This window comes from Nannobrachium achirus, assembly GCF_963921795.1.
Source record: "Nannobrachium achirus genome assembly, chromosome: 24".
Taxonomy (NCBI): Eukaryota; Metazoa; Chordata; class Actinopteri; order Myctophiformes; family Myctophidae; genus Nannobrachium; species Nannobrachium achirus.
In genome coordinates, this window is record NC_137831.1 from 9,285,819 (window position 1) to 9,429,997 (window position 144,179).

General features: G+C 42.8%; 2 protein-coding genes and 1 pseudogene across 4 annotated transcripts in view; 1 reads left to right on the top strand and 2 right to left on the bottom strand.

Moving 5' to 3' along the window:
* LOC308279947 overlaps positions 1–12,653 on the bottom strand; it is a 259,776-nt pseudogene extending 247,123 nt beyond the window's left edge. The window contains exon 1 of the transcript in view: positions 12,591–12,653. The product of the transcript in view is annotated as an uncharacterized misc_RNA (transcript). The remainder of the gene's footprint in view (positions 1–12,590) is intronic.
* A 46,529-nt stretch (positions 12,654–59,182) lies between these two features.
* Positions 59,183–69,634, bottom strand: LOC308280497 (glycerol-3-phosphate dehydrogenase [NAD(+)], cytoplasmic-like). Its single transcript, XM_080720781.1, has 8 exons — positions 69,442–69,634; positions 68,608–68,785; positions 67,516–67,656; positions 63,998–64,136; positions 63,529–63,641; positions 61,387–61,620; positions 60,908–61,014; positions 59,183–59,721 (listed from the first exon to the last, which is right to left on the bottom strand). The coding sequence occupies exons 1-8, from the start codon at positions 69,480–69,482 to the stop codon at positions 59,625–59,627; spliced, it is 1,050 nt and encodes a 349-aa protein (XP_080576907.1). The 5' UTR covers positions 69,483–69,634; the 3' UTR covers positions 59,183–59,624.
* A 46-nt stretch (positions 69,635–69,680) lies between these two features.
* LOC308280496 (oxysterol-binding protein-related protein 11-like) lies at positions 69,681–116,841 on the top strand. Of its 2 annotated transcripts, none has more exons than XM_080720779.1 (13): positions 69,681–69,741; positions 76,260–76,328; positions 77,482–77,657; positions 79,923–80,002; positions 82,149–82,337; positions 87,357–87,555; positions 92,338–92,489; positions 94,253–94,399; positions 98,915–99,377; positions 103,715–103,901; positions 105,905–106,087; positions 107,872–108,025; positions 116,067–116,841. In XM_080720779.1, the coding sequence occupies exons 2-13, from the start codon at positions 76,267–76,269 to the stop codon at positions 116,121–116,123; spliced, it is 2,049 nt and encodes a 682-aa protein (XP_080576905.1). In that variant the 5' UTR covers positions 69,681–69,741; positions 76,260–76,266; the 3' UTR covers positions 116,124–116,841. The 2 variants fall into 2 exon arrangements, with proteins under 2 accessions (XP_080576905.1, XP_080576906.1); XM_080720780.1 differs by lacking the exon at positions 69,681–69,741 and adding an exon at positions 72,802–72,878.
* The last annotated feature ends 27,338 nt before the right edge of the window (positions 116,842–144,179 follow it).

Sequence of the window (144,179 nt, forward strand, 5' to 3'; positions counted from 1 at the left end):
CCATCCATGCATCCATCCATCCATCCATCCATCCATGCATCCATCCATCCACATCCATGCATCCATCCATGCATCCATCCACATCCATGCATCCATCCATGCATCCATCCACATCCATCCATCCATCCACATCCATCCATCCATCCATCCATCCATCCATCCATCCACATCCATCCATCCATCCACATCCATCCATCCATCCACATCCATCCATCCACTTACTGTACTTTACTGTACTCTACTGTACCCGACTGTACCGTATTGTACTGTACTTTACTGTACTCTACTGTACCCGACTGTTCCGTATTGTACCGTACTTGACTGTACTGTACCCGACTTTACCGTACTGTACTGTACCCGACTGTACCGTACTGTACCCGACTGTACCGTACTGTACCCGACTGTACCGTACTGTACTGTACCCGACTGTACTGTACCCGACTGTACTGTATCTTACCGTATTGTACCGTACCTCTCTCTCTCTCTCTCTCTCTCTCTCTCTCTCTCTCTCTCCCCCTGTGCAGCTGACCCCCCCTTCCCTCTTGTAACCTTAGACTTTGGTGATGATAATGACACATTGCTCTACAGAGGATTGCGCAATAGGTATTGCGAAATAACCATACAAACACAAACTGTACGGTAAATATGCATTTTGAAAACATGCAATGTTGACAGCGCAAAGCGTCCAGGTTAGTCTGTCCTGGTGGGTATGTTTATGAGAGGTGTTGTCAGATATTGTAAATACAGATACAGATACAGTTTTGAAGTGTGTCGGTTGATCGGAATGTTGCTTGCTGGAGTGTATGGTGCTGGATACCAAATACACATGTGACGTCATGTGGGTCTATCATCATCACCACCGATCACTTCACACTGGGGTGATTCTTTCTTTTACAAATAGATCGTTTTGAATGTGGACTTGCAAATTAGGCAAAAGCTGAAGTCAGAAGTGGGTTGAGTTTGAGTCGCTCCTGTACTTACGCAGTCAGCCATCTTAAAAAAGAGGTTTAAAAACATTAGGAGCATAATTGTGCCGGTGCTACTCATCAGGCACGTGCACACAGACATCAAAGGGGGCTTGAGCCCCTGCTCCTTTTACTTGACTGTGAAAAAGTGCCCTCTCCAGACCATGAATGCAGTTTTTACTATGGTGAAAGAAATGCAAATGCCCTCTGTCCATGCCATACCTGAAGGCAGCATTGAAGAGAATTGCCTTGTCAAAACTCTCCTAAACTTGAATGCAGCATCTAATGTTGAAAAGAATTGCCCTCTCTGTGTAGCAATCCATGCCGTTACACCACATCTCCAGTATTGACTTGATTATGCTTAGTTCAGTGTGGTATCAAGTACCGAAAATATATTTTCAATATTTTCACCAAAAGGCCCTTTTAGAAATTGCAGCCCCTGCCTCTCTAACATTCTCTGCACGTCCCTGCTACTCATCAATCAGGAAGCCGGTGTGTGGCTTGAAAAAGTGACGAGAAACATAGCTAATTTCTCTGGTGGTGACCTAGATAAAAAGCTAAGTTTGCGAGCTGCAGCTATAGCGACATGTGTGGCTCGTGCGGAGCATCCACAGCCACGGGGGGCTGGCCTCGCCACACTGCGTCGGTCGCGTGCATCCCTGCATGATGACGAAGAAAGAAAGTCTCATCTGGAGGCTGGCACACATCATCAAACGATAAAAATAAATAGAGATGCCAGCTCAGCCCGGCAACACGGGAATTACATAACCGTGGAACAGTGCCCCAGTTTTCTACAACTGCTGCTGCTGCTACGGCAACTCTTCCTCTGGCGCCATCCAGTAGATAACCTCTGACAGGGACGTGCTGGCCATTGGGAAAAGCGGGACAACTCCCGAACGGCCGGTTCATTCCCGGCCCGGTCCAGGCCGGCCATTAGGGAAAAAAATAAAAATAAAATGTCGGCCCTCGTTCCATTTTGCATGGGGGCTGGGCGGCCGAAAAAGTAAATCGTCACTGTTGGGCAGAAACCTTGTATCTCCGAGTTTCAAATTTATACATTTTTTTCGGAAAGCAAAGCCCTGCTTCATCATACAAGGCCGTTGCGCAAAAGTAGTGAAAACAGCAGATCTACAAGCACACAACGCCTCGCGGTGCGAGGCGTTGTGTGCTTGTAGATCGGCTGTTTTTACTAGTTTAAATCATTTTTAAAATGATAAATACAAAACATACGGTTTTGGATATACAAGGTTTCCACCCGACAACGACGAAATATAACTCATGTACAGTAATTGGCCCACTGGCTTGTCACTTGTCATGATCTGAAATGGCAAATCTTTGAGTAGCAGCAGCGCTATAGAGAGAGAGATCTCTCTCTATAGCATGCAATGAGGGCCTCACAACTCTTTTTCCCGGGCTGAATCAGGGGCCCAGCACGTCCCTGAACTCTGATTTAGAACAGAGTCCATGAACAATTATGCTCCGAGTCACATCGAGAAGAAAACAGCGGAAGGAAGGAAACACACAAATAAGGGAATTCAGATCACTGGCCAGCTCATACGATCATTGTAAGACCTACCAGTACGGTAGACAAAGTATACACACTAAAACAGGGGTCTGGGAAACCTAGGGGTCCTCAGAGTTACTGCAGGGGGGGGCCGCCAAATCTTTGTGTGATATGATCATGTTTTTTTACATTAACCACTTGAACCCTAGCATCCCTACTCTGAGTGGCACATTAGCCAAAAATAGCAGATCTACGAGCTCACAATGCCTCGCAATGCCATGTTATGTTCCTAAGACAGGAATCTCATCATATAATTAAGTACCATCAGATCATTTGAATGGTAAAATAAATAAAATACCCAAAGCAGTGAGAACTGAGAAGCCTGTAGATCGCACTACTTGGCCCAGTAACATTCCCTTAAACCAAGCTGGCGTACACTAAGGAAACCATATGTTGGCCCAATGCATTATACAGTACATGTGTGGTGGTCCAGACTGACATACAAGCCCCTGTGTTCTACAAATTACCCATAGACCATTGATAGAGTCTTTTGTGTGAAGCCAGGCTCTGTAACACATCCATCCTCAAAGCCGAGGAGGAGACATAAATATTTTACCTGGTCCTCGGCTGACATATGGTATTTTTAGTCTCTAGCGGCCGTTTCAGAAACGTCATGGCTAAAGGGGGGTTAACTTTACATCAGGGGTCTTCAACGGGGCGTCCAGGACCCCTAGGGGGTCCTCAGAGTTACTACAGGAGGTCCTCCAAATCTTTGCGCGATAGAATTATTTTCCCCCCCTTTTTTATATTAACCACTTGAACCTTAGCATCCATATTCTGAGAACTTTAGCCAAAAATAGCAGATCTACAAGCTCACAACGCCTCGCGCTGCGAGGCGTTGTGAGCTTGTAGATCAGCTATATTTGGCAAAGAGCTTTGGAGGGGGAAAAGAGCAGACTAAGTACAGTGAACGGTGAAGTTTATTAGGTATTGACGGTTCAAGTTGTTAAATATCTGAAAACCCACATTAACATGAATCCAAAATACACTGATGATTGTGCTGTCAAACAATGAAACTATAGGCTATGGAATCTATGATAAGGTTGTGGGGGTCCCTGCTTCATCTCTCTCTCTCAACTAAGGGGTCCTTGGCCTGAAAAAGTTGAAGACCCCTGCCTTTACATGCTAGTGTGAACTGAAAATCTACTGGCGAGGCTGCCAGTAGAAATTCTCCAATCGTTCATCATCTAATAAGTGGGTAATGAAGCCTGAAGTGGAATGTTTAAGTTGTGTCAGATCAACAAACAAGCTCTCAGAACAAACCGTTGATAAGAGAAAAGAAAAGAATACGAATGATTCCCTATGCATTCCTGCACAAAAGGTTCTCTATGCATTCCTGTACAAAAGACAAACATGATTGAACAACATCAGTCATTCAACAGTATGGACATTCTTTGCATTCACTGGCATTAGAAAAGTGTTGTACACGAGACATTAAGAGCCCAGTGATTAAACGGACATGCTTACACAATTCCAAACACACAGAGTCCCATCTCACACTGGCTGAGAGTCATATACTGTAGGTACATGCAACAGGAAAGCCAGAACATGAAAGCACCGTGTGTATCTCACACTGGCTGAGAAGTTACTATGAAAAGCTCCACCGGCCGGCTGTCTCTCCGTCCGTCTGTCTGTCACGTCACGTCACACTTTTGTCCCTACTCTTATCTCCGCCACCGTTGGCCCTATCGATGCCAAACTTTGCACACACACTCCTTGGATGGCAAACCACAACCTCTGCCCCTGATTTCTCACATGGCCTTCTTTTTAGCGCCACTATCAGGCCGATTTTTGCAAAACACACTTTTGGACACTGCTCCTACAGATTTTTAGCCTAAAATCATGCAAAGCGGGACACAGTATCTCTACAGTCATGTCATCAACATGGATCTGTCCCATTTCCCATATTCCCTCCTGATTGGCTACGATTGCCTTCTAAAGTTTGTGTATGCGACGTGACGGTCGCTTATCTCCAGAATTAGGGAGTTTTACTGGTACGCACATGCAACAGGAAAGCCAGAACATGAAAGCGCCGTCCGTGCCTGTCGCCTGACGAAATGACCAAAACATCCCCTTGTGTTTTCTCAATGCCTGGAAAAATAAATGTATCACAGGCTCATATCCTCCCAGGAAAGGGAATGTTTACAGGACTGTTTTATCTGTGCCAGGGCCAACGGGGCCATCAGGCCTGGAGACGCGTCCCTCGTCAGCAGAGTACAGGGACAAAGACCAGCTTCCACCTTCATCTCTCTTTCAGTCACTCCTCCACGTGGCTGGTTCTGATAGGCAGCATCATGTCATTAACAAAGGATTGGTCTCTTTCCCGTTGCATTTACACCAGGCTGACTTTTGACTGAGTTCTTGGAGATTAACGAAAAGGCATGCAGTGGATCCCTTAATTTTTTGGGGTGGGGTTAGAGGTTCCCGCATCCCGCTGTGCTTGCACCAACCGCAATTATTTGAAATGAATGACCTGTATTACGGTATGCACAAACTCCTATAACAGGGGTCTTCAACAGGGGGTCCGGGACCCCTAGGAGGTCCTCAGAGTTACTACAGGGGGTCCTCCAAATCTTCCAATCCTTTTTATATTAACAACTTGAACCCTAGTGTCCATATTCTGAGAACTGTAGCCAAAAATAGCCGATCTACAAGTAGATCACCTATTTTCGGCAAATAGGTTTGGTGTAGAGGAGAAAAAGAGCAGACTAAGTACAGAATGAAAGGTTATAAGTTTTATAAGTATTGACGGTTCAATCTGAAAACCCACATTAACATGAATCCAAACTATACTGATGATCGTGCTGTCAAACAATGAAACTATATGGAATCTATGAACAGGTTGTGGGGGTCCCTGTCCCTGCTTCATCTCTCTCTCGAGTCTCGACTAAGGGGTCCTTGGCCTGAAAACGTTGGAGACCCCTGTCCTATAACACAGATTCTGCTATACCCATGGAACCAGCTCCATATTTTCATGGTGAGAAATCAAATCTAGTCTGGCACTGCGCCAGCGCTTCAGGCACCCTCGTGTCCCACTACTGAAGCAAATCAGAGTGGCCTTATGTTCCTCCAGCTTCCACTGACTGACAGAGAAGAAACCATTAGAAGAGACAAGAAATAGAGAGAGAGAGAGAGAGAGAGAGAGAGAGAGAGAGAGAGAGAGAGAGAGATACAGAGAGAGAGAGAGAGAGAGAGAGAGAGAGAGAGAGAGAGAGAGAGAGAGAGAGAGGGAGAGAGAGACGGGGAGGGAAATGATTGAATTAGCGACTGAAATGAAATAGAGAGGGAGAGAGGGAGAGAGCACAATAAGGGAGAGAGAAAGAGAATGAGAACGGAGGAAGAGAAAGCCAAACCGAGAGAGAAGAGAGAGAAAGAGAAAGTTGAATTGGAACTAGGGCATTCACCAAATATTCGAATATCAAAGTCACTATTCGACGTTGTTCACCCAAGTCGAATATTCGCTTATTTTTTATTGTTTTCTCTTTAAAGAATATATAGTTATATATATATAAAGCGTGGCTAGATAGGAAGTCATAAGAATGAGTTGTCAATGCCCCTGGTGGATGAATTTGTAAATGGACTGGGGACCCCCACCCTGACAAGCACTTGGAATTGTTGGTATTACATTTAATGTGACTCGGTTCCGCAGATAAACATTGTGAAAATAGCTGCGAGGCGCTGTGAGCATGTAGATCGGCTATTTTCGCCTCTTTTGACAGTTTGGCCAGTCCTGTCGAATATTCGAATACTTTGAGGTCGAATAATTCGAATACTAAACATCACTATTCGTGAATGCCCTAATTGGAACCCAAGATTTTTGAGAGAAATAGAGAAAGTGATAGAGAGAGTTGAGTGAGGGCACAAGAGAACACAGAGAGAGAACACATGCATGCATGACTAGTAGAGTGGACAAATAGGAGCATGTTGAATCATAAAACCATATAGCAAATGTGACCCAGATTCACTTCCGCAAGTGAAATCAGGTCGCCTAGTTTGCAATTAAAGCAATTAAAAACTGCAGCAGTGTCTGATCCCAGATAGTGATTGTGTCGGCGAGGTTGATAATCGCGGGGGTTTATCACTCTGTCTGTCTGTCATTCAGGGATATTCTTCACGCATCGAGAGACAATTCCGAAAAACAAATCACGACGCAAGAGCACCAAAACAAAATACGCGGCGCATCACAGACTCTTCGCTAGGCCAAAAAGAAAGAGCGTTTCAAATCCACCTGACCTCAGGACGTGTCAAGACATGTTGACATTAGAGATAAATGGTAACTGTAAACAACTGGATTAAACTGCTAGATCAGGGGTATTCAACAGGGGGTCCGGGACCCCTAGGGGGTCCTCCAAATCTTTGTGTGATAGAAACCTTTTTTTTTTCTTTAACCACTTGAACCCTAGCATCCATATTCTGGGAACTTTAGCCAAAAATAGCAGATCTACAAGCTTGTAGATCGGCTATTTTTGGCAAAGAGCTTTGGTGTAGAGGGGGAAAAGAGCTGACTAATTACAGAGTGAAAGCTCAAGTTTATTAAGTATTGATGGTTCAAGTGGTTAAATATCTGAAAACACAAATTGACATGAATCCAAAATACACTGATGATTGCGCTGTCAAACGATGAATCAATGAGATAGTTGTGGGGGCCCCTGCTTCATCTCTCTCTCTCAACTAAGGGGTCCTTGACCTGAAAACGTTGAAGACCCCTGTGCTAGATTGTGACACATTACAGTGTGTTTATCAAGAGCTATAAATGATGAGCCTGTCTGCTGCAGTCACATGAGGTCATACAAACAGAATACAAGATGCATCCTGTGTGGATACTCTTGTAAATGGTTGTTGTTTAATAAACAGTGGACAATCCTATCAGTAATGATCAAAGTGGGGGTTTGGAATTGCTTCATTAGAAATTGCACAAAACGTGACATTGCACAATTTGACCAACAGTTTACAGTTTAGGCATTTAGCAGACGCTTTTAATCCAAAGCGATTTACAATAAGCAGGTAATACATCACTATAATAAGCAAGATAATAATATGTCAGTACATCAACAACAATATAACAAATGCATAGGAATATCAATCTAGAGAAACAATAACATAGGTAGACCAAAATGCTAACTAAGACCAAAATGCTGACCAAGACCACTTCTGAAATGAAACAGCCGCCACTAAAATCCTCAGCATTTACAGATGAACCCAAATGGACGCATTTGTTTGTAGGCCTACATTCCTTTGTACACTCAGAGAGTTAAATCTCAGATCCACAACCTATTTGAATTAATACAATGTTATTTTTACCAATCTGTAATGGTAGAGTATGTTATGTTAATACAACCAAACATGCACATCTGCTGTGGTTGGAGGTTGTCTCCGTACTCTTTTATTGAGATAAGTAGGGTACCTACTAGTTGACAGATACAGTAGTATAGGGTGACCATATATTCAGCAGCTCAAACCGGGACGCGAACCACTGTTGCCTAAAACCAGGACTCTCAAAGCAATGCGCACGGTATCGTTGGAGCACGGGCACATACGCACCGTAGGGTTTCATACAGGCAGTGAGTGATTGACAATCAGCTTCAGCGTTGAATTCAGAAACGCAATGTTTTTGTTCACGTTTTCTGATTGGTTAGGTGAGCACGTTTACATGAGAAGAACATGATGAATGTCTATGCAACCACTGAAAACAGCTACTACAATTTTGTAGTCAATGTTAAAAACCGGGACATATTAGTGTTTTAGAGATATTTGTCGGGACACCGGAACACATAGCTTGAAAACGGGACTGTCCCGGCCAAACTGGGACGTCTGGTCCCCCTACAGTAGTACCATCTGAAGCTCAAACTAATGGGCACGGCATCTCCCCTGGCCAAGCAGTAATTCCCTCTATGACTCAGACTGAGTGGTATATTTGGTAAGGAAAAGGTTCACAGATTGCAGCTTTAAATGAACACAGAGGGAACTCGTATACAAACTCCAAAGTGAACCACAGTGTGTAGGACACTAGTGGCGTTTTTTTTTGCGCATTAAGGCTTTTGCGCATAAATCCTTTCATGGAAACACTTCAAATTTCACAAAAACTTTCATTTTTTCGCAAAAAAAACATTTTTGCACTTTGAGGAGGTGGATTGTGGGGCTTTATCGAAAAAAGCGAAATGCGCAAAAGGTGAATGGAAACACTTAGCGAATTAAAATGCATTGAACTTGCGGGATGGGGTGCTGGGGGGGTCGGCCGCCTCTTGTACCAACACCGGCCACCCCAGCCCCCGCTTGTGATCAAAGCAGTTATTATTATTCTCCATCCCGCAGCGGCGTCGCGTGCACAGAACGGCCGAGAACAGCAGACCTCTGAAGTCCAAGCTAACAGTCGCATCCGCAACGAGCTGTGAGCTTGTTGCATGTTCAATAATGTGTCTCACTTGACTGGAAAAATAGTGCCACCTAGGGCTGTCACAATTATTACATAATCGTCTAATCGCAATTATTTGATATAATCGTGATTATTTTTCATAATCGTCATAATCGTTTCCATGTTGGAAAACTTTCATATATTTAAAAAAATATATATATATATGTAGATCGGCTATTTCCACTATCAATGTTCTTTTTTTAGTATAAAGTTGTCAAATATGTCAGTAATTTCTTTGTATATTTGACAGAAATGTAATTGTCAACGACAAAAACACAATTAAATCGTTAATCGCAATTACATGAGTGCCACCGACTGCTTATTTCATGAACTATCTCCCAAAAACTGCATTTTATTGTGAAAAATTCAACCTTCCAAGACAATGTCGGTTCAAATACTTCCAGATCAGAGATTGGGTTCGCACTGATTCTCCAGACTTCCCAAATATCCCACCCGATTCCCCATTCGAGACTCGGCTTCTCAGCAATCATTACTCTAACACTAAAGGCTTGATATCTTCTATATATAACATAATGATTAATAACCTGCCACTCTATAACACTATGCCTATAAAACAAAAATGGGAATCTGATCTGGGGTGCACCTACGACGATATTGACTGGCGTAACATGCTTGAGGGTTCTCAGACTGTCTTGATCTCCACTAAACACAGACAAATGCAGTTTAATATTTTTAATCGAACTTACTATACTCCACATAGGTTACATAAAATTTACAATAATGATTCCCCCAATTGCCAGAGGTGTAAAGTCTCTGATGGAGATTTACTTCATATGCTGTGGAAATGCCCATGTTTGGAAGAGTTCTGGAAATATATAGTTACAACAACTTCAGAAATAGTGGAGTCTGATTTGGTACCCGATCCTAGGATTTGGATTTTGGGAGACGTGCAGGGACTCTCGTTAAGTCAACATAAGAAATACTTCATTTTGCTAGCAGGCACAGCTGGCAAAAAGTGTATTCTCCAAAATTGGAAAGCTGAAAATCCTCCCTCCCAAAGACATTGGTTGAACGAATTAACATCCTATTGTACTCCTGAAAAGATCTTGTACAATGTCAGGAGGAAACCAGAAACATATAAGAAAATATGGGGACCTTTTATGTCTTTGTTACCATCATTGCACCCTTGTAACTAAATGGGATAATGTATTATACTGTTAACTATACAAACGTAGGGGGGAACCTATACCGTACCTGGGGTGTGTTTGGGTGGGTGGGTTATTTGTTATGTGTTTTTTGTTTTGTTTTATTGTACTTGTTGTTCCTGTCTTGTCTTTGTTATGTTATAAATTTGAAAAAACTTGTGACATTTGTCTAAATAAAAATATCTTTAAAAAAAAAAAAATGCATTTTATCAGTGGATGGAAACAGGCTAACTTCACTTTGTGTCTGTTTTCGAAAAAGCTTTATGGAAACGCAGCCACTGAACTAGAGGGTAAGAAGCTCCATTGCACAGCGGATTCAAACAACACGTGAAACACAGAAGCCGTGCGGTACAGTACAGTAGCTCTGCTGCCTGCACTGAGGCATTCCAGAGAGACAGACTCTTCTTCCCAGCAGGTTCACCTTGGGTTGGCCCTGAGCCAAAACAAGTTTCCACTGCTGTGAGCCCCGCCAGCACCGCCGTGATACAGATAAACCTGTCAATCAGGCAGCCGTCGCCTGCAGTTTCCCCAAACACTGCTTTCTCTCTGCCTCCTGACACACGGAAATGCCTCTGTGTGTGTGTGTGTGTGTGTGTGTGTGTGTGTGTGTGTGTGTGTGTGTGTGTGTGTGTGTGTGTGTGAACTGCATGATATATTGCAGAGTATTATTAACCACTTAAACGCTATATACTTCGTTGTCCGGTGTCCCCCAGCGGGTCTACATTTGGTCCCCTCATTTTCCCCCCCTCTACCCCAAATCTCTACTAGACGTGAGTTTACGTAGATATGCTATTTTCTACCTTCAACGTTCGCCTATCTTCGCCAAAATGTTTTCCTATTGCATGACCAGAATGATCTTCACAATGCATACGGTAACTACAGTGTAAAATCCTGATTTAACTGTGGGAAAGCACAAATATAAGGAAATGCACCGCACCGGTCCATTATGTTTTCTGATGGACTGTGTGGCCTCATCACGAATGCAAGGGTGCATTGAGAGAGTACAGAGGAAAGAACCTCCTGACTTGATTTTGGCCATGTCCATGTTTTCTTTTGCACTATAGAGTGATTTCGAAACTACTCAGTCAACACAGTCAGAGTGAGGCTGAGACGTTTACATTCTGAACTAAGACTTTCACCTGACCAGCTAATCCTAAAAGTCCATCCAGAACAAACAATGAACAACACAGGCAGCTTATGGTTGTGGTCTGCCACAAGTTCGATCCCCACAACAGTCAGTGTTATCCAACGCCGCACGTGTTAATGCATTCCCCTTTATCTGTCTGTAAAATGTGCCCTCTCCAGACCATGAAGGCAGTTTTTACTATGGTTAAAGAAATGCAAATGTCCTCTTTCCATGCCATACCTAGAAGGCAGCATTCAAGAGAATTGCCTTGCCCAAACTCTCTTGAACATGAATGCAGCATTTTATGCTGAAAGAATTGCCCTCTCTGTGTAGAAATCCATGCCGTTACGCCACATCTCCAGCACTGACTTCAATATGCTTTCAGTGTGGTATCATGCACAGAAAATAGCCCACCTCCGAGCTTGGAGGTCTGCTATTTTCGATATTCTCCAAACTGGCTTGGGGAACGCCTTGGTATACTCCCTGAGGGAGTGGAGGAAGTTTCTCGGGATAAGGAAATCTGGAAATCTCAGTTGGAACTGTTACCCCTGCAAACCTGATTCCGGATAAGCGGTTGAAGATGGATGGATGGATGGATGGATCACCAAAAGGCCCTTTTAGATATGTCAGCCCCTGCCTCTCTAACATTCTCTGCACCTGCCTGTCACTGAGCATTAACCACAGAGCTGCTCGCTCAACGTGCAATAAGTCATCTCTTGAATGCAATCTACCACAGTTGTTTCTCAACTGCAGCATTGTGGAACCTTGGCACTGCAGACACTTTTAATCTGGGAGTTATTTCAACTCGCCACCTCAGGTGGATATCATCAACTGGAGAAAAGAAAACAGAAGAACTAGCAGGAGTAGACGAGATCAGGGGTCTTCAACGTTTCCAGGCCAGGGACCCTTTAGCTGAGATAGAAATGAAGCAGGGACCCCCGCTAGATATTGTATAGAATTGAGTTATGTTCATAGATTTCTTAGACAGCTTAGACTGTTTGACAGCACTGTCATCATGTTGTGTATTTTCAGACATTTAACCACTTGAACCGTCAAATACTTAATCTGCTCTCCTTTCCCTCTACAAACCTCTTTGCCAAAAATAGCCAATCTACAAGCATACAACGCCTCGAAGCGCGAGGCGTTGTAAGCTTGTAGATCTGCTACTTTTTGGCTAATGTTCCACTCAAAATAGGGATGCTAGGGTTCAAATGGTTAATGGGAAAAAAAAAACATGATCCTATCGCACAAAGATTTGGCAGCGCCCCCTGTAGTAACTCTGAGGACCCCCAAGGGGTCCCGGACCCCCTATTGAAGACCCCTGGACAAGGCATTCCAATCAATGTCGCTGACTTACCACGAGGCTGCTGTCAAGAGACAGTCTCTTCAACTGCTCTCTCCTCTCCAGGTGTCTGTTCATGCCCACTACTCTTCCTGGCAGTGCACCACCATACACCTGGGAATCACTGGAGGGAGAGAGTAGAGGTAAAGGGAGGGGGAGAGAGTCGACAGTTACATTTTGCGTAATGGACACCTCGTCATATCCTTCACTTCCTGCAGCGGATAAAGAAATGCAGTAGAGAAATTGTTAAGAGGTCGTTCACCTCAGCGTGAATGAGATCAAAGTACAATGTTGTTGAGCGTCACACGTCAAAGGAGCCACATGAAAGAATCCACCGACTCTGTGTAAAGCCCTTTGCACACAGGCGCGTTTATCCGCACGGATAAAACAGGCTATTTCATTTTTTTAAAAGAAAACAATGATTCTCTACGACCTCATGCACACCGGATCCGAATTAGCCGTGCGACGAGTGGCTGCGGCCGTGCGGGTTTTTTTCTCTCGATCGAACCCAGTTCGATTCGTGCGTCTTGTCGCATGCGGTAAAAAACTAATCACTCCTTTTATGACTCCTTTTGGGATCCGCAGCGCCGATTCCACACAGCCTTGCACACCAAATCCAATGCGTTTTATTCATGCAGCAAACGAAAAAAAAAAACGCATCTGTCCTGTGTGCAAAGGGCTTAAAAGGCCCCCACCTTCATTTTCTTTCACCACGCTTCTCCTTCTTTCGTCTGTTTCCGCAGCGTTCTCCGTTCCATTCCTTTCCTCTCGCTCCCGTTCTTCTCCTCGCCTCCTTGCCACCCCAAGCTACGCCAGTATGACAACAAGTTGCGAGCGGGAAATGTACTCCAAAAGGCAGAGCAGACTGGTCCCAGTGGCTGGATGTTGCCATTTGCTGCACCGACCGACCGACCCAACCAACCAACCAACCAACCCTGCCCGCTGGCGCGCAAAACCACCCTCAAAACCCACCCAACCCCCAGCCTCAGTCCTCCAGAGCGCTCCAGGGCCTGTGTTGTTCTAGCCCTCTCCAAACAGCGCTGGGAACCAGTTGGACCTGGCCGGACTGAGGCCGCGGACGAAGATAAACTCTTCACGCATACTACTCCTCCACAAAGAGCTGGGAGCTTACCGCTCTGCAGAGCGGGGGGCTTACCGCCTGCAGTCTAAAGCTCGCCACTTCCTTGTTGCTGGAAAGGTGCGGGTCAGAGGTCAGAGCGATAGGCCCAGGGGTCAGGGACCTCCGCTCGGTCTGACCGGGGCAGTGTTGCCATTGTGCGTGCACGCATGTATGACTTCAGCACATGTCAGATATGGCCAGATATGACGTGGTAAGCTCTTTGTCGAACCTCTACATTCTACACTACAGTACACATGGTGGATTTATCATGGTGGGGTTTGGCGCAATAATGTATTGACACCGAGACAAAGGATGCTGGCTGACGCACAGGCCAACAGGAAGGTTGTATTCACTGCACTTATGAAACACTACTCCATGATAGCAGTGGTGTAAGAAGTACTTACATTCTTTACTTGAGTAAAAGTATCATACTGCAATGTAGATGTACTCTCTTAGGGTGCCCTCACACCAAAATACCTAGAGTGGAATCCGCCAATGCATTTCAATGAGAATGGAGCGTTTTTTGCCAGTAGAGGATTTCTGCAAAAAACGCTCCATTCTCATTGAAATGCATTGGCCGATTCCACACTAGGTATTTTGGTGTGAACAGTGAACACCAAAGTACCTATGAGAGTGGAATCCGCGTTCCGCCAATGCATTTCAAGCGGTTTCATGCCAGCAGAGGATTTCTGCAAAAAATGCTCCCTTCTCATTGAAATGCATTGGCGGAACGCAGATTCCACTCTCATAGGTATTTTGGTGTGAGGGCAAGTAGAAGTCCAGTATTCAACATTTACTTGAGAAAAAGTACTAAAGTATTGGTATCAAAATGTACTATAAGTACCAAAAGTAAAAGTACTCATTGTGAAGAATGTCCCATTTAAGTTATCAAATGTATCCACAACTTTCCAACATCCCATCGTGCATTGCGCAGAAGTTGCACAGAGTTTCCGGCGCCGCAGCCGAGTGTGATCTACAAGCTCACAACCGGAGCATCAAATTATCCAGTAAATTCCCGCGGAAAGAGGTGGATAGACTCTTGGAGGCTCGTGGATAGCCTGAAGTGGTTAATGTATGTTTTGTAATAATAATACAAATCTACAAAGTAACTACTAGTAACTAAAGTTTTGCAATAAATGTAGTGGAGTAAAAGTACAATATTTGGATCCGAGATGTAGTGGAGTAGAAGTAAAGGTAATGGAAATTGGAATTACTCAAGTAAAGTACAAATAACTCAAAAGTGTACTTAAGTACAGCACTTAAGTAAATGTACTTGGTCACTTTACACCACGGCATGGTAGTTTAATCTAGGTCTGTCTCTGTGCACCATGAGAATGTGTTAAGGCTTTGTCCAAAGTTGGTTGTTATTATGACCTCTGCCGGATAAGCATTTCTTTGTCTTTTTAAAAAGAAACTCTGTAACTCAATGTTTACTTGCCTTGCAAAACTTACTCATGCAAGCAGCACATTTCCCAAACAAGGTCCCCGAAAACGCCTTCAGCATCTTGCTGCCACAGCCTATTTCTGTCACACCGCACTTAGCGTGACATCATCCATCAAACATCCCTGCTCATCGGGAGATGACGTCTTATACCGAATAATACCGAATTGTACTCTGCATCAAACAATGGTGTATTTTTTTCCCCTCTCTTTTTAATTCATTGTTATAACGACAACAATGCATTGTTAAACAGGCCACTGTCATGTCTTGCCCCCATTTTTCTGAAAGCCCACAGGCTATCTAAGTGTAGAAGGAAGCGGCTTAATCACTCTACTACACAGGATATCAAAGATGCTGTCTTTTAATGACACAGAAGCATCAGAATACAGATTCTCTCTCTCTCGCTCATAGAGTTGCATATACAGGGGTGTCGCACCACATTATGGGCCCTGGGTACAAGGATTCACTGCGTTATTTTGAGCTTTAACTTTTGAAAAATAGCAGATATACAAGCTCACAGCGCGGCACCGAGTGCCGCACTGCGAGCTGCTATTTTTTGAAAAATTGTGAAAAAGTGGTGTCAGTGGTGCTCAAACCTTTTTCCTATGTGAAGGACCCCCAAAATGATATGTATTTGGCCACGGACCCCCATCTCAAAATATTTTTTTGTTCCAGGGACCCCACAGAAGCAAGATTTGAGTTACAAATGTTCGCTTAAAAAATACATTTTCACACATCTTTACGACTTTTTCAAAAATAGCAGATCTACAAGCTCGCATCGCGGCACTCGGTGCCGCGCTGTCAGCTTGTATATCTGCTATTTTTCAATAGCTAAAGTATCAAATAATTAAGGCCCCTCCACGTTGGGCCCTAGTAACTCAGTCCCACTTTTCCCCCCCTTATTGTGACGCCCCTGGTTGCATCTCCGGAATGGAGATGTTGTGTAGTGTGTGTTGTGTGTCAAGTCGCTCGTCCCTTTCCACTACAGATTACAGAGGAAGTAGAGCCGATGGCTTCCTTTGGGATGCGGTGATAGAGGGGTGGGGGGGGGGGGGCTGCAGGCAGGGACATGCTGGGCCCCTGATTCAGCCCGGGAAAAAGAGTTGTAGAGGCCCTCATTGCGCGCTATAGAGAGAGATCTGCTACTCAAAGATTTGCCATTTCAGATCATGACAAGTGACAAGCCAGTGGGCCAATTACATGAGTTATATTTCTTCATTGTCGGGTGGAAATATTGTATGTCCAAAACCATTTTAAAAATGATTTAAACTAGTGAAAACAGCCGATCTACAACCGATCACAACTGTTGTGTGCTTGTAGATCTGCTGTTTTCACTACTTTTGTGCGACGGCCTTGTATGATGAAGCGGGGCTTTGCTTTGCGAAAGAATTTACACATTTGAAACTTGGAGATACGAGGTTTCTGCCCGACAGTGTCGATTTACTTTGTTGGCCGCCCAGCCCCCAAAATGGAACATTTTATTTATTTATTTTTTCCTAATGGCCGGCCTGGACCGGCTGTGAATGAACCGGCCGTTCGGGAGTTGTCCCGCTTTTTCCAATGCACAGCACGTCCCTGGCGGCAGGAAACCAAGAGCAAATGATTAAAATGGATTATGGCGCAGCACTTGATTGCTCCGACTAGAGACAGAAGGCACCGACAGCATGTTCCTTGGGGTGCACGCGCAGTGCACAAGAGACGGGAAGATGAAACAGTGGGTTAGATCGCGGAAGTGATAAAAGATTAAACAAACACATTAATTGCCCTAATCAGGGGAGACGAGATAGCGGCGCGGGCGATAGAACATTAACCCACAACAAAAGTCTAACGGTCCCTGACAGACAGTTAATGCAGAACACAACCAGAACGAATCGCTTGCCAATTGAAAGCACACTGAAATAAAGACGCCGAACCTTCGGCAAACTAAGAGAGTTTATTAAAAGAAGAGTTTGCCAAGCCAACAGTCACATCAAAGTCCTTTCAGAACAAGAATGAGAATGACGTTTATTAACCGAGAATAACCCAAGTGTTTGTGTACTGTAAATATATAAACGAATATGCTATACCTGTACATATACAGCATCAATACACAATACAATACAAATTATTGACTTTGAGGGAAAGGCTTGTGTAACGGATGCCAGGGTGAATGGGCGCGTGGTGCTATCCCGGTGGCCTTAAAGTCTGAGAGAGAGAGACATCCGCAACGAGCTGTGATGAGCTTGTACTGTATATCAGCTGTTATTGTGCACAATGCTGTTGCGGGGTTGAAGTAGCTACAGTATGTGGAGTGGAGAGTCTTCTCTTCTCTCTCTCTTATCTTATATATGACATATATAGGCTGAAGAGCCCCTGGGTTAGAGTGCATGTTCAATAATGTGTCTCACTTGACTGGAAAAATAGAACTATCTTCCAAGAATCGCATTTTATCAGTGAATGGAAACAGGCATTTTCTTGATTCGAATTGCTGTTGATTCGCTTCCTATTTTCATGCCGCTGTTCAACTATGAGAGCGGAGAGACAGACAGACAGACAGACAGACAGACAGACATACACACCCACCCACCCACCCACACACAAAAAGACGTGTCAATTAACGCAACAGGCACAGCTGGTCTGACTCTGGACTCGCTAGTTAGAAGTTAGCCTACTAACTGACCAGCTCTGCTCTCCTCCAACAAAGTCACATTAAACCATAACTTATGGTTCTCACTCTCAGCAAATGTATGATTAAGCCTGTGCATTCTCCATGTTTCCACCTCAAAATGCTGGATTATAGTTCTTCAAATGGACCCGACCTCTCTCTCTCTCTCTCTCTCTCTCTCTCTCTCTCTCTCTGGGACATCGGATTCAGATCTCCGTGCCGTCGGATTTTCAGGCCATCGGAATATCGAGATTTAGCCGGGGTGAATGTCACGTTCCACTCCACTCAACCAGTGGGCTCGCCGACCCAAAATAGGGTCACCGTGAGATATTGTAATTGGACAGACAAAGAACACCGTAACCAGAGGAATATCATTATCGGGTTTTCTTTTGTGTGTAACTTCATGTTCAAAGCACAACGTGTAGTTCTGATGTTGAGCGGCTCCATGTCTATTTAAAGGCCATATGACAATATCTACTGTGCTGATCTTCATATCTCAGCATGACATTTACCTTGGGTGCCATCGTGGGCTCTGCGTGCGCGCTGAAACCCTTGCTTCAGTGCCTACCCATTTGATGACTATCCTTTCTTACAGTATGTGACATTAACTGGCACACTCGAGGCAGAGACTGGTTCACAGTCCGATGGATAGCTTTTCTGAGACCAAAGACCATCATCATCTGATGCTATGTAGGTTAGCTACAGTACAAGACAACAAACACCTTATCATACAGAGAAGACGATGCCTTTACAGTTTAGGCCTTTCAGGCGCCTCTCTTATCAAGAGTGATGCGTTTGCAACCAGGGGTGTCGCCACCAAATTCTGGGCCCTGGGTACAAGGATTCACTGCGGGCCCCACCCATTTAGACTGGGAACGCATTATTATTATATTTTGTGCTTTAACTATTGAAAAACAGCAGATATACAAGCTCATCTGCTATTTTTGAAAAATCTTGAACATTTGTGCAAGTCTTTGGATATTTTTGACCTGATTCTACAAGTGTCTTCTAAAAACCTCTTTCTATGTCAGTGGTGCTCAAACCTTTTCATGTGAAGGACCCCCAAAATGATACGTATTTGGACACAGACCCCAAAGATTTGAGATGCAAATGTTCACTTAAAGAATACATATATTCAAAGATTTGCACACGTTTTCATGACTTTTCAAAAATGGCAGATCTACAAGCTCGTAGCACGGCTATGAGCTTGTACAGACGCCCCTGGTTTGCACTGTGCAGATTGGGGGCATCAGTTTGAGAATCAGTGGCTGACGCGTGGCTCTTCGGGGCGTTCTCACTAACCACTGGGCCACTCAGACACCGTGTAATTTTAGGCAAGTGGTTTTCTCATCCAGAGCGACTTACAAAGAGCATTAAATCCACTCTGCTGTGGAATCATAGCGCTCCTCACAGCATAGCAGTGTGGTCAGGGGCGTCACAAGGGGTAGGAAAGTGGGACTGAGTTACCAGGGCCCAAGGTGGAGGGACCCTAGTAACTTTAGCTATTGAAAATTAGCAGATATACAAGCTCACAGCGCGGCACCGAGTGCGCGCCAAAATGGAATGAAGGCCAACATTTTTTTTTTTTCCTAATGGCCGGCCTGGACCGTTCGGGAGTTGTCCCGCTTTTCCCAATGGCCAGCACGTCCCTGATTACAAACAACAAGAAAGCACGATATCACGGGGACACCTTTGAATGACTGAATGTACTAATAATGCATCCGCTGACTGTCAAATGCCAGTAAGGGTGCAGCTTCTTGCTCAAGGACACTCAACAAACATATGAGAGAAATGGGTCACCATGTGACAAAACCACACAATGCCTCTCCAGTATTTGCCTCTCTCTCTCTCTCTCTGTCTTGCTCAGACCTCCCTCTTCTTCAATGCCCTCCGAATGATTTACACCTAAGCCAATTATAGCTATGTTAAACCGGTCTGGTGTTGACCTACACAGAGAGACACGCGCCCAGTGCTTATATTCTACACTTCCCCCAGTCAGCAGGAGTGGACAGGATACAATCAAAGCAGGAGCCTGGAAGACGCTGACATCTGGGAGTCTTTGTGCTACAGGCCTAATTAGATACCAGAGTGTAGACGAGGGGAGGGAGGCAGGGAGGGATGGTGAGTGTGCATTATGAGAGCGTGTGTGCGTGCGTGCGTGTGTGTGTGTTTGTGTGTGTGCCTGCGCCTGTGTGTCTGTGTGTGTAATTGTGTGCGCTTATTATTATACTTATGAGGGAGAAGTAGACATGGTAAAAGATTTTTTTTTTTTTTTATCTTATGGTTAAAAATATGTCTGGGGAGTTTTTTTAGGCTTACAATTAGGAAAATATTTAGGTTAGGATTAATATTAGGTATGTAGGGGTTAGGTTTAGGGGTTAGTGTTGGAGTTATTTAGTTGCGCAACTAAGTGCAAATCAGGTCGTCCAATAAGCGATTAAAATGGTCTATGGCCTTGACCAGTAGGCACCCCTGGAGGTCTGCTATTTTTGATATCTCCCCTAAAAGGCCCCTTTAGAAATTGCAGCCCCTGCCTCTCTAACATTCTCTGCACGTCCCTGGATGGGGGCAGACTGTCTTTCTGAACATCTGCTGCTCCAGGAGCGAGGCAGAGCCCCGCTGAGTACACACAGCCCCAGACAGCCCCACACACTGGGCCCTGGATAATGTGAGGCCATAATAGCTTAATGATAACACTTAGACCCATTGAGGAATCCCTCCTTCAGAGAACACAGCTCATCATCCGCTGACACAGTCATGGATAAATGGCCATAATGAGCCTGGTACTTTCCATGAAAATGGACTCTGATAATCTTTTTTTTTTTTCTCTCTCTTTTTTTCGTGCTGCATATACAATACACTTTGATTGACATGATGCCACTGAGAGACCAAAATGTATTCTAGAGCAGTGGTTCTCAACCTGTGGATCGGGACCCCCTATTTTGGAGGGTCGCCAGATGATTAACTTAATGGGCAACACTGGTTTCTCAATCAACAGTAAACAAACCAAAAGAAAGTTTACGTGTATAGAGGGTATCTGCACATTTCTAAAGTGACAATTTAAGGACGTTTGAATACCTCTGAAATGACAAATTAAACATTGGCCAAATTGTCAAATATTAGAGGCAGACATTTTGAAAATAGCAGATCTACATGCTCACAGCGCCTCGCAACGCGAGTCGGTATGAGCATGTAGATCTTTTTCACAATGGAACCGTGTTATACAAAATGTAATTCCTCAACTCTTAGTGCTCGTCAGGGTTGGGGGGTCGCAGCCTGAAAAGGTTGAGAACCACAGTTCTAGAGTTGAAGCCCATATGATTCAATACAATCTGCCGCCTGCTGATACAGTAAATTGCATTGGCCCAACATGTGAATGGTGTGGTGAGGCCGCAATTGACAATACTGCCCATTGTACCATAGTGTTAACAACTTTAACTGTGGCATCCCTATCCCTATGTCATTATAGGTGAGAATTCTCTAAAATGTTTCAAAAATAGCCAATTTACACATTTTGCTTTAACTCATTGAGTGCCAGCCTATCACCACTAGAGGGCGCCCAGTGACCAGAGAATAATAGAGATATGCTGGTAATGCATGCCCAAGCCCTGGAGCCATGACTTGCCTGAACACTTTCCTTTGTGCATGTACAGGAAGAGGATGAAGTTAGCTTGAAGTTAGCTATTGGCTACCAAGCATTTTAGAAGCCTTATTTTCGTCAACTTAGCCATGATTAAACCTTGCACACCTCATGCATGGGAAAAAAACAGAGAAGAATGAGCTCTAAAAAATCCAATGCAATCCTGGATTGCATTGGAGTGGATTTGTGCAGTTTGTTCACAGCTTTCAAACAAAAAAATCCGATTGGAAATCCGTTCAGGCATTCTTGAGATAATCGCCATTATGTTTTACATGTAATGTAAACAAAAATGGCTGCCCTGTATGTTAGATGGGGTTGTATGGGGGTGGAACATGCAAAATCGCGATTGAAATCATGTTCACCAGATTTGATGGGGTCCAAAAAAAAAAAAAAAAAAAAAAATCAATTTTTTTTTTTTCAAAATCTTTTTTTTTTTCTTTTTTTTTTAAAAGCCGAACTTGTTCGGGATCGGCACTCTACGATACGCTAATAAAGCCGAACTAGTTCGGGATTGGCACTCAAAGAGTTAACGAATTTGTATTTTTTTTTTTTTTTTTATGTTTTAGAATTTTAGAAAATGGTTTGATAATTGCTTTCAGATAGGGCTTGAGTTCCCCCACCCAGGCAGGCACGTTTCCTGCCAGACAAGGAGTGACGGTGCAAATAAGCGGTCTTAATCGACGAGGCAAGTTCAAACACAGATATCAAGTAGGCTGAACTTTACCCCCCCCTCCTCCCACGTGAAACAAAGCCTTTTATTTAAGAAGAATTTGCAAGGACGATTTTCTCTTCTTTGTGTTTGAAATGACCTACGTTTGCCATTGCACTCTGTGTGAGCTGATTCAATCACGGCCTATACATCACGGCATACAATAAACGGCGGCGCAAACATATTTAAGCAAATATCGGAATGACCATCTGGACTCGCAAAGAGCGAGCAGGAGAGTGGGGGGAGAGAGAAAGGGGGGGGGGGGGTCCATAAGTGTGTTTTGCATGAGTTTTGAATGACCTCTCCCATCTATTATGAAGCCCTTTCATAGCAATGAAAACACAGACTTCAAAAGGCAGTAAACGCCTCCTTTGGCCAAACAGTGGGTGACACTTGGACCTCCGTCCGTGGATCGATACCCCACTGCCCTGCATGCATCCCAGCAATGCCAGGACGTGCCAGCCAGGCATCCTGCCTGGAGAAATGGATGACCGTCCGGGGGGTAGAGGTCATCGATTGGTGCGTGACCTCTCCATGCCCCACTGGGGACCCGATTCATTTTGTTGCCGTGTGCCTGCCTTGAATGGGAGGACACTGGTACGGGTGGGGGTTTGGAGGGAGGGGGGGAGGGGGTAAGAAACAGACCCCCCCATATCCCAACCCACCACCCTCCATTTCACCCCTCTTTTTTTCCCTGAATGATTCATCTGCATCGCTGTGGAAGCGGAACGACGACGATGATGATGATGATGGCCAAGACACTGATTATACGTTTAGGTGTAGCTTTTAATTCAGCTTGCAACGTGGGGAGGAACTGGGAGGGCTGACAGAGAGAGAGATGGAGGAGGGAGGGAAGCATGGAGGACGGGGGGAGGGGCGTGGGCCATTACTTTTCATTCATTGAGGGGGCAAATTGAAGCATGCAAGTGTCTGATGTGGGATTTAGCATGTTCAGAGAGAGAGAGAGAGAGAGAGAGTCCATCTGTAGTACAGCAGCACAGATGGTGCACCGTTCTGAGTCCCTCTGCTGGTGAACATCTCTGATCCTTAGAGCAGCTATGGGTCCTCGACAGGGAGTCCGCCGGGACCCCTAGGGGGTCCTCAGAGTTACTGCAAGGGGGTCCGCCATTTCTTTGTGTGATAGAAACATTGTTTCTGCTTTTTTTTTATGCATGCACTTGAACCCTATAGTGTCCATATCCTGAGAACCAAAAATAGCAACTTTAGCCAAAAATAGCCGATCTACAAGCTCACAACGCCTCGCGCTGCGAGGCGTTGTGAGCTTGTAGATCGGCTATTTTTGGCAAAGAGGTTTGGTGTAGAGGGGGAAAAAGAGCAGACTAAGTACAGAGTGAAAGGTCAAGTTTTTTAAGTATTGCCGGTTCAGGTGTTTAAATATCTGAAATCACAAATTGACATGAATCCAAAATACAATGATGATTGTGCTGTCAAAAGTTGAAACTATCCACAACTTTCCAACATCCCATCGTGCATTGCACAGAAGTTGTAGGGAGCTTCCGGCGCCGCAACCCAGCGTGATCTACAAGCTCACAACGGTGCATCTGCGACGCGACGTGAGCTTGTATGTCTGCTGTTAACAGGAAGTGTCCTACAGATAATGCTCCAGTATTTTTTTGCGGAAACAGGTGGATATGAATCTATGAAAAAGTTGTGGGGGTCCCTGCTTCATCTCTTAACTAAGGGGTCCTTGGCCTGAAAACATTGAAGACCCCTGCCTATGTGTGTGCGTGCGTGCGTGCGTGGGTGCGTGCGTGCGTGCGCGTGCGCGCGCGCGCATGTGTGTGTGCGCGCGCATGTGTGTGTGCGTGGAATAGAACCATTGGCGCTAGCGAAGCTCAAAGCAAATTGTGGCCGGAGGAAGTTGACTCCAAAAACAAAGAAAGACTAAATGGCCGGCCAAGTCCCGCAGAAACCGACACAGCAGCAGCCACGGCCAAAAGATGAATGAGCTCGCTCTATATTCAGACGCCACAATGGACACGTTTGAGCTCCAAAAATGTCCTCACGATGCCACTTAATGGCTAGTTCACACTTTCTTTGGCTTAACGCATGCGCAAGCTGCCACAGATATGCTCCTACGTATATCTAACCACTTAAAACACTGAATACTGACTTGACCCGAGTCCCCCCGGGGGTCTATACTAGCCCCCCTCCTTTTTTGCCCTCTACGGTACATATCTTTGCCGAAAATAGACAATCTACAGATAGATAGATATAGATATTTATTAAAGTGTACTGCACCAAACGATGTCCAGCCCGCACAGGCTTACCAAGATACACCACAAACAAAAATGCAAAATAAAAACTGAAACTATATTGATTTACATGCTGTGATTCACGGATGCAACGCAACTGCCATGCCTTCTCTATGAATTTTGCTTGAACAAAAACGTCCTTATTGAACAACCAGCGAGCGTAACATAGAACATTCAAACATCCAAAACCAATCTGAATTTTTGGCTTGCATTTTTTCAATTAAAGGATTTCTTAAGTCATGATATACAGTGGACAGTGAAAAACAAAATGAAACTCATCCTCCACAACTCCCACATCACAGAGAACACACAAACGCTGCTTCTCAGGAATACCAGTATACCAACCCACCTCAACTGAATACCAGTAGACCTACCCACCTCAACTGAATACCAGTATACCTACCCACCTCAACTGAATACCAGTATACCTACCCACCTCAACTGAATACCAGTATACCTACCCACCTCAACTGAATACCAGTATACCTACCCACCTCAACTGAATACCAGTATACCAACCCACCTCAACTGAATACCAGTATACCAACCCACCTCAACTGAATACCAGTATACCAACCCACCTCAACTGAATACCAGTATACCAACCCACCTCAACTGAATACCAGTATACCAACCCACCTCAACTGAATACCAGTATACCTACCCACCTCAACTGAATACCAGTATACCAACTCACCTCAACTGAATACCAGTATACCTCCCCACCTCAACTGAATACCAGTATACCAACTCACCTCAACTGAATACCAGTATACCTCCCCACCTCAACTGAATACCAGTATACCTCCCCACCTCAACTGCCAGACGTAATGCACCAGTTCTTATCTGGGCACAGAGGGACCACTGTCCTCTCTTTAAGTTAAATAAAACATAAGATTCCGTTATATAGTCATCTTTAAATTGGATATCATGTCTTAACTTTGCTTTTTTACAAGTATCCACCCTCCATTGCTCCTACAAGCTCACAACATCTCATGCTGTGTTGCATTGTAGATCTGCTATTTCTGCTGAATGGTTTGCATGCACAATAGTGACGCTGGGGTTCATGTGGCGAAGCTATCCAACAAACAAAACAATAAAAAAACAACAGCGCCTTGAAGGAGGCGTTGGGGAGTTTTTACACGACTGCAGCAACGTCCACACTATTTCAGATTTATGGTGGCTGCACCAACCCAGGCGTGACCCTCACGTGCAGCCAACAGCTCTGGTCCTCGTGGTCGCAGCTGCGTCACTTGGACTGCGAAGCGTGCGTTCGTTCATTTTCAAAGGAACTATGAAACTAGCTTTTAGTAGAGCGACTAACTGGGCCACTACTGGACTGGTCAGTTCCCAAACAGCTTGATGTGGTATCGTTGTTAGACCAGCTAAAACAATAACTCTTAAATAACGTCGGTTTATGGAATGTCTTTGTTGTTGTTACTTGACGACATTCAAAGCGGTAATTAAACACAACACTTCAGCTCTTATGAGTTGTAGGGAGCTTAGGGTCGTCGCCATGGTGAGGCCCTAGTACTACACACCAGTGAAGGCAACACGTTTATGGTTGGCTGCTTAGTATTTCTCACAGGGGCGTCACAAGGGGGTGGGGGGGTGGGGAGGAGTGGGACTGAGTTACTAGGGCCCAAGGTGGAGGGGCCTATTGAGAAATAGCAGATATACAAGCTCACATCTGCGAGCTTGTAGATCTGCTATTTTTTTAAAGTAGTGAAAATGTGTGCAAATCGAAATTGAGCGAACATTTCTAACAAAAATGTTGCTTCTGGGTGGTCCCTGGAACTAAATATTTTGAGGTGGGGGTCCGTGGCCAAATACATATCATTTTGGGGGTCCTTCACATGAAAATGTTTGAGCACCACTGACATAGAAACATGGGTTTTTCAAAAAACCTCATATGGATTTGAAATATTCAAAGACTTCAAAAACGTCAAAAATAGCAGATCTACAAACTTGCAGTGCGGCACTCGGTGCCGCGCTGTGAGCTTGTATATCTGCTATTTTTCAAAAGTTAAAGCATTCATGCGGGGCCCCACAGTGAATCCTTGTACCCAGGGCCCAGAATTTGGTGCGACACCCCTGATTTCTCACTACAGTGCGAGAGGAGTCTGCCATCAACGTTTAACAAGGGTCAGTTTAACAGCTTATCTCAAATTAACGCTAACAGTGCTAATGAGTGTTTGTGTGTTGCGTTATGTTGTTTCTGTAATTGCAGGCATACACACTACTTGCATGGGTGTGCAAAAGGTCTGCCACACGTTGCTTATACTTGTGATTTCCCTACGTGTTTTGTGACTGTTAAAAGTCAAGGCCATGCAGGCCAAAGCTGTCTGGAAAGACAAATAGGAAGAAACGCCAGCTGTTGCAGGCTGCTCAGAGATTAGTGTGATCACCAACAGGTTGTAAACTAAACACCTCTGGCTTTGCCACACACTGTGACAGACAGAAGGGGGATGAACACCAGAGGAAAGATGGACCCATTATTTTCAGAACATAACAGTCAGACAGCAGGCTACATCAGGGCTTTTTTTATGTTCACAACACTGTGAAAGATGCACAATGAGTATGAGATATAGCAGGGGTCTGGCCAGGCAAGGACCCCTTAGTTGAGAGAGAGATGAAGCAGGGACCCCCACAACCTTTTCATAGATTCCATATAGTTTCATTGTTTGACAGCACTATCCTCTGTATATTTTGGATTCACGTCAATCTCAGATATTTAACCACTTGAACCGTCAATACTTAATAAACTTGACCTTTCACTCTGTTCTTAGTCTGTTTTTTTATGCCTCAACACCAAACCTCTTTGCCGAAAATAGACGATCTACAAGCAGCTCACAGTGAGCTTGTAGATCTGCTATTTTTGTCTAAAGTTCTCGGAATATATTCTGGACGCGTGGTTGATATAAAAAAAGAGAAAAAAGTTTCTATCACACAAAGTTTTGGTGGACCCCCTGTAGTAACTCTAAGGACCCCCTAGGGGTCCCCGGACCCCCTGTTGAAGACCCCTGTGATATAGTGTTGTGATGATGCTCATTGGCAGCAATAAGCACGCAGATAATTGGGCCCATTATCTTTGGCATTTTTCATCAGCTGTGGTTCTATTTTATCTCCAGGCAGATATATCCAACTCCATCTCCGTTAAGTGTCTGCCAGATTACACAGACACCATGATATTTAATATCTTGGGAATGTGTGTATAGATTAAACGATGCTGGCACGAACAGTGTTTTAAAATTAACAGTGTGCTTGCCTGAATGGACCAAGTCATAGGCTAAATGTTTTCCAACTTGGAACATGAATCAGCAATAACACTATAGGGGCGTGCAGAGAATGTTAGAGAGGCAGGGGCTGACGTTTCTAAAAGGGCCTTTTTGTGAAAATATCGAACACTGAACTAAGGATTATCAAGTCAATACTGGAGATGTGGCATAACAGCCTGGATTTCTACACAGAGAGAAGGCAATTCTTTCAACATAAGATGCTGCATTCAAGTTCAGGAGAGTTTGGACAAGGCAATTCTCTTGAATGCTGCCTTCAGGTATGGTATGGAAAGAGGGGAATTTGCATTTCTTTCACCATAACAAAACTGCATTCATGGTCTGGAGAGGGCACTTTTTACAGACAGATAAAAAGGACAGGGGCTCAAGCCCCCTTTGATGTCTATGTGTGCACGTGCCTGAATAACAACAACATCTCATGAGCCATTTTGGGGTCTCTACTCGCACTGGCTGAGAAAACAGAGATCATTGAAGGTACTTTTTTGCCCATGTTTGGCATATGTCCATGACCCATAAAGCTTGTCAAAGATGACAGACAGATACTCCACCCAATCAGGTTGTGGGACAACAGAAAAGACCGGTTCTCAGATGAAGCACAGAGTAAATACCCCAGACTGTGTAAATACCCTAATTACTTCCTAACCCAAGTCGTGTCAAACAAACACAGGGATAGAGAGAGAGTGTTACACGTGAGACCCAACGGTTACAGAGCTTGTGTCAGAGCTTGTCTGGGCGGGTGGCTTAGGCTTTAGGTCCTGTTGAGTCAGCAGTACTTAGCACACAATTTGATGTGGGGGGTTTTTCTTCTTTATTGTTAAAGAGGAGGGAAAGAGGGTTGAAATGAAAATACAACAACGAACGAACACAATGTCGTCATCCTGTTCATCAGGGAGTCCCTGAGTTTCCCTGCACGCTTGTCCCACCCCAAAACACTGGCGCGTAGGAAGCCTTATTGCATCCTGCTGGAACAAGTCTTACATATGCTGTTTCCTGTAGGGGTCGACCGATATGGGATTTTCATGTTTCGATTTCAATATCGATAAGTCATGATCAAAGAGGCCGATAACAGATATTATGAACCGATATGCATTTTAAGTAAAAAAAAGAAAAAAATGTATCCCCCAATTTGAAATAGTGGTTAATTCATTTATATATTTTTCCCAACCTAAATGTCTAGACGAGGCTCACATCTAGTCGCCACATACTAGACTAGCGTTAAAAACGTATTCCACAGCAGGAAATCGGTGAAAATCAGTAACCAATATGCAAAAAATAAATGATAAAAAATATATATAGATTTTCTTTCAACTTTTCCCCCCCGATATTGATATTTTGCAATATTAATAAATGTTATGAATATCGACTTCGATTATCGCCCGTTTCGATAATCGGTCGATCCCTAGTTTCCTGTCCAGGGACTGGCTCACCATGGCTAGCCGGCAGCGTGGCATTGCGCTGAACCCTCTCATGCTCATTGGTTCAATGGAACAATAAGTCAGAAAAATATACCTTGAAGTGTGGGGCACAGGGCCGTCGGTGGGGTGTGGCGTGGCGGGCAGAAGAATTTTCCAAAGCCCCTTATCAAAATACACAACTGTGACCCCCCGTGAGACCACTTCTAACCCACCCCCCCACGAAACGAGTTTGGAATGCATGCGAGTGGCGTGCCACGGGCATTCAGCGCTCACACACACATCATCACTGAGCCGCCGATAGCACGGGAAACTGAGTGTGTGAGAGTCCATGTCTGTGTGTGTGGTGTGGCGCACTGTGTATCAGCTTCACTGCATGTGCTCTTAACCACTTTAGAACGGGTACACATTTTGTGCATCATTATTTTATTTTTTAACTATTGAAAAATAGCAGATATACAAGCTCACAGCGCGGCACCGAGTGCCGCGCTTGATTGATTGATTGAAGACTTTATTAGAAGTTTGCATAGGAAAAGGTACAGTTTCATGACGGTACAGTTCACTGGTACAAGGTCTACTAAAAGGAGATCCATGAAAAGACTAAGCTTATTTCCACTGGAAACCATTGAAGTATCTCATATAACATTGAATGACAGACAAATAGAACACAGTACTATGCAGTAGATATGTAAAGAAAAACAAAAAAAAGAGACAGTAAGTCTAAAACAAACAGTATATACAAAGAAGGGGCAGGGGAGGGTAGGGTTGGGCTAGGTTCATTTTTTACCAGTTGCGAACGGCTGCTGCCTGTAAGTGGTTTTTCAGGGCAATTTTAAAGGATGCTAGTGATCCACACTCCTTTATGGCCTTCGGTAAGGCTTTCCACATTTTGGTGGTATAGCAGAAAAAAGAGTTTGACCCTTTGTTGGTTTTGACTCTGGGTTGAAAGTGATCTGTGGCGCTGCCTCTGGTGTTGTAATTATGGACATCCTTAATGTTTATAAAGTATTTTGAAAGGTACTTGGGTATCATAGTGGTGTAGTGTATCTTGTACACCAGGCCCATTGCAAGTTGCTGTACTCTGTCATCTACTCTGAGCCACCCCACTCTTAACTGGTGAGTAGCGGTGAGGTGAGTCTGATAGGGAAGGATAAGCAGGACCCTAATTAGTTTATTTTGGGCTGTTTGGAGTTTAGTTTTCAGGGCTTGTGGTGCGTCACGATACCATACGTGGACTCCGTAGTCAAAGAGGGGCTGGATTATTGCACCAGCTATGGTCTTCAGTGTGTTGAAATTGACCATCGGGGCGATCCTCTGTAGGAAACGAGTTCGTTGGTTGATTTTATTTATTACTTTAGAAGTCATCTTTTCACTGGAAAGATTAGCTTCAAGGATGCATCCTAAGTAAGAGATTTCGTTTTTTCGTGTTATGACCTTGTCACCCACTTTGATTGTGAAGTTTTCTACTTTTTTGAGGTTATGATTTGATCCAAAGAGGATGGACTCCGTTTTTCCCAGGTGAATTGATAATTTGTTGTCGTTAAGCCATGTGCAGATCTTACTTAGTTCAGAGTTAAGTGTCTTTTCAACCTGCAAGTGGTCCTTGCCCGAGACTAGGAGAGCCGAGTCATCCGCGAACAGGAACAGGTTGCAGTCGCAAGCAGATGCCATGTCGTTCACGTATATTAGGAACAACAGAGGTCCCAGTATGCTACCTTGAGGAACACCACAGCTTACTGGGAGGGGGGGGGACAGGGTACCGTTAATCTCCACGACCTGTTCCCTCCCCACCAGGTAAGATTGCATCCAACTCACTGCTGCGCTGTCAAGACCAATGGCTTTTAGTTTCTCAATCAGAATAGAATGATTTACGGTGTCAAATGCCTTCTGGAGGTCCATCATGACCATGCCGCTATATTTGTCGTCATCCGCTTCGCGTTTGATTTGGTCGGTCAAATAGAGAAGGCATGTGTCGGTGGAATGAGATTTTCTGAATCCAGATTGGAACTCGTAAATCAGATTATTCTCATCGAGATATCTTGCAATCTGTTCGTAGACTATTTTCTCCATGACTTTGGATATGGAGCTAAGAATGGAAACGAGACGGTAGTTTCCAGGGTCTAGTTTGCTACCGTTTTTATGCAGGGGGGTTACTTTTGCTAGTTTGAAGCTTGTAGATCTGCTATTTTTGAAAAATCGTGAAAATTAGAATTTTGACTCTCCGATTCTATAAGTGTCTTTTGAATCCTTCTAAGGTATTTTGAAAAACCTATGTTTCTATGTCAGCAATCAGGCCAGCCATCGTCAAAGAAAAGGTCCTTTTCACTTCAACTGGAGCTCAGTTAGTCTGTTCTTGAGAGACTACTATGTCAGTGGTTCTCAAACCTTTTCATGTCAAGGATCCCCAAAATGATATGTATTTGGCCACGGACCCCCATCTCAAAATATTTAGTTCCAGGGACCCCCCAGAAGCAAAATTTAAGTTAACAAACCTTCGCTTTGAAAAAACATATATTCAAAGATTTGCACACATTTCCGTGACTTTTTCAAAAATAGCAGATCTACAAGCTCACAGTGCGGCACTTGGTGCCGCGCTGTGAGCTTGTATATCTGCTATTTTTCACTGGTTAAAGCAGTCAATAATTCTAGGTCTAAATGGGTTAACCACTTGAACCCTGGCGTCCCTGTTCTGCGGGTGAACTAGCTCTGGTCCAGAGCATCAGCTGCACTGACGCTCTGACAGGCGGCTGACTCAAAGACTAGACCAGGATTTCTCAGCCCCTACGACGGCTCAACTTCAGTCAAAATAAACTAAACTACTTCGCTATTCACGTGAACAAAGGTAGTTTTGCATTGTTGAAAGTCTATTCTCCGCGGTGGGAAACCTCTCAGCAGTCAGCACCCCACCCACTCTGTAAAATACATTATTTCTATCATGAAATAAAATGCACCCACCTCGAGCCACCGCAGACACAACCCGGAAATAAGTAGCGGTGGACCGGCGGTCGAGTTGGATGCGTTTTAATTCATGACAAAAAGAATGTATTTTACAGAGTGTGTGGGGTGCTGAGAGGTTTCCCACCGCAGAGAATAGACTTTCAACAACGCAAAACCACCTTTGGTTAGGTGAGTAGCGGAGTAGTTTAGTTTATTTTGACTGAAGTTGAGCCGTCGTAGGGGCTGACAAATCCTGGTCTAGTCGTATAGTCAGCTGCAGGTCTCTGGACCAGAGCTAGGGGTGAACATCCAGTGAAAATAGTAATGCACGCATCATGTGTGATGGGTTAAATTACATTTTAATATCCATTATATTTAAAACACCAACTTCAGTGTTAAAAGTGTCAAGGTTATTTTGTTTTGATCAACTAACTAATGCACGTGATGAGATGTGCTCCACTCCAGGTCTGTACAAAGGATGTTGACCAGATAAATTGTATCTCAATAAGGTCATACTGCCCAGGACATTGGATAACGCCAAGCCATATCTGGCATATGTCCTTCTGGCTACTGGGCCCAAGAAACGACAACATCTGATATCCACTGTTATGTTATAATTGTCCAATCAGAATGTGACTAATGTATTCTGTAACTCCATATATCTGTGAAATTATGTTTTGTATAGGCAGAAGAAGGCACTATAGAGCATCGCAGCGGAAGTAGATTCCTGGGGTCACTTAATATTCCCCATTCATTTTCGCCATAGACTTTTACAAAAATATTTATAACAATTATGTTAAGCCTCGAACCAAGCCATCCAGGATGGAGGTGAATCATTATCATATAACCTTTTTTTTCTATGTGAAAACATATTTTAATATTACATTATTTGATATACTACATTTAATAACTACCCTTTGTTTAGCGATTTTCAAAATGTTCTTTTCATAGAAAAAAAGGTTATATGATCATGATTCACCTTCATCCTGGATGGCTTGGTTCGAGGCTTAACATAATTGTTATAAACATTTTTGTAAAAGTCTATGGCGAAAATGAATGGGGAATATTAACACATATGGTGCCAACCCCGAGTTTCCCGAGTTTGTATTGGTACTAGTGCTGTGCCAACCCCGAGTTTCCCGAGTTTGGGCCGTTTTTGAAAAAAAAAAAAAAAAAAAAAAAAAAAAAAATCAAATTTTTTTTTTCAATTTTTTTTTTTGGACCTCCAGAAATGTATTAGGCATGATCGCGATCGCGAAATTGCATGTTTAACCCCCATACCAACCCATTCTTTCAAACATGGCAGCCATGTTTGTTTACATCTGAAGAAAACATAATGGCTGATAAATCATGAATGCCTGAACGGATTTCCAAGCGGATTTTTTTGTTTGAAAGCTGTGAACAGCATCTACACACGTGGTGCATCATCTAGGCATGGGCGTGCACTTTTTACACACTTGCACAATTACATGGAAGTCTATGGTAACCATGGCAACGCGAGACATTGAAGAGAAAAAATCATTGCAACATAAGTGTTAAGTGACCCCAGGAATCCACTTCCGCTGCGATGCTCTATGGGTGAATTGCTGTACTGTACGTTGAACTCTGCACTATTCTTTCAATATAACTAACAGAAAAACTGACTTGCACTGTTGTGGTCTCCAGTCATTTCGATGGTGTGGGAGTAATCTTTAATCATTATGGGATATTCTTTGACTCTGACTGACTGTGGTTTTACTCTGTGGGCGGAGGCTGAGTCTTCTGGGAAAGGATAACTTTCTAAAGGAATTAATACGTGGGAATTAATCAAAATACCCATCAATGTGCATGCCAAAATAATATATTAATCACCATAGATCTTTCTGCTGACTGACACCGACAGCAATCCTCACTAATCTGTCAGGCAAGTTTAAACACCATCCTCTGAGTGTCAAGAGCAAACAAACAAACAAACAAACAAGCATGACAGCTCCATACTTACTCCATACTCGAGCCAGATCCTCTGCCGCGCCGCTCCGCAGGTCTGACGCCACGTCGTCTGTCTGCCGGCTCCTCAGCGGTGAAGGTGGAGGCGTTTGGCAAGGCCTGATGGCGTGGAACGTCCTTTGATGGGCACGGAGAAGAACATGTCAGGAAACTTTGAAAGGGAAGGCACTCGGGTTGACACACGCCCAAACACACACAAGCACTCACTCACTATCCCATGCAGTATAGTACACACAGAGTGCACACACAAACACTTGGTGAGCTGTCTGTGCTGGAAGTCTACAGCAACCAGGGGTGTCGCATCAAATTCTGGGCCCTGGGTACAAGGATTCACTGCGGGCCCCCCATGAATGTTCTTCATGGGGGGGGGCTTTAACCCATTTAGACCGGGAACGCATTATTATGAAAAATCGTGAACGTTTGTGCAAGTCTTTGAATATTTCAAATCCTTCTAAGGGCTTTTTGAAAAAAAAAAACGATGTTTCTATGTCAGTGGTGCCCAAACTTTTTCATGCAAAGGACCCCCAACATGATATGTAGCCTATTTGGCCATGGACATCCATCTCAAAACATTTAGTTATCAGGAGCCCCCAGAAGCAAAATTTGAGTTACAAATGTTCGCTTAAAAAAATACATATATTCAAAGATTTGCACACATTTTTCACAACTTTTCAAAAATAGCAGATCTGCTGCGAGCTTGTATATCTGCTATTTTTCAATAGCTAAAGTATAAAATAATTAAGGACCCTCCACCTTGGGCCCTAGTAACTCAGTCCCACTTCCCCCCCCCCCCCTTGTGACGCCCCTGACAGCAACACCCAGTGAGACTTGTAAATAGAGGGAGGGGGGAGGGGGGGGCTACAGGGAGAAGAAGTTCCACATTACATCACCAGCAGCTGTTGACAGCCCAGTGTTTATTAACTAACTGCCAGACTTGGCTGCAAAGGAGTCATATGGGCCACGTGCACACAGAGATGCACGCACGCACGCACACACACACACACACACACACACACACACACACACACACAGTCACAAGACATAATGCAGGCTCGGAATGTGTGCACAGTGCAGTGTGTGTGTGTGTGTGTGTGTGTGTGTGTGTGTGTGTGTGTGTGTGTGTGTGTGTGTGTGTGTGACACACACACACACACACACACACACAGTGTAGTAATGTCTCTCACCTCCACGCCCGGTGGTGTTAAAGCTGACTGACACAGTGCGGTGCAATAATTACCGGACAACCGTTTCGTTTGCAAACAACGGCAGCTTTCAGCAGCGACGCTCCAGGCATTCACACGTGCTCCATTACCACGTATCTCTTTTTTAACACGCGAAAATACCGTAAGTCACACGCACGCACCCAATAACAACGGCTATGCGTGGTATCTCATCTTCCCAGCGCGGTCAGGAAACGATTCCGAGACAAGTTCCTTTCTTTTTTAGCCTGGACTCTTTCTTTACCTGTGCTGTGTGTTTACACAGTGTGAACTGTTTTGGTGTGACTCCTCATTCCTAGTCGCAGTTCTTGAGCTCTTTAAACTGCAATGGCATTACAGTGAGGCAGCGCTTCTGCTGCTGCTGCATTCCTCAAGTGTCTTGGTCTGGCAGCCTCCCCCAGTGGCGTCAGTTCAGCAAAAAGCTAAGGTATGGCAACATGACTGGTGTCTTGCACGCGCGCCCATACCTTAGCAACAGCCACGATGAAAAGTATAAAAAGGCAAGGTATGGCAGCTGCCATAGCTTGCCATACCCAAATTACCCAATTGACGCCTCTGGCCTCCCCACTCACTTGACTTCCCCTAGTAGTAGTCTATTTCTCCCCTTTTTATTACTTGACTTTTTCTTTCCTCTTTTCTCGCCCTCTCATTTACAGTGGTGGAGGAAAAAAGTATAGACCTACTCAAATATTTATTTACTTCAGTAAAAGTATCAATAGCCTACTGCAATGTAGAAATACTCTGTTACTTACAAGCAGGGGCGATGAAGTTTCAATATTGAGCTGGGTGCTCGTTTTGGACCCCGCCCCTTTTTCACAATAAAAAACTCGTTTTATCCTGCTGTTCTTATTTCATTATTAATTATTATGCCCTACAATGTTGTAGGCCTATTATGCCTTCTGTAATCTCGGCATTATGGATGAGCTAGGGCTCTGCTACGCTCAATGTATTTTCGAGAAAATAAATTAAGTTTAAATGTGAATAAAGGAAGGGAAATTCAAGCTACTGTTAAAGTTATATGAACTGCTTTTCATCGCACTGACTACAGTGAGTGAGGAGAGAGAGAGCGAGCGAGCCGACGCTCGATTAGCAGCCCGGCCGTCAGTGAAGAAAAAAGAAAAGTACTCCCATGTTTTACTTAAGTAACTAAAAGTAGAAATACTCTGTTAGAAGTCCCATGTCCAAAATGTACTTGCATAATGACGTTTTGGTATCAAAATGTACTGTATAAATAAAACGTAGTCATTTGCATTATGTCCCATTTCACAGGTTTTCACAAATATGTAGCCTACCATAGATACAAATATTTTAGAAGATCTAAGCTCACAATTATAGCTAAGCGACTGCATTGTGATCTTGTATTTTAATTTCTAATGGCCTAAATATATAGACTGAAGTGGTTAATGTATGCCTTTATAATAATCGAAATATGCAAAGTAACTTAGCTGTTCAAATATTTGTAGTGGAGTAAAAGTAGCCTACAATACTTGCCTCTGACTGTCTGTCTGTGATGTCACATCACAGACAGACAGCCAGGATGTGGGGGAGGGCTTTGACGCTGTTTGGGACAAAGCAAAGGTGTGAATTCGGCCGAGTGCTAAAAATGTTGTTTGGTGAGAAATCAATGGTTTCATAGCTGGGTGCTTTAGCTCTCAGGCACCCCCTATATTTCCGCCCCTGCTTACAAGTAAAAGTCCCAACTTCAAAATGTAGACCTACTTGAATACAGGTATTATAGCATTAGAAATACACAAGTAAAAGTCCCTAATTCAATATGTACTTGAATACAATTAGCCTACAGTAACCAAAAGTAGGCCGAAAAGCTAAACGTTGCTAACGTAACGTTTGCTATTGATAGGTAATTTAATTCATAACATTGGCCTACCTGCTGTTTGTTTACACGTTGATGCGTGTGAAACAATAAAGACCACAGGACCAATAAAGCAGCAAATTAATGGTGCATTTTGTTATCATTTCCTACGCCATTGTTCACACTCACAGCTGAGTGAGAAGCGCGGGACCCCGCCATGAAAACCAACCAATCAAAACACCGCACTGACGCACCACACCGCCGGTGGTGCGTTCGGAAATGCGCACCCCGAACGCACTCACGTATAACGGTGGGACTACACCAAGCCGTTTCACGCGCGTCAGTGCGTATGCGTGCGTATGCGGGGCGCGCGCGCGTATGTGCGTTTTGGATAGATCCAATGTATATCAATTCAGCCGGCTACACCAGGCGTACGGATAGCGCGAACCACGGATACGCATTCCCTAAAAATAGGATCGGTTCTATTTTTTAAGCACGCCTATGCGTTTTGTACATAGACTATCTGGTCTTCCTCACATATACTCCCTCCTTGGTGTAGCCTGGAGCGTTTACGCATACGCGAGCCTCTTCACGGACAGTACGCGCGTATGTGCACATTTCTTGGTGTAGTCCCACCGTAAGTTTGTATTGGCCAGTGCGCTCAGTCCTAATTGTAGTGAGAGTAAAAGTAGCCTACAGATGAAGTAGGCTAGAAGTTAAAGTATTTGAAAATTGCAAATAGGCCTACTGAAGAAAGTAAAAATAAAAAAATAAAAAAACACCCAAAAATACTTTTATTCTTTTGATTACTACTCCCACCATGGAGACTTGAGTCCAATATTATGTTTTTGTATGTGTCGCATTCCAAAGACAAAACATTTATTATAGTAAATTTACCCCCATTAATTCCACATGGGGAACCAAATGCATTCGGGTCCCCATCCGGAATAAATGGGGGTAAATGTATTCAAATTATGTAATCAAATTATTGTCTAAGGAATGTGACAAAAAACTAAAAAAAATATATTATTGAACTCAAGTCTCCATTGCGTGAGTAATCAATAGAAGAAAAAGGCATTTTGGCTGTGAACTACGCCCATACATAGGCTACTTGAGTAAATGTACTTAGTTACTTTACACCACTGCATTTTTATTACTTTTTCTTGCGCGAATTTCTCGCCCTCTCTCATTTAAAAGGGAGTGTGTGCACATGTGCACTTCCTTTTGCCATGCCTGTGTCTCTTCTCCCTCTCCAGGACAGGAGCCGCCAGCACCGTCGCTCTCCGTCTTTCATTGGCCTCTATTAAAGGGCTCTCCTAAATGTTAACGACGCATTCCTCGTCGCCACCCATCCTAAACAGCCCGCGGGGCAAAATGACGTAGAATCAACATTCTCTCCCAAAGTCATATTTCATCTTGACAATGAATTCTCAACTTAAGACTTAAGTTTCGTCCTTCCTTTTTAATGGCTTTGCAGAAGCCGTTCTAAAGGAGCTTAGAACAAATGGGGGACTCTGCACGACTAGTTCCAGGATTGGCTAATCGTGGTCATGGTAACGGCCAACTAGTTCCAGGATTGGTTATGGTAAGGGCCAATGACAGTTTAGCTCGACCATGGTAGCCTCACGTCGACCCGGAAACAGTTCCAGCACTAAAAAATTGCTTCACTCCGATAGGTAGTAATGTTGTGTAACTGCGATATACTCTTCTATAGTACAGGGGGTCCCTGGCACAAATTATAACTGCAGATGGGGGTCCGTCACCATACGACCGTCATCATACGACTAATCAAAGCCGTTATAAAAGGACTTGAGTCATTTCTAGTTTCTTTCTTTCTGGGCCAGTGGACAGTGGTTCTCAACCTAAAGGAAGACTACCTGAAATCCACTTTGGGGCCTTTTCCACCGGCAAAGAACCGGTTCCGGTTCTTTCTCCCGCCTATGGGATGAACCAGAGGTGTGCTTTTCCACCGAGAACCGGAGTTGGTTCCGAACCGTAAAAGTTGGTTCCGAACGGGAAACACAAAATCCTTGGTTCCTCTGGTTCAATCATGGTTCAATCTGGTGGGAACGCAAGCCGGTTCGCAAGAACGAACCAAGGTTCCAAGAAAGTTGAACCGGCACTGGTTCTGGAACCAAGGTTCTTTTGGTGGAAAAGGCCCCTTTGAGAACCACTCTCCACTGGCCTAGAAAGAAAGAAAAAATAAGTGGTTACACATCTCCATTCAGAAACATTTCATTCAGAAGATCGGTTGGTCTAAACTGACCCTCACAAGTCTGCAACTTTGACCGTGTACAAATGGACCCTCACTGAGTCACGGTTCCATTTGGTTCCATTTGTACACTGCAGTTAAAGGTAGACTTTCAAATTCCAAAGTTTACACTGTACTGTTCTAGGCTGTGCTACATAGACAACAACAATCTCTAGTGAAAAAAGGCCAAATTGAAGTGTCGCCGCTTAAACATCCGCCAAAAGGTGAAAGCCTGTCTGCAATTAGCTTCTCCACATGATTTGATGTTTGTGTTCCACCGCTGGCCTGTGGGCTGAATGGCAGAAACACCAGAGTATGTGACAGAGAAGCCATCAGAGCCACGTCACCCAGAGAGGGCCCAGTCAGTCAGTCAGCCAGCGTGAGCAAGCTCTGCTCCAGCAGTCAGGGGCGTCACAAGGAGGGGAAAAGTGGGACTGAGTTACCAGGGCCCAAGGTGGAGGGGCCTTGATTATATACTTTAGATATTGAAAAATAGCATATCTAAAAGCTCACAGCATCGAGCACCGAGTGCCGCGCTGCGAGCTTGTAGATCTGCTATTTTTGAAAAGTTGTAAAAATGTGTGCAAATCTCACATTTTGCTTCTGGAGGGTCCCTGGAACTAAATATTTAGAGATGGTGGTCCGTGGCCAAATACATAGAGCCTATAATTTTGGGGGTCCTTCACATGAAAAGGTTTGAGCACCACTGACATAGAAACAACATAGGTTTTTCAAAAAAACCTTAGAAGGAATTGAAATATTCAAAGACTTGCACAAACTTTCAAGATTTTTCAAAAATAGCTGAGCTTGTAAATCTGCTATTTTTCAATAGTTAAAGCACAAAATAATGCATAATAATGTGCGTAATAATGTGTTCCCAGTCTAAATGGGTTAAACCCCCTCCCCCTATGAAGAACATTCATGGGGGCCCGCAGTGAATCCTTGTACACAGGGCCCAGAATTTGGTGCGACACCCCTGCCAGCAGCAGCCCGTCTCGTCTCTCCCTTCATTTCATGCATTCTTCACGGCCACAAAATGCATGAATCTTTTTTTTTTTTTTGCTCTCGAAATTCCAGGGCTGCTGTTGTTGCATTCTTCTCATCTAAGCTCACTGCTTCCTCGCAATGTTGTTCGCTAATCGCTAGCTAGATGAGAGAGGAGTGAGGAGGAGACGAATGATCTTGAGTATAGGCTGATGATGACATCTCGACACGTGTTGCACGCACGCACGCACGCACACACGCACACACACACACACACACACGCACACACAGTCACACACAGGACATGTCAGTGTAGTGTACCTGTAATGTTTCACACATGGTTTAAACTTTAAAGCAATGGTTCTCAATGTGGGGTCCGGGGATCCCAGTGGGTCTAATTTGAGTGAATATAGTTATAGTAGGCTATGTTTTGAAGATGCTACAAAACATTTTCAAATGGGGTCCACAGTCAAGTAGCCTAGTCTACATAATCGTTTTTGTCAGGTGAAAACCTTGTACGTCCAAAACCGTTCGTTTTGTAGACTATTTATAATTAAAATAATTATATATAGAGTATGTGGCGGAGAGAGTAGCAGCCCCAGCCTGATCGCCTCAAAAGTCTGGTATCTCCCCCAGTCCACAAAGATGTCTCCTTGGTCTAATGGTTAAGATCTTTTTCAAATTTTATCCCACTGATCCTAGTAGCACCCACCACACGTTCTTAACTTTGCTGCTACCTCCTGCGAGCACCTAGTTTGCCTTGGTTTTCCCTATAGGAATTGTATTGGAACAATTGATTCTTATAGGAATTTCATAATCCAACAGGATTAGGGACAGCCGGGCTACTGGTTTTATAAACTGTGTTTAAGAGCTTCAAACCAAATAATGATAATGATGATGATGATGTAGATGATACCAGGACCACTAGGCCTATCTATAGTTTGTTCTTTCAACGTGAAAAGGAATGTGACACTGTATGCTACAGTCTCATCTGCTTCTGCTAGCACGTGTGTAACACTTTCGTAAAAAAAACACAAGATAAACCTTTATTGATCCCCGGGGGAAATTTAGGAAATTCAAGTGTCAAATAAATATCTCATCGCATGACAAGCTATTCCATGTGCATAGCACATGCACTCCCTGCAATCAGCACATGTGCAGTTGTGGGTCTGTATATGCGTGTGTGTGTGTGTGTGTGTGTGCGCGCGCGCACGCATGAACTGAGTGCAATGCACGGTAGTGCATGTCTTGACCTGTGGCACATACGCGTGTTTCCTAAACCCTCCAGGCTTGAGCTAAGAACCGCCTGGCGGAAACGCCTCTCTCAATAATCTTAAGTATGAAAGTGCATATCGTGCTCTTAGTGCAAAGCAATGCTATAGGCCTACCTACTACCTACTGATCCATTACAATAATACACGCAGCATAATATGCCCAAAGCCATATCCAAACTATAACAGTTTAACTGATAATCAGTAAGAGTTTTTATTTTGAGCACATTAGTGACAAATTAATAGCTTTATCAGTAGGCCTACGTCTTTCTCTTTAGCAAAGTTACAAAGATTTCCCTTTTTTAAGCACAGTACAAAGTAATTTCTTTTAGCACAGATTATTTTGAGCACTGTAGTGACAAATTAATAGCTGTGCATTGTGCAAATGCAGGCTTTTCTCAGTACACGATTGTCTTCATGCCTTTACTAGGTCTGACTTTATCCACCCTCCATGTGTCCGGCAAGGATTTCAGCCACTCCTGGAAGTTCTCGCGTTTCCGCGAGGCAGGTCTTAACTCAAGCCTGGTGGGTTTAGGAAACACGCGGCACACACGGGTGCATTCTAGGAGAGTGACTCCAACTGATTCTTGATGTCACAGGTCAGAACCGCCATGGGGGCCTTAAAGGAAACGACTTCTTGTGAAGAAGAGGAAGCCATATATCCTCCTGCAAGTCAGAAAGGACGCAAGGGGACGGCAGATGCATTCATGCAACCTGTGGTGGCGTGGCTTGGAAAAAGCTCTGCACTTTTCCCTCGCTACCCGACCACTTGAAACCTATAGCATCCCTATTACCAGGCGGGACATCGCCAAAAATAACAGATCTACAAGCTTTTGGGTTTAATTAATTCCTCATATGTATTATTCATGTCCAAATCGCACTGGAACAATGGAACAGAAAACCAGAGTTAATATACTTTTACGTCTATGAAGAGAAACAATTGAGGTTGGATTAAGTTGGTCAACAGCACTAACATGACTAAAATGTAGGCTAATGGCCGTTTAGGCCCTCAAGATAATGCAACAGGGGACATTGACTGATCTTCCCACCGCATACATTTGCAAACATGTTAACTTTAAACCTGGGTCCCTATTCTGGGCATTTTTCATAAAATGTAAAACTTTCAATATGTTAAAAATCACACCCGTGTGAACTGAGCGGTGGTTTACCCACCAACCCCCCCCCCCCCCTCCCCCCTGTGTGTGTGTGTGTGTGTGTGTGCGTGTGTGTGTGTGCCTGGCCTGGCCTGAAAACAGCGCCCCTCCCTTAACATGTGTGGTCATAAAAGGTACTACACCACATGAGGCTACATACAGACCCACAGACCCACCCACATACCCACATACCCACATACCCACCCACATACCTACACACACGGCCACGCTATGGAGACGGTGTGACCACCGCTCAAAAATAGCAGACATACAAGCTCACAACATGCTGCATCAGCTACCTTCACTATATGTTTGTTGTACAACGAAGTATACAGCGTAAGGCCTAAGTGGTTAAACTGCTTTCTCCTTCAACCGCAATGTCTCCCTTTGGGTTACTGGCTGCAACTGTGGTTAAAACCAGAGTGATCATAAAGCAGTCAGATCCACAGCTCGCTGGAATACTTATAGCTCCTCTGACATGTATACAGTACATACCTGGTTCATGGAAAACACTGTAGCATGCCTTCAGGCCGTTATCTGTACACACTTTAAAAGTGAGTCTTCAGGGGCACACTACTGTAGCATCGTAAACATCTGTACAACTCCTGAGAGTAAACCGTCTAGACGTTTAGCAACACTTAGTTTCCAGGCTGAATGTGCATGGCAATTATAAGTAAGTAAGTAACTAGCCTTGGGATCCAACCGTTCCCAAGTCATGAGACCCAAAGGTCAGGAGCCTATCTCCTGTTTCCGTAGTATGAGGCAGCTTGATGTACGGGTACACACCTTCGACATGACACTAGTACAGTATGTGTCATGCATTGTCTGTCGTACTGTGCATTGTGGGTGTTTTATTGTTGAGTACACGTGTATAATAATTTTAAGTTTGATCATCATTACAGTCATCAATCATTACATAAACAAAAACAAAAATGAGTTAAAGCATGAAGACAGATAACAACATTTATGAAACTCTAGTTACAACCCTGTGATGCAGGCTGTGGCTTGAATAAAATCATGATGTGGTTTAGAACTCATTTAAACTGGATTCAGATCTGCTGCAAAATCGTACATTGGTGATGGTGCACACTTAAAGGTGAAATCAAGGTTTATTTATTTGCATGTCCCAAACTGGGCAATTCATGTTACAGCCGATGATGAGACTCTTAAAAACACAGTAAACATAGACAAACAAGACAGCCGATCTCCCTGTTGTCATCCCTTAGTATGGGTCTGTTTAACAAGACTAGCCTACAGCCCCCTGCGGGGGCCTGGCCCCTTTGTGTGTGTGCCTGTTAGTCCCCCTTGGTGTGAAGCAGACAGACTGTGATGTTGCTCTCTCTGGAAGTGCCCCCGGACTGGGAGTGCGCTGCTTGGTGACGCCAATTTGTGATGTAAATCGCATCACAGGACAAAGCCGCCTACAGGCCAAAATTTGGGAAAATATTTTAAACATTTGGGGATTATGAGAAGTAGAGACACATCTGAAGGTGATAAAGTTGATGTTGGGCAAGGTACATGCGTTATTGATTTTTGTATTATGTTTTTTAGACAATTGAACAACTGCTGAATGTGGAGTTACAGACGGACAAACGGACAAACATACACACTATTTTTTGGGGCGATTCTAATTAAGGTTGTGGGATAGACAGACATGGTCACAGTATCCAATAATACAAAGCTCAAGTATAAGTGTAAGTGTACCAACAACCATCCTCCCACCTCCATAATTGGACAGCAGTATACCTCCTCCTGCTTCCATTATTGATAGCACCAATGGAAGTAGGTACAGTATAAATGAGAATTTGTACCTAGAATTGATATTCGGGATTTAGGGGACGAGAGCTGTCTGCTCTAATAAGCACTTTTAACATGTTCTGTGCCTCAGGCCGGGCAGAGAGGTTTGTCGACTGAGTATCTTTTCCCAATTTTCCAAATGAGCCTACCTGACCCGGATACCTTCCATTCTCTGACCACTTGAGGGTGAGTGTTTGCTCATTCGGAGCAGAAAGTAGGACTGTCCACGCCAGGAACGTGCAGAGAATGTTAGAGAGGCAGGGGCTGCATTTTCTAAAAGGGCCTTTTGTTGAAAATATTGAAAATAGCAGACCTCCAACTAAGGTCACAACGCGTCGCAGCAATGCGTCGCAGCAACGCGTCGCAGCGCGACGCGTTGTGAGCTTGGAGGTCGGCTATTTTCAGTACTTGATACCACACTGAACATAACCAAGCCAATACTGGAGATGTGGCGTAACGGCATGGGTTTCTACACAGAGAGGGCAATTCTTTCAACATAAAACGCTGCATTCAAGTTCAGGAGAGTTTGGACAAGGCAATTCTCTTTGAATGCTGCCTTCAGGTATGGCATGGAAAGAGGGGCATTTGCATTTCTTTCACCATAGTAAAAACTGCATTCATGGTCTGCATTCATGGCCTGGTCCACGCTACACTGACACATTGGAATGCCCGCGTCCCCAGTTATTTGCGGCCCCACTGGGAACGCGGCAATGCACATTTCACATCGGCAACCCCAGGAAAGCATCTTTATATGGACATAAACACACATCGGGGGCCTTAACGCAGTAGGGACTCAGAGCCGTCAAAGAAAAATACATTATGGATTTCATGTTCTATAAATCAGAAGGGATTGTGGGAAATACTTTTGCTGATGTCAGCAACTGTGGCGTCCCAGGGAGCTGAGGGAAGGGGGATTTAGATGAACTGCGGGATGCAGAATAAATGGTAAATGGTGCATTTATATAGTGCGTTTATCCAGGGCGCTGTACATAGATTGTGCATCACATTCACCCATTCATTCACACACACATTCATAACACAGATGGCAGAGGAAACCATGCAAGGCAACCAGGGGTTCAGAGTCTTGCTCAATGACTCTTCGACACCAACTCTGGGGGAGCCTGGGATCGAACTGGGAACCCTTCGGGAACCCTCCGTGTTCTAGGACGGCAACTCTACCCCTGAGCCACTGCCGCGAATAGAATAAAGGAGGAGACATTACCCAGCTCTGGCATTATCCACCCTATATATAGATACAGTATATGCGTTCTCTCCATTTTCTTTTTTCCACATATTTTCCACACTAGATGTTGACTGTAATTTAATATAGACTTACACTGCAAAGTGTTTGCATACAGCATGCGGCAACAAGGCGCGGCACCCTGCCAAGTCCTCACTGCACAAGATTGACTTACTTTACTTCAGTTTACGGCCAGAAAGGCTTCCCCGGAGTTAGACTCCCTTTGTCTGCATGGTCTCACGTCCCTGTCCCAACCAACCCCCGGCCCTCTGACCGTCCACAGAAACGATGAGCCCATCCAGGAGATCAAGGCGAGGGCACCTCATGTAGCTGTCTCATCCAATTGTCTAAGAAGCTCTAGTTGGAAGTTGGAACGAGAGAGGGGGGGAGAGGTAGGGGGAGAGGTAGAGAGAGGGAGAGAGAGAGGAGAGAGTGGGGATGAGAGAAGAGGGAGAAAGAGGAAAGGGGTGAGAGACAGAGAGACAAACAAATGGGCCTGTGTTTCTCACCCGCTGTTTGTATGCAGTGCCACGACCAGGCCTTCTGCCAAGTCCCCCCTCACACGCACACGCACGCACGCACGCACGCACGCACACACGCACGCACTCACGCACACACACACACGCGCACACTTTTATTCTAATCCGTTCTCTTCTGCACCTCATCAGAGCACTGGCAAACACACAGAAAGGAGGCCGAGGCGAGTCAGTGGGAACGTGTGCACACGCAGGCCCTGGAACGTGCCTGGATTAACCACTTAATGCTCTCTATGTATGTTTCATTGAATGACAAAGAGTGAAGATACTAGCCAATCTTCAAGCTCACAGGCTTGGACCGGGGGAACCAGGAGGGTGAAGGACGCACGAGCAGTGGAGAAAGTAAGGGCACATTTAGTACATTTACTAAAATACGGACGGTACTTAAAGGGGAAGACCACCCATTTTCAATATTGAACTATGTCATTAATATACCTTAGAGGAGTTGTGTGGACAAAAAAAAAAAAAGTTCCCCCTCTTCTGTGTTGCCTAGAACTGGAAGATTGATTTTGGGGTTTGTATTGCAAATTACAACTTGATGACATCACACATTGTACTTTACAATACAAACCCCCAAATCAATCCTCCAGTTCTAGGCAACACAGAAGGGGGGGGGAACTTTTTTTTGAATGTCCACACAACTCCTCTAAGGTATATTAATGACATATTGAAAATGGGTGGTCTTCCCCTTTAAGTAGTTTTTAGGTATTTGTACTTTACTTGAGTATTTCCAATACTTTTACATCTACTCCACTACATCTCGGATCCAAATGTTGTACTTGTACTCCACTACATTCATTTGAAAACTTTAGTTACAATCGTTACTTTGTATATTTTGATTATTTTATTGTTTTATTTATAACATATCTTCAACAGGGGGTCCGCGACCCCTAGGGGGGTCCGCGGAGGTACTGCAGGGGGTCCACGAAATTATTGCTTAAAAAAAAACAAAAAAAAATTTTTTTTTTCTTTTTTTTATTGTTCACATTTATGTTAAAAAATAAATCATGATTCTATCCATTTTGAATAGCTTGAATACATGTTTACTATGCAATTGACAGATTGTTGATATTATTGACATTGGTTCTCAGTTAATAAGTAGTATGTTTAGAAATGGTAGTGGTACGGCCCACCCTGCTCGCTGTAACTTGTACATGTTTAAAATAAAAAAATATGTCGTAGCCCCGACCCCCCCACCCTACGAGGTGGTAGGGGGTCCCTGCTCCATCTCCCCATCAGTTTGGGGGTCCCCGGCCTGAAAACGTTGAAGACCCCTGATATAGACGATATATATTTCAGCCATATGAAAATAGCAGATCTACAAGCTCAAAATGCGATCTGTATTTGATACTTTTTCTCAAGTACATTTTTAATTCTGGACTTGTACTTGTAACATAGAGCATTTCCACGTTGCAGTATTGATATTTTACTCAAGTATAAAATGTGTTTTCCACCACTGTGCGTGAGTGCAGAACGGGAGGACGAGCCGAGGAGGAGGACAGAAGGAGGGATACGGAGGAGTGGCTGCTATTTCACGGGTGGACGGGACTCTGTGCCCTTCGCCATTGTGCCCACTGGCAGCTGGGATGAAGAGTGGCATCGTCTCCCTCCCTCTCCCTCCCTCCCTCTCTCTCTCTCTCCATACCATTCAGGGACGTGCTGGCCATTGGGAAAAGCGGGACAACTCCCGAACGGCCGGTTCATTCCTGGCCTGTCCAGGCCGGCCATTAGGAAAATAAATCAAATAAAATGTCGGCCTTCGTTCCATTTTGGGGGCTGGGCGGCCAACAAAGGAAATCGTCACTGTCGGACAGAAACCTCGTATCTCCAAGTTTCAAATGTATACATTTTTTCGCAAAGCAAAGCCCTGCTTCATCATACAAGGCCGTCGCACAAAAGTAGTGAAAACAGCAGATCTACAAGCACACAACACCTCGCAGTGCGAGGCGTTGTGTGCTTGTAGATCAGCTGTTTTCACTAGTTTAAATCATTTTTAAAATGATAAATACAAAACAAGCGGTTTTGGACATACAAGGTTTCCACCCGACAACGACAAAATATAACTCATGTACAGTAATTGGCCCACTGGCTTGTCACTTGTCATGATCTGAAAAATGGCAAATCTTTGAGTAGCAGCAGCAATGAGGGCCTCTCCAACTCTTTTTCCCGGGCTGAATCAGGGGCCCAGCACGTCCCTGCTCTCTCTCTCTATACCATTCCTTGTCTTTTCAATGAAGGCATTGTACAGGCAGAGGAGGGAGAGATGAGGTCCCATTTGGCTGTCATTGACATGTAAAGAGAGGTGACAGCTGAGGAGACCTGGGCCCTGTAATTAGCTGTGTGTACATAGGATGCACGTCTCACCCCTCCTCTTCACAAGTCCATGCCCCCCACCTCCCCCCTCACACACGTTGTCGTTGGTACTTCCCATATTCTTTTGAGCGGTGGTAAACCGCTCCTAAGAGTGGCTGTGCGTGTGTCTGTAGCCTTTTTCCTCAGCGTTTTGCCATAGTAAAATGTGTGTACGTAGCATCATGTTTGTCTAGTGATGTCATATGTCGTATGTCTGTAGCCTTTTTCCTCACGCCATAGCAAAACGTGTGTGTGTAGCATAGCCTGTACATCCTAGACTCAAATCCTAGTCTGAAGACGTTATGCAAGCACGACCACCGCTCACTTCACATTGGGTGTGATTCTTTTTCATTATAAATGACATTTTTACAAATGTCTTGACATTTTAAAATCCAAAGCGCCATTCCCACCGGGCACGATAACTATAAGACTAAACTTGACTTGTAGTCGGTGTGAACACTGCCATTCACTTGACTTAAAGCTATACTGTGTAAGATTCTCAACTAGTGGTCAGTAGCCCTATAGCAAACCGCGGTCGCGTTCGCGTCTTTCGCCCGTTTTTCGTACCTTCACACCCCCGCGTCTGCCTCCACAACGCCGAGAGCTATCTTTGGAGGGGTCCCTGGTTCCTATGCGTTCAGGCATTCCGGAGAAACGGACTACTTCACCCTGCCTGGTAGGCGAGATTACCTTTTGAGTAAAGAGACACACGGGCGACTACAAATATGGCGACCCCACTTCAAGATGCGCTGTGATTGGCCGGTAGTGTACCATGTGTGCATGATCGGCGATGTGATTGGGCAACGTATACACAACGTATACAGATGATGCAGATTACGTCAATTTTGCGCGAAATCCGGTCCACGGCCAGGATCATAGAAAACATATAAAGAGAAGGCTTCAGAAGCTGAAAATAACGGAGTGGGTGTTCTAAAACTTTAGCGATTTAACAGTTAGGACAATTTTAAGATTTGTTTTATAAAAAAAGTTACATGGTACAACTTTAACTCATTGAATGCCATTTCAAGATGGCCCCCAAGTACCAGACTGCCACTATCCTAGATTTCTAGTGCACGGATCAATTTTTAGTGCACGGATCGTGCACGCCCATGCACCATATATGCATCATATGTGTAGTACTTTTTAACAGCTTTCAAACAAAAAAATCCGCTTGGAAATCCGTTTAGGCATTCATGAGTTACAAGCCTTCAAAGTCAGACAAAACAGCCATTTTTGACATTTTGAAAGATGTGTTTGTTTGTTATGGGGCTACACATGCAATTTCACAATTGCGATCATGCCTAATACATTTGAGGCATTTTTAGAAATTTTTTTATAAAAAAATTTTTTGAATTTTTTTTTTTTCTTTTTTTTTTTCAAAATGGCTTCCAACTCGGGAAACTCGGGCTCTGGCAGCCTGGGACTACTGTAATAACTCGGGAAACTCGGGCCTTGGCAGTCAATGAGAACGATATTTAAAACTATAATTTTATATTTATAGTTATAGTGCTCAGTGTGAATGGCCCTTAAAGCTAACCCCAATCCTAACTCCTATATCCCTACTACGCCTAACTCTAACTCCTATCATGGTCCAATTGACACAGAAGGTCAAAAGCACTATACATGGGGGCACGGTGGCGCAGTGGTTAGCGCTTCGCCTCACAGCTAGAAGGTCCTGGGTTCGATTCCCGCCGGGGGATCCTGTGGGAGCTGGGGGCGTGTTTCTCCCTCCGCGTCATCAGCACCCACACCCTAGGTGGGGTCGGCGATAGGGCCTTTCTGTGTGGAGTTTGCATGTTCTCCCCGTGTCTCCTAAGGTTGATACCCTCACAAAAACATGCAGTAATCCTGGTCTCAATAATGCCTCCCCCTGGCCAGCCGGGGCGCCTGATGGAGGGGAAAGGAACTGGTTGGAATAAAGTGTTCCTTCCACGTGCTACATCCATCCCGGGGAAATCCCCCCTGTCAGGTGAAAAGAAACAACTTGGACTACTCATGCATTGAAGGAAGCATGAGGTCAGTCCGTTGTCTCCCCAGGTGTGGCAGAGGGAGAGCAGAGCCCAGGATTACATAGGCAATTGGCACTGGGTGAAAAAGGGGTTGCAAAATCGTGGGATAAAAAGATTTTAAAAAAAAGCACTATACATAAGATAAAAAAAATATCACTTGCACGCATGCGCACACAATGTGCTGTAAATAATATATATCGCACACCTGAACACATGCACACGTTATCAAAAAGCAGGGCTGTCCGGACTTGTCTGCATATCCCTGGAGGACCTAAATGTACATTTTTTACACTGTCTAAAAAGTTCAAATGAACATTCAGGATTTTTAATGTGTAGGGTCCTGTTTTGGGGAGATTCATCTATCAGCATACGTGTGAGGTTTCTCTCGGTGAGACAGTAGTCTCATGGAGATATAAATCTAGACGTGTGAGCCAGGTGGTCCTGGCAGGGGCGTCACACCAAATTCTGGGCCCTGGGTACAAAGATTCACTGCGGGCCCCCCATGAATGTTAACTATTGAAAAATAGCAGATATACAAGCTCACAGCGCGGCACCGCGCTGTGAGCTTGTAGATCTGCTATTTTTGAAAAATCGTGAAAATGTGTGCAAGAAACTTATGTTTCTATGTCAGTGGTGCTCAAACGTTTTCATGTGAAGGACCCCCAAGATGATATGTATTTGGCCACAGCTAGACCCCCCATCTCAAAATATTTAGTTCCAGGGACCCCTCCCCGGAAGCAAAATTTGAGTTACAAATGTTTGCTTAAAAAATACATATTCAAAGATTTGCGCACATTTTTACGACTTTTCAAAAATAGCAGGTCTACAAGCTCGCAGCGCGGCACTCGGTGCCGCGCTGTGAGCTTGTATATCTGCTATTTTTCAATAGCTAAAGTTACAAGGGCCCATCCACCTTGGGCCCTGGTAACTCAGTCCCACTTTCCTACCCCTTGTGACGCCCCTGGGTCCTGGCTTGGGGTGGGTGGGTGGCCCATATACAGAAAGAATTAAAAAATGAAAAAGGCCCAGGGTGCCCTGGGGAGGCATTTGGAAGCCGACATCATGAGACATCCATCCATGAGAGACACAGGTGTGATAAACCGACTGTGATGAATAGCCCTTACACATCCATCCATTACACATCACAAATCAGCGCCGAAAATAACAGTCTGTAAAAATAAAAAATGGAAAAATAACCATGAGGAGCAGTCCATCCATCCATCTTCAACCGCGGGGGTAACAGTTCCAACTGAGACTTCCAGATTTCCTTATCCCGAGCAACTTCCTCCACTCCCTCAGGGAGTATAACGAGGCGTTCCCAAGCCAGTTTGGAGATATAATCCTTCCATCTGGTCTTTGGTCTGCCACGGGGTCGCCTCCCAGTGGGACGCGCATCGAGGACCTTCCTAGGAAGGCGCTCGGGGGGCATCCGTACTAGATGCCCGAACCACCTAAGCTGACTCCTTTCCAAGTGTAGGAGCAGCGGTTCTACTCCAAGTCTCTCTCGGGTGACTGAACTTCTCACCCTATCTCTAAGGGAGATACCAGCCACCCGTCTGAGGAAACTCATTTCGTCTGCTTGCACCCGTAACCTTATACTTTCAGTCATGGCCCACACTTGATGAATATATTGCGTATCAAAAAGTCACGAAATGACAAAGCTATAATGGTGACTGAGAAAAATTACGTTTTAACCTAAGGCAGTTTTCCATGGTTGTTGATCTAAAAGCAGTGTGCTGTGAGCTTGTAAATTGGCTTTTTTTTGGCAATTTTTTTGTTATTCATCATACAACTAACCAAATCTCGTTGATATCCAAGCTCCGTAGATCAGCTATTCTATAGCTGAATGTTCGACTATTTTCGGGATGCTATAGGGTTCATGTGCGTGGTTAAGTGGTTTGTTGTGTGTGTACAGCCAAATTGCAGAAAGAGTGTCTATCATTTTGGTGTTGGTGGTGTGGGTTCATTGTCTATAATGTTTATGGTGATGTCAAGTGCTTACATATAGCAGTTGGGGTCTACAGTACACAATATAGACTATATAGCTTCCAGAGATATACAGACTCAGGGGTGTCGCACCAAATTCTGGGACCTGGAGTGGATACAAGGATTCACTGCAGGCCCCCCATGAACGTTCTTCATAGGGGAGCTCACAGCGAGCTTGTAGATCTGCTATTTTTGAAAAATCGTGAAAAGGTCTTTGAATATTTCAAATTTTGAAAAACCTATGTTTCCATGTCAGTGGTGCTCAAACTTTTTCATGTGAAGGACCCCCAAAATTATATGTATTTGGCCACGGACCCCCATCTCAAAATATTCAGTTCCAGGGACCCCAAGATGCAAAATTTGAGATACAAATGTACACTTAAAAATACATACTGGTATATTCAAAGATTTGCACACCCTTTTCACGACTTTTTAAAAATAGCAGATCTACAAGCTTGCAGCGCGGCACTCGTGAGCTTTTATATCTGCTATTTTTCAATAGCTAAAGTTTAAAATAATTAAGGCCCCTCCACCTTGGGCCCTAGTAACTCAGTCCCACTTTTCCCCCCCTTGTGACGCCCCTGTACGGACCAACTTGAAGACAGTAGAGCAGTTTGTTCAAACAATAACATAACAAACGAAGAAGGAACGTGATTTATCATGCGTAACTCAAATTATGGCCTCTGCATCTAGAAAATTGGGCTCAATTAAAAATGGCGTCGGAATGTCCTCGTCAAACTAATGGCTGGGTTAGGAACATTTAAATCCAAAATGACGTTGACCTCAAACAACGCCGTTTTGGTTCCAGACTCCCAACGGTCCCAGGGACCTCTTGGAAAAGAAGGACAGTGTGCGTGTGTGTGGGGTACTGGTCAGGGATGAGACAGATGAGTTACCGTGGTGATTAAGCTTCTCTTTCAAAGCCCAGGGTTTCATCCCCAAGGTGGTGCGTTGCCTTTGTGTCAGGGGATCCGTGGGCCGTGTCAAGCCACTACAAGGGTCTCAGTGCACACTCTGAAACCCCCGATGACAGTCGCGTTGCTGGATGAAGGGGTCCCAGGCCAGGCCGCTGGAACTTCTCACTGACAGGGGAGGACATCGTCCCACAAGATACCCCTCTCGTCCCCCTGTCTCCCATGGGAATGTGTGGAAGCCCTCTGACCCGTCCCCCGTCGTGGCCTCTTTGGGCCCCTGAGCCCTGAGCCTCTTCTGCCATCAGTGCATCGGTGACCCGGCTCGTCCCTCGTCCCACCACCTTTGATGTCCTGGGATCTGGGCAGAGCCTGCCTCGGCGAGCTGTCAGATATGCTGAAGGGAGGAACCTCGTCGGGTTACCCAAAGAAGGGTGGGAGAGGAAGAATGAAAGGCGAGAGATATATGCAAACAGTCACAGAAAGAGTTTTTGCACCTGTGTCCACATAACACAGGCAAACTAGAACAACTGCACTCAGTAGAGTGCATATTACAATACCTCCACCAGCTCTGGCTATGCAGACGTCAAGGTATGGCATTTTTTATCTCAGATGCCATGCCCACTTTTGGCTAATTGGTAGGAAAAGTTCATTAGTTTTTCCTTGCCGAGTGACGAATCATTCAACAACGTTTCTGGGGGCCCCACCTTCAATATCCAAATACTGACATATTATTGATTTCGCTGTTATAATTCCAAACATGCCAGTTTACATGAATGGCTTTAATGGATTGTATTGTGTTGCACCAGAGACAGAGCTTGATCAACGCTTGCGAGAGAGAGAGACAAAGATAGAGAGACAGAGGATAAGGAAGGGGAGGGAGAGAGAGACACACACACACACACACACACACACACACACACACACACACACACACACACACACACACACACACACACACACACACACACACACACACACACACACTTGTGCGTAAGAGAAAATGTATTCATCATACATACATCATTGAAGATCCAGTCTGTAAAGATAGTTACCACTTTACCACAACTAGTAAGACGCCTCAGGGAGTCGCGCCACAGTGATGTGGACATCAGGGATCTCCATATATGGGCATAAAAGGGATTTGTTCCCCCTGGCATCACAGGGATCTCTCTAACAGGGCATCATTAATATTGATGACATCAGGGAACTCCATATATTGGGCATAAAAGGGATTCTGTTAGTGTGACATCACAGTGAAGCCAGAGCGTGATGTCAGAGCGGCAAACCCATTCTGGTAGAGCGGTTCCCCTGACATCACAGTGACATCAGAGCATGATGTCAGAGCGGCTAAACCATAGACCAGGGGTCTTCAACAGGGGGTCCGGGACCCCTAGGGGGTCCTCAGAGTTACTACAGGGGGTCCTTCTCCTTTTTTATATTAACCAATTAAACCATAACGTCCATATTCTGAGAACCTTAGCCAAAAATAGACGATCTACAAGGCGCTGTGAGCTTGTAGATCAGCTATTTTCGAGGTTTGGTATTGATGGTTCAAGTGGTTACATGAATCCAAAATACACTGATGATTGTGCTGTCAAACGATGAAACTATTTGGATGGTTCAAGTGGTTACATGAATCCAAAATACACTGATGATTGTGCAGTCAAACGATGAAACTATTTGGAATCTGGGGGTCCCTGCTTCATCTCTCTCTCAGCTAAGGGGTCCTTGGCTTCTCATAGTAAACTGCGACCTTCAGTCGCAATAATCTTTATAAACTGCTGCAAGAGTGGCTTTATTTCATTGTGGGGCAGATCTCTCCATGAGTATTACTTTCATGTTCACATTTCAGTTCCTGTTTAACTGAAACTATGAGGATGTTGTTTCATGCACAGAGCTGTTCTTCATAACCAGAGACTAAGGATCATATGAGTAATTCAACACAACATTGTTCTTTGATCTCTCATGAGCACTGCATGGCCTATTGTTTGTGTCTGGGGGTAGTTTGAGAACTGTTGGCTGGTGCACACATAACACATGATGTTGCCAAAAAGCATAACTGAGGAAAGGGCGCCCTCTGGTGTCCAATATGAGCAATACATTTTAGTTTGTGTGTGTATGTGTGTGTGTGTGTGTGTGTGTGTATGTGTGTGTGTGTGTGTTGTTGTTGTTCTGAGTGTAACCCACATGTAAAAGTAGGGTGCACAAAATATGAAATACATAAATAATTCATAACAGCAAAATGTATAAATACTGGTTAAAATGGACATTATCTGATCATGTTTAGAGTAAACAGTAAACACTGTAGGCCTACCTGTTGATGTATTAATGTATTACCTTGCTTATAGGCTTATGCTAAATACCTAAATTGTGAATTGTAAATTGTCTGTAGAAAAACTCTTCACAACCTAATCAGTGATACCCTCTCTATCAGGTGAGTCCTGCATGTGAGCAGGGCAGGAATTTCATGGAGGCCATGGCCGTGGTTGCCCCTCAAACCAATGGCATGACCTGAGGCCACAGTGACCCAGCTAGCTGACTGTACTAGTTTCTCCTCTGTCTCTTTCAATATGTAGACACTAGACACCGGTGTAGCTTTCTTGTCATGTAGGGTCGAAGTCCCATAGACACTAGACACCGGTGTCTCTTTCTTGTCATGTAGGGTCGAAGTCCCATCTTTAAACCAATCCAGTGACTTTGATTGGTGCAGGGCTGAGCATGGATCAGATTGTAAATACCATAATTTATTTAGGTTATCACCGCTAACACATAAATTCAACAAATTCTTTCAATGGACTAAAATATTGTTTTATTTGATGGCCTTCCTGCCCTGGCATATGGCCTTTGTGCCCTCAAAAAATTACAACATCAAAGGCCAAGTGGCCTTGCCCCTCAAATGACGAAATTCTAGACCTGGATGTGAGATTACCTGAGATATGTGTTAACAACCTGACTAGTTTAATTTGTGCAGTTTGGAGTCTATTTTTGATATGGTTATGCCTGTGTACCAAGACATACAGACATAGTCAAAATGACATTGAACCCGGGCACGACAATATCTCCAATGCAGTTCTGTTCACATAGTTTTATTCTAGTTCATTCTAGTTTTATGTTCATCTTAGAAATAACTTTTTCTTTTTGCCATGTTCTCACCTGTCATCTTGTGATCTGGGATACAGCCCAAGAAACTAATCTCCTGGATTTCTCCACCATAACCCTAAATCCAGGAGATCTCTTGAGTCTGATGTTGGAATGCAAAGAGAATTGATTCAGTTTTGCCTAGATGATCCAAGAGCTGATATTGTGGAGCTCATGGCTGAGAACCTTTTCAACATCTTGTTTATCACTATGCGGCACTAGGAGTGCTGCTTCGTTAGCAAAAAGGAACAGGTCACACTCGCAGGCTGATACCATGTCATCACATATACAGGGTTCCCACACATCTTTACCAACCTCACTTCATTCTCATTCGCTACAAACTACCAACTCACATGCCCTCATTCCCACAGTGCAAATCAGGCAGTCTTTTTAACAGGGTTCCCACACGTCTTTACCAATTAATTTCCAAAACTTTTCCAGAATATTTAACCCGATTTCCAGGACTATATAACAATAATTCAGCTCAATAACAGGTCGCTTACTCCTATGTGCAATGCCCAAAGACAGGTAGTGTATGCCAGTGGTTCTCAACCTTTTCAGGCCGTGACCCCCGAAATAATCATGTTTTAACTGGGGACCCCCACCCTGACGAGCACTAAGAGTTGAGGAATTTTGTATAACACGTTGCGAGGCGTTGTGAGCATGTAGATCGGCTATTTTCACAATTTCTGCCACTTACATTTGACAATTTGGCCAATGTTTAATTTGTCATTTCAGAGGTATTAACAAAATCAATAACCAAAGACAATGCATAGTTATTTTTTCCAGGACCTTCCAGGACCCTTGATAAATTCCAAAACTTTTCCAGTACTGGAAAGATATTTTTCTCATTTCAAAATATTTCCAGGAATTTCATGACCATGGGAACCCTGCATATAGTAGAGAAGAATAGGGGACCAAGAATGCACCCCTGAGGGATCCTGCATGTTTGTTTTGCCATTCACTTCCACCATTGGCAGTTTTGTACACAATGTAAAAATAAAACAATTAACTAGCAGACTGTTGCAACAAGTAGGTTAAACAAACAACATAGGCTAACACATGTTTCCATGTGAGTGACTGTGGCACAGCTTACATGTATGTGTAGGCCTACCCCGTATCCTTCACACTATAGAGGATGACATTTGACAGGAATTCCCATGGGTCCCGTGGGATTCCCGCAGGACAGGAGTCAAATTTGTATTAATGCCAGGATCGGGACGGGACAGGAATGCAAATCAACAGGAGTGGGCAGGAGCGGGAATCATCCCAGACCAGTTCATCAAATCGCAGAAATAAATTGCACAGGAAAGTGAGGTCTTTGAACTGCGAACATTATAAAATTATACATTATATAATAATAAACATGATATCAAATATAATATGGATCAAAATAGAAAAACATCTGCACGATTTTTTTTAATTTTTTTTCGGGAGTGGGATGTGAACGGGAGTGATTTTGACCAGGAGCGGGATGGGACCAGGAGTCATTGTACAGGAGTGGGACAGGACGGGATTTATTTTTTTACTCTGGCCCAGGATTGGGATGGGACAGGATTTTTCTCTGCGGGAGGGTGGTTCGGGACAGGAGTGAAAATCCACTCCTGTGTCATCCTCTACTTCACACATCAGGAGTGATTGACAGTCCTTATTGATCCATTATTGATATCCTGGTGTGAAAATGCATTTTCTGTTCTACGAACTGGAGAGACAGGGAAACTCCTGTTACTGAACAAATACTCTATAGCAGTGGTACCCAAACATGTTAGCCTGTGACCCAAAAGAGAAATTAGACATTCACCCGGGAGTCAGGACCCAAACTAGTGAAAATAGCAGATCTAAAAGCTAACAACGTGTTGCTTCGCGCCGTGTTGAGTTGTTGTAGATCGGCTATTTTCACTACTTCTTAATTATTATATTTTATTCATGGCATTTCTTAGATGTGTTTTCTTTTTCAATTTCTTCAAAATATTTTTCAAAAGAAAAAAAAAAAAAAACCACACACACACACACACACACACACACACACACACACACACACACACACACACACACACACACACACACACACACACACACACACACACACACACACACACACACACACACACACACACACACACACACACACACACACACACACTAGTTTTTAAGTCGTGACCTATACAAATTGGTCCGTGACCCACAAATGGTCCCGACTGTTTTGGAACCAGTGCTCTATAGCAATGATTACTACCGTATCACATTGAGGGTGTGTCCGGCTCAGACAACATTGCTCACATGAGGCGTGAACATTATAACAAGCTATTCAACTGTGTTCAAAGTAATGCAATTGTTGTTGATCTTGTCTGTCCAGTGTCCAGTGGTAGTTATATTCACCTCCAGCCAGAAGAGGGCACTGCTATCAATGAAAACAGCAATAAGCAAATTAACTTAATTAAGGAATAAATAAACAAAGATATTCAAGAAATATTTCAGTTTCATGTGATTAGACTAAACTTTATTAGACAACATTAGACTCCAAAGTAGGAGTACACGTTTTAGATAGAAGGAAAACTGGTTTCCTTAACAAGTTCATAAAACATTCTATGTCAAGTCAGACAGAAGTGGACTGATCGGCCATTGATTGGGAATAGGCTATACAGATGGAAGAAACAGACAATTAGGTCTACACTGATATCACCAAAAACAACATCGTCCTTTGCAAATAGCTACTGCAAAAACTGCTACCCTAACACCTGAATATTAAAGTAGCAAAAAGGATGCAAGAAAGCAATATTTGAAAGGTTGACAAAGTTTAGAAAGGAGAAATTCAAGTGAAGTTAAAGTGCTGTTTGGTTGTTTTGTTTCTGTGCGCGTTGTCCATGAATCCCATTCAGACTCTACTGGTACCGTAACTCATGGTGCCGTTTCCACACTGGTCCGTTTACAAGTGTTCTGGGTGGTTCTGAAGACACGTGATGAAGTCTTTGACTGGTTTGCCCTCAAAGCAGATCAGGTAGACGGCAGAAAACAAAGGAAACCTGTAGCACAAAATATACAAGCAGAACCAGTCTAATCAGATAAATGGTAAATAAATGGTAAATGGTGCATTTATATAGCGCTTTTATCCAAGGCGCTTTACATAGATTGTGCATTACATTCACCCATTCACACACACATTCATACACCGGTGGCAGAGGAAACCATACAAGGCACCAACCTACTCACCGGGAGCAACTAGGGGTTCAGAGTCTTGCTCAAGGACTCTTCGACAGTAACTCAGGGGGAGCCCGGATTCGAACTGGGAACCCTTCGTGCTCTAATAACGGTTTCTCTACCCCTGAGCTATGCCACCCCAGATCTTTAGGAAATGTCGAATGTTTGTCCCCGACACTTTGATTTCCAAAACCTTTATTCCTCTGAACAAACTATAAAGGCTATTGAAACCTGGTGATCACACAAATGACATTAAGAAGGCTTCATATGTATACAAATCAAATACATTTTCCCTTGAACAATGTGCTACTCATATTGTTGCTGTAAGAGAATTACATTTTAGCTAAATTACAATTAGCTAAGGTCGGAGGCCGCCATACTCGGGAACTATGTAAATAGGGAATGAATGCCCCACCTTTTAATGCAAACCCCATTATACCTGTTTTGACCATCTGTTTGCCTGGGTGCATTTATGCCCATATATGGAGATCTCTGTATCTGTCTGTCTGTGTCCCTTTCATGCCCGTATACAGTATGGAGATCTCTGTATCTGTCTGTGTCCCTTTATGCCCATTATCCTAAAGGAGTTTGCTATAAACAATGTTGTCAGTATTGCCCTTGTCATTATCCACAATAAAAACCTTTACAGTGCTGGCTCCCTTTCCTCTGGAGAAGGCTGTGCCTGGTGTAGTGTTCAGCTACAAAGCAAACATGCATAATCTCCACGGTTCACAACTGGACACCACTGCCTTAAATGTCTAGCCAACTGTGGTACAAAGTGTGTTTATGTGTCAGCTCCAGCAGATGGAGTAGGAGTGCACCACCTGACCCTGTGGTGTACGTGGAAAGTTGGCTGGCTAACGTTGTTGGTGCGACTGTGAATGCTCCAACTAAAGCCTTAGTTAAGCATTGCACACTGAAAATAGAAGATCTACAAGCTTATAAGTAGACATGATGCGCAAACAAGTATAACTCAGGCTTAAACGGTTCAACGGACGTGAATGGACTCACTTGTCAGCCATGTCCCTCTTCTTTAGAATCTTGTAAACCTCAGCCGAGGTTTGTGGACCCTGGAGCTTCTGGCCGTTGAGCATCTCTGCTTCCAGCTCAATGATAGACTGGAAGAAACCCATGTACATTTATGATGACACTTTCAACTCAATCAACGTTCATATAGTTATTAGTGGTGTTGTAGGGCGGATTCACACTGCGGTCTCCGCTGCGTTCTCGAGACTGCTTGGCAGATGTTTTGACAGCGTGAAGCCAGCGGACGGACGGACGGACAGACATTCGCCAAATTAATAGTTTTTCAAATGTTTCCAAAAGTATTTCAAAATTCAAGATGTTTTGAAAATAGACCCACAACTATTTTCAAATGTTGATGATGAGGTATACAGGGTTAAAGTGGAGGCAGCGAGATTCAATTGGTGTTAAAAAAGGAAACACTGTGACCCTGAAAATACTAAAGCAAATCCATCCATCCGTCTCACCTTGGCCGTTCTGGCGAAGGCCTCGGCCACCTTGCGGTTGCGTCCGCCGTAGCAGGTGGTGATGAGGTCAGCGACCCCGCAGCTCTCCAGGAAGGTGACGGAGTTCACCGGGTCTTGGCAGAAGATCCTGGCGAACGCCACCATCTCCATCAGACCCAGTCTGATCACCGCAGCTTTGGTGTTGTCCCCGAACCCCAGGCCATCGCAGAAACCAGCGCCCACCGCCACGATGTTCTACAGGAGGGGAGGGAGACAGAGACACGTTGTTGCACTTCATTGGCTTCCCATCTAGGGCTGTCACAATTATTACATAATCGTCTAATCGTGATTATTTGACATTATCGCAATTATTTTGTCATAATCGTCATAATCGTGAATGTTGAAAAATGTCCGAAATAGTGGAAATAGCAGATCTACAAGCTCACGTCGCATCGCGACGCGTTGTGAGCTTGTAGATCGGCCATTTCCACTATCAAAGTTATTTTTTAAGTAGTAAGTTGTCAAATATGTCAGTAATTTCTTTGTATATTTAGGTTATGTGTCATATCTACCATGTACAACTTCAAAGCCTAAAAGCCAAACAGAAATGTAATTATCAACGACAAAAACACAATTAAATCGTTAATCGCCAATTATTTGAGTGACAATTAATCGCCATGTAAAATGTCATATCGTGACAGCCCTATTCCCATCAAGTCCTGTATTGATTTTAAAATCTTATTAACAACTTATAAAGCATTACATGGGCTGGCCCCACTTTATATCAAGGACCTACTACACCCTAAGCCTAACACGCGCTCCTTCAGGTCCTCCGACAAAGGCCTTCTTATTGTACCTACAACTAATCTTGTCACTAAGGGTGACCGGGCCTTTGCGGCAGTTGCCCCAAAACTCTGGAATGCTCTACCGCTGACTATAAAAAATGCAGAGTCAGTTGAAGGCTTTAAGAACTTGTTAAAAACACACTTGTTCCGTCAGCATTTTGTTTCATGAAGTGTTATTCTTGTATTTACTTTTACATGACCGACTTGTGCAGTCCTTTGTTTGTTTCTTTTGTTTCTTTTATTCTTGTGTTATTACTACTATGTGCCTTATTTTAACTTGTTTGTGTATACTTTTGTCCATTGTACAGCACTTTGTAACTTTGTAACTTAACCCTAACCCTTTATAAATAACATTTACTTACTTACTTACTTGTGAGGGTGAATGTGAATTGCACAACATGTACTTTTGTAGGCTACTGTAGGTCACAGACTGAACACATCTAAAACTGGGGTGAGCAACAATTATTTCCACACTCACTCCAGACTAGGGCCATATTGCATAATAATATAACCTGTTATCTCCGTATTTTAACTTTCTTCGTAAATTAATGCCTTACCAAGTCATTTTATGTCACACAAAAGTAGCTAAAATAGCTGATCTACAAGCTGAAAATGTGTTGTGATGCATTTTGAGCTTGTAGATATTTTAGATTTTTTATTAAACTTCAAATGCTTTTAGTTATACTGCTTTTTAAGTTAAACTTTATGAACTTAAAGGAGTAGTTCACCCCCAAAATTACTTGTTTTCTATTGATTAGTCATGCCATGGAGACTTCAATAATATGTTTTAGTATTTGTCGCATTCCTAAGAAAAAAACGATTATAGTAAATTTACCCTCATTGATTCTGAATGGGGACCCAAATGCATGGGCCTGGATGGGGGACCCAAATACAAGGCCCTGGAAATGAATTTGGGTGAGAATCAATGGGGGTCAATATGAAATCAATATATCAGTATTCCGAAGGTGGGGGCCGCATGTGGCCCCCGGGCCGCCAGTTGCCCATGTATAATCTAAAAAATGTTGAATTTTGCATACAGGAAGCACCTCTTTCTACACGCACGGTTAAAACATGGCTTGTAGATCGGCTATTTTCGGCAAAGACGTTTGGTGTATAGGGGAAAAAGAGTAGACGTACAGAGTGAAAGGTCAAGTTGTTTTAAGTATTGACAGTTCAAGTGGTTAAATATCTGAAAACACAAATTGACATGAATCCAAAATACACTGATGATTGTGCTGTCAAACGATGAAACCATATGGAATCTATTAACAGGTTGTGGGGGTCCCTGCTTCATCTCTCTCTCAGCTAAGGGCTTTACCTTCAGAGCTCCACAGAGCTCTACGGTGTCGCTCTCCTGAACCACTGTGATGCGGAAGTTTGGAGTCTGGAGCATCTCTTTGAAGATTACACCATTTGCTTCGTTCTTTGCACCTGGACAGGATTTAATGAATGTACATGAACAAATGGAGGAAATAATAATACAACTACCTTAAAGGGAAACTTTGCTGGTTTTTAACCTTAATCCCATTGTTCTGATGCGAGGATATCAATAATTGATCTCAAAGAATGATGACTTCAAACAATGACTTGGGAATACAGCCAAATCAGCTAGGTTTCCTATTACTATACTCGCATCAATCATCATCAGGTATTAATTATAGATACAAAAATAAAGCCGTTTTAATTAAATTACGAAATAAGATACAGACACTAATACAAAAAAAGAAATTATATATTATACATATACAGTATATACACAATTAATCATTATTATTTTTAAATCTGACCGATGGTGGTTTCACAGAACTTCTCGTCTGCCACCTCGTTAGCGATGTTGGCCCCCATCAGGACGCTGACGTCGATGCCCAGCTGCTCTCTGATGATGTCTGAGATGAGCTTCAAGCCTTCCGGTCCTTCATCGATGCCCTGCACAAAACCATGGCAACCGCTTCAATTACCGGAACAGAATTTTGATCATGTACTCCTCAACCACATGAAATAGTTGATTGTGAGCTTGGTAGACTGGCCATTTTATCTAGATAACGTACAACAACAGGAGAGTGTTTTCTGCTGGTGTTTCAGTCCAAGTCTATCAAAGGGTGCGTTCGGAAATGCACATGGGTGTGTGCTCAGTGTAGTGACGTGAGTGCCTAAACCCAACCCTAATCCTAACCCTAACCTCAGTAAAACTATGCCTAAACTCAACACTAACCCTAACCTTAACCTCAGTAAAACTATGCCTAACCCTAACCCCTAACCCCAACCACACCCGGTGCGCATTTCCGAACGCACCCTTTGATACACTCGGACTGAAACACCAGCAGAAAACACTCTCCCGTACAACAACGGAGTATATAGCATTTAATAATTGGTTAATACCATGAAATTACGCTTTTTTTGTCCCTTGTATGGGTATCGCCATCATTGTTTGAATGGTACCCCAGGAATCACAAGGAATGCTATTGGTTGCCAACGGTCACGTGCAACCGCAGGGATACATGGGAGAATGTGGTCGGAGCCTCCCGAAATACAGCACACGAAGAAGAACACAGCCGGCTGGTATCAGTTTAGTTGGCCACGCCCCCCGCAACTTTATCATCAATTTTAACATAAATGGGACCATATTTGCACAAAACGCATATCATGGTAAATGAAAGGCAGTTTTTCACTAGCGACAGGAACCATTAAGTATTTATGGCGATGTTTATTACGGTTAGAAAATCAAAGAGGAAAAGGAATGGGGTCCAGTGGAGAAAAAGATCTTTTTGGTACTTCGCAGAGGGAAAACAGTGAAACTAGCGGCCAATCATGGGATCTTTCTCCCAACACCCCTGGTTAATAATTGTAATGTTGGCATACGGAAGCTTATTCTATAATAGTATGTTGGTTGGGAAAAAGTAAAATGAACGAGACAATAACTAAAATATGAAATTACTAACTATAACTCCAACTCAACTCACATTAGATGTGGGGCGGCATAGCTCAGGGGTAGAGAAACCGTTATTAGAGCACGAAGGGTTCCCGAAGGGTTCCCAGTTCGAATCCGGGCTCCCCCTGAGTTAATGTCGAAGGGTCCTTGGGCAAGACTCTGAACCCCACATTGCTCCCGGTGAGCTGGTTGGTGCCTTGCATGGTTTCCTCCGCCACCGGTGTATGAATGTGTGTGTGAATGGGTGAATGTAATGCGCAATCTCTGTAAAGCGCTATATAAATGCACCATTTACCATTTAGATACATTTCTGTTGCGGTTGTTTAAATTAGTGCTGTAGTTCCTTTGTATGTGTGGTGGAGGTCTTTCCTGTACTTTTTAGCCTAGTTTCTTTCAAAGCCAGAATTTTTATATATCTTATTGCATTGTATTTAGCTTATGTTGTTGCAAATTGCAGATATGCCGCAACAACAAATAGTAAATACTAAATTAGATCTATTTCTATCAGATAGAAATTTTGAATTTATGGCAGATTTCAACCAACCTCCTCCGGAAATCTACAGGGAAAGAGGCTGGTTCACGAGGCCAGATTTCAACAATCATGTTACATCATTTATCAAATTAAGCAAATGCATCTGGGGATACACGTATCGGTCTATATCAGCCATAAGACTCTTCGAATGTCTCTCGAATGCGACCATGACCTTTCACATTTTGAATCCAAAATAAAATTATCTCAGGCCTACTGATAGTGATTATTCCCTCCAGGTTTAGTGAAAATCACCTAGTGGCGGAAGAAGAGACCTCTGGGAACTCAGATTGGTGAAAATCAGGCTCATTCTCAAGTTGTAAATGGTAAAGGAGCATTCATTGTCCTGTTTTACAATGAGCATCTCTCGCACGCACGCACGCACGCACGCACGCACGCACGCACGCACGCACGCACGCACGCACGCACGCACGCACGCACGCACGCACGCACGCACGCACGCACGCACGCACGCACGCACGCACGCACGCACGCACGCACGCACGCACGCACGCACGCACGCACGCACGCACGCACGCACGCACGCACGCACGCACGCACGCACGCACGCACGCACGCACGCACGCACGCACGCACGCACGCACGCACGCACGCACGCACGCACGCACGCACGCACGCACGCACGCACGCACACACACACACACACACACACACACACACACACACACACACACACACACACAATACGCTGCCATGCACTGCTTCTATTGCAGGTTTCTATGATTCCTCAATATGGCTCAAGTACAGCAAGAGGTCCCATGATGCACCACAAACAGGGAAGCAAAGAAAATGGTCAGATGACTGCTGTCATTTCCCTTTAGTCTCGGTGTGGACCAGAAAGGTCTTAATCTAGCATTTAAATTATTTTCTGAATTATATACTCCTCCATGCATATTATCTGCTGCTATCTAGCCAGAGCATTTACCACATGAACAACTAGCATCCCTATTATGGGCATGTCATAATAGGCAAACATTTGGCAAAAACTGCACATTTGTAAATATCAAATAAAATATAATAATGTATTCCATTTATTTACAGATATATGTATTAAAAATAAAGTTCAGAAAATGGGCACATTATTTTCGTGGACTGGCATTTGGCCTTTGTGCCCAAGAATAACTAACACCAAAGACCAAGTAGCCTTGCCCCTAAAGTTATGAAATCCCAGGCCTGGTTAAAGTATTCCGATTCGGGGACAGGGAGGGATCCCTGAGCCATTTAAAACCTTATCCTTTCAGCCAGGAAAAAAGATTTTCCCAGGACACCCAAAATATTTAAACACCTTTGAGTCACAAGACTACATTGCGTTCGCTAATCACAAGACTGTGTTACTAATCTCTCTGGCACCCAGGATGGGACCAGAGTTAGGCAACACTGGATTAGAGCAGCGGTTCTCAACCAGTGGTCTGGGGACCACAGGTGGTCCTTGAGGAGGTTCCAGGTGGTCCCCAGCTTAATGATGATGATGAGTTGGTAACCAAATGGACCTCTTGAAAGCGTAAAATGAAATCATTTTACGATCTCAAGAGTTAAATTATTGTTAAACATTTGCATCACTAGTTAATTTACAAGAAGTCTACACAATTAGAGAATGTAGAAAATGTGCTATTTTGATCAATGTTTGCCTATTGTCTCTCTTATTGGTACCACATCAATGGATACAGCATGGAATTGTGGACAAAATCTTATCTAATGAAAACAAAACATAAGTTTTGGATCTGAGTGGCTAAATCTCATCAAATGTTGGATAAATAACACATGCCGAATAAATAATGGAACTTGATATAAAAAAGGTTGAAAACCACATGATTAGAGGATCTTACTTTGATGAGTGATATCCCAATGGTTCCCTCTGTAATGTGAGGCTTCATCTGTTCACAGAGTTTCCCGATGAACTGGTGCGGGATGACAAAGACCAGGATTTTGGCTCCCTTCACAGCCTCTGTGATTTCTGGAACTGCAACCTATTCAGGCGTCAGCAACAAAGAAGTTTGTCCATTAGCAATGACTGATAGTTTGTTATTAGAGCAACATTAAATAAACTAGAACTGCGCTGTCGAGGTGCCAACTTGTTCCTTGTGCTCAAGTAGTGGTGATGTGTCGTTCACGAGGGATTCGTTCATAAGAATCAAATCATTAGCGAGACTCGTGAACGATTCGTTCCCAGTCTATCGGCACACAGGACGGGAGGTCAGGCCACACGCAACGTAATAAAAACGCTCCCGCGATAGTGTTTTTCACAGGACGATCGCGCTACAGTATGAATGGTGAACATGAACGAAAACGTAATCGTTTGAACGGATCATTAGCGTGAACGTGAATGAAATGATTCGTTCACTGAAATGAACGGGATTTCCGATCAAGTAGGCCATGTATTGTGTGCCAGCAGAGCGTGCCATGAGGTGCGCTCACCACTGGCATCACCACTAGCGATGCCAGTGACAACATCACCGGCATCACCAGGAATGCTGGTCCCTCATTGGCTGTTAATGATGACGTTTCCAGAAATGCTGGTCCCTGATTGGGCTACCTACCTACCGACATACGCAGCCGAACGCAGTACTTGCGCGCTCTGCTGCCGCAAGTAATTAAAGATTAAAAGGGAACTATATCATAAAGATTAACTATTGAAGTTCAAGCATGTTTGCATGAGCACAGTTATGAGGTCTGGAAATGTATGTAATAACCGTGTAGTTCACAGACCAGATGGGTTGTAAGAATGTAGGTCAAAGTTCACCCATCTTATATCAGAGTGTAATTTCGTACAATAAAATAAAATCAAGCCGTCCAAGATTGCAGTAAAGCACAAGAAGACTATACAATCGTCTGCCTTGAAGATATATCTATATATGATATATATCTCAGACAATCAAACTGTTTAATCAAACAGAAAAGCCCAAATTGGGAACACTTACCACATTTTTGGGCAGCTGATGACCTGGTAGGTATTTTACATTTTCATGCTCTGTGTTAATGATTTCCGTGAGTTTCTTCCCATTGATCATTTCTTCGTAAACCCACATGTTTACTATGGGGTCGAACCTGTTGGATCCTTTAACATTGTGTCCAATGATCTTGGCAATTGCTGAACCCCTATAAGGCAAGGAAGGCAAGGCAGTTTCAGTATTTGTACAGCACATTTCAACAACAAGGCAATTCAATGTGCTTTACACAGAACACCAAGGAAAATAAACTATACCATACAATTATAAAATGACATAAGGATACATAAATGTTGTAAGATATGTGTAATGATATGGTCAGACTGATAATGTAGCAAGACATCCACTGGCACACTACTTTATCTCTTAAACACAATAGACCAAATCAGAAAAATAAACTTTTTGATTTCTGTTGTGACAAGTCACTCAGGAACAGAATGGCATTTGCTTTGTCAACAGTCGATAGGATAAGGATACATATTACTCACTAGCATTTTGATAGTGAACATTTAATTATTCTTTATTCTAATTATTCTTTCTTTCCTCTGCGTTTACAGCAGAGTGGGAGGGTAATCATACATGTTCATAAAAAAATGAATGGCTGGTTTTAATAAGACATTGTAAAACATGAAAAAAATGGAGCAGACAAATGTGTAAAATGAAACAGGATTGACAGGGTTTGAAGGCGATCCTGCAGACAGGACAGCACATGCATGGAGGACACGTTAGGCTATAATAATCAAATAAATGAATGAATCCCACACAGAGAATCCCTGTTCGCTATTAAACAATCACAACTCAAGTTACCAGTTTCCAGATCCGACGATGCACACTTTCTTTCCAGGCATATTTTCCGATATTATAAGGCTGTTATTTTTTGCGGGTAACTCGACAACTCCGAAAAACAGAGCAGTTTCAGACGATGAGTTGACTATAATGTTTTAATAACTTCCTCGTACGCCCTGGCTTCACGAAATAACAACAATACACCCTCTTTATTCCCTCCCTCGGCTTCTCCACGCCTCCTCCTCAGTCGTGAGTCAGAACAACCAAGGAACCAGGCCAGGAGAGCTCTCCCTTTCTCCCACAAACTGCTCTGGAACAACGGTAAATAATCATGTCTTTCTATTGGAGTTCATGATCATAATTTAGCTCAATTAATCCGTTGGATTGTGGTCATTAATTAAACGATGTAGGGAATAATAATACTAGTTTTCCAGTGAGTTTTGTTCATTTCCAATTTTCCACTTTCGGATCTCTTGAAGAAAAAAGTCTGTCAACTTTCCCCCAAAACCAGAAACAACTTGGTTGGCCTGGACTCGAGGCCACGCCCATTCTGACGACGCGGAAGTCAGAAAACAGCTGATCTACAAGCCCACGGCTCGTCACTTCCGCGCCGAGCCGTGGGCTTGTAGATCAGCTATTTTACGGATACCACGCCCATTACGGCAAACGCGGAAGAGTTTTTTTTCCCCTTGTGAGCGGTGTCACGTGACTCTGCCCCCCAGATCAGATTCAGTGAGATTCCCTCTTTCCCAGGTGTTTCGCCCAGGCGGGCGTGGTTTTGAGGTTAGGTTTAGGCCCTATGGTTTAGGCATTAATTTCATTTAATAGGGTTATGGTGAGGCTTTGTTTGTGAGCTTAGGGTTAAGGTTAGGCTTTAGGCATAGTTTTACTGAGGTTAAGCCAAGGTTTACAGTTAGGTTTAGGCATATAACTACCTACGCCTACCAGGGCGAAACACCTGGTGAGAGAGGGAGTCCCTCTTCCCAGTAGCGAAGGAAAAGCAAAGCAGTTTAAGAGATGGGATTTATGGCTCTTTGAAGTGAGCCGGACCTTTGGAACCCGTTCCTTTCAAAGAGCCGTTCAAAAGACGTCTCATTTTAGTTACTTTAGTTATTTTGTTGCTTTGTAGATTTTGTATTATTATAATTACAAACCAGTTCAACCCTATATAAAACTTTCGCCCATATATACATTTCGGCCATTTGATAATAGCCGATGTACAAGCTCACAATGCATCACAACGCGACACATTGTGAGCTTGTAGATCTGCTATTTTCAAATAATTCTTTTCTGCATTTCATTTATTGGAAAACCTGCGAAAGGGGACATTCTGCATACTGAATACTTTCTACAGATTCAGATTCAGATTCCGATTCCTTTATTTACCATTGTGTATCACACATAGGAATTTGCTTTGGCAACATACGAGTGTGCATTCAATAATTTTTTCACAAATAACATGAAACCAACAAACACAAAACAACACCGTGTAGAAAATAAATAATAAATAATATAATATAAAGTGCAGTAGTGTTCAGTAGTGCAACATATTGCTGAAGTCCCTAAGGGGCAGGGGAAAAAGGGAAACCAGAGTCAGTGAGCAGCCTGACGGCTGAGGGGAAAAAACTGCGTCTGTGTCGCTCTGTCTTGGCCGCCAGATGCCACATCCTCCTCCCAGAGGGGAGCAGGGTGAGGAGGCCGTGGCCAGGGTGGGAGGGGTCAGCCATGATCTTTCTTGCCCTCCTCAGTGCCCTGGAGTCGTGCAGGGACTTGAGGGAGGGCAGGGGACGGCCAATCACCCTCTCTGCAGAGCGTATCACCCGCTGCAGCTTGATGAGATCTTTTACAGCTGCAGCGGGGAACCAGGTGATGATGGAGTGAGTGAGGATGGACTCTATGATGGCCGTGTAGAACTGGGTCATCATGGCCCTCGACAGTCTGTATTTTCGCAGCTGCCGAAGAAAGTACATCCTTTGCTGGGCCTTTCTCAGGAGGGCTGTGATATTGAGTTCCCACTTCAGGTCCCTGGAGATGATCATCCCCAGGAACTTGCAGGACTCCACATAGTCCACCTGAGTGCCACCCAGCATGATGGGAAGGGGCGGGGCTGGGTCCTTCCGGAAGTCCACCACCATCTCCACTGTCTTAAGGGCATTTAGCTCCAGGTTGTTATTTCCACACCAGCTTCGCAGCCGCTCGATCTCCCTCCTGTAGGCCAACTCGTCCCCCTTGGAGATGAGGCCCACCAAGGTGGTGTCATCAGCAAACTTGAGGAGCTTGACCGACGGGTGGAGGGAAACACAGCTGTTGGTGTACAGAGAGAACAGTAGTGGGGACAGGACACAGCCCTGCGGGGAACCGGTGCTGGTGGACCTAGAGCTGGAAATGTTCTTCCCCAGCTTCACCCGCTGTGACCTGTTGGTTAAAAAGTCCGTAATCCACTTGCGAGTGGAGGCAGGCACTTGCAGCAGGGACAGCTGGTGCTCCAGGATGGATGGTAGGATGGTGTTGAAGGCCGAACTGAAGTCGACGAACAGGGTCCTGGCATAGCTGCCGGCCATTGGTACTTTAAGTGCATTTGATTTTGATACCAATATTTTTGTACTTTTACTCGGTCAAGTACATTTTAATTCCGAACTTCTACTTGCGGCAGAATATTTCTACATACTTTTACATAAGTAAAGAGAATGTTTGTACTTTTCCCACCACACCACTTATATGAGATACTTTAATGGTTTCCTGTGGAAATAAGCTTAGTCTTTTCTAGGAACGCCTTTTAGTAGACCTTAAGTTGTACCAGTGAACTGTACCGTCATGAAACTGTACCTTTTCCTATGCAAACTTCTAATAAAGTCTTCAATCAATCAATGTTCATTTAGAAAGGAACGGCTCCCTACTAGTACTGCGAACCGGATCCCACCGTTCATTTCAAAAAGAGCCGTTCAAAAGACCCGATTCGTTGGCGAACGTCCCATCTCCAGCAGCAGTAAATACATGTCAGGCTAGGAGGAGAGAGAGAGAGAGAGAGAGAGAGAGAGAGGAGGCTAGAGAAGAAGCCACACATGCTAACAGCAGCTCCACACTGTACTTCATTCATTTATTGACAACAAACAGGTCTTTGCACGTCCGCCGGGGAGGAGTAGGGATGTGTTTGTGCTCGTTAAGACGTCCCAGGTTGACTAATAAGGTTATTTAAAGCCATCAGAGGAGGGTGGAGGAGGTGGTGAAGGAGGAGGTGGTGGTGGAGGTTGGTTGTTGTTATTGCCAGCTAACACTAGCCTGCTAGCGTTAGCTTAGACCCGAATCAATGCCATGACTATGCAAGGGGAAAGCACCACCGCGGCTTCTTCTTCTTCTTCTTCCTTACGCATCAATGCTGACAACATCAGCGACGCTAAGTCGGATGCTGTCCCCCAGAGCAGGACCCCGACGTCGGGGAGGAAAGCCTGGCAGTACAGGTAGGGGTGGATGGATGGATGGATGTTGTACAGCCTGGTTCACTTTGGACTGGAAGACAGTTTAATGAATGGATTGGAAGGCAGTTTTACTGAATGGATGTGTTGCTGTGAACTGAAGTCTATCTCTCTCTCACACACACACCAGGGGTCTTCCACGTTTTCAGGCCAAGGACCCCTTAGTTGAGAGAGAGATGAAGCAGGGACCCCCACAACCTTATCTTAGATTCCATATCGTTTCATTGTTTGACAGCACAATCATCACTTGAACCTTTCACTCTTGTCTGCTCTCTTTCCCCTCTACACCAGAGCTCTTTGCCGATAATAGCAGATCTACAACAGATCTACAGCAGATCTACAGATCTGAGCTTGTAGATCTGCTATTTTTGGCTAAAGTTCTCAGAATATGGACGCTAGGGTTTCAAGTAGTCAAATATAAAAAAGGAGAAAACAGTTTCTATCACTCCAAGATTTGGAGGACCCCGTGTAGTAACTCTGGGGACCCCCTAGGGTTCCCTGTCTGTCTGTCTGTCTGTCTGTCTGTCTGTCTGTCTGTCTGTCTGTCTGTCTGTCTGTCTGTCTGTCTGTCTGTCTCTCTCTCTCTCTCTCTCTCTCTCTCACACACACACACACACACACACACACACACACACACACACACACACACACACACACACACACACACAGCACCTATCTATGTTCACAAGGTACTGTACTCAGCACTGCAATGTTTTTGTTTTCGATCTGATGAGTGTGTATATTGACTACAGAGAGTCAGCTCATACGTTGAAATCATTAACCTCAATAACCTGTCTGTTTGCCTTAAACAACATAGCTCTGGGCCTTAGCGTTATAGGGAATGCTATGGTCCAGAGCTATTGAAGATTGAAGACTTTATTAGAAGTTTGCATAGGAAAAGGTACAGTTTCATGACGGTACAGTTCACTGGTACAAGGTCTACTAAAAAGAGATCCATGAAAAGACTAAGCTTATTTCCACAGGAAACCATTAAATTATCTCATATAACATTGAATGACAGACGAATATAACACGGTACAATGCAGTAGATATGTAAGGAAAATAAAATGAAAGAACAAATAAAAGAAAACAGTAAGTCTAAACAAACAGAAAGTATATACAGAGAAGGGGCAGGGGAGGGTAGGGCTGGGCTAGGTTTTTTTTTTTACCAGTTGCGAACGGCTGCTGCTATTGAAGAAGCTATTGAAGACCTGGTGTAAATGTCCTACATTACTATGTTATAACTGGAATGCTATGGTCCAGAACTATTGAAGACCTGCTGTAAATGTCCTACATTAATTACTATGTTATAACTGGAATGCTATGGTCCAGAGCTAAGGAATACCAGAAGAGTCGCCGGAAAGAAACTCAACTGGGCTGATGGTTTATGCCTTTTGATTGATTGATTGATTGATTGATTGATTGATTGATTGAGGTATTTATTAGAAGTTTTGGATAGGAAAAGGTACAGTTTCATGACAGTACAGTTCACTGGTACAAGTCAACTAAAAGGAAACTCTGGTAAGGCTAGGCTTATTTGTCATTTTCCATTGAGATCCTTAATATCCTTGGAGGCGGTATAGCTCAGGGGTAGAGAAACCGTTATTAGAGCACGAAGGGTTCCCAGTTCGAATCCGGGCTCCCCCTGAGTTAATGTTGAAGAGTCCTTGAGCAAGACTCTGAACCCCTAATTGCTCCTGGTGAGTAGGTTGGTGCCTTGCATGGTTTCCTCTGCCACCAGTGTATGAATGTGTGCGTGAATGGGTGAATGTAATGCACAATCTATAAAAGCGCTATATAAATGCACCATAATCATTTATCCTTATATACCTCTGTAAACTATGCCTAAACGGTTAAATCTAACCTTATTCCTAACCTTAACCTCAGTAAAACGGTGCCAAAACCTAACCCTATTCCTAACCTTAACCTCAGTAAAACGGTGCCTAACCCTATTCCTAATCTTAACCTGAGAAAGATATGCGTAATCCTGAAGATATTTCTAACCTTATTCTCAGTAAAACAAATACCAGAATAGAAATCTCTGCGAGTTTCTTTCCAGCTACTCTACTGATTACCAAGCTAAGGAGGACCTGGTGTAAATGAATGACTCCCTGAGCAAACATTTTAATTCCCCTGGTTTGACATGCATGAATCAATCCACGGACGGGATTTCCAGATTCAGTATTGAGAACCAGTGTTTTCCATTAACAGGTTAACTTCACTCATCATGTGGTGTGCCAGTAGTTAGGGCTGTCACAATTATTACATAATCGTCTAATCGTGATTATTTGACCTTATCGCAATTATTTTGTCATAATCGTGAATGTTGAAAAATGTCCGAAATAGTGGAAATAGACGATCTACAAGCTCACAACGCGTCGCATCGCGACGCGTTGTGAGCTTGTAGATCGGCTATTTCCACTATCAAAGTTATTTTTTAAGTAGTAAGTTGTCAAATGTGAGCTTGTAGATCGGCTATTTCCACTATCAAAGTTATTCTTTAAGTATTAAGTTGTCAAATATGTCAGTAATTTCTTTGTATATTTAGGTTATGTGTCATATCTACCATGTACAACTTCAAAGCCTAAAAGCCAAACAGAAATGTAATTAATTATCAACAACAAAACACAATTAAATCATTAATCGCCAATTATTTGAGTGACAATTAATCGTCATGTAAAATGTCATATCGTGACAGCCCTACCAGTAGTGACAGGCTCCCTCCCTGATCACATAATTCACCACCATAAATAGTCAAATGAAATAATGAATGAGCGCTAGGGCAGTCACGATTATGACATTTTACATGACGATTAATTGTCACTCAAATAATTGGCGATTAACGATTTAATTGTGTTTTTGTCGTTGATAATTACATTTCTGTTTGGCTTTTAGGCTTTGAAGTTGTACATGGTAGATATGACACATAACTTAAATATACAAAGAAATTACTGACATATTTGACAGTGGAAATAGCCGATCTACAAGCTCACAACGCGTCGCGAATGCGACTCGCTGTGAGCTTGTAGATCTGCTATTTCCACTATTTCGGACATTTTTCAACATTCACGATTATGACGATTATGACAAAATAATTGCGCTAATGTCAGATAATCACGATTAGACGATTATGTAATAATTGTGACAGCCCTAATGAGCGCACTGCACTGGACTAAACTGTGTGGAGTTGAGTGACATAATCTTTTGCTTTGTTCATGCCTAATTGTACGCTCATTAGGTTTTTGTTGTTTAGGGTTGTCTGTTTAAAGTACCGTATATACACATTTAGTTATCTGGTAGAGAAACAAAGCTGTAATGCAAGAGAATGACTTTAACCACCTTTTCTTTTACTACCTTTTACTCTAGTGACCACATGGAGAATATCGATGGCTACTTAATGAAATACACCAACCTTGTCACAGGGTGGCAGTATAGGTGAGTAACAAGTAAACACACCTGTGTACTAGGTACTGTATCAGCCTCTACAAAACAGAAGTGGTGTCTAAATACTGTATGTACCACTGATGACTGGAAATATGCAGGTTCCTATTCCCCAAACACACCAGCTGATTTAACTAATTATCAGGATTTGAATCCATGGGACATAGAAGTTAAGGATTGCGTCTTTGTTGTGAAGTAGTTGTTCTGAAATGTGAACAGTGATATCTATCTGCCCGGGAATTGTAATTGTTTGCCTGCTATGAGAAGTGTTCTGAAATGTGAACAGTGAAATCTGCACAGGAATTGTTTGCCTGCTATGACAACGACTTGTCTAAGTATGTATCCTGTTTATGTACAGTTCAAATATTATGCCATAGTGCATATTAACCCATTCAGAACGGGTACACATTTTGTGTTTCATTATTTTATGCTTTAACTATTGAAAAATAGCAGATATACAAGCTCGCAGCGCAGCACCGAGTGCCGCGCTGCGAGCTTGTAGATCTGCTATTTTTGAAACATCGTGAAAATTAGAATTTTGACCCGATTCTATAAGTGTCTTTTGAATCCTTCTAAGGTTTTTTGAAAACCCTATGTTTCTATGTCAGCAATCTGGCCAGCCATCGTCAAAGAAAAGGTACTTTTCACTTAACTGGAGCTCAGTTAGTCTGTTCTTGAGAGACTACTATGTCAGAGGTTCTCAAACCTTTTCATGTGAAGGACCCCCAAAATGATATGTATTTGACCACGGACCCCCATTTCAAAATATCTAGTTCCAGGGACCACCCATAAGCAAAATTTGAGTTGCAAACGTTCGCTTTGAAAATACATTATATTCAAAGATTTACACACATTTTCACGACTTTTTCAAAAATAGCAGATCTACAAGCTCGCAGCGCGGCACTCGGTGCCGCGCTGTGAGCTTGTATATATGCTATTTTTCACTGGTTAAAGCATTCAATAATTCTAGGCCTAAATGGGTTAAGCAATGTTGTCTCAGTGAAGTAAAAAAGGGAGCCTGATTCTTCACACATTTCTTCCAAATCTGGCATAAAAAAAACAAGGGGCTTGATATTGGCTGAAAAGGCTTTGTGTCCAAGTATGTGTTTATCAGTCTCTCTGCCCTTCCATTCTGACTCCTGCACAGATTCTTTGTCCTGAACAATGAGGCGGGACTGTTGGAGTACTTTGTCAATGAGCAGTCACGTCCCCAGAAGCCTCGCGGGACCCTGCCCTTGGCCGGGGCCGTCATCTCCCCCAGTGACGAGGACTCGCATACTTTCACCGTCAATGCCATCAGCGGGGAGCAGTACAAGCTAAGGGGTTGGTTGCTGCTGTTCAAATGCATGCACACTGCACACCAGGCACGTGCACACATAGACATCAAAGTGGGCTTGGGCCCCTGCCCTTTTATCTGCCTGTAAAAAGTGCCCTCCCCAGACCATGAATGCAGTTTTTACTATGATAAAAGAAATGCAAATGCCCGTCTTTCCATGCCATACCTGAAGGCAGCGTTCAAGAGAATTGCCTTGTCCAAACTCTCCTGAACTTGAATACAGCATCTTATGTTGAAATAATTGCCCTCTCTGTGTAGAAATCCATGCCGTACACCACATCTCCAGTATTTACTTGATTATGCTTAGTTCAGTGTGGTATCAAGCATCGAAAATAGCCGACCTACAAGCTCACAACGCACGTTGTGAGCTTGGACGTCTGCTATTGTCAATATTTTCACCAAAAGGCCCTTTTAGAAATGCTGCACAGATGCCTGATAATAACCCTTCCTCATGTCTAATTTCTGCACCCATGCTTTCAGTTGCTCTCAAGTTAGGTCTTGTTTTTGACAAAGAACTCAACCAGTGTTTTCCACACATTCCTAAGTTACTTATTCTTTTCTTCTGGCTTGCTGGAGTTGCTGTGGGATTCCCCTGTAAAGTGATGAGAAGCACTGTGCAGACATCGTTGTTGCAATTGCATCAGTTTGGACAATGTTGCATGTGTTCAGCTGATCTGATTTTGTGCTAAGACTGTATGAGAGAGCTCCTTTTCGGGGTTATTGAAAACATCTTCTTGTATAGACAAATAGGAACATACCATAGAAGACGGTAAGTTATTAAAGGAGTAGTTCATCCCCAGAGTTCAATAATAATTGTTTTGTATTTGTCGCATTCCTAAGACAAAAAAAAAATATTATAGTAAATTTACCCCCATTGATTCTGGATGGAATTAATGAGGGTTCATTTGTTGTAATTGCATTATTGTCTTAGGAATGCGACAAATACAAAAAAGTCTCCATTTTGTGAATAATCAATAGAAAAAAAGTCATTTTGGGGTGAACTACTCCTTTAACTTTTTAGCCGCCGTTGACAGTCCTCACCGTCATTGAAAGGGTTAATACCATGGCGCCGTTGACGGTGAGGACTGTGAATCTTACTGTATATACAGTAAAGATATGATTACTTACTGTACGTCGCTCCGGTCCCGCCCGCATCGGTAATGTCGGCGATTTGTTTACAACGCACGTTGGGCGTGCACGCGAAGTGAAGCTCCTCAATGTTAAGTCAATGGAGAGGCCCATAAAGAAACTTCATTTAAACAAAATAGCCATTTTGAGATATTTTGCAGCAGATCTAAATGTAAACAAGGGCCAAGGCAGGGCGCAGCCATCTTCCCTCTTCTTGTCCCACACTGTCATGTGACTAGATGACGTAATCGTTGCCGTCAAGTGATAATCCAAAAAAACAAAAACAACCCCCTTCCAGCCCTTCAAAATAATAGCGGCGGCCTATGGAGGAAACCACGTGGCACCGAGGCACCAAGCAACCTTCAGATTAAGAGGCAGTAGATGTGTTAAGGCCCAAAGAGAAAGGCAGGGAAATGTATAAATTCTCATTAGATACTTGTTCCTTACCAACAACAGTGCATCAAACATGAAGCCTGATCTATAATACTTCTCTATCGCAAACTGAAAATGGCAGATCACAAAGCTCACAATGCGTTGTGCTGCAACATGCTGTGAGCTTGTGGAATAGAGCATAATGCTTTGTTGCAGGGCACATTGTAGCTCACTGAAGCAAGCAAGTCAACAAACAACCGCTGTCAATGGTTAAGGATGCCCCACATTCTTAACCATTGACAGTGGTTGTTTGTCTCCTTGCTTCAGTCTGGCACATGGAGATGATCCGTTTGTCCCTCCAGGACGGTGATGATGACAATGATGTCTGTTTCTTGAAATTCATTGTCTTTGCTGCTTTTGCTGGTCATTGGGAGAGTGTCATTGCATTCCGTCACACGTCACACGCACGCACGCACACACACACACACACGCACACGCACACGCACGCACACACACACACACACACACAGACTGTAAATGTAGCTGGTGGTGTTATTGTTGCTGGTCAGCTCTTTTCTTAACCTCGAGCGTCATCGTCCATCAGGACATATTGATCTTGATGTTTTCCATTATCTCCAGCCAAGGAAGGAGATAGTGCACATAATCAATGCTGAGCAGGATCCGCTTGGCAGGACTTTAATGAGATTTTGTTGGTGTGTGTGTGTGCGTGTGTGTGTGTGTGTGTGTGTTAGCTACCGATGCCAAGGAGAGGCAACACTGGGTGAGCAGGCTACAGATCTGCACACAGCACCACACAGAGGCCATGGGAAAGGTAAGACAACATGCTCCATATAATAGACGATCATATCATAACGGTACACGTTTCATGGATGCAAAACTCTACCCTGCTTTATCTCTCCCTCTGTCTCTTCTTCTGTCGCATCTTCTTTAATCATAGTCACAGGGTAGCTTGTAGGGATTGACCGATTATCGAAACGGGCGATAATCGAAGTCGATATTCGTAACATTTATTAATATTTCAAAATATCGATATTGAGAAAAAAATGTAAAAAAAAAATCGATATATTTTTTTGTATTTATTATTTTTTTGCATCTTGGTTACTGATTTTCACCGATTTCCTGCTGCGGAATACGTTTTTAACGCTATTCTAGTATGTGGCGACTAGATGTGAGCCTCTAGACATTTAAGATGGGAAAAAATATATAAATTAATTAACCACTATTTCAAATTGGGGGATACATTTTATTCTTTTTTTCTTTTTTTACTTAAAATGCATATCGGTTCATAAAATCGGTTATCGGCCTCTTTGATCACGACTTATCGATATCGAAATCGAACATTAAAAATTCCATATCGGTCGACCCCTAGTAGCTTGGGATCGCTTCACATTTCGGGGGTTTGATCCGGTCGGGAGTGGAAACCACTCTACGTCATGTTGTAGTCCTCAAAGGACCACAATTTGGCCGGAAAGATCAAACCGGATTCTGTTATAAATAATTCCCCTGCGTTCAAGGTCATACTTTTAGGGCCTACCTAATAAATCTCTTGATGCGGCGTAGTTTTGCTTTTGGAAAAGGTGTTTGTTTGGTATATGTATCTTTTAGTCCAACTCGTAGCGACTGGCAAGACTACACTGACTAGGCTACTCCAGCATTTTAATAGGGATGGGGGAAACAAACAGGGGGGAACCAAAACTCTTCTGCTTCTGGTTTCCACCTAGACTGGATCAAATGGCCCGTTGTAAACGAATACCAGGCTTTCCTCTTAGGAAAGACGGGTGACGCGAGGTTATTAGTCACAGGGTGAAATGGATGGCTTCTGATTCCGTTCCTGTCTTGCGCTGTCTTATAAGTGTCACACCATAAGGAAATGTAGAAGGCGTTGTTTGGCAACACTGTGGAGCTGTGTGTATCGCAGGCTATACTCTTCCTTCCCCGCAGGAAGCAGAGGCTGCTGCTGACCTGAGTCAGCATGTCGTGTCAAATCTGTTGAACAATGAAATATTGATGTCAATGAAAGCCTCTGCCTTTCTCAATGGAACCTCATTACTGTTATTGATCCAGCTACTACTATCTTGTTGTCACAAGCTATTTTCATGATGAAATGACAACATATGCATATCGGAAATGCAGGGATACCCAAGATGTCCCTGTAACACAGTGCGTGCACAGTAAAGTCCTCGCACAATGGATAACAATTAGAAATGGATCAATTAACACAGAGGATGTTACTGTGTCCAATTAACACGAGTTACTGTAAGTGAATAAAGGAGTTTTGTTGGGTCAATAAATCGTTTCACCCCTGGGTTCTTGTTTGAGATATGGTGGCATGGCACTAGGGCATTCACGAATAGTGATTTTTAGTATTCGAATTATTCGACCTCAAAGTATTCGAATAGTCTAATATTCGACAGGACTGGCCAAACTGTCAAATATTAAGTAAGCAAGAGGCGAACATTGTTGCGAGGCGTTGTGAGCATGTAGATCAGCTATTTTCACAATATTTATCTGCGGAACCGAGTCACATTAAATGTATTACCTACAATTCCAAGTGCTTGTCAGGGTGGGGGTCCCCAGTTCAAATATGTTTATTTTGGGGGTCATGGTCTAAAAAGGTTTGAGAACCATTCTTGAGAACTCATTCTTATGACTTCCTATCTAGCCAAGCTTTATAAACGATATATTAAAAAAGAAAAAAAAAAGAATATCCGACTTCGGTGAACAACGTCGAATAGTGACTTTGATATTCGAATATTCGGTGAATGCCCTACATGGCACTAATTGCGTTTAGGACAGACAGTTGAAACTGTTCTCATCCTCATTTATATTTTATAGTGTATGGGAGGTCCTACAGTATGCATTGAAAACAAAATCTGGCTCAGATATGAGCTGCGTCCGGCCAAGTTTAATTCTATAATCTTTTTTTTTTAACTACATTGTTTCTCTACTCCGGGCAGTGCAATCCCCCAACCAAGTCCCGCAGCTACTCCATGACGTCCCAGGGCAGCGGCAGCTCGCCCATGTCCCAGCGTCGGCCCAGCCAGCACACCCAGTCCTTCTTCAACCTGTCTCAGCTTCACAAAGGCTCGTCCTTGTACTCCAGCAAGAGATCCCTGCTTCCAGACCACCTGCAGGAAGCTAAAGAGGTACAGTACTGTATACAGCAGGGCTTTTCAAAGTGGGTGACGTGATGGGGCACCCTGGGGTGCCATGACTAGGGCTGTCACGATATGACATTTTACATCACTCAATTAACGATTTAATTGTGTATTTGTCGTTGACAATTACATTTCTGTTTGGCTTTTAGGCTTTGAAGTTGCACATGGTAGATATGACACATAACTTAAATATACAAGGAAATTACTGACATATTTATCAACTTTCAACTTAAAAAATAACATTGATAGTGGAAATAGCCGATCTACAAGCTCACAACGCGTCGCGATGCGACGCGTTGTGAGCTTGTAGATCTGCTATTTCCACTATTTCTGAAAATGTTTGTCAATGTATGAACATTTTTCAACATTCACGATTATGACGATTATGAAAAATATTTGCGATTATGTCAAATAATTACGATTAGACGATTATGTAATAATTGTGACAGCCCTAGCCTATTTAGTATCATTTTAAACTTGAAGTACATGAAGTTATTTTCAGTCCTCAACCTTGTATCTCCAAGTTTCAGATGTGTACGTCTTTTGCTAAAGCAAAGTCCTGCTTCATCATACAAGACTGTCGCACAAAACTACTGAAAACAGCCGATCCACAAGCACACAACGCCTCGCGATGCGAGGCGCTGTGTGCTTGTAGATCTGCTGTTTTCACCAGTTTAGTACATTTTATAGATGATAAATACCAAACGAACGGTTTTGGACATACAAGGTTTCCACCCAACAACGACGATATGCTATAAATATAAGGTGCTGGGAGTGAACATTATAATGTAGGGGTGCCTCGGATTAAACAAATATTCATGGGGTATACAGTACAGAGTGCCTGCACGTTTATGTGTTTACCTTAGATGTCTGTACCACCGTAACCACTTTGAGCATGGCATTATAGGAGAAGATTTTCTAAAATTACAGAAATAAAAGATCTAACGGCTCACAAAAAGTTTAGATTGGCTATTTTTGCTTTTCAAAAAACGAAATGTAAATGTATAAAATAGGGCTTACGTCTTTAAGGTCCTTACACAACAGAGATTCAGATTTTTTTTTGTTTTTGCGCACAAAACAGGAAAAGGAACACACGCTTCTCTATGACCTCTTGCCCACCTACCCTATTTTTTATTTTTCAATCCAGTTTTATTCTTGCATTTTATTTTCATTTAAATGTCCACAAGAGGGCACTGCTGTGCTTTCTTTAACAGTTGGGAGTTGAAGACCACAAGGTTAAAAAGGTTTCTGTGCAGCTGGGCAGAAAGAAACACTCTTTATGGCTGTGGTTCCTAAAGTGTATAATTTCAAGGACCCACAGTTTGGTATGCATTAGGCCATGGACCCCTCATACGGGTCCATTTGGTTCTATTTGTACTACACTCTCAGAGTTGCAGAATGATTAGGGTCCATTTGTTTCCTAAGTCAGTGGTTCTCAACCTTTTTAAAGCTGTGAACCTCCCAAAAAAAACATATTTTAACTGGGGACCCCCTCACCCTGACAAGCACTAAGAGTTGAGAAATTACATTTTGTATAACATGGTTTTATTGTGAAAATAGCAGATCTACATGCTCACAACGTGAGGCGTTGTGGGCATGTAGATCAGCTATTTTCACAATGTCTGCCTCTAATATTTGACAATTTGGCCAATTTTTACCCTCGATACACTTAAAGTGTATGTTTGTTTGATTACTGTTGAGTGAGAAAACAATGTTGCACATTCAGTTAATCATCTGGGGACCCCCCCAAAATAATTCGGGGATCCCCCTGGGGGTCCCGACCCACAGGTTGAGAACCACTGTCCTCTAAGTAACTAGCAGTCATTTTGCTGGGGACTCCAAAGAACCCCCTCAAGGACACTAGTAGTCGGGGATCCACATGCCCAAAAGCTCGAGGAATAGGGTTGAACCTGTGATGTTCTGCCGCACTTTTTATTTCTGTTTTATCTATTAGTTTGGTCATTAATAAATCTCATTATGTGCCAGATGCCAAAATGCCTCCAAGGTAGCTGTGCCACGGTTTTGTATGTTTTTCTTTACTATGCAATGAAAAAAAATGATTTTTTTTTTTTATAATTTTTATCCCCACAGAAACAGACACAGTTGTTGTGATTCAGTGGCAAAAAGAATTTTGTCAATCGGACAAATGGTTCCAGAGATAGAGCTGTTTGAATGAAAAAAAGTGTCCATCCACTAGAATGGACACACATGAACACACATTTTCTCAATCAGCTAAACGAGGGAGCGAACACACAAACAGAGAAAAGCATCTCTCTGATCTCAGGTCATTTTGACATCTTTAAAAAAAAAAAAAAAAAAATTTTATTCTTTTTTTTTCTATGTAAAAAACACAAAAAACGTCATAAACCGTCATTGGCACAGGTGGCTATTGGAAAAAAAACGTCAAAACCGTCATGTGGCACAGAATGAGTTAAGGTCCACAGAATGTGAGGCCTGCTCTGCCGGAAACATCGCGAAAAAAACGTTATGGCCATTTGGATATTCACTGTCCCATTGACTCCACTAGGAATATTCAAAAAAGAAAAAGAAAATCTGCTTTAAGTAGCATGTGAGGGGTCAAACTAGGGGTTCTTCAGCATTCTGAATCCATTGCAAGCATTTATTTTGCATGACATTGGACAAAATATTGGCCCCCAAAAACTGTGAAAAGTGATGAGTCATCACTTTTTCCCCCCACTTCACAGTTTTTAACCTGACTTTCGCCAGATGGTGGCAGCATTGCGTTGCATTGCTTTACCATCTGGGCTCGGTCCGGCAGAGTTGATAACACTCGTAAAGTCCCGGGCCGGACCAATCAGCGGCAGCTATGGGCGGGCTCTGAGCCAATAGAGTCTGATTGCAGACCACGTGGAAACCCAGGAGGCAGATTCTGGGTGCAACGTCATGCAGACAGGCCAATATGAGTGGTTGGAGTTGGCACTCCCAGACTGTGACAGAGAGACGGCCATATCCAATCACCTGCTATAGAATTTGAAAAAATGGCCCGCCCCTTACATCGGTTCTGCCGGAGCGAGCCCAGATGGTAAGCAATGCAACGCAATGCTGTCACCATCTGGCGAAAGTCAGGTTACACAGTTTTGGGTGGGCGGCAGAACATCACAGATCCTCTCCCATTTTGGTGACTGGATCCCTGGCTATGGAAACCAGTGTTGTTTTTGACAGCAAATTTTGATTTAGTTTTAGTCATAGTCTTTTGAATAAAATGTCTTTTAGTTTTAGTCATATTTTAGTCACCTGGGAAGTTTTAGTTTTAGTCTAATTTTAGTCGACTAAATATCATAAGATTTTAGTTGACTAAATCTACAGTTGATTTAGTCAACTGCAATGTATTTTTGCAGGCCTTGATGGCATCATAATGACTGATTTTACTCTTGGTTGTGTGCTGAAAATAGCCGATCTACAAGCTCACACGCTGCAACGCGTTGTGAGCTTGTAGATCTGCTATTTTCAGCACGCAACACCTGAGAGCAACCATTACTTTCTCCTACACTGGTCCCTCCCTTAACATTAGTCTAGTTTTTATTTTGTTGATGAAATTGTCAATATATTGAGTCTTAGTTTTAGTCATCACAGTTTAGTTTTTATTTAGTTTTTATTTAGTTTTCGTCATTGAAAAAAACACAGTTGACAAACATTTTTCGTCATAGTTTTAGTCGACGAAATCAACACTGATGGAAATGCATCTTGTTGTACTTGAGGTCACCTGATGCTCGTAGCTCTGGCTGACTCTAATCACGCTCAGCTGATTAGACTCTTAATCAGCTGTCAGTCAAAGCGGTTTTGCCCCGTGAATGTGTGCACACCCAGCAACGTTTGTAAACAGGAAATCCGTCTATTGACATGAAATAGTAGGTTAAAGACTAATGATGCTAATCGAGGCTTGAGCCTCTCCAGTGACTCAACATCTACTGTAGCACTCTGACTCTGTTGACCTGAATGGAACCCAACCTGATTTTACCCTACTAAGTTCTACAGGGATGACATTTTATTGAAGGCCAACATTGGATTTTTGATAAATGAACAAAATCGGTCCTTGCCCGTTCGAACGTATGTGCTCCGAATTATGTGCCGTTTGGGTTATGGGGTTGCACATTATACAAGGAATTTAATGTAGGAGTCTGAGAAGTAATGTTGGAGAACCCTAGCCTGACATTTCGTTTCACTCAAAGAGGCAGTCTTCTGCGATTGTAGCTATGTAGATGATCTATAGATGATATCCTCACTCTCCGATTAATGGAATGTAGGTTCAAAATGGTCAAAGCTTCCCTTTAAGTCACCACCTAAATCCTTGTCTAAACTTAAGTTTTCTAGTCAGAAAAATAAAGCACCTCTTGTCCTTTTCAATTCAGTTCCTTTCATTGTCTTTGCAGTTGAAAAGAAATAATTCAATGCCCCCCAAAAAAACAACACCAGCTGTGTTTTGGTGCATACACAGTATTTAAATGGTAAATGGTGCATTTATATAGCGCTTTTATCCAAAGCACTTTACAGAGATTGTGCATTACATTCACCCATTCACGCACACATTCATACACCGGTGGTGGAGGAAACCATGCAAGGCACCAACCTACTCACCGGGAGCAATGTGGGGTTCAGAGTCTTTCCCAAGGACCCTTCGACATTAAAGCTGGTTGCACTGGTTGCGTTTTTCGGGCCGAATATCGGAGTGAATTTCGGAGCACGCGAATAAAAAAATCAACCTCACGTTATGTCAATCACGTTTGCACACTGCCGCCCGTTTCGCGCACCACTCGGTCCCTTGCTCTCTCTATATCTCTCTCTCTCTCCTTGCCCTGAAAAACGCATTTCGCAACGAAAAACGCAGCAGTGTGCAACCACCTTTACTCAGGGGGAGCCCGGATTCGAACTGGGAACCCTTTGTGCTCTAATAACGGTTTCTCTACCCCTGAGATATGCCACCCCACGGCCCACATTTTTGAGTATTTGTGAGTGAACATGGATGACCTCTGCATGTTGTCCCTGCAGATGATGAGCCAGGCGCAGGGCCAACACAGAGACCTGATTCAGGGCATTGAGAGCCTGCCGCCGGCTCCTGGCTTCTCTCCGCTGGACCAGGACCTGCTGATGCTGAAGGCAACGTCCATGGCCACCATGAACTGTCTGAACGACTGTCTCCACATCCTCCACCTGCAGCAGATCGCCAGGCACAGAGGCACCATGGCAGGTGAGGAAAGGGTTTCGTGTCAGGGGTGTCGCACCAAATTCTGGGCCCTGGGTACAAGGATTCACTGCGGGGCCCCCATGAATGTTCTTCATAGGGCGAGGTGGGGGTTTGACCCATTTGGACTGGGAACGAATTATTCCGCATTATTTTGTGCTTTAACTATTGAAAAATAACAGATATAGAAGCTCACAGCCGCGCTGCCAGCTTGTAGATCTGCTATTTTTGAAATATCTTGTTTTTTTTTTTCTTTTTGAAAAACCTATTATGTTTCTATGTCAGTGGTGCTCAAACTCTTTCATGTGATGGACCCCCAAAATGATATGTATTTGGCCATGGACCCCCATCTCAAAATATGTAGTTTCAGGGACCCCTCAGAAGCAAAATTTGAGTTATAAATGTTCACTTAAAAATACATATATTCAAAGATTTTCACACATTTTCGCGACTTTTCAAAAAATAGCAGATCTACAAGCTCGCAGCGCGGCACTCAGTGCCACGCTGTGAGCTTGTATATCTGCTATTTTTCAATAGCTAAAGCAACCATGGGCAGCTGTAAGATTTATGTCCTTTCCAGGATTCAAACCCTGGTCTCCCGTGTGGGAGACACATTGTTTTCGCCCTGAGCTACAGACGTTTTGCCTGCTTGGCTAGGGGAAATAATGCACTCTGACCTTCAGGTGGTCAAACCTGTCAACCAGTAGTTTTCCTAACCGAACACTGGGCCCCATTTTCGTCCTTGCTAAACCCTAAATCCCTAAACTTCTTTGCCTTTTTCTTTCCCACTATTTTTAAAAACAAATAGCTCATCTACAAGCTCACAACATGTTTATGTAGTTGAGATATTTAAAAATGTTTTTCTAAATAGTAATACAATCTTTGAGTTATAGAAAGTTTTTTTCTCCTTTTTTATATTAACAACTTGAACCCTAGTGTCTATATTTTATAGCAGATCTACAAGCTCACAATGCCTCGTGCTGCGAGGCGCTGTGAGCTTGTAGATCTGCTATATTTTAGCAAAGCGCTTTGGTGAGAAGGGGAATAAGAGCAGACTAAAGTTTATTAGGTATTGACGGTTCAAGTGGTTAAATATCTGAAAACACAAATCGACATGAATCCCAAAATACACTGATGATTGTGCTGTCAAGCAATGAAACTATGGAATCTATGAACAGGTTGTGGGGGTCCCTGCTTCACCCCTCTCTCAACTAAGGGGTCCTTGGCCTGAAAACGTTGAAGACCCCTGGTTTAGGGTTTAGCTTGTTGAAAATAAGGCCCACTGTGTCAACATTTTAAAGAGCAGGGAGGCCTCCTCCTCCAAGAACTGCAGATGTGCTGTTACACCGCTTGGTTGAATGCTTGATTTTGATTGGTCTGGATAATGACGGCTCAGCTCAATAACAGACCCATGTCTGAGCCCCTCACCTGGCTGTGCTCCGTGCTCAATAACAGACCCATGTCTGAGCACCTCACCTGGCTGTGCTCCGTGCCGCTGCTTGGATTTCATGCTGTATCCAACATGACAGCCATGTAAACAAACACAAAATGTCATTTACAACTGAACGTTGCTCTCAAGAATGTTTTTGAAAACATTTTTGAAGCGTGAAATACAATGAAAATGTACTCTATTTGATCAACACTTCCTTGTTTTCTGAGACTTATGGAATACTATTATTACCTTAAAGCGCCAAATTTTGCACAGATGTATCCCAGGCATGCGCTAATGATTTAGCTAGGGTGCCTGAGTCGGCGACCTTCGGGGTCGCCACAGCGGCCAAATCAAGTTGGGCTCCCATCGACTTTCTATGCAGGAGGAAAATACCCAGACATTTTTTTCTGGATATTTAAGTAGGATGTGAGGGGTCTAACTAGGGGTTTGTCATGATGCTGAATCCATTGCAAGCATTTGTTTTGCACAAAAAAACAAAAAGCTTTAATAAAAGTTAAAGGAGAACCATATGCAATGCTATGGGACTTTATATTAGGGCTGTCACAATTATTACATAATCGTCTAATTGCAATTATTTGACATAATCGCAATTATTTTTTGATAATCGTTTAAATGTTGAAAAATGTTTATATGTTCAAACATTAACTCACTGAACGCCATAAACGTCTTATACGTCTTTGGACCTCGGTGCCATAAACGTCTTTTACGTCTTTTTAATTAATCAAAAGTTTTATCATTTTTTCATAATTGTAATTTCAAAAAAATCGCTCTAGAAGTTGGCCATATGCCTCCGTGACCTGAGCGATACGGCCGATTTGACTGTAGCACCAGTGTAACACAGTCCGGCGGAAAATCGGTATAGCCGAAGATTGGTTCCGGCCGTTTAAATGTTATCTAAAACGTTCGTTTATACACTTTCCCGTGCATCCCTGACGAACTATAAGTACTCAAAAAACGCAGAAAATTCTCAGGATTCCAGCGGTGCCATCCATTCTTCTCTACCTATCCTTGATCGCGATCGCCAGGGTTCCGAAGTTGTGTAGCATGCTAGCTAAAAGGCCTGGCCAAAATGTAAACAACAGGCCCAAACCAAAAAAAAGATGGACGTCTTCTTCCTTCTTCTGTTAGTTGATCAGATAGTAGGAGACCACCCTCTGGTGGTTTTCAAATGGTATTGCACTCCAGATTGCACACAGGGCCCATCACAGCACACACATATGATGATGATCAAGACATCTTACACATGTTCTATTGAAGCCCAAATCTAATGATAGGATATATATATATAAATATACATGTTTTCCTTTGTAAGAGGGGTAGTGTGGCTTTCGATAGAAGCATAGATTTATATATGTAATTTAAGTACAAAATATGATTTTGGCCCCCATAAAAAGGCAAAATTAAGCAAAATGGCTGGCACCAGTTTTGTAGATTTTGAATAAAGGGTGGCATTCACTGAGTTAAATAGCCGATCTACAAGCTCACAATGCGTCGCCATGCGACGTGTTGTGAGCTTGTAGATCGGCTATTTCCACTATCAATGTTCTTTTTAAAGTTGTCAAATATGTCCTTCATTTCTTTGTATATTTGGGTTATGTGTCATATCTGCCATGTGCAACTTCAAAGCCTACAAGCCAAACAGAAATGTAATTGTCAACGACAGAAACACAATTGAATCGTTAATCGCAATTATTTGAGTGACAATTAATCGTCATGTAAAATGTCATAATCGTGACAGCCCTATTTATATGTCCCTCTCCTGTTGGCCTATATCATTACATTCTATGCAGAAATGACCTACAAATAGGGACCTTGTAAATAATAAGGACCGCTGTATCTACATATGCAGTCTGTGTTGCCTGGACGGTGGAATTATTCTGCATTATGAATGAGAAGAACCTGCACCCATTCTTATCACCTGTCTCCAAGGTAATTCGATCTCAGATGGGCAGCCATGTCCACCAGCCAGCTGCATGCTGTGTGGACAGGGTGCAGTGTTCTTGGGGACTGGGGCGTATAAGTGATTTCTAGTGCTAGAGAGGGACCACACATTTAAAATAACCCCATCTGAAATGTTTCTCCAGGGGCAATCCCTCTCGAACCCCTCTCGGTTTTAGAGAATAGTGCAACACCGGGTAAAAAAAAAAGGCCAGCTGAGGTCCCGCGGTTTGACGCGGAAGGAAGATCCAATTACCCAGAATGCATATTTAATTAGGCCCAGACGCAGGACAGCGCATGGCGACGGCCAATCAGATTAAGTCGTCAAGTGACGTGTGAGGCTAATTAGAATTAGAGATCTGCCCACTCCCAAACGTGCTTGAAAATGCTCGTGCGGCACGGAGGGGGCTTATCCAATCAGAGGGTGAGGATGTTTCCTGTCGGCACAGGCAGGGGCGTCACAAGGGGGGGGGGGGGGGGGGGGGGGGGGGGGGGGGGGGGGTGTGGGACTGAGTTACCAAGGTGGAGGGGCCTTAATTATTTGATGCTTTAGCTATTGAAAAATAGCAGATATACAAGCCTCCTGCGAGCGTGTAGATCTGCTATTTTTGAAATGTGTGCAAATCTTTGAGTACCGGTATATGTATTTTTAAGCGAACATTTGCTTCTGGGGGGTCCCTGGAAATAAATATTATGAGATGGGTGTCTGTGGCCAAATACATCATCATTTTGGGGGTCCTTCACATGAAAAGGTTTGAGCACCACTGACATAGAAACATAGGTTTGTCACAAAACTTAGAAGGATTTGAAATATTCACGATTTTTCAAAAATAGCAGATCTACAGCCGCGCTGTGAGCTTGTATAACTGCTATTTTTCAATCGTTAAAGCACAAAATAATACGTAGTAATGCGTTCCCAGTCTAAATGGGTTAAACCCCCTCCCCCTATGAAGATAGATAGATAGATACCTTTATTATCCCAAGGGGGAAATTCAGAAGAACATTCATGGGTGTGGGTGGCCCGCAGTGAATCCTTGTACCCAGGGCCCAGAATTTGGTGTGACACCCCTGTGCACAGGCCAGGTATAGTGATACTCGCTTTTATGGCGGGGGGAAAGGGTCAGGTTACAACAGTGCAGTTGTCTTGGGGACAGCCACCTGTCCAGCCAGGTATAGCAGCCAGAGCAGTGGTGTGGGGTGCAACCGATGGTGCGCTGCGTGCAGGAGTAGTGCATGGTGGCCGTGGTGGTGTGTGTGTGTGTGTGTGCGCGCGCGACGTGTGTATGTGTGCAGCTTCAAGTGCCAGGGGCTGCAGTGTGGGGGTTTCCGTAGTACCATGAGCACTTCTGAATCCTCTGCCGCTGCGTTGCGTTCCTCCTCCTCCTCTGCGACTACAGGTCCCACCATCGAGTGGCTGGAGCCCAAGATACCCGACATCCTGAAGAACGGCAGCAGCAGTCCCCCGTCGAGCTACACCGCAGGAGAGGACGCACTGGAGGGCAGCCGCCTGGAGCTCGGCAGCACTCCCGAGTCCTGCAGCTTCTCTGGGGTAAGAGGAGCCACTGCTCCCTGGGAAGGCTGTTGAGATGGTGTCGTCCGCTCGTAGGTCAAGTAGCATGGTGTACTTCAGGGTTCCCCAATTAGTTTTCCCCAAGGGCCGAATTTATGTCTAGGGTACCAAGCCGAGGGCCACAACATTGCAGGGGGCGACGGCGCGTTCCCGTTACTCCAGCGACTGCGACAGTTCAGATATTCGCCGTTGTCGGGTGAAATTCTTCTATGTCCAAAACCATTCGTTTTGCATTTATCATTTAAAAAATGATTTAAACTAGTGAAAACAGCCAATCTACAAGCACACAACGCCTCGCGGTGCGAGGCGTTGTGTGCTTGTAGATCTGCTGTTTTCACTACTTTTGTGCAACGGCATTGTATGATTTGCGAAAGAACGTACAAATTTGGAGATACGAGATTTCCACTCGACAACGACGATATACTAGTGTTGTTGATGCTCTTATACCACCATTATTACTGGGGTTGGTAGGGGCCAGACAGTAGCCCCCCGCGGGCCGCAAATGGCCCGCGGGCCGCCTATTGGGGAACCCTGGTGTACTTACTAAGTTGGAGTACCACACAGGTCTATTTGCTGTATTGTTATACAGCAGGGGTTCTCAAACCTTTTTAGGCTGTGACCCCCAAAATAAACATATTTGAACTGGGGGACCCCCACCCTGACAAGCACTTGGAATTGTAGGTTTTACATTTAATGTGACTCGGTTCCACAGATAAATATTGTGAAAATAGCAGGTCTACATGCTCACTTGGCCCTCTTCTAGCGCCACCATGAGGCCGATTCTTGCAAAACATATTTTTGGACACTGCTCCTACACATTTTGCCCTAAAAGCATTGTGAGCTTGTAGTCATGTCATCAACATGGAACTGTCCCATTTCCCATATTCCCTCCTGATTGGCTACCATTGCCTTCTAAAGTTTGTGTACGCGACCTGGCGGTCGCTTATCTCCCTAGGGAGTCTTACTGGTATTAAAATGGTCTTGAAATCCTTAAATTGTGACTTTATAAATGTGCAGATACCCTGTAAACACTTATACTGCATGTTGTTTAAATTGTTTACATGGCTGACATGTTTGATACGCGTCTGGCGTATACGCAAGGCTGTCCCTGTTCCGGTCTGGTTCCGGTCTCCCCAAGCCCCCTGTGATTGGCTGAACCGGACGTAGGGAGCGCTCGGTTGTAGTCACTTGGACCGCGCGAGGTGCACCAAAACCCAATTATCATTGCGTTTATCGTGCGCTTGCCCAGGCCTTACGGCCTGGGCATAAATATAACGATTGCATTCACCACGGCTTCGTGACCACGGCGGCCACTCGCGCCTGCGGCGCTCGGGGGCGAAGAGCAGGACCAAGGTCCGCTGGCCTTCGCGCCGCTTGCAATGTCGTGGACAATAACTGAGCGTCGTGGACAATAACTGTGACATCTAACCATAAAACGAGCGCTCCCTTCATAGACAAGCTTGCGAATAGCTTCCTCGCGTTTGATACGCACAAGATTCACGCTGTGCAGGCTGAGTGCAGCAGGTGCTCTGTCTGATCCCTTGATTAGGCAGCGGTCTGTTATAGAGTGGAGCGGTCGGTTATCAAGAAATATCAGAACTCTGATTTCAGCGATTGACCAATCGGAATCAAGCATTCTAACAAGCCGTGCAATAAGCAATTTTGTTCCACATCTTTCTTTATTATAATACGCTTGTCTCACTGATCACATGGCACTGCATCCTTTCACCCTGCCTCCCCAGGACCAGGAGAGGGAGGAGATCGACCCCGAGGATGAGCTGGAGGACAGCTTCACGGAGAAGGAGGAGGAGCTGGGGGCGGTGGAGGAGGAGCGGAGCGTCATCCTACACCTGCTGTCCCAGCTCAAGCTGGGCATGGACCTCACGCGGGTAGGTTGAGTTGCACACGCAGGGGTCTTCAATGTTTTCAGGCCAAGGACCCCTTAGCTGAGAGAGAGAGATACCTTTATTATCCCAAGGGGGAAATCGGTTGCCCAGAGGCAGCACAGCAGTATAAGGTTATTTACAAAGTTACAGAGAATTAAGAAAAAATATATATATAACAAGAACAGAGTACAGTAAAGAGCAAAGGTACATCAAGAGAGGGAACAAATAATATATAAATATATATCCATAAAGTGTCCTTAAGCACATTTATCAAAATAGTACAGTGTCCAAATCAAATCAAAAGTGACCATAGCAGTCAATGCTGCTTAGTGCAACAAGTATCTCACTGTCATGTCAAACACAAGCAAAACTACTAACACAACCTAAAAAAAAGAAGAAAAAAACAACAACAAAAAAACTCGAAAGGAAAATAAACTAGAAAGGGTGTCACAGCCAGATGCACATGAGCACCCTCCCTGGAAGGTCCTTAGAGGTCAGAGGCAGTACAGTAGAGTCAGTAGCTCAGAGAGAGATGATGAAGCAGGGACCCCCTCTACTGTACATATTGTATAAATGCGTTATGCAGATTTTCTTTGACTTGTTTGACAGCACTGTCATCAGTCTGTTGGATTCATGTTAACTCATTCGCTGCATTTTAAAAATGGCTGCCAAAGTGCCACGTTGCCACACGTCTCCAAAGACTTCCATGTAATTCATGCACGCCCATGCATAGATCATGCACCACGTGTGTGTGTACGCTGTTCATAGCTTTCAAACAAAAAAGCCATTCAGGCATTCATGATAGTAGCCATTATGTTTTCTTCGGTTCAAATGAAAACAAACTTGGCTGCCATGTTTGAAAGATGGGGTTGGTATGGGGGTCAAACATGCAATTTCGCGATCGCGATCATGGCTAGTAGATAGAAGTGGATAGAAAAATAAAAAGCTTTCTGGGAAGAGAATTTGAGAAAAAGCATTATTTAGTAAGAGAGATATTTCAAGACGATAGCTCACTGTGTGAAATGAATACAATGGCACACGCTACCACCATGGAAAGCCCTACTTGCCCTCTTTCCAATAAAACAAGAACCAACTGCCCTAGAGTAGGCCATGGTATGACCAACATTTGAGAAAAAAAGCATGATTTAGTGATTACTGATTAGGTGATTATTACAGGGTTCCCACGGTCATAAAATTCCTGGAAATATTTTGAAATTAGAAAAAATATTTTTCCAGTACTGGAAAAGTTTTGGAATTAATCAAGGGTCCTGGAAGAAATATCTATGCATTGTCTTTGGTTATTGATTTTGTTAATACCTCTGAAATGACAAATTCAACATTGGCCAAATTGTCAAATATTAGAGGCAGAAATTGTGAAAATAGCCGATCTACATGCCCACAACGCCTCGCAACACGAGGCGTTGTGAGCATGTAGATCTGCTATTTTCACAATAGAACCGTATTATACAAAATTCCTCAACTCTTAGTGCTCGGTCCCCAGTTAAAATATGATTATTTTGGGGGTCACGACCTGAAAAGGTTGAGAACCACTGGCATACACTACCTATGTGCATTGCACATAGGAGTAAGCAACCTGTTATTGGGCTGAATTATTGTTGTATTCACGATATTCCTGGCCATTCTATGGAGGCTGCCATTTTCTTTTACAGAGGGTGTGTGCTTAAAAAAACATCTTTTCACTTCCTCCCAAGTAAGGAAGTGACACGGAATTGGCTGTTGCCAGATTTTGCCAAAGAAATTAGCCCAACAGAAGCAACTAGGATCTACTTTACATTTACAATTGAAAATAGCAGATCAGCAAGCGCACAAATTGTGAGCTTGTATATTTGCTATTTAAAAAAATATTGAGGGGAAAAAAAGAAATTTGAATATTTTTGAAAGATTTTAACAACATAAATCTGTGTGGAGGTCCCTGGCACCACATATTTTCAGATGGGGGTCTGCAACTGTGGACAAATATGTTACACTGGGGTCCTTGATATGAAAAGATTTGGGAACCACTGGTTTAAAAAATATTAGAAAGTAAGCCCAATAAACAACTACACAAATTGCTTATTATAAGCAGACATGGCAACACCGGTTCATTCAGAGCCAAGAGCCCAGAGCGCCTCTACTGACACTTTAATGCAAGGACACAGGAAACCAAATGATGTTTTTTATTTTCTTTCAGGATGTGAACAGGAAGCCGGGGGCGGGGCCAGGAATAACGTGAATAGTCCTGGAAATAGGGTTGAATATTCTGGAAAAGTTTTGGAAATTAATTGGTAAAAATGTGTGGGAACCCTGTTATTATGATCATTGTTACAGTATGAGCTTTTCTTTGCCATCTTGTGATTGATTGGTGAGGAAAGGATAATCATAGATAATTGATCAGGTCTAACTGGGTTCTCCAACCCTCTGAGACACGTTGAGCTTTGAGTTTCTTTTTGGCAGGTCAAGTGTATTGTAGACCAGCAAGAGAGAGTGCTTGTTCTGGACATCTGTTTTACACTGTGTTGCACTCATTCTCAATCAACGTTTGAATAGGCATTGATGGAGATCTTCTTCAGGCTAAGCTAGCCTAGCACTTGATCTGTTTTGTACAGACAATTTGCTTGCTTTGTTGAGAAATGTGACCAAATTGACAAAGACATTTTATTGCAACAATATTAAGATAGATCATTATGGTGTATTTTAGTTAATTTTGCAAATACACATTATAGTTTTAGCTTTCTAAAGTGTTGTTCATTTTATGTTTTTATTTCAGCTAACTACAATATTCTTTTTTTCATACCTAGATTTAGTTTCTAGTTTTAGTTATTTAAATTGTGCACTGCACTGCACTGGCTGATACACACAACCATTGGCAATGCATTTTATTTAACTCTCAAATACCTGGAACGCGCCCGAGTCGCGTTAGATTTTAACCACTTTAACCATTATTTTATGCTTTAACTTTAGAAAAATAGCAGATATACAAGCTCACAGCGCAGCACCCGAGTGCTGCGCTGCGAGCTTGTAGATCTGCTATTTTTTTTAAATCGTGAAAATGAGTGCAAGTCTTTGAATATCTTTGACCCGATCTTTGACCCGACTTCTAAATCCTTCCTCTAAATCATGCTGTTCTCAAACCTTTTCATGTCAAGGACCCCCACAATTACAGGTATTTGGCCACGGACCCCCATCTCAAAATATGTTGTCCCAGGGACCACCCAGAAGCAAATATTTGAGTTACAAATGTTCGCTTTTAAGTAGATATATTCAAAGACTTCAAGATTTTTCAAAAATAGCAGATCTACAAGCTCGCAGCGTGGCACTCTGTGCCGCGCTGTGAGCTTGTATATCTGCTGTTTTTCAATAGTTAAAGCAGTCAATAATCCTAGGCCTGGGTTAACAGACCTGCCGGACACACAAACACTAAGCTGGGAGGCGAGACTGAAGTCTCCGCGGAGACATTCTATCCTGCAGTGTCAGCTTGACGCTCGTGCTTGGATATCCTGCTCTAAGGTTTCAGTCTGATTTATCCAAGTTGCTTTGGGAATCATTGGCTTATCTTCAGATGGAAACAAAGTGGACATTGAGACCCTGGGGTCATGTGCGAGTGTGTTACGTTTCGCATGATTTCTCCCGTCGCCTGCTGCTCTGTTTACCATTGTTGGCTTACCGAGTGGTTGTGTTGGTTGCACTGGGGTGTGCATTTAAAGTGTTTAAATAGAAGGATGCGTCGTGCATGCAAATACTTGACCTTTACACGATTCCAAAGAGCAGTGAACAAGGAAACGGAAAGAAATGTTTTAAAAATTTGCCTGTTGCAGTGGTTCTCAAACCACTGAGTTTTTGATAATTTCTTTTTTGGGTGCAACGGACCTAATGTGTTTGAACCACTTTCAACCTGGTGTCCCTAGTTTGGGCGTGTAATTACAGCCAACATTAGGGAAAAAAAATCCCACTACCATCTACAAGCTTTGGTTACTATGAAAAGCTCCACCGGCTGTCTGTCCGTCCGTCTTTTTGTACGTCACACTTTTGCCCCTACTTTATCTCTGGCACTGTTGGCTCTATCGATGCTAAACTTTGCACACACATTCCTTAGATGGCAAATCACAACATCCATCCCTGATTTCTCACATGGCCCTCTTCTAGCGATACCATCAGGCTGATTTTTGCAATACCTATTGTTGGACACTGCTCCTGCAGATTCTGCCCTAAAATCACACAAAGCGGTACACAGTATCTCTAAAGTCAAGTCATCAACATGGATCTGTCCCATTTCCCGTATTCCCTCCTGATTGCCTACGATATTCTTTTAAGTTTGTGTATGCGACCTGACGGTGGCTTATCTCCCGATTAGGGAGTCTTACTGGTATGTGTGCTACATCAGAGATAGATGTATTGGTGGCTGCTTCATTGCTCTCTCAGCTATGGGGTCCTTGTCCTGAAAACGGTGAAGACCCCTGATCTATTGTATGTGTGCTACATCAGAGACAGATGTATTGATCCCCAGTGCTCTTGTTCCAGGTGGTCCTGCCTACGTTCATCCTGGAGAAGCGCTCTCTGCTGGAGATGTACGCTGACTTCATGTCCCACCCGGACGTCTTCGTGGCCATCACCGACGGCACCACGCCGGAGGACCGCATGGTGCGCTTCGTCGAGTACTACCTCACCTCCTTCCACGAGGGGCGCAAGGGCTCCATCGCCAAGAAGCCCTACAACCCCATCCTCGGAGAGACATTCCATTGCTCGTGGAAGCTCCCTGGGAGGCCCGCCGCCGACCCGGGGCCCCCCCCTGGGGCCAAAGAGCCCGGCGCTCAGGAGGACCAGGACTGCTATTTGCGCTACGTTGCCGAGCAGGTGTCCCACCACCCCCCCGTGTCTGGCTTCTACGCCGAATGCCAGGAGCGGCGGATATGCGTCAACACCCACGTGTGGACCAAGAGCAAGTTCATGGGAATGTCCATTGGAGTCACAATGCATGGAGAAGGTGAGCCCACGTAGCGCTACAGTGAAGCCCCGGGGGGGGGGGGGGGGGGGGGTTGGCCTTTGTTTATAGCAAGGGTCTTCACCAGGGGGTCCGGGATCCCTAGGGGGTCCTCAGAGTTGCTACAGGGGGGCCTCCAAATCTTTGTGTGATAGAAACTTTTATCTCCTTTTTTATGTTAACCACTTGAATCCTAGCGTCCAAATTCTGTGAACTTTTAGCCAAAAATACAAAATCTACAAGGGTTCGACGCCTGGCGCTGCGAGGTGTTGTGAGCTTGTAGATTGGCTGGATCAGGAATCGATCCAGCGCCGCCGCCAGGCATCCATGCCTATGTGGTATGCGCCTGGACCAGTAGGCCAGCGGGCACCCTGTAGATCAGTATTTTTGGCAAAGGCGTTTGGTGTAGAGGGTAAAAAAGCAGACTAAGTACAGAGTGAAATGTCAAGTTAAGTATTGACGGTTTAAGTGGTTAAATACATATCTGAAAACACAAATTGACATGAATCCAAAATAAACTGATGATTGTGTTGTCAAACGATGAAACTATATGGAATCTATGAAAAGCTTGTGGGGGTCCCACTCCCTGTTTCATCGCTTTCTCAACTAAGGGGTCCTTGTCCTTGTCAGGCTACATTGGAGCCTGGATGCCCGGACCGCTACGCTAGTTGTCAGTGCTCCAAGTTTCTTACCTCGTGTACAGCTGAAGCTATCTCTCTCTCAAAGACTCTGAAATATTGTGAATATAGCAGAAGTACGTTGTTAGCTTGTAGATCGTCTATTTTCATTTTTTTACATTATAGTTTGTTGATTATACTTACTTTGATGCAGTAATGGTCTTTTTATGTTCTTTCTTTTAAATTGAAAGTCATTAAATTGTCTCTACACTGCTATCTGGGGACCCCTGCCCCCAAAATCAGGTGGCGACCCGCCCTGGCGGTCCCGACCCGCAGGTTGAGAACCACTGTTCTAGCAGTCTTGGCCCCATGGCAAAACCTGGGTGTCCAATTTTACCCTGAGCTTGTGTTAAAGTGCATTCTCGCTTGGATTACTGTAATGCTGTGTACTCTGGTCTCAATCAAAGCTTGATACACTATCTAGTATCAACCTGGTTCAATATGAGGCAGCTTGGCTCACCAGTGCTTCTTGGAGATTGAAGCACATACTGTAACAGAGATTATGGCTGCTCACTGGTCTGCAGCCTCCTAGTCTCCTTTAGGTTGGATTTTAAGATTTTAATGATATCTTTTTAACCCATTTAGGCCTAGGATTATTGACCGCTTATTGAAAAATAGCAGATATACAAGCTCACAGCGCGGTACCGAGTTTACATTATCCCTGCTGGGATCGGCTACTGATAACTTGGAAATTAATAATATTCCTGGCAGTATAGGCGCACAAGCATATTGTAAATGGCTGGGAGAGAGTTAAAAGCGAACATTTGTAAATCAAATATTTGCTTCTGGGGGGTCCCTGGAACAACATATTTTGAGATGGGGGTCCGTGGCTAAATACCTGTAATTTTGGGGGTCCTTGACATGAAAAAGTTTGAGAACCACTGATTTAGAGGAAGGATTTAGAAATCGGGTCAAAGATATTCATAGACTTGCACACATTTTCACGATTTAAAAAAAATAGCAGATCTACAAGCTCGCAGCGCGGCACTCGGTGCCGCGCTGTGAGCTTGTATATCTGCTATTTTTCAATGGTTAAAGTGGTTAAAATCTAACGCGACTCGGGCGCGTTCCAGGTATTTGAGAGTTAGGTTGGATTTTAAGATTTTAATGATATCTTTTTAAAGCAATGGTTTTCAACCTACGATTAAGATTTTGTCCACAATTCCATGCTGAATTGAGGTGGTGTAGGGATGGGACGATTCGCAATATTATCGTTTATCGTGATAAAAAAACACTCACGATAATTGTATCGTGGAGATTTAATTTATCGTGATATCGTCCCCCGTCATGCACTGGGATCAATTCACCTTTTATTTGCCGAGCTGCATATCCGGTACCACTGAAACCCTCTATTGGTAAAAGGTACTTGATACAGTAATTTTATCACTCTCTATCAAGTGTCTTTGCCAAAAAATGGCCGATCTACATCGCGTCACGTTGTGACGCGTTGTGAGCTTGTAGATCTGCTATTTTTTGGCAAATGTTTTGTGGTGCCAAAAGATGGACTACAGGCAAACGTTGATAAAAAAAAAAAAAAAAAAAACATGCTCTAATTGTGTAGACTTCTTGGAGATAATGCAGATGTTTGTTTGTTTTTAAAGATATTTTGGGGTCTTTTTCTGCCTTTATTGATAGGTGTACAGTAGGCTGACAGGAAAGGAGGAGAGAGATGGGGGGTGGGGGGGACTCGAACCGGCGACGCTGCAAGGGCTGCAACCAGCCTAGGTGCCTGGACCACTACCCTGTGGCCCAGGCCAAGTAACGCAGATGTGTAACAATAATTTAACTCTTGAGAGCGTAAAATGAAACCAAATGGACCCGTAAGGGTTTGGTCATTTTACACTCTCAAAGTGTTAAAGATCTGTAAGGGTCCATTTTGTTACCAACTCTCCTTTTAGCTGGGGACCACCTGGAACCTCCTCTGGGACCACTGGTGGTCCCCAGACGACTGACTTTAAAGCTCTTATGGTCTGGCATCTAGTTATCCAATCGAAATGCTAAAACCCTATGTGCCGGTGCGTAACCTGAAGCCTCTTGTCTGGGTCTACTGGTTAATCCCAAGTCTAGGTTGGTGACCAAAGGAGACCCCCGGCCCCCTGTATCAGAGGATCTCATGTTAACTAGCTCACTAACCAGTTTTATTCCCCTAAAGCAGGGGTCTTCAACGTTGTCAGGTCAAGGACCCTTTAGTTGAGAGAGAGATGAAGCAGGGACCATTTCATAGATTCTATGTAGTTTCATCGTTTGACAGCACAATCATCAGTGTATTTTGGATTCATGTCAATTTGTGTTTTCAGATATTTAACCACTTGAACTGTCAATACTTAATAAACTTGACCTTTCACTCTGTACTTAGTCTGCTCTTTTTCACCTCTACACCAAACCTCTTTGCCAATAATAACCGATCTACAAGCTCATCATATGATGCAGCATGATGAGTCGTATGATGCAAAATGCATCATCATTCATTCTGAAATACTAAAATATCTCAAAACACAGACCGAACACAAATAATAACTCAGGATTGTGTTGATCGTGTCCCACACAACAATAAAATAAGATCTGGTTGTCCCAGAGGTGAACTGGCCCTATAACGGTACAAGCTCTTTGTAACACCGTTTTGTATAACTCAGTTCTATTTCCTCTTTTTTTTCTGCCTCCAATATTTGACAATCTTAGCAATATTTAATTTGTCATTTTAGAGGTATTAATTAAAAAGTCCTCAAATTGTCACTTTAGAAATATGCAGATACCTTCTATACACTTAAACTTTATGTTGGTTTGTTTACTGTTGAGTGAGAAAACAATGTTTCACATTAACTTAATCATCTGGGGACCCCCCCAAAATAATTTAGGGACCCCCCTTGGGGGTCCCGACCCACAGGTTGAGAACCACTGATTAAGGCCCTGACTATACCTAAAAAATCCCCGGGGGTTTCTGACTTCGTTTTGAAACCTCTACGCCTCCACACGGGCCCGTGTAGAAAAATATGTGTGTCCACACGGTATTATCAAAACACTATAAATCCCTGTCTGCGCGTCACCGTGTCCTCCTGCTCTCATGCAATCGTATCCAAAATTTGACAAAGAGAAGAGGCAAGCGCGCTCCGTTAACAAGACGAGGGCTGCATCTCGTTATTGATAATGAGCACCTTATCGATCCGGCTTATTGTTGAGCCGGTGGAAAGCTATAACAAATTCAGAACATAACTAGTATAAGAGTAACAAATATCATTAAAACAATCATTCATTAGGGCTCCATCCCTAAACAAGACAGCTGAGCTCTCTAATGTTAACATGGCGTGAATGCGCTCATAAATATGGATATTCTACTATAGAGACCACCACGCCACGGGATTCTCTCATAGCAAGGAGGAGGAGGCGAGGAGCACAATGTGACGTAAGCATGCAAGTAAAGAACTTCTCCGTTTACGGTGTCCACAAGGCAAAAGAAATACGCCCGGGTAACAAAAATGCACTGCAGCCGGAGTTTTGGAAACTATTCGTCTAGTCCTCCGTTTGCATGCGTCTGCATGTGGACACCCATGGGTGTTCGTGGCTTTACCTCCCCGGTGAAAAATAATCCGTTGTCGTCTGGACGGGGCCTTAGTGTGCCTTTTCAATGATTGTTGCATGTTTGTTTCTGTCTGTCCGTCCACCCAGGCTGCCTGAACCTGCTGGAGCATGACGAGGAGTACAGCTTCACGCTGCCCTGTGCCTACGCCCGCTCCATCCTCACCGTGCCCTGGGTGGAGCTGGGGGGAAAGGTCAACGTCAACTGCCCCAAGACCGGCTACTCTGCGGTCATCAACTTTCTGACCAAGCCCTTCTACGGTGGCAAGCTTCACAAGTCAGTTCCCTCCACGCGCTTCTCACTGTGTTCAAATCACACTCTTTTGACTCATCCTCTGCCACGATTCAGACCGTTTTTGTTTTTTTAGTTTTTTTACCTACCTTTTGAAAAATCGCTGAATATTCTGCGTCACACAGATCCGCACACGGGAGCTTTCAAAAGACGCCCACGGGTCTTATAGAATCAGAAAATAATCCTTTTCCAAGGGCGATTTTCCAGGGGCGATGATCCATCGGCTCGTAGATCATCTATTTTCGGCAAAGAGCTTTCGTGTAGAGGGGAAAAAGAGCAGACTAAATACAGAGTGAAAGGTCAAGTTTATTAACACATCTGGTGCCAACCCCGAGTTTCCCGAGTTTGAAAAGGTACCACCCCTGTGCCAACCCCGAGTTTCCCGAGTTTGGGCCGTTTTTGAAGCTTTTTTTTTTTTTTTTCAATTCTTTTTTTTTTTTCAAAATATTTTTTTGGACCTCCAGAAATGTATTAGGCATGATCGCGATCGCGAAATTGCATGTTTAACCCCCATACCAACCCATTCTTGCGAACAGTGTGCACACACGTGGTGCATGATCTAGGCATGGGAGTGCATGATCTGTGTGATCTGATGAATTACATGGAAGTCTATGGAGAGACCATGGCATCTTCAAAGAGATTTAATTGATTGCAACAAATGTGTTAACATAGTTTTAGACAACGAAATCAACACTGCTTGGTACCAGGGAAATCTCATTGAAATTGGGTAACATTGGTAAGAAAATATTAGTGGATGCAAGTGTTAAAGGGCAATAGGACTCTTGGTGACATGGTGCCCTCTGCACCTCACTAATGGCTTCTTCTCAGCTTTCCCAACGTCCCAATTCCAGTAAATAAAATGGTCACGTGCACTGCAATATACGTGAGTGTTGGATTTCTAGAAGTGACAGCCAATGGTCAGGGTTCCCACGGTCATGAAATTCCTGGAAATATTTTGAAATTAGATTTTTTTTTCCAGTACTGGAAAAGATTTGGAATTGATCAAGGGTCCTGAAGGTCCTGGATAAAATAGCTATGTCTTTGGTTATTGATTTTGTTAATAACTCTGAAATGACAAATTAACACAATTAGCGCCGTTCCCGAGAATACTCGTGAAAAATACTCGAGTAGCACATGGTGCCGATCCCGAGTATACTCGTGAAAAGTACTCTATTACTGTAACGGCGGTTCTCCTACCCTGTTGCTGCGCGGAAGGTCCTGAGACAATCGCCCTCGCCGATTCATCATCATCACGGATCCACGAGCACAAAATAGTAATCCCATAACATTGAGGCAGACGGGGAATCTCATCTTTAATGTCCATTATCTCCAAACAACACTTTCAAAGGGAGGATGGCAGTAGATTCTCGCTTATATAACACATGTTGAAAAGCACCGATCCGCCATTACACAACGGCATGTTGATGACGAGCGATTCCGGTGATGGACGTGATGATGTCAAACCGGAAGTGTTTACGCTATGGACTTCTGGCCTTCAAAATAAGACAACGGTCGTGGATGCAGCCTGCGGGAGGCACGCTGGACATTTTAATCCGTTAATTTTTGGAGCACAAAATGGGTTAAACATTGGCCAATTTGTCAAATATTAGAGGCAGAAATTGTGAAATTGCGTTGCGAGGCGTTGTGAGCATGTAGATCGGCTATTTTCACTATAAAACCGTGTTATACAAAATTCCTCAACTCTTAGTGCTCGTCGTCAGGGTGGGGGGGTCCCCAGTTCAAATATGATTATTTCGGGCGTCACAGTCTAAAAAGGTTGAGAACCACACTGGCATACACTACCTGTCTTTGGGCATTCCGTATAGGAGTAAGCGACTCATTATTGAGCTGAATTATTGTTATATAGTCCTGGAAATCGGGTTAAATATTCTGGAAAAGTTTTGGAAAAGTTTTGGAAATGAATTGGTAAAGCTATGTGGGAACCCTGAATGGTGTTCTCAGACATACGTTTTCCTGCCTAAATATAGGGTGACAGCCGAGGTGAAGCACAACCCCAGCAACGTGGTGGTGTGTCGCGTGCAGGGCGAGTGGAACGGCGTCCTGGAGTTCGCCTACACCAGCGGAGAGACGCGGGTGATCGACGTCACAAAGCTGCCAGTTACCAAGAAACGTGTTCGACCCAACGACAAGCAAGCACCCACTGAGTCCAGGTAAGGAAATGTATTGTATTCAATGTGGATTCACCAAGTATCCCCTGGTAAGGCCGATTAGCAACAATTTGCGATATTTGCGAGTGGAAAGCAGTGATGTTTTTGACAGCAAATTTTGATTTAGTTTTAGTCTTAGTCGACTAAATATCATAAGATTTTAGGCAACTAAATCTACAGTTGATTTAGTCAACTGAAAGGTATTTTGGCAGGCCTTGATAGCATCGTAATGACTGATTTTACACTTGGTTGCGTGCTGAAAATAGCAAAATAGCTTCGCGCTGAGACTCGTTGTGAGCTTGTAGATCTGCTATGTTCAGCACGCAACACCTGAGAGCAACCAAACATAACTCTCTTCTCCACCAGTACCTCCCTAACATTTTAGTCTAGTTTTTATTTTGTTGACGAAATTGTCAACATATTTAGTCTTAGTTTTAGTCATCACAGCTTAGTTTTTATTTCGTTTTTTTTCGAGTAAAAAAAACGCAGTCGACGAACATTTTTCGTCATAGTTTTAGTCGACGAAATCAACACTGGTGGAAAGGCTTGCAGGAGGAAAGTGTCTTTGTCGCAGACAGCGACTCATACGGTTTAGGAGAAGAAGATGTTGCGAACATCCGATTTTTTGTTAAAGTGAAATAAATAATCCGACATTGCACAATTTAAACAATGTAAGAAAAATAGCATTTACCTCCCCTTGTCTGCTGGTGATTTTTCAGCCGTGGTTTGAAAGTTGCTCAGACTAATTGACACTGCGTGTGGAGGGGATGATGAGTCTGTATAATGGGTTCTATCCCAGGTAGTGAGCGACCAATATATCGGCCGCCGATCCCAGGTACCGTATGAGTAGCACGGCATGGGTGCAGCAAGTCGTGTTGTAAGTATTGGGAGCTGACGGTAGGTGTGGCGCTCCACCTCAGCATTCCATCTTCCAGGGGTCTACTGTATCTAGCACTTTGTAACAGGGATAGACTCATCATGCGTTCTCGGCTGATACAGACATTAAAAAACTTTTTTTGCATTTGAAGACAGATACTGTATGTTCATATATGGGCACAAAGGGGACAATGGGTACTATGAAAAATCGGTCAGATTAGCGGTGCAACTTAGGTTGTGACTTCTAGTGCAGCATGGAAGCTCCTGAATATTGTTTACAAACTTGAAAAAGAATTAATCAATTTAGTCAATGTGATATTGACTAAATTGGGAATAATAAAACTAATACAGATTAGGAATGTTCTACACTGCTCAAAATAAACATGGTGACACTTTGTTCCCCAATGCTTTTTTTTGCAGTATGTAATATCTCAGAATAGGAATGCTTGGTAACTCAGATTAGGAGTCATTCCTGGTCTTGAATATTTGACTTTTCTCTTTTATTAACTGTAAATCAAAGTGTGTCAATGATGTCTTTGACTTTTTTATTGAAAAGATGTCAAAATGACCTGAGATCAGAGAGATGCTTTTCTCTGTTTGTGTGTTGGCTCCCTCGTGTGGCTGTTGGAGAAATTGCGTGTTCATTCTAGTGGATGGACATTTTCTTTTATTGATTAAGCTCTATCTCTGGAACCATTTGTCCGATTGACAAAATTCTTTTTGCCACTGAATCACAACGACTGTGTCTGTTTCTGTGATCAATCAGTGGGCCCCCCCCCCCCCCCCCCCCAAAGAATATTTTTTCATGAAACGGTAAATAAAAACATACAAAATGTTGGCACCTGGACCTTGGAGCCATTTTTGCCCATGCCATCCTTAGAGTTAACTTGCTGGGTGTGCTGTCTTCCCAGGCGTCTGTGGCAGCATGTGACAGAGTCATTACGCAAGAAGGATATTGACAAAGCCACTGAGCACAAGAGGATGCTCGAGGAGAGACAAAGAGCCGATGTGAGACACCGCACGGAGACGGACACACCATGGAGAACCAAATACTTTGAGAATGAGGTATGTGACACATAGTGTGCCCCTATTCCCTATTCTGCAGAATTTGGAAGAATATGTTAACCCATTCAGAACGGGTACACATTACGGTGTATCATTATTTTATGCTTTAACTATTGAAAAATAACAGATATACAAGCTCACAGCGCGGCACCGAGTGCCGCGCTGCGAGCTTGTAGATCTGCTATTTTTGAAAAATCGTGAAAATTAGAATTTTGACCCGATTCTATAAGTGTCTTTTGAATCCTTCTAAGGTTTTTTGAAAAACCCATGTTTCTTTGTCAGCAATCTGGCCGGCCATCGTCAAAGAAAAGGTCCTTTTCACTTAACTGGAGCTCAGTTAGTCTGTTCTTGAGAGACTACTATGTCAGTGGTTCTCAAACCTTTTCATGTGAAGGACCCTCAACATGATATTTATTTGACCCCCATCTCAAAATATTTAGTTCCAGGGACCCCCCAGAAGCAAAATTTTAGTTAGAAACGTTCGCTTTGAAAATATATATATTCAAAGATTTGCACACATTTTCACGACTTTTTCAAAAATAGCAGATCTACAAGCTCGCAGCGCTGTGAGCTTGTATATCTGCTATTTTTCAATAGCTAAATCATTCAATAATCCCAGGACTAAATGGGTTAGTCCTACTAAACGGGAAATCCAGACTAAAACTTATGCCCCCCATGATTTGCCTTTTTTCATGATCGTTCCTACCTGGTTTGGTGGATCTCTGTTATTGTCGCCCCTCTTCTGAGATCTCCCGACCCCTCCTCACAGCCAAAATGGAGCTAAATGAAAATCAGCAAAAAGCGCTAATTTTGGCCGTTCCAAAGTTACTTTTTTCTTCATGAATAATCTTTTCATAGTTCCCTGAGACCAGCCAAAGTGTTGACCCGGATGAGAAATGGGCGGTGTCAGAGTGACTTGAAATGAGAGAGTGGTGCCACCGAGGGGTCAGAAAATGAACTGGTCACGTGACCCATGTTTCAGCTCTAAAGTGACAAGCGGGCGATTTAAATAACATTGGTTTCTATAGGGTGTGCCAAATGTAGTTCTAAGAGCGGCCATTTCTTGGGTAAACACAGCCTAACACAGGTGTTCTGATTAGACTATAGCATTAGTTCTATGCAATCAAACAATTGAAACACCTGTGTTAAGGACTACAATGACGTAGCCGCTGGCACACACTATAGCAGCGTTGCGAATATTGGCTTTTTTAGGTAAATACACAACATGAGAACTGTTTTAAAGTATTTTACAGTGACAACTAAAGTCTCTGTAATATATACTTTATACTATTGCCAAAAAACGATCTAAAATAACATGGTTTAAGATTATTAAAGTCGGGCTGTTGCCTTGTCGCCGACACTAATCACCGCATCGTCATAATGTTGTTAACATGCACAATAGCACCTCCAAGTGGCAGGTTAAAGTAAGGCAATGAAAGGCATATACTCTGTTATCTTGAGCCATCAATATATAGTCCAGGCGTTTCGGGCAGTATTTTGATGGAATCGTGCACTTTATGAAAGAAGCATGAAATTTGGCACACAGTTAGAACATGCCATCTGGAACATTTTTTGCTATAGGGGCATCGCAGATTTGTCTTGGGAAACTTGTGGGAGCCAATCAAAGTTGGGCTCTCATAGACTTTACTAGCATGTGAGGGGTCAAACTAGGTGTTTTTCTGGATCCTGAATCCAATGCAAGCATTCATTTTGCACGAAAAACATTCCTTGGACTAAAAACGGTCCCCATAATACTATGCTTTAGTGATGGTTTAGTGATGAGTCATCACTTTTCACAGTTTTGTCAGGGCCGTTTTTTCAGAAAGGAATGTTTTTTTGTGCAAAACAAATGCTTGCATTGAATCTATTAACACAACCTGTTAATAGATTCCATTTAGTTTAATCTTTTGACAGCACAATCATCAGTGTATTTTGGATTCATGTCAATTTGTGTTTTCAGATATTTAACCACTTGAACCGTCAATACTTATAAAACTTGACCTTTCACTCTGTACCTAGTCTGCTTTTTTTCCTCTCTACACCAAAGCTCTTTGCCGAAAATAGCCGATCTACAAGCTCACAACGTTGTAGCTTGTAGATCTGCTATTTTTGGCTAATGTTCTCCGAATATGGACGCTAGGGTTCAAGTGGTTAATATAAAAAAGGAGAAACAAATCACACAAAGATTTTGAGGACCCCTGTAGTATCTCTGAGCACCCCATAGGGGTCCCGGACCCCCTGTTGAAGACCCCTGCTCTAAAGGAAACGTAATATTGCCGATACGTCTCTTTGTAATCAATTAAACCCTATATACTTCATTGCCCTGGTCTGGTCAAAATAAAAATAAACTACATTAATGTTTGACAAATACAGTAGGGACATTACACCTTAATGTTGTTGTGATAGATAGCTAGATTTTTATTTTAAGTGTCATGCACCAAATGATGCCCAGCCCGCACGGGCTTACAAGACACTCGCAGACATAATACATACGTACGGTACACCAAGATACACCGCAGACCTAATACATACGTACACTGTAAAATAATTCGCTGTAAATTTACAGTAAATTACTGGATAATAATTGCATTACTTTCACAGTAATTTTCACAGTAAATATTGCACAGTAAATTACTGTAATTTCACAGCTGTGAAATGTTAGTAATTTACTGTGATTTAGCGGTATGTATTGCAGTTATTTACTGTGATATTACAGTAGTTGCCTGTATTTTTACACTATTACTGTGAATGTAAGGCAGCTCAGTAGGCAGTAATTTACTGTAAATTTACAGTAAATTGTATCTAATACAGTAAAATATTGTACATTTGAATTCATAGGCCCATTCCCACTGGGCCAGATAACAGATAAAAAAAGCTCTTTCTCCAGATATTTTTCCATTCAAAGTGGATGGTAGATACAGATAAAAAATATCTGCCACAGATATTTATTTTATCTGTGACAGATATTGTTTTATCTGTATCTAACTATCTATCATCCACTTTGAATGGAAAAATATCTGAAGAAAGAGATGTTTTTATCTGTTATCTGGCTCAGTGGGAATGGGCCTTAACTGTGATTTTACCATACATACACAAACATGCTAAAAGAAAAAAAGAAAGGAAAAACAACTTCATTCATTTAAACTTTTTATTGTACAATTCCAATACAAAGTGCAACATTTCAAATGGACAAAGAAGAACCACACATGAAGCCTTTTACTCAGTAGAAGTGTTAAGTCTACAAACACTCCTGGAGTTTGGTCTGGTGTCTGGAGGCCAGTTTGAAAACTGGTTGTCATAGACTTTAGTTATTTAGGAGGCTGCAACACTGTTTTCCTGTGAAACTCCAGGAGTGATTTTGTGGACTAAAAAAACTTCACCTGACTTTGTATCAGCATGGTGGTGAGTAGATACAACATTTTCACTTTTGGGTGAACTGTTCCTTTAACTGCAAAATAACTCATCTACTCACCCTCATGCCAGTTGGAACAGAGGTGAAATGTGTCCATATAACACAAATGGAGGTTGCCTTCACAACTTGGGGAGAAATGGTGACTGGTTCTCTCTGGCAACCCTCCTGTGTGTTATATGAACACACTTCAGCAGGCACGAAGTATGTGAAGTACACCTCAACTTTGCACTCAGTCACATAAGTCCTGAAGGTATAAAGCAACACAGTAGTGGTAAGAACAAAGCAAACTAATGATTACAGTATGCACCTTGCTAACATGCAGGCCGAGACAGAAGAGACGAGCATTGCTGAATGAAGTGACAGGGCATCAGCAAAGAATATTGGCAATTTTACATATCCAGATAAGAATAATGGCTGGTGGAGTTGGACAAACAAGAGTAGGGCATCTGAAACACGTATGAGTGTGTCTCATATTCGAGTCCTGAATACCATCGACCATTCAAAGTCCACAAGTTTTCTCAAATGCGTATGAGTGTGTCTCATATTGGAGTCCTGAATACCATCGACCATTCAAAGTCCACAAGTTGTCTCAAAAGTGTGCTCACGTGTGGGTTGATACGCCACGCTTCTTAAATTTGGAGCCTCTCTCAGGGTTAATGCCCATGAAGCACCTGTAAACAATAAGACAAGACAACAACTTTTACTTTCACATAAACATATATTGCATAGTTTATACAAGGCACATGCAGCAGTTCCCCTTTCCCTTAAGTAAACCCTACACCGGGTTCCCAAACTTTTTTGTCTCAGGGTACCCCATAAATATCTTTTTAATCCGAAGCACCCCTACATTATAATTTTCACTCCCAGCACCTTATATTTATAGCATATCATCGTTGTCGGGTGGAAACCTTTTATGTCCAAAACCGTTAGTTTTGTATTTATCATCCATAAAATGTACTAAACTAGTGAAAAGTGATTAGGTTGAGAGGAAAACGTTGAGATAATAGCCATTTTGGTTAGAATTGACTGAAAATAACTGTACTTCAAGTTTAAATGATACTAAATATTTGTCCAAATAAATACATTTCAAATATTATCAAATGATCTCGCGGCACCCTGTCACCCACTTTGAAAACCCCTGCCCTACACCACAGAAAGAAAGTAGTACTGAGAGTAAGTAACATTCAAGTATCAATGTTGCAAGCAATCCAGTACAATGCTTCAGTACAATGTCAGTGTTACAATACCTCCAATCCAGAGTACACACACCATCCTCAGGAGCAGATTGAAGTTGTAGTAGATCGCGAAAACCACAGCTATCCAATAATGATCCCATCGTGTTGTCCCATCACACTTGCTCTTCAATGGACAGCATCCAGGCCATAGACTTCATTAAATCACCTGAAAAGAGATACCCATTATGTGATATTGTAGAGGTGAAATGCTAATTGAACAAGAGTAGAATTTCAATGATCAGCAACATCACAAACTGTGACACAACTCACTTTATTTTGATCTACCTTGGACAATCAAGCAGGGGGTGCTTGGTAATTTCTCCGTCATCTGCACATCAGTGGCTGTGGCACACAGCTGTAAAATAAATAAGACAAGACAACAACCACCTCAATGATTGACCATGCCCAAGAGATCTCAAGCTGACACCAAACTCTCTCCAGGACCTCTAAAACCTTATCTAGAACCTCAATCAATCTGTCAATCACATTAGATCTACTTTGTATTATTCTATGCCAAATTCTATTAGCAATGTTAAATTCAGTATAATACATTTTCAGTAGCCTATAAGTATAATACCTTTGGATAAACTCCAGAGTACAAGTGCCATCCTCAGGAAGGATACTGCAGATTGAAGTTGCAGTAGCCATCACGTGGTCCCATCTTATTCTTCAATGGACAGCATCCTTCATTATATCACCTGAACAGAGATACCCATCGTGTGATATTGTTAAGAGGTGAAATGCTAAATGCATTCCACAATACACACACACACACACACACACACGCACACGCACACGCACACGCACACACACACACACAATTTATTTATGCCCACAGAGTGGCTTATCACTCTGTGGCATGTACTGTTTTGGTACAGTTTAAAAGAAATGAAATCTTTCCAAAATGTTCAGTTTATTTTACTTTAATATTATTTGATGAAGATAATATAAAAAATAAAATCTCTATTCAGACACATTCCAGTATTTTTCTGACTTACATTATTTTCTAGGTATGATTACATTATGATATTAAGGGGAAAAAACACCCTATGTCACCCTAATGACCATAATGTCTCACATGTGGAGGAAAGGGGAGGGGCGACTGGGCGAGGAGATTCCATCAAAGTCAAAACAAAGTTTTAATGTAGGCAATTAAATATATACATTTAATCCATGCATAAAGATTTAAGGACATTATACTTATGACAGGATTTTTTACGGAAATTAAGCTCCTACTGCAGTGGACACCACAGGTAGGCTAATAATCAATCATTAATCTGATGGTGTCACCCGTCGAATATAGACCATCTCTACAGCAGTGGTTCTCAAAACTTGTGGTTCTACAAACCCCAATTTAACACTTATCAGCCAGTGGACGTCCATTTGAAAAGATATACGCCAGGGACCCCCATAAGAGAAGATTTTGAAGGCTCTGTAGTGATTCCATTTTAATTTCAAGGACCCCCAGGACATATGTAATGGTATTTCTATCTCTGAGATGATATATGTTAATTTAACTCTCAGAATGTACAAATGGAACAAAATGGACCTGTTATCATTTAGCCAGGGACCCCCTGGAACTCCCTGAAGGACTCCTGCGGGGTCCCGTACCTCACTTTGAAAACCAATGATCTACAGGCTCCCATTTGTCGTGACGCTTGGCTTGTGGATCGGTTGCTTTTACAACAGCAACTTTTAGCCACACTGGAGCATAAAACCTCCCCCGGTGCAAGTGACACAAGGATTGTCTGTGGTTCTCAAAGTAGTGTCCGGTCATTATCGCGTCCGAGTGATGGAGTTCCAGATGGTCCACAGCTAAATGATAGATATAGGAACCAAATGGACCCGTGTGGGTCTGTAACTCGTGCGTCGCGGGGAGTTCTTCCACGCACGTCGGCCGTATTGAACCGGGCAGGGAACGTTCCCTACCGCGGTCCGCTAGCTAGTAAGCAGCCGACATGATATAAATAAGCCCCGCTGACGTGCAGCCTATCGGCGGCAGAAACCACACAAGCACACTGGTGAAACGGCTTGGCGTAGCCTATACACCGAGCGACGCGCGCCACTATGAGCTTGTATATCTGCTATTTAGTTGAAGCGGTTTGTGAGGGAAAGACACATTTAACTCGACAGTTTAAATGTGTGTTTCCCTCACACACCGCTTTAACTAATAGCAGATATACAAGCTCATAGTGGCGCACGTCGCTCGGTGTGTACGCTAAGCCGGTTCACCGGTGTGTTTGGGTGGTTTCTGCCGCCGATAGGCTGCACGTCAGCAGGGAAGCAGTGCTGCTTCAGAGCCTGCAGCACACATACATTGCTGGAGCAAGACTGAACCACACGCGAAAGCACAACTAGTTGTCATTAAGGTGGAGGGGGTAAAAAAAGAGCGTGACTTACCTTATCAGAGCAATGTTATGAACTTCACATGACTTCTGAAAGTTCCTTTGAATTGAAATTGACTTCATAATTTCATAATTCCATCTTCACCATCAGTTCACTGCTTTCCCTCTCACAATGGATATAAATTTGAAATGTAATCCCACAATGCAGCACAGTACAAGTAATTTGTTGTGATATCACAGTAACATTCTGAACACAATATTTTATTGTGAGATATATTGTAAAGTGTTGTGTAATCCTGATAACAATTTAGAGTACAGTCATTTGTTGTGTTATCACAGATGATGGTGTGATTACACAGTAATATTCAGAATACAGTATTATATTGTGAAATAATAATGTAAAGTATTGTGAGATCCTGGTAATATTTAACAGTGTACGGTACACCAAGATACACCGCAGACATAATACATACGTACGGTACACCAAGATACACCGCAGACATAATACATACGTACGGTACACCAAGATACACCGCAGACATAATACATACGTACGGTACACCAAGATACACCGCAGACATAATACATACGTACGGTACACCAAGATACACCGCAGACATAATACATACAGTACATACAGTACACCAAGATACACCACATAGAAATGCAAAAGAAAAACGTATTGATTGTCCATATTTACGGATACAATGTTCTCCACCGCAACTGCCATGCCTTCTCTATGAATTTTGCTAGAACAAAAACTTCATTATCGAACAACCAGCGTAACATTCAGACATCCAAAACAAATCTGGATTTTTGGCTTGCATTTTTTTCAAATACAGAGTTTCTTAACCCATTCAGGCCGGGTACACATTTTAGTGTATGGGAGGGGCTTACAGTACATGTACAGTATGTATCAACATATTTGTAGGCTAATTTCTGATTTGGGCCTAACTATAGGTTAGGCCTAAGTGAACAGTGAAAAACTAAATGAAACTCATCCTCCACAACTCCCAAATCATGTTGTTGTGTTGTCTTTGTTTCCCCAGGGTGAAAGCTGGGTGTATCACAAGCCACTGTGGAGAAACCCTGCGTTCAAGTCCTAGTCTCCTCGCCTGAAATCACAAAGTTATTGTGGATGCAGGACTATCTCCCTCTTGGTATGTGTGTGTGTGTCTGTTTGACTGTTTGTGGATGCGTGTGTGTGTGTGTGTGTGTGTGTGTGTGTGTGTGTGTGTGTGTGTGTGTACGTGCGTGCTTGCTCATGTGCGCGCGCATGTATAGGTGAGAGTTTTGAGATGCCTGAAATGAAGCATGGCCTCCACTGACGTGCAAACAAAGGCGTTGTGCGATGGGAGAGAGAGAGAACATGATGACAGGTATTCTCAGATCTCCTTCACTTTGTCTGCTAGGCCTCTGGAAGTACAAGCTGTTTGTACTTGAGGGTCACTTTTGTAAACTCCAGGGTCGGATGGGACGTAATTGTTGTACAGAAAAAGGTACATTATTTACACAGCCTTAAGATTGTTCTGATGAAATATGCAGTTGATGTGGATTGTGCTCGTCAATCTGGGGAGGGAGGGCTATTTTTTTCCCCTACTCGTTTGCGATACCTTACTATGGGAAAAGCTACTACTCTTAAAAGACAATTTATTTTTTTACTACAAGGGCTCATATTTTAGATTGTAATTAGAGAAAATAAAACGTGAGTGTTAAAATGTTTTCATTTGCTTCATTCTATTGATTTATCGTGTTTACCATGCTAAAATGTGGGGCATGCGTACACATGGGGGCATGCGTACAAGTGGCTAAATATGTATTTTTAGACACAATAAGCCAGCAGTTTCTTTATTGCTATTTACAGTAACACTTCTAGCCCCCCCGTGTGTGTCACATCCAACCACGAAAGGTTGCGTTGTATCTTGGGAATGGGCTTATTCTGTGTAAAATTACATATTTAGCCACTTGTACGCATGCCCCCAACCACTGAAATAAGAATCTCTAAAACAATAGAAAGAAGTAAATTAAATAATTTTAACACTCATCTTTTATATTCTTTAATTACAATCTAAAATATGAACCCTTGTTGTAAAAAACTAAAGTTGTCCTTTTAACTTAATGTAACCATTGAGGAGTTTGATATCAGCGGCTGTAAGGCTTGTTTGAAAAGAAGAGGATTAGGATTTTGTTTTTCCTTCTGGATTCCCTTTTTTTTTAACCATCATGTACCATTTTCTTTTCTTTTCTTTTTTTTTTTTTTCGGGCCACAAAATTACTCACTGGTTTCATCTCACTTTGACAACCCCAAAGCGAAACAATATGGAGGCGTTGACCTAAAGTGTCTGCTGGCGAGGTCGTTCAGCAAACCAAAATATACATCTCGTATTTAGAATGTATACATACATGCAGGGACGTGCTGGCCATTGGGAAAAGCGGGACAACTCCCGAACGGCCGGTTCATTCCCGGCCGGTCCAGGCCGGCCATTAGAAAAAAATAAAAATAAAATGTCTGCCTTCGTTCCATTTTGGGGGCTGGGCGGCCAACAAAGTAAATTGTCACTGTCAGGCAGAAACCTCGTATCTCCAAGTTTCAAATTTGTAATTTTTTTTGCGCAAAGCAAAGCCCTGCTTCATCATACAAGGCTGTTGCACAAAAGTAATGAAAACAGCAGATCTGTGCGAGGCGTTGTGTGCTTGTAGATCGGCTGTTTTCACTAGTTTAAATCATTTTTAAATGATAAATACAAAACAAACGGTTTTGGACATACAAGGTTTCCACCCGACAACGACAAAATATATCTCATGTAATTGGCCCACTGGCTTGTCACTTGTCATGATCTGAAATGGCAAATCTTTGAGTAGCAGCAGCGCTATAGAGAGATATCTCTCTCTATAGCGCGCAATGAGGGCCTCTCCAACTCTTTTTCCCGGGCTGAATCAGGGGCCCAGCACGTCCCTGCATACATGTCTGTTCTCGTCGAAAAAGCAGTTATACTCCACTGGCGAGCTCCGAAGTCAGGACCATAGCGCTTGAAAAAAAAAGAAAAAGAAAAATCCCTCTATTTGAATGTGGAAGCATTTTAATGCACCATTTATGAGATCATTGTAAGAGAGAGAACTGGCTGGACCTGTTTTGTCTGTTCCCCCCCCCCCCCCCCCCCCCAACTTATTTTCTCCAGTTCTCGAGACGCTGTCTTAATGCTGTGTTAAGGTTTGGTACTTTGTACCAATGTTGATCTGTTTTTGACGATGCATTGATACCAATAGAGTCAAACTACCTTAAAGGCATGTTTATTATTGGTTGACGGGCAAATATAACTGAATAATGTGATTGAGCAGTTTGGATCACTCAACAATAAATGTATTTATTCCGATCTATGTCGTGTTCATGCGAAGGATAACTACTCCTATTTTATCAATCTTAACACCTGTTTGATTTTGCAGTGGACAGAAGAATTCTTACATGCATGGATAGCAAAGTCCTTTTTTGTTCAAGTTGAGTACTGCAAATATGCTATTACTGTATGTATTACATGAATTTATAAATATTCCTTGTCTAAGCTCTTAACCAAATTTGTTTTCTAAATGCAAATAAATCTATTTTTTGTTTCTCCTTTGAAGCAATGTCTTTCCCCATATCGTGTAGCCGCAGTTATTTGTAAGAGCAACACTTTGTGTTTAAAACATGCTCCGCTTGGCTTGTCTCTTTGTTTTTTTGTTTTTTCCCCGGAAGCAAGTCAAAGTAGGGGTGGGCGATATGGAAAAATATAATATCACAATATTTTTCCAAGCTGTATCACGATACACGATTCTATCACAATTCTTTTTCATGTTGGTTTTTATGGTTATCTTTCAAGTTACTTGACAAAAAAAACAAGACCCTCTGGTTCCTTTTGGGAGGTCTAAATTGAACTTTACAAGTATGTAACTCTGACAGTATACAAATGAAACCAAATGGACCCGTAAGGGTCCATTTGGTTTCATTTGTATACTGTCAGAGTTAAGTGGAGACCTTGACATTTTAAAGTTTGAGAACTACTGATTTAGACCAAAATGCAGGTTTAAATTGAATTCTGCAATGAATCTCTGTATTGACTATTAAACAGGATTTTTTAGACATTGTATCGCCTCAACGATAATCATCACCATATCGCCCACCCCTAAGTCAATGTACCCTCATGTCAGACCTTTCACAAAACCAGACACTCAGCCTTGTGGGGTCCCAGCATCGCTGTCTCCTGAGCAGTGGCGTCATGCAAATGGCTGGGGGTGCAGGAATAATGTTTGCAGGGTTCCCACGGTCATGAAATTAGAAAAATATTTTTCCAGTACTGGAAAAGTTTTGGAATTGATCAAGGGTCCTGGAAGGTCCTGGAAAAAAATAGCTATGCATTGTCTTTGGTTATTGATTTACCTCTGAAATGACAAATTAAACATGGGTCAAATATTAGAGGCAGAAATTGTGAAAATATCCGATCTACATGCTCACAACGCCTCGCAACGTGAGGTGTTGTGAGCATGTAGATCTGCTATTTTCACAATAGAACAGTGTTATACAAAATTCCTCAACTCTTAGTGCTCGTCAGGGTGCCGGGTCCCCAGTTAAAACATGATTATTTTGGGGGTCACGGCCTGAAAAGTTGAGAACCACTGGCATACACTACCTGTCTTTGGGCATTGCACATAAGAGTACGCGACCTGTTATTGAGCTGAATTATTGTTATAATAGTCCTGGAAATTGGGTTAAATATTCTTGAAAAATGTGTGGGGACCCTGTGTTTGGGTGCATCCAATTCACTGAGGCCAGATCCGCTTGCCCATTTACTTTGCCAAAGTTAGAAAGTCCACTGGGTATTGTGGTGCAGTCACTGTAGAGGTATGGTAAGTCCAGATGTGACAACCACACATTATTATTGCAATATTTTACAACTTTGGTATCCAGAGACAGCTGGTATATACTGTAATTACAGGTACAACCAAAATCATTTGGTGTTTTAATCTAGTTCAAGGTCAGGTTTATGCATGGGACTCCATGACAAAAACAGGTGTTTGTCCTGCATAGGGTAATGTTCTGGGAGGGGGTTCCACCCAGCCTGGAGGTCACTTACCTAATCCGCCTGGGAATAATTTAGGTATAGAACCTGCACACACACACAAAAGAAAATTTGCGAGCCATCCATCACCATCCACCATGGCAGCTCTAACTATATACTGCACATCCCACCTTAAGTCCCAGCACTAACCGCATTAGGGAAGTGGTTTTTAGCTTTTTAGCTCGAGACCCAAAAGAGCAGTTGCCCGGTACCCAAACTAGTGAAAATAGCAGATCTACAAGCTCAACAATGCGTTGTTGTGAGCTTGTAGATTGGCTATTTTCACTATGTTTATTTTTTGTTATTATTTTAAAATGTATAACATTCTTCATTTTTGTTTTTGCGGAGGGGATACATATACAGTATTTAAGTTGAGATAAAGGATTTAATTATGATGTTTAAATCGTTATATATACAGACGGGTGAATTAAAAGCGAACAAAGAAAGCTAAGGAACATTTTCAATGCGTCTTGACAGAGCAGTGTCTGGAGCCCTATAGTGAAAAGATATTCCCTCATTTTGTTATGATGATGGTGGTCAACAAAATATTTTTGTCCTGCCAATGCCATCTTATGTGCATTTGTATCCATGCCACAGAGCATTATACAGGAGGATGTTAAAATTGATTATATCATCCCGTATACCTGTATGCATTTTGTCACTCGTCTGTATACACAGGTAGTGGTAGGGGTGTAACGATACATTTTAATAGCGATTCGATACATATCACGATACATGGTTGACGATACGATACATGGACGATATTATTTGGTTCATTCATGGTGATACGATATGATTCGATTCAATGATTTAAAATCGATATAGTAACTATTTAGGAAAGACATTAAATCTGTGTGAAAGGTGCCAAGGACCTCCAGAGGCCGTAGGCAGTGATTATCTGCCAAATACATGGACATTGTATATTGACAAACCTGCACCTTGACATGAACTCAGAGATTACACACATTTATCGATAGACCAGTGTAGCTATATGGAAAGGAAAAGTAATTAAAACCCTCCTTTAAAAATGTTCTTCTTAAAAATGCTAAATACAATGCCCAAGTAGGTAGTATCGATACAATCGATTCTTTGCACTGCCGATTCGATACGATACAAAATAAAACGATACGATTCGATTTTAGCTGTTTTCATTTCGATCAACTCCTAGTACAAAGCCTTGCCTATACAAGTTGCACCTCTTTTAATTGGGCCTCCACTGGTATAACCGGGAGCAGTGGTTGTACAGAATAATTTGTCTAAAATATGCGTATATCACCTGCAAGGAAGTGTATTTTTCTCTCACATCTTGTAGACGAGGACTCGGGACACAAAAGACTCCACACTCTTTAGGGCTCCCCCCTGGTTCTTGTTCTGCATGACGCCCCCTGCTCCTGAGTTGCGTGTTCCCACTTTGAAATGCAGAGCGCAGACGGTTGCTTAGACCTGTGTTCATGGGGTTGATGATACCTTTCAGTTGATAAGCCATGCCTCCAAATCCTGGTGCCTTAAGCAATTTCTTCTGTGTCTTCCACCTTTGAAGCACAGCATTTTCTTTTTTTACATGACTAATGCAATAGCATACTGTGTAAGATTTGATAAGTACTTGGTTGATTTGATGGGTGGTAGGTGCAATACTTTTGCTTTGAAAATAAGAGACTTGTCCGTGAAGCCCCCACATTGCAAAATCCAGTGTGTAAATCTAACTCTGTAAATCAAGGGTCTTCAACAGGGGGTCCGGGACCTCTAGGGGGTCCTCAGAGTTACAACAGGGGGTCCTCCAAATCTTCTAATCCTTTTGATATTAACAACTTGAACCCTAGTGTCCATATTCTGAGACCTGTTGCCAAAAATAGCAGATCTACAAGCTCACAACGCCTCGCGCTTGGTGTAGAGGGGAAAAAGAGCAGACAAGTACAGAGTGAAAGGTCAAATTTATTAGGTTATGATGGCTCAGGTGGTAAATATCTGAAAACACAAATTGACATGAATCCAAAATACACTGATGATTGTGCTGTCAAACGATGAAACTACCATATATAGAATCTATGAACAGGTTGTGGGGGTCCCTGCTTCATCTCTCTCTCAACTAAGGGGTCCTTGGCTTGGCCTGAAAACGTTGAATACCCCTGCTGTAAATGGGTCAAGTTAAATTGACACTGGACATTGATGTCAGGGTAACTCTTGTACAAATGTTTTTTTCTTTTCCCCCGTTTTTGTTGAGTTATACTTAGGTTTGAGCTCTTCTGATTGTCTTGCTGACATGAAAAGACCTGAAATGCACTGATGTAGAAAGAATCCTGATGTGTGAAGATTATTAAATAAATTACCTATTAATTGTATCAATCTTTTGAACTGATTATTTGTGTAATTAAAATATGACATAATATGATATTCAATCTTTATTTCAGAATCAAGGTCCATATCACATACAAAAAGAATTGGTCCAACCTACAGCCAGCAAACCTATGCCGAGTATGCTCACTGTCTGTAGAGCAGGGGTGGGCATCTTTGATGATGGTGAGGGCCACTATATTTCCACCTTCACTCCAGAGGGCCACATTGCATATTGCTACGTCCTACTTTGACATTCTAGTATCTCATACAAAAGAAACAAAAATAGTAGATCGCAGCCATGATAGTAGAACGCATCGCAGTGCGATGCGTTTTGAGCTTGTGGATCTGCTGTTTTTGAATCTTTTGAATTGGAATCCTGAACGTTTTGATTTAATTTCAAACGCATTTAGTTATACACTCATGTTAACATTATGAACCTAAATACAAATACATTTGACATAAAAAAATACATTTTAATAGTACTATACTAGTTAGTCATTAAGCTACTAATATTGACTGACGGAATGAAAGCAGGTCATGTTTGGAATTGTAACAGCTGAAATCAATAATATATCAGTATTCTGGTTTTAACCTACGGGCCGCATGAAGTGAAGGTGAGGGCCGCCAGTTGCCCATGTCTGCTGTAGAGGCTGTTGCGTCAATGTCTCCAAATCATGGAAGAGAACTGTTTAGAACTCTTCAGGGTTGATTAAAATCACGGATAACATAATTGTCAGACTCTTCAAACCGACACATGAATTTGTAAATTACATATCTTAAAAGTGCTTGACAGATAGGCATCCCCAAGTTTACAAACAGCTGGCTGGCACTGTGGCTGTGCCAAAAGCCTCATTGTATGCAATGCAACCTTTAGTTTTTGCATGATGCTAGCCTTGTAGTTACTCCATAGCCGATGAGCAGTAGCCTATACAAAAAGATACAGTGTACAAAAAAGATTTAAAAGGTGAGACCTTGACAAATGTAGTACAGCACTTGTGGAATGTCTGCGTTAATATGTTTGCCTTGACACAGTTTGCAGCGCTGTGGCTGGATGTCATCTGTGACTCTGAGATCATCAGAGATAAAATGAAGAGGGTAGGCCTACTTGATCTCACTGTACACAAGAATAATGTTGCTACTGGGAATAAAATCAGGAAATGGTGTATTTTTATCCTTTTTACTTTATTATAGTCTTCTATGTTGTTTTCACACGGGTGGCAAACTGCATGGTCAAATCGATTCATGATTGTATGTCCTATAATAAAAATATCTGTTAAAGAGATAATCGGGAAACCAGCAGTCTATTATCACATTCATGCAAAAGAGTCTTCTCCAGGGACGTGCTAGCTATTGGGAAAAGCGGGACAACTCCCGAACAGCCGGTTCATTCCCGGCGGTCCAGGCCGGCCATTTGGGCAAAAATTTAAATAAAATGTCGGCCTTCGTTTCCAAAATGTGTACCCAGGGCCCAGAATTTGGTGTGACACCCCTGCTTCCTCCCTATAAGCTTTCTCTGCCACCCACCCTGACTCAGGGCAACACACACACACACACACACACACACACACACACACACACACACACACACACACACACACACACACACACACAGTAACACACATGCTTCTTTTTGGTTTACTGGTAATTTTATTGTAAATAAATCAGGATTATTGAATCAGTGTGAATAGAATTAATTGTTTATAGAATCATTTAGGTAAGTTTAGACTCATGAACAACGAGGACATTTTATTGTGAAATAGAAATAAAGTCAGGAAGGGATGTTTTTTTATCATTTTGTTTGATTGACAGCAGTAATGGACACTAAGTACATTTCTTTCTCTCATAATTATTATTACGCTTCATTTAAATATTAATATTGAACTTTTACACCTCTATATTTCTAGGGAGTAGGAAGCCACTGGAACAAAACGTTAATATATTGAATACTTAAGTATTTACTTGAGTTTAGAGTATATACCATATTCACACGGCGGCCATTTTGCTCTCACGTCATAATATGAATGTGAATCTGAAAGTATGAATATGTGAATATGTGTCCAGCGTCTCAGGAGGAAGAGCGTCTGCTCAGGAAACAGAGGGTTCCCAGTTCGATCCCAAGCTTCCTCAGAGTTAGTGTTGAAGTGTCCTTGAGCAAGACACTGAACCCCTGATTGCTCCCACTTCAGTTCAGTACTCAGTAACTGTCCACCACTGCTTGTATGAATACAATGTAATGATGATTATATTTACACTTTGGAAATATGCTTCATATGAGCTTCAGAGTGTGAAGATTGACCCATGTGTTTTTTAGCATTTGTTTAACATGTTTAACATAATAATCCATCAATAATGCATAGATTCAACAGTACATTTATTATGGGATGTTGTTGTTATGGTGTGTTGCTGTTTAAACTCTGTCATAGAAAGTTTTGCTCTGATGAAAACCAGTCAGTTGAAACAATGTTGATGTATTTCATCCTGTGTTTTTTATTTTCCTATTTTATTCGGGGTATGTTGTATTTGTGTACATTTTACATTCATGTCTTTTGTTGTACAAAAAAAAAAAAAAAAAAACATTTGATAACAAAAAAAAGGAAACAATGTTGATGTTAGAACTTTTGCTACAATAAAGTCCTTTTCCATCTACCATTCTCCTCCTGGTTTCTGACTGCTCACATCTTTATCTGTTTGCTTTTAATGACCATTATATATTTACACTTTGTAAATATATATTTTTTATTTTGAACTAGGACTGTCAATTGATTACAATATTTAATCTGCATAATTGCATGATTGTCCATTAATCCGTTTTTTTTTTTTTAAATATAAATCTACCTTAAACAGGCATTTTTTCATGTTTTTAATATACTCTTATCAACATGGGTCATGGGAATTGACAAATACTTGTTTCATGCAATTCATTATTATTGGAACAATGAGAAATTCTGTCCAAAATCTTCAAGTAACAAAAGGTGTCCATGGGAGGAAAATACAGTATATGCTTAAATCATAAACTCAAGCCCAACAAATAGCAGATGAGCATAATATTGATTTACTAACTTAACATAAATGGAGCGCAGGATATTTTCGCCTACCTGTTACATTCCAGTCTACTAGTATTATTATTTTCATATGAACACTTTAAATGTAGTCAGAGTCAGAGTGATGTTTGATCTCTTAACCTTGAGATCATCAAACATCAAAGACAAGAGTTCACATGAGGATTTGAACCCAGGTTTGTCATTTCACTGCAGCTGCAGTAAAGCACCAGGTCCACAAGGGGGCAGACATGCAGCTACTTGGTCAGTTATGTGTTGGATTTATACCAAGATCTTGGAAGCAATCATTGGGTATCCAGGTGTCAATCAACTCTAGACAACCTAGCAGGTACAAGAAGAGGGGGTGGGGCTAAAAGAAGCAGGAAGGAAAACAGTCTGTGGGTGAGAGAAACAGGTGAAAACAGAGATGTTTATGAATTAAATCTAAATGTCTGTGTGTTTGGAGCTGGGTTTTCACTCAGTATTTCTACCATAACCAGCTGACATTAATAACTACCAGATGGACTGTGGCTGTCAACTAACACTATCCTGGAGAGATAACTTCAGCCCTAGAATGGCTGTGATTGTGATGACATTACTTACATTTCACAATGTCACCGACACAGGAGGGCAATGGGGCATAGGAGTGATATTGTTTTCTATATGGATATGGAATACATAAAATGAATGAATGTAATATCACAGCCATTCTAGGACTACAGTAAGACCTTTAACAGTGTTGTGTTTTTTTTGAGTGCTTCAGGACTTTGTTACTGCATAGCAGAGGATCCATGCACGCACACACACACACACACACACACACACACACACACACACACACACACACACACACACTTCACAACGCGTCACGATGCGACGTGTTGTGAGCTTGTTAGATCGGCTATTTTCAAATAGCCAAGGTATAGGGCTAATATCTGAAAAGTAACTAGTAACTAAAGTTTTCAAATAAATGTAGTGGACTAAAAGTATAATGTTTGGATCCGAGATATAGTGGAGTAGAAGTGAAAGTATTGGAAATTGAAAATAGTCAAGTACAAATGTGAGCACAGACAATACTTTCATTGAGGATTTCAAATCAACTCCAACAAGTATTCATAGTCAGGGAATTTTAATAAAACCCTGGGAATAAATTCCTTACCAAACAATTTCTTCACCAATGTGTTCGTAAAGGTGTCTAGTAACATATCTAACAAAGATTGAAATTCAACATCCCTAGCAAAATGTTTGACAGCTAGGGTAATTCTGGGTCTCATTCTTACTATACACTATACTGTAAGGGGAAAAAAATCACTCCCAAAAATATGCTTTAAATGGGATGTGAGGGGTCTAACTAGGTGTTTTTAATTATTCTGAATCCATTGCAAGCATTTGTTTTGCACAAAAAACATTCATTGGGCCAAAAACAGACGCAAAAAAACTATGGTTTAGTGATGAGTCATCACTTTTCACAAGGTGTATGGGGTCCATTTTTGGCCCAAGGGATGTTTTTCGTGCAAAACACCTAGTTTGGGAGTGATTTTTTCCCTTACAGTATAGTGTATAGTAAGAATGAGACCCAGAATTACCCTAGCTGTCAAACATTTTGCTAGGGATTTTGAATTTCAATCTTTGTTAGATATGTTACTAGACACCTTTACGAACACATTGGTGAAGAAATTGTTTGGTAAGGAATTTATTCCCACATTTGACAGATATTCTGCTAACTTTCCCTGACTATCAGGACAAAAACAAATGTTGTTTGTGAGGCTTAACCTACAAAAATATATGTTCCTGTGGACTGGATGGGTCCTTCATGTTAGAATCATATTTTAAAAATGAAAGCAGAGTGATTCACTGCTTCTATCTCTTACATCTATGAAGCTGCTTTAATGATTATGTAAACCAGTTAGATAGTTTTGTTTTGATTGGTTGAAATGTCACTGATAGGCCTGTCAGAATTTTTCATGTTGCAAAAAAAAAATACAAATCTGATCTACTGTATAAGCTCACAATGCATCGCAATTTGACAAGTTTTGAGCTTGTAGAACGGCTATTTCCACTACTTGAAATATTTATGATTAAATATGGCCTATTTTGGCCATAGCATATTATTTATTTTGAAAATCTAAACAGAAAAATAATTTATATATTCTTTCCTATATTCAAAGTAAAAAAGAAAAGTAAATTGTTGTGCAATTATTTGTATGACAATCAATGATCAAGTGAAATGTCATGATGGTGACACTGATCTACAGTAGGATATGATCCTTAAACTCCGAGTCCTTACTATTTATTGGTTGATTGTAACCGTTGTAAACACTCAGCAGTTTTTCTCTCTCCACTCCTCTGCCACTCAGGTTGAAGAGTGCATCGCTGCATGTCTGGCTGACATCTCACAGTGGATGTTTTCTTCTCACCACCGCAAGCTGAACCCAGACAAGACTGAGCTTCTCTTCTTCCCAGGTAAGTCCTGCCCCATGTAGGATCTCACTGTTTGCATCTCTGGTGACTTCGGTTCCAACAGCCAGGAGCCTTGGTGTTGTCCTGGACAGTCAGCTCTCACTCAAGGCACACATCGCAGAGGCCACCCGATCCTGTAGGTTTAGCTCTATATCAAGGGTCCCCTAACTTTTCAGGCTGTGACCCTCAAATAATCACATTTAAACTGGGGAGTGGGGACCCCCCATCCTGACAAGCACTTGGAATTGTTAGCATTGCATTTAGTTTGACTCGGTTCCACAGATAAATATTGTGAAAATAGACGATCTACAAGCTCACTTGTATTATGCCAGTTGATAACTAGAGGTAGAGCCTTCGTCCTACTCCTCTCCCGCCTAATACTCCACGCTGACAGGTGCCCCCCCCCCCCAATCATCCTGTAGGAGTACATGCAGTGACCATTATCACCCTCCCCCTGCCTGGCTTCTCTCCCCTGAACACGGGCCAATTGTGTTCATGCAGACGCTCGACCAAGCCGGATGCACCATGGAGGATTCAAACCCACAACCTCCGTGCTGGTGGATGGTTGCCTCTCTCTCATGTAATATTTGGCCAATTTGGTATTTAAAAGGCCTTAAAAATCATTAAATTTTAACTTAAATAATGAGCAGTTACCAATGTATACACTTTGTGTGTTGGTTTGACGCCCAGTTTGGGGACCACTGCTCAGTAACGCTATAAGGTTCAGACCTCAGTCTTATCAAAACTACTGCTACTCAGTACTCAGCCCCTCACTGGCCCTCCCAGCAAGTTTGTGCACTGAAACCCCAGCAAATGCAGCATGCCTGGTCTCCAACCAGCCAAGGTTTTCACTCTGGTACAACATCCGGGACAACGCTCCACATGTCCCGGACTCTTCTTTCTCCCTTCTGGCTCACAAACTGTAGAACTACAGTAACTCCCCATTGCAGTTAGAACTGCAGAATCACTCCTGACTTTCCATCGTAGTCTGAAGACTCATCTTCAGACTCCACCTCAGCCCGTAACTACACTAGGGGTGGACAATATGGTGATACATATCGTTGAGACGATACAATATCTCCACAATATTCCTTTTCAGAGATATTGTATGTGTTGTGAATTTGTGATACAATGAGGGAGCCTTATAGAAAATCCTGTTGAATTCTTAATACAGAGATTCATTGCAGAATGCATTTAAACCTACATTTTGGTCTAAATCAGTAGTTCTCAAACTTTAAAATGTCAAGGTCTCCACTAACTTTGACAGTATACAAATGAAACCAAATGGACCTATAAGGGTCCATTTGGTTTCATTTGTACACTGTCAGAGTTACATACTTGTAAGGGTCCATTTAGACCTCCCAAAAGGAACCCAGAGAGTCCCTGAACCCCACGTTGAGGACCACTGGTCTAAATGGTCTAAAATAACCTTAAAAACCAACATGAAAAAGAATCATAATGAGATTGTGTATTGTGATACAGCTTGGAAGAATATTGTGATATTGTATTTTTCCATATCGCACACCCCTTCCCGAAACCCTTCACTCAGTGTTTCTACCATAACAGCTGACATTAGTGACTACAGAGTGGGCTGTGGCTGCTCCACTAAGACAGTGGTTCTCAACCTGTGGGTCAGGACCCCCAAGGGGGTCCTCACATGATTTTGGAGGGGGTAAAAAAAAATACAAAGCATATCCTTACCTCCGGCTCCCCCCTGACCTGTCTTCTGTAAATACCATTCATTTTTAAGAAAAATATCAATATTATTATATCAAAATTAATTAACTATACTATAAAAACTGGTCAAACATTGGCCAAATTGTCAAATAATATAAGAAAGAGGCAAACATTTTGAAAATGTCCGCTCTACAAGCTCACAATCCTTGCAGCGGTTTGAGCTGTCTTTCAGCTATTTTCACAATATCTGTGGAACCGAGTCAAACTAAATGTAATGCCTCAACTCCTACAATTCCAAGTGCTTGTCAGGGTGGGTAACCTGACTTTCGCCAGATGGTGACAGCATTGCGTTGCATTGCTTACCATCTGGGCTCGCTCCGGCAGCACCGATGTAAGGGGCGGGCCATTTTTTCAAATTCTATAGCAGGTGATTGGATATGGCCGTCTCTCTGTCACAGTCTGGGAGTGCCAACTCCAACCACTCATATTGGCCTGTCTGCATGACGTTGCACCCAGAATCTGCCTCCTGGGTTTCCACGTGGTCTGCAATCAGACTCTATTGGCTCAGAGCCGCTCAGAGCCCGCCCATAGCTGATTGGTCCGGCCCGGGACTTTACGAGTGTTATCAACTCTGCCGGACCGAGCCCAGATGGTAAAGCAATGCAACGCAATGCTGCCACCATCTGGCGAAAGTCAGGTTAAGGGTGGGGGGTCCCCAATTCAATTATGATTATTTTGGGGATCACGGTTGAGAACCACTGGACTAACAAACTAGCCTGGAGGAGAAGAGAGCGTGTCTCTTCCACATTGTGCTCGATTGATGTTAGTGACTGACCTAGATATGACGACCATGCAGATGTACATGTATGCTGGTCATTCTTGTGTTTTTGTTAATTAGGCTTGTTTTTCTTGACCAGAATGTTAATTCAGACTGATGCTAGGTTCATTGTTTACCTCAGTGTACAGATCAAACCTTCTGATGGATTTCATCAGTTTGACAGCACTGTCATCGTTGTTGTGTTGGATTCATGTTTATTTTCAGACATTTAACATGACCTTTGGCTACTTGTATTGGTTTTGACATTGGTTTTCCCCTCTTCACCAAATCACTGCGACGTGTTGTGAGCTTGATGAATGTTCGCACTAGAATAGGGATGCTGGTTAAGTTATTAAGTGGTTAATGTAAAAAATAAACAAAAAGGGTTCCTACATTGTTTGTGACCCCCTCTACAGTATGTGATCCTATAGTTTACTGAGGCACTACACTGTCTCTATGTGATCCTATAGTTTACTGAGGCACTACACTTATCTCTCTGCATTCTATGTACTGTAGGCCTATTGTTTGTGACCCCCTCTACAGTATGTGATCCTATAGTTTACTGAGGCACCATCTCTCTGCATTCTATGTACCTGTAGGCCTACTGTATGTGTAAGTCGCTCTGGAGTGTCTGCTAAATGCCTTCATTGTAATGTCACTGATCCAGGTTTTAATCTATTGTTTGATTATGATGTTATTTATCAATGGTGTAGCGTTGCGGTCCCAGTGCAGATGGGACAGATGTCGTTTATAAGCGTGCTCCTGGAAGGAGCTATGCTCCAACATCTGGCTTTGTCCAGGCTCTGAAGCGTGGCCTACATCTGGCCTACATCTGGCCTACATCTGGCCTACATCTTGGCACAAAGTGCTAAATGTGTGTTGTACGCCCAGGGTCACATTACCCAAGCTTGCGGGACGCTTGATGAAAATTAACTCATAAACAGCACCGCTCACTTCACATTGTGTGCACGACGTGTGCGCATGTACGAGTGCAGCTCAAACTCTGCATGCACACTGCCAGTAGGTCAAGGAAGAACCTCTGCCCCAAATTGAGCATCATTTTGTTGTTATCAGACAATTTTACTAAAACAAAGTACCATGGCTGTGAGTGTTCTAGGGTAAATGCTGTATAGCAAATGCAGGTCACTGATTATAATTGAATATGAGTCATAACTTCTTTCAACACAGGCGTACTTTATAGTTGCAATCTGAATCACTCACACAGGGCCGTTCTTCTCCCATTAAGATTTGAGGCTGATTTAGACCTCCTAAATCAGGGGTTTCCAAACCTTTTTCAAAGGGGGCCACATTAGAAAATATTAAAACACCCAAGAGCCGACTATATCTCCTGACAAAATGTACTTTTGGTCGGACCATAACAAAGTCAATTTCTTAATTTGATTAAACTATCATCATCAATATTTAATATCAATGGTCTTTTGTCAGGTGTGTGCAGTGAACAAAACACAAATAACCAAAGTAACCAGACGTGCAAGGTAAAAGAAAATCAACAAAATAGCCTTTCTTTGACCCCTTCAGATTGAGACAACGGGGAACAAAGAATCCTGAGTAATTATACTAAAAAATATTTGTGTTTGACGGTGCTTATAATACAATTCAGGAATGAAGCCGTAGGCATTATAAAATGTGTCCTCGGATGGATTATAGATATAACTGTATATGGCTATAGGTTCTACTATTATTCTACTGTTGAAATTAATTAATTGATTATAAATATCACTGTGTGCATCGGTTTGTGACCTACTGTATGACCTTTGTCTTTGACCTTCAGGGTGGATCCACTGTTGAGGGAGTTGATCAGGATCCTGATGCTCAGAACTCCACCTTCTCTACTAGACCACATCCTGTTAAAGAGTGTTACCAGAGGGTATGAATTTAACCCACACACCATACAAATAGTGTTACCAGAGGGTATGAATTTAACCCACACACCATACAAATATATCCTAACACCACAAGAATATACCCTAATATCAAAGGGCCATTCACGGAACCCCCGAGGGGAATATTTTTTCGGGTGATGATTTTTTGGGAAGGGTATGAAATATTTTTTATAGGATATGACTATTATTTGGGGGTGGGTATGAAGTCAAATTTTAGGGTATGAAGTGTGTGTGTGTGTGTGTGTGTGTGTGTGTGTGTGTGTGTGTGTGTGTGTGTGTGTGTGGGGGGGGGGGGGGTAAATGGTAACTTTTAGCCTCTGAAACTAACGCCTCTCTTCTCCGGTCTCTGTTATTTACAGTAACAAGTAACACGTTCCATTCACTGCAACATCAAAGACAACGACCTGTTTGATGCCTGTCATAGAGGGGAGGGGGAGGGGGGAATGTTTTGTGTACACAAGTCAAACACAACCCCTCCCACCAGATCTCTTGTGATTGGGAATTTCACATTTTAAATCCCCTCCCGTTTGAAATCTCTTGTCAATGGGACAATGTCAGACTCGAGCTCCAGCGCAGAGTCTGAAATCAGGCTCGGTCCGTGGCCAAATACATGTCATTTTGGGTGTCCTTGAGTCTTCTTGGAGCGCATCCTGGCGCTGCCGCCCGCCCACAGCGCGCAGATCAGACGCAGCGCGCGCCAGTCCGTCGCCCGCTTCTCTGACCAGGAGTTTGAGGCCTGCTTCCTGGCCGCCATGGAGCCTCTGATGGGGACGCTGGCACCATGAGAGAGGGACTGGGTGGGTGTACTGTGTGTTTGTGTGTGGGTGTGGGTGTGGGTCGTGTCAAAGGACATGTCTCACCTATAGAAACAGGATCTGACACGGATTCAATGTAGGGATGGGACGATAAGTGATATTATCGTTTATCGTGATAAAAAACACTCACGATAATCGTATTGTGGGGATTTAATGTATGGCGAAATCTATCCTCCGGGGGGGGTTGGCGTGAGACGGGTAAGGGGGCCCGAGCATTGTGGCTCGCATACCGGCCCGGTTCTGACTTGTTCCGCCACTGGCACAAGCCTCCCTAGTACCATTACCATACAGCTCTTATAGTCCAAGATGCTATTCTAACATGTTAACATGGTCTTATAAGGATATCATATGTTCTAAACACAGCAACATAGAAACAGTTACAGAAACAAGGATTTGCTGACAGACTAAGAAGTAAGCTTGGGGGAGACAGCTCAGCTGTTAGATTGACAGTTGAGTTGAATTAGCATGTGCACTTTGAAGGCTGGTTGACCGTTCATTCCATGAGATTGAATGGAAGGAAAACAAGTATATACACACATTTGTTACTCTATAAATATTTCTACTACAGTACTTGATACGGTCTTTTTTTCACTCTCTACCAATTCTCTTTGCCAAAAAATAGCCGATCTACAAACTCACAACTGTGAGCTTGTAGCTCACAACTGTGAGCTTGTAGATCTGCTGTTTTTTTGCAAATATTCCTAGGATAATGGATGTTGGGGATATTTTGATTATCGTGATAATATCGTAAATTGTGATTTCTTTGGTCACAATCATGATATGAAATGTTCATATGGTCCCATCCCTACTTCAGTGTATCCCTGATAGCAAGCAGGCTCTATTAGCTCAATGGCATAGAATAGATGTCCAGCTCATGTATGAGCAGGAAATCAGGGTAGAAGAGGAAAGTGCAGCTTTAAATGCAGAGATTGCAACGGTTTGTAAATCCTGCTTGTAGTGAAAGTTTGTCCCATTTCATTTCCTCATTTTCTCTGTTCCGTCAGTAGATGCTGCTCTTATTTTTTTTACTGCGCTACTTTTTGGGTTGTTAATTTGTATTAACAAAAAGATAGGTTTAATGTGGACCAGCTACAGCAGGGGTGCCCACACTTTTTTGACTTGAGAGCTACTTTTAACATGACCAGGTCAACATGATCTACCTACCCCAACATTTTTTTTTCTTTTTTGACGGTGATTTGGAATAGTGGCACTGACGTTACATATAAAACAAACACGCTTGAAATGAGAAATACTTGAAATGAGAAATAGTGGGGGGCAAAAGACTTCTTCCCATTCTGTATCGAAGTGATAGTTTTTCGGGTTCTTTGTAATGCTCTTGAAAACAAAGCATTGCATTTGTTTGCGTGGGTTTGACTACTTTAGATGCCATGAAGGGAACTGACAGGCAAGTCACCTTAATTCAAGTGACGGATGCCAAAAAGAGGGGTTTTGTGATTTTAGTTAATACATATTTTTCTTTATATTTTAATTATATTTGTTTAGGGTCATGTCATGTGGTCTACCTGCACAGCCTTTGTGATCTACTGGTAGATCACAATCTACCTTTTGGGAAGCCCTGAGCTACAGGGACCAGAATGAAAGCAACGATCCTCCCAATTTATATAAATTATTTTAAAGCCTGGAACCAAAGAAGCCATCCAGGATCCTGCTGAATCATGACCATAAAACATGTCATTCTGTGTTAAAAAAATATTTGAGAACCGCAAAAAATTAAAAGGGTATTTATTAAATATAGTATATAATGTAATTAAATGTTCAGATATGTTTGGACACAGAATCATATGTTTTCACACAGGATCCTGGATAGCTTTGGTTCCAGACTTAAAATAATTTATATCAATATTTTCTGAAAGAATTAATGGATTTTCTATGTGTGGCACCACAAAATGGCCACCACTGCTATATCCTATAGTCTAATTAAAAATGTGATTCAGTGATTTTGTTTTGAAGAATGTGTATAAAATATGTATGTGTGATTCATGCTGTGTGAGTGACTGAGGATATGCTGTAGGTTGTTTACATGGACCAAAATGGAGGCTTTACTGTACATAGCTATACTGTAACCTGGCCACAATGTGACACTGTTGACTTTTATATTACTATTGATGACGAATGTAATAAATGGAAAACACTGTTGTTCCTCAACCATCTGATGATTGTTCATTAAAAAAAGACCATCCCCAAAGACCCCATTTACAGCAGTGGTCCCTCTGGCTTGCAAAGAGTAGGTCAGTACATCACAGACCAAAAGGATAACACAAAAACAACCCTGGAGACTTGTTTCCATCATGGTCTTACAGTATGTATCCATAGCAAGTCACGACTGGATTGTGAAGTGACAGTTGGGAACCTGGGAAACAGGTTTCAAAATCACAAAACATTGTATCTTCATTTTTAAAAAGTAGTGAAAAGGCTCACAGCTTGATTTACAAGATACATATTTAATCAATGAAAATGATGAACAGCAGCTTGTGACTAAATGATTACATTGGATCAAATGGAACACAGGTTATTTTTTTAAATTTTTCTATTCCTTGAAAAGTCACAGTTTTGGACATACAAGCTTTCCACCTGACAGAGACGATAATACAGTAGGATCCAACAGGCGGGGTCTAACAAAACAAGTCAAGAGACGGGGAAGAATAAATCACTCCACCATTAACGTGGTTGTGAGTAGCGTCGGTCGTGTTCTGAGTCGTTGGTTGGTATTGAATCTCTATTGATTGGTGATCAGTGATCGATGTTCAACATGAAGACTGGTCCCCTCACAGTGCTGTGGTTGGTGTGTGTGTTCATGGCTGCTGAACACTTTCTGACATCAGGTTGGTGGATAAATAAACTTTATAACATTCTGGGTCTGGATCTGGGAGCCTGTTTCAAGAGCTTACGTTGGGCCCCCCAGAGCCCCCTGGAAAGCCAGGTTTCATTCTCCAAGACGACAGACTACCATATTATTTATTTTTGAATATTTGCATTGTAGCCTAAATGGTAAATGATGCATTTGTATAACGCCTTTATCCAAGGCGCTTTACATACTGTAGATTGTGCATCACATTCACCTATTTACACATAAATTCAAATAACGATGGCGGAGGAAACCATGCAAGGCACCAGGCGTTCAGAGTCTTGTTCAAGGACTCTTCGACACTAACTCTGGGGGAGCCCGGATTCGAAGTGGGGATCCTTCGGGAACCCTCTGTGTTCTAATGACGGATTCTCTACCCATGAGCCAATGCCGCCCTGTCCTTGGGGCATTGTGCTCTCGAGCATGTTTTCATCTTGCACCATCCAAGTTGGCACGGTGCGCGCTTGACACCAGTCTGCTTTACATGAGTCACTTCTTTCAAAAATAATTCGGGCGATACATTTAAAATGCAGATGAGCCTTGATCCTTAAGGTACATGTGTGTCACAGTCCACCTTTATTAACGTCTTGCTATGTGCATCAACTCTGGTTTAAAAGTGTCTGTGGCATATTTGAACTCGTATCGATAACACATTGTTTTGACTGTTCCAATAACGTGCGATGACATCTCGACAACAGCACCTCTGGTCTTCCGCTCGTCCAGGGCTGTATTAGCCATAGGGCCGGTGGGTCTGGGGCCCTAAACAATTACTAACTGACCATCCAAGGAGGGAGGGTCCCGTTTCAGTTGAAACGGGTAACATGGCCAACGTTGCTGACAGTAGCGTAACCAACAATTAGTGTTTTTCTAAGAAAGTGAGATCACACTTGGTTCTGGTTGGGGAGGCCTCTCTGCCTCTATGCTGGCTATATGCCACTGGCTAACATTTATAACATGTAGGACACACCTTGATTCATGTCTGATTCATGCCTGTCACCTGTAAGCTGCTTAGAAAACCAACTACTGTATATCCAAATAGTAGCCCAGGGGCAAACACTTGACGTGGTACGGTTTAGCAGGAGTTTTGTCCCTTCAGCCCTCCCTGCACTAAACAATCTGCTAAGCAAGCGCCCCCGACGCTAGGATGTTTTTTCTGTGAATAGTGGGGACCTGATGATCTGTCTTGTGATGTTTTGTGTTATATGGTTTTGTGTTGTTTTTTGTGTTGAACAGACTTGTGAAGACAAATTTCCCCTCAGGGACAATAAAGATTATTATTATTATTATTATTATGCCTGGCTATTTGAAAATATATATGTTTTATACATATTTTGTATTGTTATTTTTGGTTGCCAATGCCAACGGCACCTCCCTGCGACCCCACTTGACCCATAGTTTGAGAACCGCTGAGCTAGACGGATCTGATTGGAACAGAGCCAAATGAGTTGATGGGGAGAAATGTTAGGATTAGGAATGACATCCTGCTAACTTTAACTGCCAGAGTTAAAACATCTCTATAGCTGCCTTTACCAGCAAATCAGAGCGTTTTCACATACTCACGTTTTCAGGCTTTTATTGATAGGACAGTAGACTGACAGGAAAGTGGGAGAGAGATGGGGAGTGACACGCAGCAAAGGTAGTCAAGATCGTGATTCAAACCTGCGACACGCCTATAAAAACACTGATAATTCACATAGAGTCTCTGGTTTAGAGGCCCACTGAGCTACTGGGCCCAGTAGACCTGTGTGGTAATGGCACAGACACAAGGCCCACTTCAACTGATCAGTTCTATCCAGTGCCCACTTCGGCTGACCAGTTCTATTCAGTGCCCACTTCAACTGACCAGTTCTATTCAGGGCCCACTTCATAAAAGTGTCCAGTCCTTCAATGGCCACTTTGTAACCAGAGCCCTTCTCATTAAAATGTCCTATATATGTTCAATAATCATAATCCTATGGTCTTCGTAGTCAATAATATCTACCTATGAAAACGTATGTAGAGTTACTGTGTGTGTGTGTGTGTGTGTGTGTGTGTGCGTGTGTGCGTGTGTGCGTGCGTGCGTGCGTGCGTGCGTGTAGGGCTGGTATGTTGGCTACACTCTAACTATAACATAAGTTGTCATTATTGACTATGTCCGATTATGGATATTGATCATTTATATCAGGGGTCTGCAACCTTTTTGACATGAAGTGCCAAGTTTTCATTTTCTCTGTGTCATATCAACACTAAGTTTATAGTAAGGGGAACATAAGAAAATCTGCGAAGTAAATCGTTACCAAGAAATTTCTTCACCAATGTGTTTCTAAAGGTGTGTAATAATATGTACTAAAAGGTTGAAATTCAACTCCCGGGGGAAACCTCATAAAAAAACTGATTTGCATTTGTGTCCCATTCATTTACTATACAGGAAAGAAATACAAAAAATTAAGTTTTTTATGCAAAACAAATGCTTGCAATGGATTCAGCATCATGAAAAACCCCTAGTTTGACCCCTCACATGCTACTTAAAGCAGATTTATTTTTTGTATTTTTTTCCTGCATAGTAAAGTAATGGGACGCAAACACAAATCAGTTTTTTTATGAGGTTTCCCCCGGGAGTTGAATTTCAACCTTTTAGTACATATTATTACACACCTTTAGAAAACATTGGTGAAGAAATGTCTTGGTAACGATTTACTTCGCAAATATCTTATAAAATCCCCTTACTATTAATTATGACACCACAACAAAATGTAATGTTTCCTTTTGATTTTGATTGTCCATAGGCTATAATGTAGGCTACCAGTGTGGAAAAAGTACTCAAATGTTTTACTTTAAGTAAATGTATCAGTCCGGAATTCAAAATGTTGCCTACTTGAGTAAAAGTACTAAAGTATTGGTTGGCATCAAAATGTACTTAAAGAATGAAACGTAAAAGTAGTCATCATGCAAGATGTCCCATTTCAAGTTTTCAAATTGGCTATTCTCAAATGCCCGACATGTAAATTGGGTTGAAGGGCTTGATGTAGGCTATGTTTTGTAATAATATTCAAAATCTACAAAGTAACTCTACCCCAATACCCACCTCATAACACCTACTTTCCTACACCCCCATGGGCATCGTACATCATTATTATAAAACGTGTGCTATTCAAACAGCAAATCCAGCATTGAAGGATTGGTTAACAAACAAACAAAAACAAACACATGCTTTTGGTGTTATTTCCACAAAAAGAATGATAAACTAGAAGCAGTGCTCTTCCGAGCACAGGTCTCCACCAGGCCACACAAATCGGCCTGTTATAGCGCCACCATGAGGCTGATTTAAAAAATGTGGGGCAGAGGTTCTGAACTAGCATCCAGGGAGTGTGTGTACTCAGTTTGGCAGCGATCGGGCCAACGGCGCCGGAGATTAGCTGGTAACAACCAGGCCACACAAATCGGCCTGTTATAGCGCCACCATGAGGCTGATTTGAAAAATGTGGGGCAGAGGTTCTAGATTGGCATCCAGGGAGTGTGTGTGCTCAGTTTGGCAGCGATCGGGCCAACGGTGACTGAGATTAGCTGCTCACAAACTGCGAGGACGCACGGACGCACGGACGCACGCACGCACGGACGCACGGACGGACGGACGGAGGGGAAAACATACTCTCCCTCAGCCTTCGGCTGGTGGAGAAAATAAAACTATCATGTACAGAGTCACTGTCAGGTGGAATTCATTGTCAGTTTTAGCTTGTTATTGTCAAGCTGAAATCAAAGGCTGATCTTCTATTTATATTTAACAAATGTGTAAACCTTTGAAATAATGTCAACATGGTCACATTGTTGTCTCCACCAGCCGAAGGCTGAGGGAGAGTATGTTTTCCCCTCCGTCCGTCCGTCCGTCCGTCCGTCCGTCCGTGCGTCCGTCCGTCCGTGCGTGCGTGCGTCCGTGCGTCCTCGCAGTTTGTGAGCAGCTAATCTCAGTCACCGTTGGCCCGATCGCTGCCAAACTGAGCACACACACTCCCTGGATGCCAATCTAGAACCTCTGCCCCACATTTTTCAAATCAGCCTCATGGTGGCGCTATAACAGGCCGATTTGTGTGGCCTGGTTGTTACCAGCTAATCTCCGGCGCCGTTGGCCCGATCGCTGCCAAACTGAGCACACACACTCTCTGGATGCTAATTCAGAACCTCTGCCCCACATTTTTTAAATCAGCCTCATGGTGGCGCTATAACAGGCTGATTTGTGTGGCCTGGTGGAGACCTGTGCTCGGAAGAGCACTGCTTCTAGTTCACTGTGTGTAGAAAGGGCGCTAACAGTTTATGTGTGGAGTCACATTGCCCTCTACTGGTAACATTGGTGTACTGCTGCTACTGTGTACAGTCTGATCTGATGATCATTGCATTGACTAGTACCATTATGAATACTGCTACTGTACTGTACATAGTTTTGAACCATGTAGCATGAACAGTTTTTACTGGTTAAGACACATACTTTACCATTTTTTTTTTACTTTTGTCTGGCATAGCTACTTATTTCTTTTTTTACTGCTAAACCCTCCATATGTATCAGCAACATTAATGATACTTTAACTGAACTTGACTGAAATAATCTTCTCTCCACAGCTCAACAAGATGTGATTTACATTCCACCACAAGGAGTCCTTCGCATGCTTCCAGATACTAGCTCTGTTACTGAACCCATCACTGGCATCCTGTGGAAACATGGACCCAATAAAGCAGCAGAATGGGATCTGGTTCTTGGTCCTGTTGTGGATTACTACGGGACATTTAAAAAACGCACAGAACTGGATAAAGAAACTGGACAGTTGGTCATCAACGATATGACCATAGAAGACATTGGAGAATACTCTGTGCACATCAACGGTCGACTGCTGAGCAAGACAATGGTTAAACAGATGAGTGAGTATGAACTGTGTCCTGTGAGGGCCGTGGGTCTATCATGAAATGAACATGTATTGTGACTCATTGCAGTGTGACTATGGCTTTAACCATAACAGCACACATACATTTAAATAGTGGATCACATTGTTTGACGCTGGTGGGTGTGTTGATAAAATGCAAAGTGTGTTAAAAATATGAATCCCTCTAGAACAGCGGTGTCCTGTCTGGCCCAAGTGATGATTTGAGAGAAGTAAAAGCATACAACCTTTAATGATGTCACTAAACACCCACTGCTTCTATAGAAAATGAGTATAAATATATATACAGTATACATAACCCTTACCTGAAGAAGATCATACAGCCAACATGTGTTTTGTTTTAACTGCAGTCTGGAGAAAACATCAGCAGTAAGTTGTCTTTATTCTGTTTCCTCTACAGAGAAAGTCCCAAAGCCACTGGTGGCCACCAAGGCACCTTGTGATTCTAACTCCACCAGCTGTGAAGTGCACTGTCTGCCTGTGCGTGGGGACGTCACAGACTCAGAGTCAGGGCCAGTCACCTATCTCTGGAAGAAAGATGAAGGTGAATGGGTGGTGGTGTCTGACTCTGGACCAAACTCTAATCAGCTGATTGTCACCAGGGATGAAGATGGGAAAGTTAAAACATTAACTTGTGCAGTGAAGAACGTGTTCAGCATGGAGCGGAGTGATCCTGAACGCAACTATCTTTATCATGAAGGTATGTAGTTTACTACATCATACACAATGAGCCTCATTCATCAATCTGGTCGTAAATAGGGTGTATTTTTTTCCTTAAATTTCATCTTAAATTTCAGTAAGTCCAAACGTCAGTCAAATTCATCAAGCAGTGTGTATATCCCATTTTGTGCTTATCCACAGGTGCATGTCATGATGAATTTGGACGTAAATTTAAGTGCAAAAACATGGGTAAAAACGAGAGAGCAGCTTCCATAGTACTTATGGCAGGACCATATATGGTAGAGAGCATGACTAAGCACTTTATGATCTGGGAACCTATTCACACCATAGGCTGAAATGAATCACAACTTAAACTTGGCTATGCTGTTGAACTTAATCTTGTCAAAAAAAAAGAAAAGAAAAAAAAGAGGGAGAAAGAAAGAAAAAAAAAAGAATAGGCTGCCTATTTTTTCTTCTCTATAGATCGGCACATTTACAAGGCTACAATTAGTCCTCAATCACAAAATAATAGGCCTAAACATGGGATGGATATTATAATCCTTTTCTACTGAACATTGCCAAAAAGATAATGTTGAAGGAATATACAGTATGAGCTGTGACACGCACTGCTTTCCGATATGGACCAGACCAGCAGGTTGTGAGCTTTATTGATTTATCCTATATATACTGAGGGGAAATTCTTTTTTTGGATTAATATTTCAACACTGTCCTGTAAAGCCACATGTATCCTTATCAGACCGAAGGTAAGACTTATTTTGCTTTTGTGTCGTTGCGTGTTGATGTGATCAATAGGCCTACACTACAGTAGCATAGTCTATTATAAATTAAAGCCTAATCAGTGGAGGGTCGCGACGCCCCCCACCTTCTTGCCGGCAGACGGAACTTGAACTTGCTGCATATAAAAACTTCAACTTGTCTCGTCAAAAAACAGAGGAAAAAAAGGAAAGAAAAACATATCGGCGACACATTGACAACATAGGATATGAAATACAACTGTTATGATCCCGCAGATTTCAAAATGGATGCTGAACGTAATGCTCTAATGTATAGAATGTACCTAATAGAATAAAGTGGTGGTTCAATCCATCACGGAATAATACACAAAACAATTATGTGGAAATATCCACGAAGTGAAACGTTGCTTCATCAGAGGTAAGAATATAGGCTAGTGGCAAATACAGTAGGCCTAGGTAGTGCAGTGGGTCTCAACCAGTGGTCCAGGGACCACAGTGATGTGCTGGGGTTTTCTGGTGGTCTCTTGCCAAACAGACCCTGGGCCTTTATAGATCCTTAACTCTTTAAAATGAAACCAAATGGACGAGTGCGGGCAGTCATCATGCGGTGCGTGAGTGGTCCCCCATTGGCGGGTCCATTTGGTTACAAACTCAGTGGCAGCTAATCCACGACTGAATATGTAATTGTTTGACAATTGACATATTATTTTATTTTTTAAATACATGTGTTGGCACATGTTGGGCAGAATGGACTAATACATATTTTATTTGATGTTTGGTACAATTTAAAATTGATTTAGCATGAAGAAAAAAGCATTCTAAATATACACCGTGGGCTGATGGCTTATTTCCCGACCGAAAAAAGCATCCTAAATATAAGCAAAGATTTACACCATGGTCGGAGGTGGTGTATTTTCCATCGTATTTCCAGCACAAATCCAAGACCAAAATACAATGATGAATTTGACCCCCAACTTGAGAATCATCCTAAATGCCGGTAAGAACAAAATATGATCGTATTTTTGGTCTTAAGTGCTTGATGAATGAGGCCCATTGAATCACTGTTACAGTCTTTATCATGAAGGTATGTAGTTTACTACACCATGTGAACACATTGAATCACTGTTACAGTCTTTATCATGAAGGTATGTAGTTTACTACATCATGTGAACACATTGAATCACTGTTACAGTCTTTATCATGAAGGTATGTAGTTTACGACGTCATGTGAACACATTGAATCACTGTGTTACAGTCGTTATCATGAAGGTATGTAATGTATACCATGTAGTTTACTACTGTATATCATGTGAACACGTTGAATAACAGTGTGTAGCATATATTGTAATTTGCATTGCAAATGATGCAATGAGAACTTTCCTTCTTTATAAAATGATCTACCGAGCCAAGCAACATGCTTTAGGTTTAATTTTAGTGAAGCAGCTCTTATTCATTTTAACAGCTATACCAGACATACAGTGCAACCAGTTGCTTTCTGAAAATATGTTACTTTCTTGAGTGTGTTTAAAATAACCTCCATTATTTAATCAAATTGTCAACAAAATGCAGAACATGTTTTTATTTTTCTTGAATTGGAAATTGATTAAACCCTGTTTTCTCCGCAGGACCTCCACCTGAACCTACACCCAAACCTCCAAACACAGCATCCATTGTGGGAGGCGTTTTCGTTGTAGGCGTTATCGTTGCAGTTGGTTTGGTGCTGGGGGTGAAATTTCGTAGTAAGTTTGTCTACTGATTTTAACACAATAGCTGCTGCTTACTATGAAGGGTTAACTTTTCTTTGACGCCACGCAGATCCTCCCATTAGCACACGCT

Bases quoted from the DNA above. Each gene is read 5' to 3' on its own strand.
- LOC308280496 (XM_080720779.1), top strand. From the start codon at position 76,267: ATGGAGAATATCGATGGCTACTTAATGAAATACACCAACCTTGTCACA. The intron at 92,490-94,252 runs GTAAGAGGAGCC...CTGCCTCCCCAG, and splicing joins AGTCCTGCAGCTTCTCTGGG to GACCAGGAGAGGGAGGAGAT. The intron at 99,378-103,714 runs GTGAGCCCACGT...CCGTCCACCCAG, and splicing joins AGTCACAATGCATGGAGAAG to GCTGCCTGAACCTGCTGGAG.
- LOC308280497 (XM_080720781.1), bottom strand. From the start codon at position 69,482: ATGCCTGGAAAGAAAGTGTGCATCGTCGGATCTGGAAACTG. The intron at 68,786-69,441 runs GTAACTTGAGTT...CTTGCCTTATAG, and splicing joins ATCGTCGGATCTGGAAACTG to GGGTTCAGCAATTGCCAAGA. The intron at 59,722-60,907 runs GTGAGTCCATTC...TTTGTGCTACAG, and splicing joins AAGAGGGACATGGCTGACAA to GTTTCCTTTGTTTTCTGCCG.